The following is a 144,179-nucleotide window of genomic DNA, read 5'->3' on the forward strand; positions in this document are numbered from 1 at the left end:
ATAGACATAAGTTAAATTATAAGATACCTATATGGGCAATACCGAAACATGCAATAGAAAATATAAGTGTTGGGTTTAAACATGATGTGACTACATACAAGGAAATTTTAAGTTTGGAAAGGAATGTATGGCATTTAAAGCCGTATAATATTTTAAGAGAAAAAAAGATTGTACAAACTTGGTTTCAGTATGGGCAATTACAGGCCAGGTGGAAAGAAGACCAGAAAATTGGTTTTTCAATGACTGATGAAAATCTGGTAAAGCAAATTAGAGATCAAGGCCAAGCACATATTAAAAGGATATATCTTGCATTGATAGAAATTGACTCAGAGACTGAACTTGTTAAAGACTGTATGATAAAGTGGGCTCAGAATTTTCAAGAAGTCATTACAATGGATACCTGGGAAAGGATTTGGGTGAGAAATGTAAAATTTACGCAAGCTCAAAACTTAAGAGAGAATTTTTATAAGATGTTTTATAGGTGGCATTTAGATCTTAAAAAATTAGCAAGTATGTATCCGAACTGCCAGCCCAAATGTTGGAGGTGTGGTGGTGAAGATGCAACGTATTTTCATGTATGGTGGACCTGTAAAAAGGTTAAAGCTTTTTGGATTAAAATTTGGTGGAATATGCAAAAGATATTTAAGAAAAAGATAAAGTTTTGTCCGCAACTGTTTTTACTGGGCATTATTACGGACACTACTGTTGTGGACACTAAGTTGATCTTGAATTTAATTACGGCAGCGAGACTTTTAATAGGGCAATATTGGAAGAAGGAAGAACTGCCGACTATAGAAGAATGGACTTTAAAAGTTTCCAACCTGGCGGAAATGGCAAAGATTTCAGCGTATTTGAAAGACCGGTCGCAACAGAGATATATTGTGGAGTGGAGAAGATGGATTGATTATATCCAGAATAAATATGGGACTAAAAAGTTTCACCTAGCATTTGAATAAGTATTGATGTGATATTTATATTGCTTGTAGTTAGTTTACAAGAGTTAAAGTGCGATAGATTTAATAGTTTATTGTTGTTTGCATAAGGTAGACTATGATTGTTTGTATTTTTATACCCTGTATTGAGCTCTGGGAAGTCGGGGAGGGGGGAGGGGGAAGGGAGGGAGGTGTTGGGGAGGGTTGGGGAGAGGGGAGGGGGTGGGGAGAGGGTTTGCTTTGTTAAAAATGTATTGTAAAACTTTTCAATAAAAAAAATCACATGAAGTACTAATACCACTTTACAATGCTTTGGTAAGGCCACACCTGGAATACTGCATCCAGTTTTGGTCACCATGATGTAAAAAAGATGTTGAGACTCTAGAAAGGGTAGAGAGAAGAGCAACAAAGATGATTAGGGGACTGGAGGCTAAAACATATAGGGAACGGTTGCTGGAATTGGGTATGTGTAGTTTAACGAAGAGAAGAGTGAGGGGTGACATGATAGCAGTATTCCAATATCTAAGGGGCTGCCACAAAGAAGAGGGAGTCAAGCTATTCTCCAAAGCACCTGAAAGCAGGACAAGAAGCAATGGATGGAAACTAGTCAAGGAGAGAAGCAACCTAGACAGTTAGAACAATTAACCAGTGGAACAACCTGCCTCCAGAGGTGGTGAATGCTCCAACACTGGAGGTTTTTAAGAAGAGACTGGACAGCCATTTGCCTGAAATGGTATAAGGTTTCCTGCCTGAGCAGGGGGTTGGACTAGATGACCTCTAAGGTCCCTTCCAACTTATTATTATTATTATTATTATTATTATTATTATTATTATTATTATTATTATTATTATTATTATTATTATTATTATTATTATTATTATTATTATTATTATTATTTATTATTATTATTATTATGTTTCAGTTAGTTAGGGTAGCTCTATTGCTATGATGTGCAAACTTTCGAATGTGCAGTCATTTCTTTTTTGTTCATTTGGCTGCTCTGTACTGCAAAAAGTTCGAGGCAGACCTGATACAAAAGAGGACAACTGTGGTTTACAGGTTGGCCTTTTTTGGACATGCTCAGAAATATTTGCAAGTCTACCATATTAGTTTGTGTTCTTTCTTGAGACTGAGAGTTTATTGTACTCTACTGGTATGTTATGGGAAGAGGAGAAAGTAGAGAAAAACCTCTAGCATCTATCATAACTATTAAGTGAGTAAGGCAAAGAGACATCTGATATGTTTGCAGGCCCATAAACTCTTGGTTGAGCCTCATTCTAATTATATATTCTAGTGTGCTAATGTACTTGCTCAGTTTTAGCAGCCTGTTGTATTCATCTAAGCAAAAGTTTTCTGTAGAAGGGGGTGGGGTAAAAAAAACCTACAGTCTTTTCATTGCCAATAATAATAATTGTCCTTTAAATGTTGCTGTGGCTTTCCTTACACTACATAAAGCAGGTTCAAAGATAATTCTTTGTCTGGAAAGTGAGGAAGAAGTAAAATGTCCCTCTCTCCAGTCTGTGTAATTCTGAAGCTTTTCAGGTCCCTTCCCCTTCCTATTAAATTGCACTTGCATAATTAACATTGTACCTAGCTTGGCCTTAATTTGGCTTTGTCCCTCCACTTCCAGCCATCTCAGGATATATAATGCATAGACTTAAATAGAGACAGTCATTCAGCTTATATCCAGAAGTATCCTCCTTGATTAATTGTCGCTTGGCCAATTCTAGTACTGAGAACAGGTTCTTGGGCTAAGTCCTTATGCAGGGCTTGCTCCAATTAGTCTCTGGGAAAGCTAACTGGAGCAAATAACCCCCACCCAATTCCTGCATAATTTATCTCCCTTATCTTGGACAAGTGGCTCAACATTTTGCAGTAATGTATGATTAGGAAGCCAAAGGAGGGCTAGTGTCAAATGGTAAGCTTCTTAATGTGCTCTGGCACAGCCAAAGTGAGTGAAGGAGAGATAAACACAAATACAGAAATACACATACATTGATCCAAGAAAGAAGTGGAGCAGAGGCACAGGAAATGTCTTCATCGTCAGGAATGCGGATTTGAAAGGCACGTGTGGTCCAGCCATTTCTTTAAAAACGTGCTGTGCCTGGAAATTAGAAAGTTGCTGAATTCAAATGGGGATTGAATCACCAATCAACACACAACTTTTAGGCAAGTCATTCTATGTTTGCTGAGCTCTGGTTAACCCTGGCTTCAAGTGGAAGCCAGATGTTCCCTGAGCAGTGAACCATCCTAAGTAAATAAGTTGTAAGAACATATGTTCTTTCAAAACATGACATTACAGGGCCTGTTAAGAATAGCAGGCCAAATTGTGTGAATTTCATATATAATTGCTGGCATCTAAATGTTCAGTGATGGATTAAGGTCAGCATAAGATGGCTGGCCAAATGTGACTTGAACTACTACCCTAAACACACATTATAAACTCTGCGAAGTTTGGAGTGAACACACAGATGAGGAGACAGGTGGCCTTTCCCTTTAATATGAAGAGAAAAGTGTCATGTAAATGAATGGATTACAGACATTGGCAAAGCACTGGGCAATTATGGAATTCCAGATAGACTAATTTGGAAATAGGGTTTCACTGAAGGCAAAGGGATTTAATATCCAAGTAAACACTTGCAGTCCTGAATGTTGTGATGAATGAAGTATGAATGTGTATCAGCTCTGGGGTAGCATCCCTTCTAACATGAGAAAGGTCCTCTTAATTCTATGCAAAATAAAAAACCAAAATGTAGAGTGGGGGTAGAGGGTTCTGCAAAGCAAGGTCCACTCTTATATTAGGCACAGTAATAAGACTGCCACTCGCAATCTTATTACTCAGCTTTTCCACTGAGGGATGCCACTCAAAATGGCTAACACTCTCATATAATACAATGAAAACTAATAAAAATGGAAGTAATGGAAGTAAACACTTCATAAATACAACAAAAATCCTAGAAACAAGTCACAGTGAATCTAGTACATCTTTATAAGTGACTATATTCTATGATATCATAGGGATTCAAATGGACCCCAGCCTATATTCACTATGATTTGCTCTTCTCCTCTAGAAGTTGTTCTGATCATTGTGTGGTTTACTTAGCTGCTGACAGCTTTTTGGAACCCCAGGAAATGTATTTAGTTCTACTCTGCAGGAGAGGAAACTCAAGAGCAATCGTGTTAGGGAATCATTTCCCTTTTTCAAAGAACAGGAACAATTTCACAGAATTACCTGAAGGCTATCATGAACATTTTGAAAAGGCATCAAAGAACTATTGAGATCCATCAGCTTCCTCAACAAAGCCATGTTCATTATACAACTTCTGCAAAGACAGGATGTCTTACCAGATCTCAATCAATCCATAAAAATGGTAAAAGGGTCTTCCTCATCACTCAGATCACCATTATTTCACAAAATATAGAACCATGTGTGACCAGTTGAGCGAATGTTTCTTTCTGGGATTCTGAGAAACCATGGAGATGGACCACCAGAAGATGGGTGATTAAGAAAAATGAAAGAAAGAAAGAAAGAAAGAAAGAAAGAAAGAAAGAAAGAAAGAAAGAAAGAAAGAAAGAAAGAAAGCAAAAGAAGGAAAGAGAGAGAAAGAAGGAAGAAAGAAAGAAAGAAAGAAAGAAAGAAAGAAAGAAAGAAAGAAAGAAAGAAAGAAAGAAAGAAAGAAAGAAAGAAAGTTTGAAAAAAGGCATATATTGTTCCTATTTTCAAAAGACACCTGGGTAATTACAGACTAGTCAAATTGACATTGATGCAACATTCTAGAACAAATAATTAAGCTGTCAATTAGTAAACATTTAGGAAAAAATGTTGACAGAAATCTGTGTGTAGATGAAATGTTCTGTCCTACCATCAGATATACACTGAGCTAGTGGAATCCTCACATCTCGTTACTGTAAGGCAATGGCTTTGCATCAGGGATATATTAGGTACAGTACAACAGTATATTATTTTGCAAATTTTTGTTCAACATATTTCTTGAATGACTTGGATAAGGGGTTAGAAAGTATAATTTTCAACTTTGCAGAAAACAAAAAGGTAGGAGGATAGCGAACACAGGACAGGAATAAGAATTAGGAAGAGCTTGATAAGCTGGAACATTGGGCAAACCCCAGCAAGATGAATGTCTACAGAGACAAATGCAAAAGTACACGTTGCGTTGGGAAAAATCAAAGACATGAGCATAGGATATGAGGGCAAGAATACTTGTTTGGCTGTACATGTGAAAAGAATCTAGGTGTCTTGGTGGATCAGAAGCACAACATAAGTCAATAATGTGATGTAAAAGCAAAAGCTCAAGAAAAGCCATCATTTTTCTCTATACTGCAGTGATTAGACAGCATCTAGGTTATTGCATTATTTTTTTAGAAATAACACTGATAAACTGAAGCATATTCAGAGGAAAATAAAGACGATAAGAGTTGGAAGGGACCTTAGAGGTCTTCTAGTCCAACCCCCTGCTCAGGCAGGAAACTCTATACCATTTCAGACAAATGGTTGTCCAATCTCTTCTTAAAAGTCTCCAGTGATGGAGCACCTACAGGTTCTGGAGGCAAGTCATTCCACTGATTAATTGTTCTAACTGTCAGGAAGTTTCTCCTTAGTTCTAAGTTGGTTCTCTCCTTGAATAGTTTCCATCCATTGCTCCTTGTCCTGCCTTCAGGTGCTTTGGAGAATGGCAACCCCTTAGATCACGGGTGTCAAACTCAATCACATCATGTGATGAATCGTGATGTATTGTGACTTTTTTGCCTTTGTGGAGCTGGGGTGGGTGAGGCCTGCGTGTGATGCATCCGGCCTGCAAGCCACCAGTTTAACACCCCTGCGTTAGATATTGGAACACTGCTATCATGTCACCACTAGTCTTTCTTTTCATCCATTCATTTATAACTGCTATATTGCCAATGTCTGTAATAAGGAATTACTGTACAAAGAAGTAGGTAACGTTTCCATTTGGAATTTACCCTATACCAAATATAGGAACATTTTATTGTTCTACATAAGAAATGCTCTTCTTCGGCTCCCATCTAGACATTCAGAACTTTGAATAAACTGAAATTTATTTCCAGAAAAACCCTAATTCTCAGTTCAGAACAAAAATTAAGATTCTGCATACATTCCCTGGATTCCATGTAATATAAATCTGTTTTTAGTCCCACGTCCTGAACACTAATCTCAGTTTAAAAAGAGCTAAGTAAACATGCTGAACAAGCTAAATAAAGGCACTTGGATCACTGAGTGAGCTTTAAGGAAAAAGGAATTCTGTAGCCTCCATTGTGCCTCTAAAGAAGCTCTTAGAAGTTTTCAAAATTAATCAGTAGCACAAAAATAAAACTTTGCTAATGTTCTACTTAATTTTATTATTCTCTTAGATTATAGTGATCAAAGAAAGAAGTCTTCCAAATACCTTGATCTTGAAGACAAATCATAAAAATGAGCCTAATTGTTTTGAGAACAATTGGATTGTTGTAGGGCTATATTTTCAAGTGCCTACTATGCAAAACATCACAACCAAGGCTTAGTTTGAGAGTGAAGCAATAGTTCAGTTTTCAGACAGAAAACTCACTAGACATGTTTGTGACTAAATAACCTAGCATACGCGCGCATAGACACCTGGAATGGCAGTACTCAAAACAGGTTCATAGATGTCTGCTTGTTTTCAGAAAGTAGCTACATAATTTTTTTAACAGAGGATGTAATCCCAAAAATGAGCACAGTTGATGAAGCAAATTTTAGGACAAGGGGCAAGCTTATTTAGACTCACATTGTAAGAGAGATATAGAAAAACAAAGTTGAGAAACCAAGAAACCAGTTATAAAAATTGTTGCAATAGAAATAGATATTGAACATTTTGCCTGCTACACATAGAAGGTAAAAGTGATTTATATAGCATTTTGTTTCTTAGACTACTTCAAGACATCTGGGTCCTAGTGTTATATATCAAAAATTATAACGCAGTCGTTCTATTGTTCCTTTAGTGGATTTTCTCCAGGAAGAGAATGATGAAAAAAACAATGGAAATAATATCTAAACTTCAAATAAATAATGACATCAAAACAAGTCAGGACAATTGTTTGGCTCATCCCTTATTTGGGAAACTGACCCCCCCAATTTAATGGGGATAGAATTTAATGTTTAATTCACAATGCAATCATATGCATGTTTACTCCAAAATAAGTATTTTTATTCTTTAATTTTCTTTATGTTAATTCTTTATTAAAAAACATCAATCCATCTGCTTTTACTCATGAAGAGTGTTTGAAAAAAATATTGTCAACTTAAAATTCATGGGGTCTTTCACAAAAATCTGATACCTAAGGCAGTGTCTCATTTTTTGAACTTCAGTACTGTCCCCATCAAAACTTAAGACAGAAAGATGATTCTGTAGGCCTCTTTGGCCTCAAATAGGTTTTCCTAAACTGAAGTATACATTTCCAACACCTGTACTCCCAACACATTTAAAAGGCAGCATGTTAAGGAAGTATGATCTAATTAGTCCTTAGTATGCTCTCAGATGAACTTTGGCATTGGTTCCAAGCGCACAGCAACAAGTTCCTAATAAATTACAACCATTCTTTGTAGAACCTGAAATTAAAGTATAATGTTGGCTTTGATTATACTGGATTTTTTTATGAGAATGATGAGTGAAGGGCCCATTTCCATAGCAGTGAAGGTCAGCTCTGACTGATGACTCACTTGTCATGATCATCTGGTAGAACTATCTGCATCACAAGGTTTTACTTTTCCTCTACCCAGCCTATATCCGCTGCAAGCCAGAGGGAAAATCTTAGCAAGTTTCCACAAGAAACTTTAGAGAAAGAACAACACAGGGAGAGAAAGAATTAGGAAAATTATAACTTCCCTCTACTTTCCCTCTAAAGATAAGTTTGAAAGAAGTATAGAATTGTGTTGGTTGCTTTTCCTGGTAAACATCCTTTGCAATGAAGAAAATTTGCTTCATGGAGAATCATAGAGAGCAATGCTCTAGCAAAATGGTAGTGTTCACCTTTCAATGACTTGTGGCAATAAAGCCACAATCCTCTGAAGTTCTAAACCAAGGCAATGCCACAGCAAATGCACAATTAGGTCTTTGGTGTTTCCACGTGGGAGGCTGGGTAGATCAGAATTATTGACAAGAAATTCTGCCTAGATTAATAGAATTCTTAAAAATGGAGAAAGAAGAAGGCCTATAGGAGCCCCAATTCCAGAAGGCTCATTTGAGCTTCCGTCTTTGGTTTCTTCTTCTCTAGTCTTGATATTTTATTTTCCTCTACTATAATCAGTGGACCAGCAGATGGGATTATGTGAAAAACCCACAGCAGCAAAATAAAATTGGTATTGGTATAAAAACAACAAGTTTTACCATTCGGAAAGATGAAACATTCCATTTAGGGTTTACCAATAATGAATCATACTTTGGACAGAACCCCCTTCATTCCCCTTCCCAGGCATGAAGTAGAAAAAAAAGTTTTGTTTTGTTTTTTAAAAGGGCCTTTTTTACTTTTTAAAAAATTTAGGGCACTTAAAAATGTTAAATATTTAGACTTGACAAAGCTTTTAATAAAACAACCCAAAGCTCTTCCTAATATCACAAGTCTGAAAGAATATTTCTTACATTGCATGGTATTTTCTAAAACTTGAGTTGTTCTCCAAGCTTGGAAGGAGAAAATGGATCAATATTATGCACCCCTAGGGGACATAGCGCTGCACTCTAATTATTATTCACAATTTCTGTAACCAATCCTATTATTTTTATTGTTTTATTAGCTATTTCTTTTTTCTTTTTTTAATGTACTACTGTATCCTTTTTGGACAGCATACCCAGAACATTGGTACCTTAAGCAAATGGATACAGATACCTTAAGCCAGGGGTGTCAAACTCAATTTCATTGAGGGCCGCATCAGCATTGCAGTTGCCCTCAGGGGGCCGGGTGGGTATGGCCAGGGTGGGTGTGGCCTACTGGGTGGGCATGGCTAGAGTGTGTATGGCCTACTGGGTGGGCGTGGCCAGCTCTACATCGTTCGCATCAAGGGTGCCTATGGGGACCTGGGCAGGAGTGGGACAGATGTGAGGGTCTCTGGCAGAAAGAGGGTCTCTGGGCCAGGGCCAAGGTCGTGGGGGCCGTTCCCTCACTGTTTCCAGGATGGCTTCACGGGCCACATGAAACCATTTCACGGGCCGGATCTGGCCCCCGGGCCTTGTGTTTGACATGTCTGCCTTAAGCAAATGGATCTGTGGTAGCAAATTTTACATATGTGAGGAGGCACAGGGCACCATAGTTCACTATGGTAAACTCTTTTACAGATCTTTGTCCCTAGTCACAATTTTATACACACATACACACATATACCACAACTATGCACATCAGAGGAAAGTTGCTCAAATGACAGGTGTTGCCCTCAGCTCTCATTTTCTACATGACATTTTACTATCTGTACACTACTTATAGGCTATGTCAAATTGTTCAAAAATTACTGTTTTAATTAATGCAGATAAAAAGGCAGAGAGAAATGAAATGTCTACATCTCTTCAGATTGTTTTGTGAAGAATTACCCAATAATATCCCCAACCTCAACCAAGGAATAAACAACAAACGAGCCATGATACTGCCCAAGAGAAACTCTTCCAGCGCCCAGACCAATTTGTAATTCTACCCCCTTTGCATCTGTCAAGTTTGGTACATAATGTAGCAGCCTCTGTATGAAATGGTCTATTCCCACGGAGAATTTCATTACAGAATGATGCTCCATGCGAATAGTAATTTTGTTTTATTTGCCTTGCGCATATGGGAATATTTATCTTCAAAGTTTTTTCCTCTGGCTCAGAGGCTGCTTTGTAAAACAGATGGTCTTGTGTGGCCTAATTGTAAGATGATTTGTTGTGTGATTCAGTAGCATTGTTTATTTATACAGTGGTTTGATGGAATTTGTACACTGCATAATATTGTTCCACAGTGCTTTCCTTCAGGAACACATCCCATTTCGTGGCTGCATTGTAATTAGAGGGGGTTTGGAAGACCCTTTGATCTCAGTTCACTTGCTGCAATGAACCAGTAACATTAAAGAAGATGAGTCCATGCTGAAGCCAGCCTTGGCTGCTGGATTTGGAGATTTAGAGAGTATATTTATCACTGCTGTCATCTCAGTGAAATTAGTGCTATCTGCTATTAGATGTTGATCCAATATTCATTTCTAGAGTACTCTGCTAATAAAAGTGTTTTCGTAATGGAAGGGCCACCACACATGATAAACATTTCAGGGACCAGCCAGAACATCTAACACTAATCTATACTGATAGTTGTAATAACACTCAGCAAAATTCTATGACAGAATCCACCCATGAGCATCCTGTTCATTTCATAAGGAACATTAACTTTCTTCTACTGAAACCAACAAACAAAAAACCCAACCAAACATGAGTATTTCTTTTTTCATCTTCATTTTGATTGCTACAATTTCTTTCATTGTACCATTAATAAACATTTTGTTCTTTGATAAACAGAAAGCTTGTTCCTGGATGAATTCTCAATTTTTTTCTAGTAAGGAATTTAGTTTGATCAATGTTGAAGAGGGACCCCTATTAAAAAAAATAACTTAGCTTGTTCTCTGATTGGATGCCAACATTCTAAACCTGCTGACTTATTCTGTCACCAAATATTTCTACAACCAAAGGCTGACTTCAAATTAGTAATATTGCACATATTTGCTTTTCTTTTCATCAAGTATATTTTGGGGATATATCTAAGCTCAATTAGGGCTCCAGGTTTCCTAGTCATATTGAATTAATATCTAAGATAACAGCTATTGAGTAGAATAACCAAGTATTAGACTTCTGTATTCATTTCAGTCTTCAATACATTGACTTTCTAAATGTAAAATGCAATGTTTCTGTAATTAATCACATTTAATTAATTCTTACTGCATCTTTTTATAACTTTCCTCAATCTGGTGGCCTCCAAAAGTAGATGAGCACAAAATAGTCCAGATATTTTTGTTTTACACTTATGAGAATTGAGAGTTATAGTACAACATAATTTAGCTTGGGGAAGGCTGCTTAGTATATAGCTTTTATAAAACTAGCCCATGAAAGTCTCCCACCTTTAAGAGAAGCAACCTAATAGAGCAACCACATTCCTAAATATATGTACCACTTTTCTTATATGTTGCCACGGGAAGCTAAATTGTTATTCAGATCTAGAAATGTGATTGTAAACTCATCAGGTGATTTTTGGAAGGCTTCAGCTAACTATTGCTATAGACCTGTCATTCATGAGTGCAAGGTAAATACCTTCCTATTTTCCTATTTTCTTGGCTGTCTGTTCAGCAAGTTCACTTACAACAGTGCCTTATTATAATTAATGACTTTTGTAAGAAACATATTCAAAGTTACATTCAGCTGGAACTCTTTGAACTCTGTTACTATGAACTAAGCACTCTCCAAAACAGACTTTCCAAGTATTAGAAAACATGCAAATGTGCTATTTGGCTAGTCTATTCTCTCTCTCTCTCTCTCTCTCTCTCTCTCTCTCTCTCTCTCTCTCTCTCTCTCTCTCTCTCTCTCTCTCTCTCTCTCTCTCTCTCTCTCTCTCTCTCCATTTGAATTTTTATTGAGTGGATTGGGCATCCATAATTTTATGCATCTTTAAAAATAATGCTGTTCCCTTTCTTCATGAATAGCAACCGTCCTCTCTCTTCTTAAAATGATTCTCTGCTTTGTGGAGAAACATTATGATCCACCTCAGATACTGCACCATCTATTTAGGTATCTCAGCTAATAGCAGGACTACCTCCCCAATTGTCTCAGCCCATATTATAAGGTCTGACAAGGTCAGCAAACTATGGATCTCCTCACTGAAGGATATCATCCCATGGAACTCCTATAATTTGCAGCAGCATTATGCCTAAGTTCATATAGCCCATGGACATCAAACTCAATTGTGTCAAATGATGTATTGTGACATATTGTGATTTTTTTTGCCTTTGTGAAGTTGGGATGGGTATAGTCTGTGCATGATGCATCCAACCGACGGGCCACCAGTTTGACACCCCTGATGTAGTCCCAACCCTGGTGTTCTTTAGGAAAGCTAAAAAGATCTGGCTCTTCCAGACAGTTTTCGACTCTAGTTTTGTGAACCCTCTAGTATTCTAGGACTATTTTGTTTGTGGCATTCCTAGGATAATTGTTTGGTATTTATTTCTTCTACTGTTACATTATGTTTTTAATATTCTGCATGCTTTTTTGAGTAGTTCAACCATATGACAATCTTACAAAAAAACAAAACCTAACAAATAAATAAAACTATTCTTAAGTCAGTTTGATATGCAATTTGGTGGAAATATATTGTATGATCTTGGAATATACCAATCTGCAGATATTGTTCTTGGTACCTGCCAGATATATATTCTTTGTTAGTAATTTACACACACACACACACACACACACACACACACACACACACACACACACATATATATATATATATATATATATATATATATATATATATATATATATATATATATATATATATATATATATATATATATATATATATATATATATATATGTATATATATATATATATATATATAATGAAATAGGAAGCCCGTTTACTACCAAGCAAAGCCCCAATTTTCTCTATGTCATGATTATATTTTGTCCTGAAATTTATAGTTTTAATATTTTGTAAAGAGAAATTTTATATATCCATGTCATGGTAAACTCCTCTGCTGCAGCAGTTCAGTATTGATCTGTGACTGAACACTGAGAACACTAGTAAGAAAAAGAGCTCAAGGAAGCAATTGGGTTTGTTTCTGGATCTGTATGCATGCCTGTAGTTTAATATTGTTATCAGTTCCTCAAAAATAAAAGAGATTATGGTTTGTGCATGTGTGCATGTATATGGATGCATACTGTATAGGCACTTACTTTAAGGCTTTAGGATAGTGACCAGTGATTAGTGTTTCTTTTTTTGCTACATAGTCCCATCTACGTAATTTGTTCCATCAGAATAGGATGTGGATTGGCGTGAGGCAAGACCAGGAGACAGCAGGCACGGTTCTCGGTTCTCAGATGTTTATTAAGGGGAAGCACTGGCTTAAAGACATCACCGGGACTCCCTGCTATTTATACACAAACTTGTACAAGCGATAACCAATAACAGTGCGGCGTTCTCCCGCCGCGTGGCAGCGGCCAATCAGGCGTGGCTAGCTGTTGACAGCCGTGAGCTGTCAACGAGCTGCACCTTCGACCAGCTGGTAACATTTGACAGCTTGGTCGCTACTGCGCATGCGCAGCCCCCGGCAACCTGCCAGCTGTCATTGAGCTGCGCCTGCGCGGCCGCTTTGACAGCTGTCATGGTCAGCCGGTCGCCGTGCCTGCATGGTGGTGAGCAGCAGCCCATTTGACAGCTGTCAGCGGGCTGCTGCATTTTCTCCTCACGAACTTGTGAGAGATGGGAACTTGTTTAAACACACAACAGTAACTGTTTAATACACAACAGGATGTTTCTTCATTGGACAACATGAGATTGTGTAATGATATGTGTAAATGACCTTGGGAGACAAGAGAAAATGCTGCAGTCTTATCAGTGAAATTGGACTCCAAAAGAGGGGTGGAGATGGAGAGAGCATCTCAGAAGGGATGCTGCCTAGTATTGGGGAGAATAAAATAAGGGAGGGGAGACTTTCAAGATTCTGTTATTCTGTTATTGTAACTTTAAAATAAAGGTAGTGCTAGTATTCACAGTTGGTGCTTTTTTCTGGACTATCCTGAAGGCCTGACAGACAGTTAATTTGATTCTACTGCTTCCTTCAAACTCAAAATGGGTACAGTACCAATGAATTTCCAAATGCAATTCAACTGCTGTTCGCTACTTTTAAAGGCTTATATCAGGCATGTCAAACTGCCGGCCCATGGGCCAGATGCATCATACTGAAACTGTGCCCTTCCCATTGCTGTCAATGGGGAAAAAGTTGCGATACGTCACGCGACGTCATGTGAAGTTGCGAGTTTGACATGGCTGGCCTATATAGTTTTGGGCTTAGGTATCTTTTTCAAAGGGACGCGGTGGCTCAGTGGGTTAGGACGCTGAACTTGTCGATCGGAAGGTCGGCAGTTTGGCGGGTCGAATCCCGAGTGCCGCGTAGCAGAGTGAGCGCCTGTTACTCGTCCCAGCTTCTGCCAACCTAGCAGTTCGAAAGCACGTAAAAATGCAAGTAGAAAAATAGGGACCACTACGGTGGGAAGGTAACAGCGTTCCGTGCGCCTTTGGCGTCTAGTCATGCCGGCCACATGACCACGGAGACGTCCTCGGACAAGCGCTGGCTCTTTGGCTTTGAAACGGAGATGACCACCGGCCCCTAAAGTCGGAAACGACTAGCACGCATGTGCGGGGGAACCTTTACCTTTACCTTATCTTTTTCAAGACAAATTCTGCCAGCCCAACCAATTCTAGATCCTTGATTACCAGGCAGTACAATGCAGTGTATGTGTCTAGAGAGCTCTCCTTAGGAATTCCCCACTTATGGAATAGCCTGCAAGGCAAGGATGGAAGTCCTGTTGCAACTTTTCAAAGAGTTTATGACTTTCCAAAAGATTTAGTTCATGGGGGGAGGGGGGAGGCAGCTTTTGGGATTTCATTGCAAAATTGTCAATTCTAGAATTGATTTCATTATATTGCAGTACATTTTTTATTTCATGATTTTTGTATTACTTTTATGTTTTGTTATATACAGTATTTTTGTGAACCTTAAAGTGATGCATAAATTTCAAAATGAATTTTAAAAGTTCAACAGTGTTGCCAGCCAGAGGTAATAGCAGTAAAATGTTTAAAAGATTAGGACCAACCTTGCCAGTCGCTATATAGGTGAGTACCTTAGAAAGAAGATGCTGGAGCAAGAAAGAAATTAAATGTAGGATCTGTGAATTTCACTTAACTTGCCCTACAGCCCTAAAGCAGCCAGCTCAATCAGAATAGAGGTAGAAGGGACTTTGGAGGTCTTCTAGTCCAACCCCCTACTCAAGCAGGAGACTGCAGAGCTGATTAACTCATTGGTGGAGCAGTGGGCTAATGCCTCCTTAAGTAACACCAGCTGCCTGCAATTAGTGCAGGTTCGCATCCCACCAGGCTCAAGGTTGACTCAGCCTTCCATCCTTCCGAGGTAGGTAAAATGAGGACCCAGATTGTTGGGGGCAATTAAGCTGACTTTGTAATAATGCCGCTTGGGGGGTGTATGAAAGCCCTAATAAGCAGGCATATACATAGAATGAAGGCTACTGCTAAGCTTGTAAGCCGCCCTGAGTCTTCGGAGAAGGGCGGGATATAAATGGAATTAAAATAAATAAATAAATTAGCTCTGCTCAGATGTGATGGAAATTCTTCCCCTTGAGTTAAAATAAGATTTCATTGAAAGTAAAATAAAACAGACACTTAACAGTGAAGTAGGTGGCATAAAATTTAATAAATAAATACAAATAAAAAAATAAAATAAACTGAAGTTAATCAGTGGAACAACCTGCCTATTAATCAGTGGAACAACCAGCCTCCAGAAGTTGTGAATGCTTCAACACTGGAAGGTTTTAAGAAGAGACTGGACAACCATTTGTCTGAAATGGTATAGGGTTTCCTGCCTGAGCAGGAGGTTGGACTACAAGACCTCCATGGTCCCTTCCAACTTTATTATTATTATTATTATTATTATTATTATTATTATTATTATTATTATTATTATTATTATTATTATTATTATTATTATTATTATTATTATTATTATTCACACAGTCAGCCAGATGTTCAGACTGCATTTGGCATTTTTGTCTACCTATCGAATCCTTACCAAGGATCTGGGATAGGCAGATGTGGATGTTTGATGGTATTACAGATATCGTTGCAGGATGGAAGCAGTTCTTAGTAAGGCCACCTTTTGCAATTGCCTAATGGTGAATTTGTCAATGCCAGTGGTGTTCAGGTGGTGCTCCAGTTGTTTTGGAATTGCACCCAAGACACCTATTACTATTGGTACTACCCTTGCTTGCCTTTGCCACAGTCTTTCTATTTCTCTTTGTAGGTCTTTGTATTTTGTTATCTTTTCCAATTCTTTCTCGTCTATTCTGCTGTCTCCAGGCACTGCCATGTCCACTATCCAGACTTTTTTGTCTTTCTTATTGACAATTGTTAAGTCCGGGGTGTCAAACTGAAGGCCTGTGGGCTGGCTGCATCATCCAGAAGCCACACCCACCCCATTGCTGGCAATGGCAAAATAGTCCCAATACGTCTCATGACGTCATGTGACGTCGCGAGTTTCACATGTCTGTTCTATGACTTTCTCTATTTTATGATCCCACCAATTCTTGCTTACAGGCAAATGATATTTCTTGCAGATCTTCCAACGCACCACTGTTGCTACTTTGTCATGCTGCTGCTTATAGTCAGTCTGTGCAGTCTTCTTGCAGCAGCTTACCATGTGGTCCACTGTTTCTTCAGCTTGTTTGCATAGGCGGCACTTACTATCTGTTGCTGTCTTCTCAATTTTGACCTTGTATACATTTGTCCTTAAGGCTTGGTTTTGTGCAGCCAGAATTAATCCCTCAGTTTCTTTCTTCAATTTTCCTGCTCTTAGCCATTTCCAGGTCTTGTTATTATCTGCTTTCTCAGCTATTTTTTTAATGTACTGGTCATGTAGTGCTTTGTCTTCCCATGCCTTTATTCTGTTCTTCATTTGGTCTTTCTTGTAGGACAGTTTGGTCTCTCCAGTAGTCAGTAAGCCTTCCTGATATACTAATTTCAGTGCATCTTCATCATTGTCCTTCAGATATTCTTCCAAAGCCATTTTTTCTTCTTCAACCACCTGATATACTTGCAGCATTCCACACCCACTTATTTGCCTTGGTAGATAGAGTCTGTCAATGTCACTGCGTGGATGAAGGGCATGATTCATTGTCATTATTTTTCTGGTCTTCCTATCCATTGCTCTTACTTCTGCTTGAGTCCAGTCCTCTATTCTAGCTGTGTATCTAATGACTGGAATTGCCCAGGTGTTGATTGCCTTCATGGTATTTCCTCCATTAAGTTTGGACTTTAAGATCTTCACTCTCTTGATGTATTCACCTCTAATCTTTTTCTTGACTTCAGTGTGCTTGATGTTGTTAGCTTGAAGGATTCCCAACTATTTGTAGTAATCTTCCTCATCCAGACTCTTAATGTTATTTTCGTGGGCCATCTTGATTTCTTCAGTTTTCACCATTTTTCCTTGTCTGATAGTAAGTGTGGCACATTTGTCCAAGCCAAACTCCTGAGTTATTCAGTATTGTTGACAGAGGAAACAGTGCAATAACAAATAGTAGTGGTGATAATTAATCTCCTTGAAATATTCCTCTTTTGATATTAATCTCTCCCAGTCTTTCACCACTGACCTGCAACTGTGTCTTCCATTGTGCCATCGATCTTTGCACAAATTTTCTGATGTTTCTACTGACTCCTGTTATTTCGAGGCACTTGATTATCCAGTTATGTGGCAGAGAGTCAATTGCCTTTTTGTAGTCAATCAATGTCACATTCGGGTTGGTCTTCCTTTTCTTGCAGTTTTCCAAGATCATTTAGTCTATTAGGAGTTGATTTTTTGTTCCTCTGCTATTGGGGCGGTTTCCTTTCTGCTTGGGTGGAAAGAGATTGTTTTCAACTAGATGCTGTTGTACTGCATCAGCTACCACACCAGTTAGCAATTTGAAAGTTGTTGGTAAGCAGGTAATTGACCTGTAGTTGCCTGGTGTTGCCCCTTTTGCTGGATTTTTCATTAGGTAGGTTTTCCCAGTTGTTAGCCACTTTTCAATTTCTCCTCCTCATAGTATATTGTTGAACTGCTTGGCAATGAGTGGATATATAACAGTTAGATGTTTCAACCCAAACCCTTGCAGTTTATCATCACCTGGTGCTGATCAATTTTTGATCTTCCTTGCTATTTTTTCTACCATTTTTGTTGTTATTACTAGTTCTTTCATTTCAACTTCTGTTTTATTTGCATCCGTCTCTTTTAACCAAGCTGCATCCTTGTTGCATTTCTTTGGGTTATCCCATATCTACTTTCAGAACTGCACTGTTTCTTCCTTGTCAGGTACTGGCTGATTCATTGCAGTTTCTCCATTAATAGATTGGTTGAAACGTTTCTGATTGGATTGAAATGTTTCTACCAATCCATCATCATCATCATCATCATTAATTATTATTTATGGTGGCAGGGAGGCTTTTGTTTTGTTCTTTGCTTCAAATAACTCTAGTATACTGATGACCAGTTCTGGGCTGCAGAAATCAATATGACCATCATATGGAAGGATAGAAATAAGAAGCGCAGTTTCCCGGTGATGCGTCCGGCCTGTGGGCTGGCAGTTTGACAGTCCTGCTTTAACTCTATTCTGGTCATCTAAAGTTCTGCAGCTCCAGTCTAGTAATACTAGATAATCTATTCTGGAGATTTGATTATTTCATTGCTGTGGTGGTTAGAATGCAGTATTGCAGGCAAACTCTGTCCACTGCCAGGAGTTCGATCCCGACAGGTTCAAGGTTGAGTCAACCTTCCATCCTTCTGAGGTCAGTAAAATGAGGACCTAGATTGGTGGGGGCAATATGCTGACTCTGTAAACTGCTTAGAGAGAGCTGTAAAGCACTATGAAATGGTATATAAGTCTAAGTGCTATTGTTATTTGAAGCAGTGACCAAACTCTTAAAGGTTTAAACACAGAAATGGGGTCTGAAGTTGGAAGTGCTTTATGAAAGGTGAGTTATGCTGACATATGTGCATGCTGCACAAAAACCCAGGAAACAGTGGTCATTAGTTCTCTCCTGCCAACATTTTGGTTTGGCATTGAATAGCTCATTCAAAAGCAAGATTAGATTGTTGGAGCACTACCACATGGGTTACTTCATGCCCCTGGGAGCTGCTCTTACTTCATGAAATGAGTGTATCCAATTTGACAGAGTTCTCATCAGTTTTCTGTTCCATTTAATTTTATTTTTATACAGATGGAGAAATTACCGTTACACCCATACCTTCTGAAAGCCAACTACATGACTTCACATCTACTTTATAACCACATATAATTACATAATCTCATCATTTATTTTCTCCCAAAACTGATGGCTCCTGATACTCATCTTTCTGATCTAAAATTCAAATAACCTAAAACACTTATACAATATGTTTTTCCCCTGCCTCCTGCCCTACCCCACCAAAATATCTACCTTTATTAACCACATTATCATTCAAACAAGACGGAAACAATGTTCTGTATAGGATAAACAAAAGACAAACTATGCTAGCTGAAAATTTGATATAAGCAGTCTTGTTTAATAATATACATTCAAGAGGCATATTGGCACAGTGGATAGAATGCAGTACTGCAGGCTAACTCACCGCTTACTCCAGGAGTTCAATTCTCACCAGCTCAAGCTTGACTCAGCCTTCTGTCCTTCTAAGGTTGGTAAAATGAGGACCCAGATTGTTGAGGGCAATATGCTTATTTTGTAAACCACTTAGAAAAGGGTGTAAAGCACTGTGAAGCAGTATATAAGTCTAAGTGCTATTGCTGCTCAACTATTTGTGCATATCGGTTAATAATGGAGTTACTTTCATATTTCTATTCCTACATAAGGAATAAAACATGACCTGAAAAGCATTTATTACATATTGCTAGTTGGTTTTTTATAGCTGATACAGTCTGAACTAAATACAGGTAGATCTTGACTTGAATCTCTGCATATACAATAAAATCTTTGGACCGTTGTTTAGCCTAACCTGTGTAGTTTGTTGTGAAATATCTACATCTATCTCCATATAGATTACTTTGAATTCTTGATCCTAAACATAGTACCCACAAAGATCTCCCTTGGAAATTTCCAGATTTTAAGCCTTATTTAATATGAAGTTTTTATTTATGTTTTTTTTTCACTTAACAGTGAAAGCAAAGGACCTATCACAAAGCAAAGGTTCTATTAGAGGTAACATTTGTGTTTCTGATTACGCTTTGTGATCTTTTTTATAACTTGCCTTTCCAAAAGCAGATAAGCTGAGGTAGTCGAAAGCATTCCGGCAGGTTCAAATAAATCTTGGGCAATTGGAGAACTGGGTGACAAACCATACTCAATGAGTAGTCTTTAATGGAACTACATCCACCTAGAGCAGGGGTAGGCAACCTTGGCTCTTTTATGACTCATGGACTTCAACTCCCAGAATTCCTGAGCCAGCCAGCTCAGGAATTCTGGGAGTTGAAGTCCATGAGTCATAAAAGAGCCAAGGTTGCCTACCCCTGACCTAGAGGGAAGTAAGCAGTGGGGTGCCCCAAGGTTCTATTTTAGGCCTAGTACTCTTCAATAGCATCATAAATGATCTAGATGAGGGAATAGAAGGAGAACTCATCAAATTTGCTGATGACACTAAACTGGCAGGAATAGCCACAGTGGTGGGATTCAGCCAGTTTCCACCACTTCGGCAGAACCGGTAGCTACTTTTTGTTGCCCAGGCCCAGAATAGACTTCCAGAAGCAGCATCCATACAGAGAACCAGTTGTTCACATGTTTGAATCCCACCACTGAATAGCCAACACCTCAGAAGATAGGCTCAAGATCCAGATGGATCTTGACAGACTTGAATATTTTGATGATTAAATAACTGCTGCCTCACATTATGTAAACAGATCGTAACTAGTTTTTATGGGTGGGGGAGACCCCATCCCAGTGAAGAGAATCTTCGCTCCAACTTGGATAATTTAAAAATGCTTTTTAAAACATATCTGTATTCTTTTTTTTAATTGAAAAAGCTTTTATAATATTTGCCATTGCTTTGTGTTTGGAATTTTAGTTATACATACTGCCTTGGCAATAATATCACTCTTGAAAATTGAGTAAGTCATTTGGTAAATAACAATTACTGTAATCAATGAAAGACATCTAAGAGAACTTCTAGGCCTTTCCTGTTAAAAGTAGTTCTAACAGTATCAAAATAGCTCCCTTTGTATGGAGTTGGAAGAGACCTTGGAGGTCTTCTAGTCCAACACCCTGCTCAAGCAGAAAACTCTACATCATTTCAGACAAATGGTTGTCCAGTCTGTTCTTAAAAACCTCCAGTGATGGAGCACTCACAACTTCTGGAGGCAAATTCCACTGATTGTTTTATCAGGAAATTTCTCCTTCCTTCTAGGTTGGTTCTCTCCTTGATTATCTTTCATCCATTGCTTCTTGTACTGCCTCTAATTGCTTTGGAGAATAGATTGGCCCCCTCTTCTTTGTGGCAGCCCTTTGGATATTGGATGCTGCTATCATGTCACCCCTAGTCCTTCTTTTCATTAAACTAGACATACCAAATTCCTGCAACTGTTCTTCATATGTTTTAGCCTCCAGTCCCCTAGTCATCTTTGTTGCTCTTCTCTGCATTATATTTCTTTTATTCCTGTTCCTTGTCTATAATTATGATGGCAGTAGAATTTGTTTGTAGATGTTTTAGGGTAAACATGTATCTAGAAGTATGTTACAGTGAACCCAATAGCCCTTGAAAATATATATGGTATACAGATCTGTTTGTGGGACATCCTGTGGAATAAGGCCTTTTAGCTGAAAGATATGCCCTTGTTCTTGACATTCTTGAGTCTATTCTTTTCCCTGTTTTGTAATGTCTTGCCTGATTAAAAGTTGAAGGGAATTCAAATGGTCCATACACCTTTGAGTTTTATGGCTTGCTCCTAGTGAAGGTATGGTTCAATTATAAATTTAAGGATAAATAATGTAGAGAAAGAAAACTACCTGCCAATTAGAAGAGACACTGTTATTAGACACCATTGTAGTTTAATATAAGGGAGTTTCAATTTGTTTGATATGTTCTCCTTATCAGAATTATCTCTGCTATGAAAACACATCTTGGACCAAAACATATACAGTATTCAGTGGTGGGATTCAACCGATTTGCATCACTTTGACAGAACCGGTAGCTAATTTTTTGTTGTCCAGGCCCAAAATGGACTTCCGGAAGCAGCATCCACACAGAGAACCATTTGTTCACATATCTGAATCTCACCACTGCATATATTATTTTTTGTTTTAAAATGTCTGGCCTCAGGCCCTGATGATCTTACTTAGTTTGGATAACGAAACATCTGCAAAAAACCCAAACAAACAACCAAGCTCAGAGAGCTCCAAGGACCCTTCATTTCAATTAAGCTACAAATATTTTCGTTAATTGGTGTTTGGCTTCTGTTATTTGAAAGAAAAAAAAATGAAATAAGGACCTAATCTTAAATGTGTTCCCAATCTGAATTTGGTCCATGTATTAAATTTTCATCAAAATCCCTTTGCTAGACTATCTTGAAGGTTCTCATTACTATTAATAGCAGTGTGAGACAGAAATAGCTAGATGGCAATTTTAGCCCAAAATAGCTCCCTCTGTATTGCTGCTCCCCACTTCCAAATAAAATATGCACCAAAATCGTGCTTCCTCCTATATTTTGTAAAGCTTATTTTCATTTAATTGACATGCTTGATACATACTAAAGTAGAATAAATTAAAATGACTAACCAACCTTTTTTATACAAGGAACATCTAAAAATTTATGACAGTTGATGTTCATATGGATGCTTATAATCTCAAATTAATTTTTGTCCCCCCCCCAAATTTCTTCTCTTCATAAATATTTACATCTCAATTGTTTAGATGTGTGCCAGTATATGGTGGCTTTAGATTGGTGTCATTCAGACACACATGTACAGCCATTGAGAATAAGCCTATCAAACAAGCTTGGATTTATTCTTGGAATAAACATGCACAGTATTGTATATTAAAGGTAAGATATCTATAAAGTTTTGAGCTCAGAATTTAGAATATTAGAATTAAATATAAGTCTTATTGATGTCCATAGGGTGGGGTGATTTGTGCCTGCATTTGTATGTTCATGTGTGTGAATGTGTTATATAACTTGCCCAGAATCAGATCTGAACACACTACAAAAACTTTAAAATAAACAGAAATTGCATATGTTCATATTGAAGGATGTAGATTTCTACACAAGAAAAACATTGAAAAGTCTTCCACTTTTAAAACAGTGTAAAATAATTTGAAAAGGAAAAAGGCATTTCTGTAACTTTATTTTAATGAAAAAAGCCAAAAAAGTTATGAGAACAATGAATTATATACAGATACAATGCCTGATCTTATAGATCAGTTGTGAAGCTGATGGGTTGAGAAAGACAATTTTGTAATTAATTAGTTTATTGATTCCAGGTCAGATAAGAAAATTGTTAGCAATTATTTGAATTCATCAAATATCATTACAAATACCCTTCCTTCTGAATATGAATTCTGATTAAATCAATTCAATTTAGACTAGATTTAATCAGGGGTAGGATTAACCCAATTTAGGCTACATCCAGGATATTTTGCTTAAGACTTAAATTCAGCTGAATAAATGGTTAGTGAGATTTACGGGAGATAAAGCCATCAGTCTGGGGAAAAAACTAATTTAAATAAATTAAATATGATTTTTGTAAAAATTATTTGTATTCCATATAGTTAGGATTTCATTTAATATTACTTTGGTAGCATTAAGTTACAATATTCAAGAAAAATATCTGGGTGCTGTATTTACCTTGATGTAAAAATCCATATACCTGACTTGTGTTCCAGTCTTAATAGTTCTGGGGAAAAATAAATCCTCAATCATCTAAAGGTAAATTTGCTTGACTGAATCAGTGTAAAACATGATTTTCTTCACCATACTATAACTTCCAGGGTGCTCAAATCCAACTGTGGGGAGCAGATGTTCAGAAGCAAGTTTTGCCATGTGTATATCTGAATATATATAAATAAGCAGTGCATGTACTGCTTTAAAAGTTTGGTCTAGCTTATAAAGATCACCTGTAAACTTTAATAAATCTCTATATTCCCCAAATCCTAGCTTTTGTTGAGAAGAAAAATAAGACTCAATTGCTTTATGTCTGTTCCAATGCACCAAGAAGCTGGTCACTGATACTACCATTTTCTTAGCGTCTACTATGTTGGAATAGAGACAGTACATTGGTGCTTCCTTTGTTTAATTTGGAATTTAATTGACCCTATTACAGTACCCTTTTAAGTTTATTTATTTATTTATTTGTTTTATATACCGCCCTTCTCCCGGAGGACTCAGGGCGGTGTACAGAGCAATAAAGTAAGAATACAATAAAGCAATAAAGTGAGAAAATTTTAAAACCCAAATCCATCAGGCCAGGCCGGCTTGTTGGAATAGATAAGTTTTTAGATCACGCCGGAAGGAGCGAAGGTCGGGGGCCATCCGGATTTCAGCTGGTAAGTGGTTCCAAAGGATTGGCGCACCCACCGAGAATGCTCTCCCCCTGGGGGTCACCAGCCGACATTCTCTGACCGGTGGCACCCTGAGGAGGCCCTCTCTGTGGGAGCGCACAGGACGGAGGGATGTTGACGCTGGCAGTAGGTGCTCCCGTAGGTAATCCGGACCCACGCCAAGTTATTAATGAAGGAGCACGGTGACTGATGAGATTAGGACAGTGGGCTGATGGTCAGCAAGCTCAAAACCTGGTTGCTGCCACAGGACACTCTCCAGCTCCTGCCAACTCAGCAGTTTGAAAACAGGCAACTGCAAGTAGATCAATAAGTATCACTTTGGTGGTATCACTTAATGAGGAAATGAAAGGAGCCCCAACTGGGCATCCTCCGGCAACAGTGATGTTAACATTTAATCCCTTCAATCCAGAAGTGCTTTGTTGCTCCCAACACGACAATAGTAGTAGTGTCAAAAATAATTCTGTACTCAATCTGCTGTGCCCCAGGAAAGGAGTGAAGTTCCACACACAACCAGTTTTTGCAGATTTCTCTGGTGATGCACAGGCCCATCAGAACTGCCAAGTTCACTTCTGCCTTTTGATCTGGCAGGTCTTGTCTTTGGACTAACTTCCTGTGAGCAGAACAGGGCAACCAAAGGCAGACTCCAGTCTCATCCCATCACCCTTCTTCAGAAATGTGTGTTTGTGTGTGTGAAGTTTAGACTTTTAAGATGTTTGATACATACATTTTATACAAAACAATATTTAAATCTATCCCTCTGTCTATATACAGACCGAAAGGAAAAAAAAAGAAGCTTGCGTCATAGAGATGAAAAACAACATACAAAACGCATGTATAGCAAATATTATAAAACATGTATTTGTAGTGCAAGTTAAAAGTACAGGGGACTCTACTTATACTGGCCAGCTCGAGGGAAGCACATGATTCTGAGTAATCAACAAGAGCCCCCAAATTCAAATTCTTCAGAGTTGACAGTATTAACAGAATACAAAAATATGGTGAAAATTTACACATTACACATAAAGTACTTAATTTTTTAATAGTTTACAATAGAGATCTACAGATATGTTTCCAATTTAGCTGGCTTCTTACTATCCACCCTTTTTAATATTATAGGTGTGGTTACATATATCAAAAACAATCTCAAAGCATAGCTATACAGCAACATATTAGGGTCTGAAGATGAGACCGGTACACGTTAAATATTTCACTGGCTTACTAAATTGACAGTTTATTCATTTACAGTTGTTGTTTTAATCTTAATAGATTTGTCTTTGAGACGAAAACAGAATGTCCTTTGTTAATAACCTCCTCAGTATTATAACAATGATATGAGAAGCCCTCTTAGGCTTTCCACAAGAAAACAAGGTGTGCGTGGCTTTTCTTTTATAGTAGGCTTTCTTAATGATGTAATAACAGAGTTCTATTTTAATTGGGATAAACTAATTATTGTTTTCAGGATATTTCTGAGTTCATGTTCCCCAGAGATTAAAAACATTTTTAGTCATTTATTTGGTCTGATTATTTGTTTCTTTCTAGTCTGTCCCCATAACCCCTAGGGCAATACATATTCTTGTTTGATCGCATTACACAAAAATAAATAATGCACTGTTAATTCTAAAAACTACAAGGAACAGATAGGGCATCTATGGCATAACAATATAAAAATCAAGTAAGCCACGGGATAGATACAGCAACTCCACTTAATGGGTTTTTCCTGTTTTTTCCTTTCACATAAGAACTCTTAACAAATTCTTCCAGTGTTTATTTTTTAAAAACGTTTTCTTTCTTTTCTTTCTTGTTAGTATTTCTGCTTTCCTAAAAATGCTTCATGTCTATCTCACTAACCAAGTAGATGAAATGTAGGATAAGGCTTCACGGTTTTGCATCAGATGACTGTTTAAAAACAAAACACGAAACAGTGAAACCAACTTTCAATCCATTCAGACTAGTACCGTTTCATTTTCTTTTTTTCTTTTTAAAAACCATGGATGATATATATATTTTTATTTCCTTCTTTTGAATGTTTCTTTTTCGCTTTTCTTTCCAGAGGAAAAAAATATACATATTCCAAAATGCTCCAATACATCCCTTAGCTGCATTTGCAAGACTTTACAATCATATTTGAAAGCTGTTCAATTTTGGGTGTTTTGCCAATGTAATACAAGATAGTGAGGGGTTCCAGATCCTGAGATACACAGCACGGAGATGCAGATGCCTCTGGGTTGATTGAGTTATACAAGCTAAGCACCTAGGAGGAAAAAGAAGGGGGGAAAAGAGATATTTCTTCAAATTCTGCAGTTATTACAGTGGCAAGTAACTTTGGATAACAAGGAGCCTAGGGCTCTGATGGCACCATTGACATGGTGAGAATTTATTATTTAAAGTAATTATACTCAAATTCTTTTCCTCTGTATAAGACTAGACATCTGGAATCAATAAAAACACAGATATGTAAAACGTCCAAACAGTAGAAAATTTTCACAGCAGTAAATTACATTTTTTTCCTGAAACAGCTGTTGATTAAAAAAGAGACACCAGTGAAAATACTAGAATACTTCTAAAATGAAAGGTTTTCTCAAGATTCTAGGCTTCACAAGAGGGGATAGAGTTGAAAATTGCATATCATTCTTTGGCTTTTTTTGAGGAAGTAGTTGATAGAGTTATGTAAGATAACTGTTAAGTAAAAGTAAGGGAGAGAAATAAAATGTCCCATTAAAATTTTGCTTTTCGCCATCAACCCCCCTCCCCCACCCCGGCCCGGCCAATCAGGGCTGGCCTCACCTGACCTATTGGTGATAGTTTTTCAATTCCACATATTTTAACTTGCTTCTAAGAACAAATGAAATCCTGTTGGATGGGGCCTTTTCAGTCCAAAATCCTTTCCAGAATGGCCAATCATGCTTACAGGAAACCCATAAGTAGAACATAGTAATCCAGCCCTTTCCAACTACAGGTAGTGCTCGACTTACAATAGTTCATTTAGTGACCATTCAAAGTTACAACGGCACTGAAAAAAGTGACTTATGACCGTTTTTCATAGTTACGACCTCTGCAACATCCCCATGATCATATGATCAACATTCAGATGCTTAGCAACGGGTTCATACTTATGACCACTGCGGCATCATGGGGTCACATGATCACCTTTCACAACCTTCTGACAAGCAAAGTCCATGGGGAAATCAAATTCACTTCACAGCCAGGATACTAGCTTATCAACTTCAGTGATTCACTTAACGACCGTGGCAAGAAATATTGTAAAATGGGGAAAAACTCACTTAACAACAGAAATTGTTCCATGACCATTGATCTCTAAAAGCATATCTTCTCAAGATAAATGGATTGTTTCCATTTATTTATGGTCAGGGATGAAATGTTTAAAACTTGTTAGAAAACAAGTAAAATAAACTAAAAACAAATGCACCATACAGCCCCTCCCCCCACACCTTTATAAACACTCCAAATTGTAATCCTTTCAGTTATAATCTGAAACACATATTTCTATCATCAGACATCAGAACCATTCCTACTCATTGAAGGTACTCTAACTGCTATGCTTACCACTGATCCATATTTCTTTATGGTTTTTTTGCAGCAGGATGCTGCATGGAGTTGCTTGCCTTTTTTACTGCCAGATAAAGAAAGCTATTCTTTATACTAAAGGAGTGGAACAGGGACCAAGTCTTTGCATACTGAATACTTGAGTTTCTTTACATATACAATCTGGATATGAAGTACAGTTTTTTTACTTTTAAAATGCTCTTTCCCTTTCCCTTAATTTCTGTCAATGTTATATGCCATAACAGATTAATCTGTTTTTTAAAAAAATAAAGTTGGGTAAATGAAGTATTAATCTATCAATTAAATTAATTAAAATCATTTTAAACTGACAAAATAGGTTTTGTTCTGCTTTATAGACCTAATATTACTTAGTTTTCTAAAATACTTACTCTACTGTGCTGAGTGTCTGAGCTCCATAAATAGGGACAAGCTCCTGCACAGAAATTTGCATGATATCCTTTAGGTTCATGTATCCATTTCCATCCAAGATCTTTCTTGAAATCAATATAAAATGGACGTAGACAGCAGTTATCTTGCACGTTCCTGTAAATGGAGTTATAGACAAGTTATTTAATAAGCTTCTGCCAGTCGGAATGCTCCTATGCAGTACATATTCCTTAATGCAATAAATCATTCAGAAATGCAAGTGAGGAGACATTTCTGTTTTTCAAGGAATAATTTCTTTGAACAATGAACTAATCCAGGTCTAGCTGAAAGTGAATGAGTTATAGGAGCAGGGACTTTGAAGTTGTTCCTAAGCATTCAGCACCATATGGCAGATTCAGCAGGTGTACAACTTGTACTAAGATGTACCGGTATCATTTGTTTGATTTCTATAGCTACCCAGTTGAACAAGTTATTCTGGGAAGCATATTTCATAACAACATTAAAACAATACTCTCTATTGATCTGTGTCTTTTATTCATTGAATAAAATTATTGCCATGGATGTTAATATAGCCAAGAAAAGGGGCCCTTAACATACTGTGGGGTAAGATACATTACCAGGTCTTTATGGCCTTACAAAAAGCCAACAGGTTTGAGGTCATCTTAATGTTTGAGGAGAAAATGTTCTCGAGGGCATGGGCTACCACAGAGAAACCACATCTCCTCATCCCAGCCAGTCAACATGTCTTGACTGATAAGACCCAAAATGTGCTTAACTTGCTAGACCAGAGGTCCCCAACCTTTTGGGCACCAGGGACCAGTTCTGTGGAGAAAGTTTTTTCTACAGACCGGGGAGTGTGTGGTTTTGTGTGCCTACATCCCATGGATGGGCCTACATCTCATGGATGGGACTTTGCTTGTTTGTGTGGACCGGTTGCTAGAGCTCCTGTTGCCACCTAATTCTTGTCCTGGGGTTGTGAGTCCAGGAAAATCCCCCTATTACAAGCCAGTTTTGCACAGGAAATGCAGTCCTTTCAAAAATGGAAAAAGCTGGCATCAGAAGGCTTTGAAAAGCCACTGCCTCTGGATGCAACCAAGCCTCAATTCCTCCCCATTCAGACACTAACTGATTCCAAGCACAGGACAGACCTTTAGCCACATTTTCTGATTTCTGGCAGTACATTAGCAGCTGCTCAATTATTACATGATTTTGAACATATGCTCTTGTTCTATACATTTGAGACATTTTACTAGAGCATAAGAATTCAATTTGTTTAATTTTTCAAATTGGAGATAGCCTACCTTTTGAACTAGCAAAAACAGCCAAAATGTGACAGAGATTTTAACAAAGGTGCTAATAAAAGCAAATGTTATTCTTCAGTTAAATTGCAGTTAGTATAAAATGCCAGAAAATGAACAAATGAGATTTAGGGCTGAACATATAATCTGATGTGTATGAAGCCCCTTGCTGAATTCTTGATATGCTTGTTGAAGTTATGAAGCAGCTGCTCAATGGTTTCTTGGCCAAGTATCTTCTTCAAAGCAGCCCCCCCAAGTCCTACAGCAGCTGTAGCCCTTCAAGACTTTGAGGAAGAAATCCAGAGAAATACAAACTTTTATCCAAAGTTATGTGGGTGGGGAGGGGATGGGAAGTGACATATTCCTTTCACTAGAATGCTGTTAAAATTATAAATAAAAAGCAGTTTTTTTTAAAAAATGGGCTGCATTAATATTTTTATGCATGCATAAAAGTCTATAACATCTTATAATGTAATTACCTAAAACAATAAGCTGCATCTAAAGCACGCTTCTTCCGCCGACTGGATTGTTGCGACTCAAGTCTGTAGGAGGGTAACAACATTAGCAGAAGATGTGGGCTCTTCCCACTGTATTTTTTCCTACTCGACTTTAAAGCTTTCTCACCACTGGAATAAGGGTGGTCATCAATACCTTTAAAAAATACATTTTGGTAATAAATATTGTGTTGCTTTTTTTGGAACAAATTATATAAAGTATCTCTTCACAAGAAACTCAAATCATAGAATAATCAGGTGTGCTGGCATCAGCTGGGCTGATTTAAGACATGCTGATACATGAATGTGGGAAGCAGGGACCTACATACATTGAATTAAATACCCTATATTCTTATTATCTTTGCATCATTTCAGATCAGGAACACTTGCTTCATTCATATCAATTATTAGTCATATGATGGGTTATAGGTTTCCTTGTCCCACAATTATTACAATTATCCATATAATATTTATTTAATCCCAAGCAAATATTAATTCATTTCAGTGTAGGGATAATAGACAATAGTGTGTCACTTTAGATCCAGGGGAGATGGAGATATAAAAGAAGCAGCTAGAGCAGACATGTCAAACACAAGGCCTGGGGGCCAGATCCGGCCCGCGAAGTGGTTTCATGCGGCCCGCGAAGCCATCCTGGAAACAGTGAGGGAACGGCCCCCACTGCCTTGGCCCTGGCCCAGAGACCCTCCTCCTGCCAGAGACCCTCAGATCTGTCCCACTCCTGCCCAGGCCCCCATAGGCACCCTTGATGCGAATGATGTAGAGCTGGCTATGCCCACCCAGTAGTGCCATACGCACTTTAGCCATGCCCACCCAGTAGGCCACGCCCACTCAGGCCACACCCACCCAGCCCCCTGAGGGCAACCGCAATGCTGATGCGGCCCTCAATGAAATTGAGTTTGACACCCCTGAGCTAGAGAATCAGTCTCAGGGACGCAGGGACTATATGTGAATCTAGTTACCTGCGTTATGATATAGACTCCATTAGTATGCTTGAATGTACCTTTCACATACATGTAAGGTCACCAGTTAGATAATGGACAGGATTTAAATTAGTCATTTACATTCTGATTCTCTGAGCATGAGTGCTGATATCTATTGGCACTAAAAGAGTTATGGCTGGATGGTCAAAATCGAGAATCCCTAAGCAAGTTGCAAGATGAATACCATCTGACACTCCATATTTTTCTTCATTAGTTGAGTTTAGCAGTACTGGGCATATTATAAGATCTAATGAAACATTTCACATTTATTACAAAATTACTTTATTTTTAAATGTTTAGTTATTACCTGCAAATCTTGCCTCTAATTCTTCACTTTTGTTTGGGATAATATAATTATTTGAAGGCACAAATGTACAGCACGGACAATGTAAACTGATCTTAAGTCCCAAATTCCTGTCTGCAAAATATAAGAGAAAGAAAATTTACCTTACATCAGGTCAGGCAAGACTTCAAACTGTTCAAATTTAATACAGGTTAACTCTAAAATAATTAATTACTATCACCTTTGTGATGGAGCCATTCATGTACAGCCTCAGTTACATCAAAAGATAACCATTCACCCTCAGCTCTTGTTTTCACGACCTTGCTATCAATATAGCGTTGTGTAGGTGATGTGGGATCTTTATTTTTGATCATCTGCAAAACAAGAACATCTATATTCTGTGACATGGAGTTCTCACAATTTAATTTGAAAAAATAGCTAAAGGGGACTCAAAACAGAATACTGAAAATCACTATAAGCCTCAAGAGGTTGTGCCATCTATCTATCTGTCTGTCTGTCTGTCTGTCTGTCTGTCTGTCTGTCTGTCTGTCTGTCTGTCTGTCTGTCTGTCTGTCCGTCCGTCCGTCCGTCCGTCCATCCATCTATCTATCTATCTATCTATCTATCTATCTATTTATATCAATGTCATGAAAGCAAATTTCGACATAATGCTTTGATCAACTGTGACACAACAGAATTACAAGAAAAAAAATCTTGAAATATTTTGTAGAGATATGCAGCTGAACTGCACAAGTGAGATTCTTTTCGTCAAACGGAGATTTTGTACTCAAACTTTTACTGCTTTACCATAACTTGAAATACATTTAAGCAAATTTCCTGATGTCATTCTTTTTTTATTTAATTGACTATGATTCAGTTCCTTTTCTTTATGTTAAAGTAACCCTAACAATGTTTTAAACCAAGGCAAGGTAGATAGAATTGGTTTCAAGACTTTTATACCCAAGTGTACCTTTTGTAACAAATGTAATGTTTTTGTAGTGTTTCTTTATCAGAAAAAAATGGATAAATCTGGTCCTCCGATAATTTTTTTTACATTACTAGAATTTTGCATTTTTGAAACATGGATCACTGTAATACAAGACAATTTCTAGTATTCATGACTGCACTAAGAATACAGCACTTCTTAATGCCTGAAATATGAGATCAAGACCAAAAATGGCTTTCAAGATGATAATATGATACTTAGATTGAAACTTAGATTGAGACTTGGAACATGCCCACCCCATCTGATCTAGTGGGATGTGGATATATTCTAGGGAAAGGTGGTGCCACAAATGGTCAGAATCCTTGCCATGTGGAACTTTAAATGTGATAATCAGCACTTTGAATTGCATCTGAAAGAAAACTGAAGCCAATGCGCTCACTCAATAAAAATGTAACATGGGCAAACCTAGTGGCAGCTGTTGTATTCTGGACCAGTTGTAACTTTCAAATGGTCTTTAAGGGCAGCCCCATGTAAAGCATATTGCAATAATCCAGGTTGGAGGTAACTAAAGCATGAGTGACCTCCCCCTCCCTTAGATATGGCTGCCACTTGCTCATCAAACAGGAGCCGTGCATCCAGAAGGACTCTTAAATTGTGCCCCCACTCTTGTTTGGCGAAGTGCAATCCCATCCAGAGTAAAAAAAAAAAAGATAAATTACCAAGTCCCACAGGGCTAAAACCCCAAAGCCACTCCATCTTGCCAGGATACAGCCAAAATTGGTTCGATCCCATCCAGACCCTTACAGCTTCCAGGAACTTCAATAACTCCACAATAGTATCACTTGCTTGGCCCAGGGTAGATAATTGCATATCACCAACATACTGATGAAACTGTACCCCATGTTGCTGGATAACCTCCCACAGCAATCATATAGGTTAAAGTGTAGAGGTGAAAGACTCAAGCCCCGAGGCAACCCACCCTGCAGAGCCTAAGGCTTGAACTTTCTTCCCCCATCAACACTGACTGGAACCGGCCATGGAGAAAGGAGAACCACTGTAAAATATTGTCTCCTACTCCCAACCCCTGGAGCCAGTCCAGAAGCATACCTTAGTATCAATGTATCAAAACTCACTGAGAGACCAAAAGCTCCTGAGAGAGCCAGGACAGCTGCATCATCCCCATCCCACTCCAAAGGTCAGGAGCAAGCATTTTTTACCAATGCCATCCCTGATCTAAACATTGGCCTGAAAAGAATCCAGGTAATAAGATTCAGCCATTTCATTATTCAAGATATAGTTCGATCATACTCAAAAGGTTATTTCACCATCTCATATCACAAGGTTTTTTATTTACTTCCAACTCTCTCTCTCTCTCTTGAAAGCAATTATGAAAAGCAAGCAGATATATATATATATGTGTATATGTATATGTATATGTAAGTGAAGAGGAACTGAAGAGTCTCTTGTTGCGAGTGAAGAAGGAGAGTGCAAAAGTTGGGTTGAAACTAAACATTAAGAAAACTAAGATCATGGCATCCGGCCCTCTTAATTCCTGGCAAATAGATGGGGAAGAAATGGAGGTAGTGACAGATTTTATTTTCCTGGGCTCCAAGATCACTGCAGATGGGGACTGTAGTCAAGAAATTAAAAGACGCTTGCTCCTAGGGAGGAAAGCCATGGCAAATCTAGACAGCACACTAAAAAGCAGAGACATCACCCTGTCAACAAAAGTGCGTATAGTCAAGGCTATGGTCTTCCCAGTTGCAATGTATGGCAGTGAAAGTTGGACCATAAGAAAGGCTGAGCGCAAAAGAATTGAGGCCTTTGAACTCTGGTGCTGGAGAAGACTCCTGCGAGTCCCTTGGACTGCAAGGCGATCAAACCGGTCAGTCCTAGAGGAGATCAACCCTGACTGCTCTTTAGAAGGCCAGATCCTGAAGCTAAAACTCAAATACTTTGGCCACCTAATGAGGAGGAAGGACTCACTGGAGAAGAGCCTAATGCTGGGAAAGATTGAGGGCAATAGAAGAAGGGGACGACAGAGAATGAGGTGGCTGGATGGAGTCACTGAAGCAGTAGGCGTGAGCTTAACTGGACTCCAGAAGATGGTAGAGGACAGGAAGGCCTGGAGGAACATTGTCCATAGGGTCGCGATGGGTCGGACACGACTTCGCAACTAACAACAACAACAAATATATATATATATACATACACACACACATATATATATACACACAGAAACCCAAGACAGAGAACAAGAAAATGGCAAAGCCCTCCTCCCATACTTAAAAGGGACCACAGACAGAATCAGCAAGATCCTCCAAAAACACAACAACAAAACAGCATTCTACACAGACAGAAAAATATCCACCATCCTAAGAAACCCCAAAGACATAATTGGGTTAGAAAACCAAGGAGTATACGAAATCCCATGCACCACCTGCCCCACCACATACATCGGACAGACCAACAGAAGAATAAGTGCACGCATTGAAGAGCACAAAAACTCACTCAGAAAGGGAGAACAAACTTCATCCCTGGTCCAACACTTTGAAGCCACGGGACATGAAATTGATTTAAAAAAAAACCAAAACTATCGCCAAAATTGAACATTTTAACAACAGAATAATCAGAGAAGCCATTGAGATAGAAAAACGCCCCCACAGCATGAACAAACGAGATGATACCTCTCGCCTACCAGCCATTTGGAAACCCGCCTTGATTGACAGACGAGTCCCAACCACCAAGAATGATACCAGACCCAAACTCATGACAACATCACATGACATCACCACCACACAACCATTCAAAAAGCAAATCCGAACCCACAATGATAACGACGCACAACCACAAAACAGAAACCTAACCACAGCTGGAACATCAGCCACTTTAAACCCCTCCAAACCACACAATAAGCAAACTGACACCCACTATAAAAACATGGCACCACCACAAACACGAAGCCGAACAAAAGCAGCACAACTCACCAGCTCAGGTCTAAGGCTGGCAGCTGAGACCAGCCCATCCACTCAAAACACACCCCACCCAATCAGAACACACCCACCATTCAAAACACACTCCCACCCAATCAGAACACACCTAATCCCCCACCCAATCAGAGCACACCTCCACCCACAGAACACACCCCCTCTGGCAGTTTAAAAAAGAGGAACAAACAGCCACTACCACATGCTTCTCCCAGAAAAAGGAAGCTGAAGCCACCAGCCTGAGGATGACGGATGGGATTCCGTCGAAACGTTGCTCCTACACCTTCAATTCTACGCGGGGAAAAACCCGAATGACCAAAGATCCACATACAAACACCCGCGAAAACCTCAGAAAACACATACACACACACACACACATATATGTGTGTGTGTGTGTGTGTGTGTGTGTGTGTGTAAATTTTAAATTGCTAACAAAGAATTAAGGGAGACTGATATGCATTTAAAACTTATTAGTTTTCATCAGTCAGCCATACCCTTCCGAGATTCGAACCTGGGCTGATTACACATTAGGCAGTTGTTTTCACCTCTAAGCCACAGGATCTCTCTCGCTTTGTTAGCAGAGAAGCAAGGGGAGATATATGACAAATGCTTGTTAACTATTAGATTACCTTGCTAGGCCCCAAACATGGGACAAATCTTTATCTCCTGTGTCAGCCTTTATCTTTATCTCCTGTGTCGAATCATTATCTTTATCTCCTTTATCTTTATCTCCTGTGTCGAATCTCGGAAGGGTATGGCTGACTGATGAAAACTAATAAGTTTGAAATGCATATCAGTCTCCCTTAATTCTTTGTTAGCAATTTAAAATTTACACAAATATGAGCTGTCACCAGTGTGAGTACTGCCTGTCGATGGCCTTCAGGATAGGCTGACACAGGAGATAAAGATTTGTCCCATGTTTGGGGCCTAGCAAGGTAATCTAATAGTTAACAAGCATTTGTCATATATCTCCCCTTGCTTCTCTGCTAACAAAGCGAGAGAGATCCTGTGGCTTAGAGGTGAAAACAACTTCCTAATGTGTAATCAGCCCAGGTTCGAATCTCGGAAGGGTATGGCTGACTGATGAAAACTAATAAGTTTGAAATGCATATCAGTCTCCCTTAATTCTTTGTTAGCAATTTAAAATTTACACAAATATGAGCTGTCACCGGTGTGACTACTGCCTGTCGATGGCCTTCAGGATAGGCTGACACAGGAGATAAAGATTTGTCCCATGTTTGGGGCCTAGCAAGGTAATCTAATAGTTAACATATATGTATGTATGTATGTATGTATGTATGTATGTTAAATGTTTGTTAAGCATTCAGAATACACTTGCTTGGCGTATTCGGGTCTTTTCCCATGTAGAATCTTACACGGGAAAAGACCCGAATACGAAATGGGAGGAGACACCATCCTCTGGGAAGATAAAATGAAAAAGAGGGCCATACAGGGTTTCTTTAACTTCACAGAGGAAAGAAGACTTGTCAGTTTAATAAACATACTAAATATTACACAGTATAACATAGTAAATATAATAAACAGACCATTTTGCCTCTTACTATGCCCAAATATTAAGCAGTGGCCTTAGCACAAATGCCTGCTTCTCTCTCACTTGCTTGAAAGTGATTAATGTTGTTGACTGTTTGCTGAAAAGTATTTCCAGGATATTTCCCATGAATAACTTTTGACAGCAGGGTTTTTGGCAACTTCAGCCACCTGCTAAATTCTGCAGGTCATGTTATTCCATCAGCTGGACTTCCTTAAAGCTATGTGGCTGCAAAGGGAAATAGTTCCGCAGAAGACAGTCGGGGTCTTTCTTTTGGCTTTAGTCAGCTTTGTATCTGGCAGGCACTGAGTACAGAGTGTGGACCTTAACAAGCTATTGTACGAGGTGCAGCATACTTGCCAAAATACAAAAGGTACATAGGACTTGCCAAATGTTTTAAAGCCGATAGTTCTGTGATCCGCTTCCTGTGATCTTGCCAAGCACGTTCATCATGCAAGATTGCAAATAACAAGGACATGTGGCACACTACATAAACCCACTTATAGCTTGTATGAAGGTAACACAACTATAGTGGATATTAATTGTTCGTACAGTCTCTTAAAAGTGGCTTCCATTTCCTCTGTTTGTACTTATCATGGTAAAAACTAGCATAGTTTAAAAATGAAAATTTCTAGCATTCGTATCTGTGAAAAAAACCATTTAAATACGTTAGGGTTCTAAGGGAAAGCTACCATGGGCCTGCACAACTATCTTTTCTCTGATGCTTTCATCTTTTATTTCGATGCCAGTTCTTTATCTTGGCTGCTATAAGTACCACACCTCAGTGCCTGTAATCTCTACAGCTTACATAAGGGTAAAACAGTGCTCTAAGTTTGTCTTTCTTCCTGAGCCAAATATATTTTATCAAAAAGTCATCTTTGCCAAGATTTCTTTTCCTGCTAGAGGTTAAAATGTATTAAGCTGTGAAAATACTGAAAATGTAATTTATTTTTGGCTTGCTTGAGAAATGATTACTGTGAATCTAGTGTATTTCATTGTACCCATCTGTAGCCATGCAAAGAACTGAAGACAAGTGTACAGGTAAGTGTGCAATGAGGTTTTTATTGAAAAAACAATGGGATGGGCTACAATACAATAGCTGTCATTAGTTGCCTGTCAGTTTTGTCCTTAACACAAGTACTGATACTTCCCACAATAAAGCTGCCATATTACACCAGATTTCCTCCAGTGTATCCACTTGCATTAGCAGATTCCCCTAGGGGAAATCAATTGATAGTTGCTTTTGATTAATCATATTCTAATATAATTTATGGAGATTAACCGATTTGAAGAAAATTGGGGCAGAAGAATTTCATTATAAAAGTATTGTTCTTCATCATACTAGTTAGCCAAAACATACCTTCAGTGATAGAAGACATCTTAATACCTTACCATTGTTTCTGCTTTATACACTTTATATTGTCAAAATATAAAGTATATAAAGAATGCATAAATAGGATGGTCACAGTTCAGAAAAAGGCTGAAACAACACAAATAGTTTAGAAGTGTTCAGAAATTATCAGGAATAAATACAAATTCATCACTAATCAAAATTCTTTTTGACTATCACTTGCCTGAAACATGCTAGGTTTGATTAAAAATCAGAACCATGAAACCATGAAAGCTATTACTTTTTTTTAAACAAGTTTTATTAGTTTTTCAATTTACAACCTATATATTTAGAAAGCATTATGATACCTGGGTAGTCATCAATTGAGTAACAGAGTTTTCAATACATAGTTCGGGTTACATTATCATAACATCCTTCTCTATTTCCCTCAACATTCAATACAATGTATTTAAACTAACAAATTTCTAGGAATAGCATGGTGAATTAGAGAAGATTTTGACAATCCAATTTCGATAAAGTATATCTATATCCTGTTATTAAATTTTATCTAATTTTGATGTTAATTATAGTATCCAAGTTTAACCTTTAACATCCCAAACAGTATTCACAACCCAAAGTTCCCTTATCTTATTACACCAAAGACTGTATCATCTAACATACACCCAATAGTTAAACAGCTAGCTTCTACTTAATAAACATTGTTTGTTTCATATCCTAATACATCACAAGTTACCAATTGGAGAGTCTATATTTATCAGTCTAGTTCTACTTATACATAACCAAAATTTTAACATCAGACATAGGATCCATAAGCCAAATTTCCATTTTATCAATATATAAATTTATAATATTTGGAATAAGCTTAATAAGTACTTAAACACATTTTAATTCTATCTCACAAATATTTTCTATTTCAGATCCTAATAAGTCACTAATTACTAACAGAATGATCTACATAATTCTCTAGGAATTCATTTTTTAAATCTAACTCTAGGTTTCTTTTTTGCCAGTCGGGTTTCCAGACCCAAGGCTTTAAATTGCCAAGTAGGTCTTCCTTTGCTCGCATGCATATTATTTGCACCAGAGGAGGCCATCCAACCATCAGCAATGTACAAAAGTTGAACCATTTATAGTCATTATATTGTTGCCATGTTAATTCCATTCTCTTTATTTGCTCTAACATCTCTGTCTGCAATTCAGTCTGGATTCTTCTTCTATCTGGGTTGACCTGTTTTGAGTAGAAAATCTTATCCAGTTTTGTAGTTAGTAGTTGACTGTCCAAGCTTTTGTCTTTGTTGGTCTTCGACGTCCTCTATATTGGCATCACTATCTTGCATGTAGTGTACTTCTGAAATTGTAGGCTCAAAAGTTGAGTATTAAGTTTTTTCCTTGATTGTTGTTGGTCTTTAGGATTGTCTGTCATAGTAGTAGTTCCTTGTACTTTAAAAATTGAAGGTTCTTTGAGTAAAGTCAGGTTTTGGATATTAGTTTTTTCAGTACTTTGTTGTTGTTGCTTATATTCCTCTGTCTCAATAGTAGTACCTTCCAATTTTGTTATATTCTGAAGTGTAAATTCTTTAGTTGCAGTCTGGGTTTCCACTTGTAAATTAAGGTTGGCATATAAATTATTAAATCTGGAGATAGACATCTCAGTGATTCTATAGATTGTTTCAAGTATAAAGGTTTATGGCTGATCCTTCTCCATTTTGTAGTATTTATAATTAGTCCTTAGTGGTGGCTATTTTTCAAACAAAAATCAGTAAGTGTCCACCTCCACAGGTCTAAGCCAAATTCATCTCCAGCTGTTTCAGGTTTTTATCTCAATGCCAAGGATAGCCCAAAATGTAAGCAAACATGTTTGCCAGTAGTATTCATTTGCTGTAATAGACTTAGCCACTACTTCAAATCCTTTTCAGACAGAGTCTTTTTATTTATTTATTTATTTTTATTCCCTTTTTTAGACTAATAGGTAGAATAGTCCATTTCTGTAAATATAGGAACTTTGGGCCAAAAGTAGAAAGGCAGTAAGTCCAATTAATAAGTATTCTTTAGTACAAGGCTTTTTTTTCCTCTCCCAATGTAGATAAAGGCCGCTATTAAGGAGGGTGGGGGGGAAAAACCAAAGATCTCTTCCCTCTCTCCTCACAAGGGGAAGCAAATTCAGGAAGCTTTTGACAGGCAAAGTAGACGATTAGGAAAAGAAGACAATTCTCACCCAGTTTTCAAGTGCTTTGTTGTGCTTTCGCTTCAGCAGGAAATGGCTAAACGATGGGCCATGGGAGTGGCGGATCCTTTCTTCTTCGGTTTGGAGAGTAGCTCCAAGCCGAAGGGAGGGCTGCCACCCTTCTACTGCCGACTGGAGAGACCTCTCCCCCGCTAGTCGCCCATCCAGGGTGACTTTTGAACCCTTTACAGGGGGCCCCCGATGAAGAAATCCAGGCAACGTGAGGAGTGATTCCCTCACACGTCTGGCCACACTGAGATCCGGAACCAGAAGCCACAATGAAAGCTATTACTATGGATGTTATTTTATGCTGTCTTTCAGTTCATAAATAAAAAATATGTGCCTCTTGGAATTTTCAAAATCCTATATAGGTAGCCCTCAACTCATTACTATAATTGAGCCTGCAACTATGGTCATAGATTGGGGCAGTTATTAAACAGGTCATCACATAACCGCACCTGATTTTACAAATGCTGTGATCGTTAAGTGAACTTATTGTTTACTGTGGGGTATTTTTTATTGGAAAATGGAAGTAAACAGCGGTTTCTGACAAAAATGTTGCAAATCACAATTACATGACTGTGGGACATTGCAAATGTCCAGTAAATGCTAGCTGACTGTTGAGCACTCAAAAGGCAGTCATATGACTGTGGGTGACCTGGGAATTGTAGTTTCTAATTTGGGTTGTAAGTACCTTTGGGGGGGGCTCTATCACAACTTCAAAAGATTAATAAATGACTGGTCCTAAGTTGAGGACTACCTGCAGTCTTCCTTGATCATAACCTACTACTAGGTAAGATAGAAAAATGTGGCTTAGACAGCATCACCACCAGATGGATTTGTAACTGGCTGACCAACCACACTCAGCATGTGGTCCTCAATGGAACTGCATCTACATGGAGGGAAGTATGCAGTGGGGTACCCAAGGCTCTGTTTTAGGCCCAGTACTTTTCAGCATCTTCATCAATGATTTGGATGAGGGAATAGATGGGGAACTCATCAAACTTGCAGATGACACTAAGCTGGAAGAAATAGCCAACACTCCAGAAGATAGGCTTAAGATACAGAAGGATCTGGACAGACTCGAACACTGGGCACTATCTAACAAAATGAAATTCAATAGTGAGAAAAACCAAATGCACAAATACAGGTAAAAAAACCCAAATGCACAAATACAGTATAGGAGGTACCTGGCTCAATAGTAGTAACTGTGAGAGGGATCTCAGAGTCCTAGTGGACAATCACTTAAACATGAGCCAGCAGTGTGCTGCAGCTGCCAAAAAAAGCCAACACAGTGCTAGGCTGCATTAAGAGGGATAGAATCAAGATCATATGAACTGTTAATACCACTTTACAATGCCTTGGAAAGGCCACACTTGGAATAATACATGCAGTTTTGGTCACCACAATGTAAAAAATATGTTGAGACTCTAGAAATAGTGCAGAGAAAAGCAACAAAGATGATCAGGGGACTGGAAGCTAAAACATATTAAAAATGGTTGCTGGAATTGGGTATGTCTAGTTTAATGAAAAGAAGGACTAGGGGTGACATGATAGCAGTGCTCCAATATTCAGGGATTGCCACAAAGAAGAGGGAGTCAAGCTATTCTCCAAAGCACCTGAGGGCAGGACAAGAAGCAATGGATGGAAACTAATCAAGGAGAAAAGCAACCTAGAACTAAGGAGAAATTTCCTGATAATTAGAATAATTAATCAGTGGACCTGCCTCCAGAAATTGTGAATGCTCCAACACTGGAAGTTTTTAAGAAGAGACTGGACAGTCATTTGCCTGAAATGGTATAGGGTTTCCTGCCTGAGCAGGGGATTGGACTAGAGACCTCCAAGGTCCCTTCCAATTCTGTTATTCTGTTCTGTTCTCTTTTGTTTTGTTCTATGTCACATATATTATCTACTATCATTAAGAGTGGATGAAGTTTTGGGGAGACTCTGGATTTGGGTTGTCTCCATCTTCAGTTTGGGTGGGGTTTCACTCCCCCATTCAGTAGTGGTACCCAGTCTGAGGATTGTCTTAAATTCACAGCTCCTGTTCAATGAACAATGTTAGCTGCGACCAAGAGGGCCCTCGTACAACTTTGTCTTGTGTGGCAGCTGTGTCTGCTCATGGATCAGAAGGCCTTCTAGACTATCACTCATGCTTCAGCCACCACAGAGTTGGTCTTCTATATGATGCTGTTCAAGTTCTATAGAAGCTGCAGTTCTATGGAAGCTGCAGTTGAACCAGAATGTAACAGCACAAGCAAGGTTGGTAATGCCACAGTACGTTTATATGAGACTATTACTTATTGAGTTGCACTGGTCACCATTAGGCTTCCAGGTGCAATTCAAGGTGTTGACCGACACCCATAAAGCTTTTCAGGGCATAGGTCCTCCTCCTATCTCCCAAGGTTCCTGCCCATCTGAATCAATATGGCTCTGGCCCCCTCAATTAAACAATACCACCTATTGGGACACAATAGACTATTGCAGCACCTGCCCTCTAAAACGTTTTCCTTCTCCTTTTCCATGTGGTATGGTACATTCCATTCTTTCCACAAGCTTATCAAGTATCTAGGTATGCTAAAGACCCTGATAAGAGCCGCAGTAAAACCCAGAATTTTGGCTCTATTTTTCATGATACTTCATGTGCTGTCAAAACATGACATTGTTTCCATGGAAAATCACTTGAACCCACTCTTGTTTTATAGTCTGTATAGACCAGGGGTCTTCAAACTTGGCCCTTTTATGACTTGTGGACTTCAACTCCCAGAATTCCTCAGCCAGCATCCACAAGTCATAAAAGGGCCAAGTTTGAAGATCCCTGGTATAGACTATAGTATATGTCTGCTATAGCTTTATAGTAGCTAATGAACTACCATAAAAACAAACTGCTACAACCGTTTAAAATGAGAGCATGTTTCAAGGTACTTCCACTCTTTGCTTGCCCTCCATGTCACAATGCCTATTTCTTTTTCAAATGCCTATTTGTAAACTAGAAATGTGTCAGAGTTTATTTTTCTTTCTATGCAAGAAGTTTCTTAATAAAATAAAGATGTCACAAAATCAACAAAAATGCTACTGAGAATATGTGTTCAAGAGATTCCCATAACATTCAACCTTTTATATGATTAAATTCCAGTAATTCCTGGATTTGTCAACCATTTTTATAAGCAAAGGAAGAGACGCTGGATATTTGAGATTGTTTAATCATTTTATTTCCTCCCCTCCCCCAAGCTTTTAAAATAATTTTATTAGTTAATTGGAATTACTGGAGATCTAGAGAAGAAAGCTGACAGGTTATAGACTCACAGACAGAAACAACAGCAAAACTTCATTGGCAATTCAGGCAAAGAATGGTCTGTTACAGTGCTGAGCCAGAAATTCTTAGTTTTTTTTTTTAATCCTGTCTTTTTAAAATACAGGTAGTCCTCAACTTACAGCAGTTTGCTTAGTGACCATTCAAAGTTACAACGGTACTGAAAAAAGTGACTTATCTCCATTTCTCACCCTTATGACCATTGCAGCATCCCCATGGTTACGTGATTTACATTCAGATGTTTGAAAACTGACTCACATTTATGACAGTTGCAGTGTCCCGGGGTCATGTGATCACCTTTGCAAAAGCAGAGGGGGAAACCAGATTCACTTAACAACCATGTTACTAATTTAACAACTACAGTGATTCACTTAAAAAATGTGGCAAGATAAGTTGCAAAATGCAGCAAAACTCACTTAACAAATTCCTCACTTAGCAACATAAATTTTTGACTCAATTGTGGTCGTAAGTTAAGGATTACCTGTAATAATTCAAGACAGCTAACATACCTAGTATTTCTTCCTCTTTCTCCTCTTTTCCCACAGCAATAACCCTCTGAGGGAGAATAAACTGACCCAAAGTCACCCAGCTGGCTTTCATGCCTAAGGCTTGACTAAAAACTCAGCCTCCTGGTTTGTAATCTGGTGATTTAACCACTGGACCACACTATTTTTATGGTTATTTTTTTAAAAAAAAATCATTTATATAAACTGGAGACATCTATAACTGAACAGCAAATTACTAAACTGGGGGAACAAATTAAACAGAAGAGATCCATCAAAAATATGAAAAGAACTTGGGACAACCATAACAGGAAATTGCAGAGACAATCCAAGCTATGAAATTGAGAAAAACCCTTGTTTTTGATGGGTTTCCAACTGAATGGTGCAGTGCAGAAGTTTTATAGTTTTATTAGTATCTAAGTGTATTTTTCTCCCCAACGTGTTGTGTTTATCAATGTAGTTTTCATATTGTATTTGTATGCTATTTTAACTGTGTAACCTGCCTACGGTCTTTGGATTTGGCAATCTATAAATCTAATTCAGTAGCAAAAATAAGTCAAGAATAAAAATCTATTAAGGCTGGATCTTAATAGTCTATTAAGGCTGGATCTTAATAGTGTATTAAGGCTGGATCTTAATAGTCAGGGCCTAACTTTACAGAAATTTGCCAAATAACTAAAAAAAAAGAATATTTTTTTTTAAAAAACAACAACTTTAGCATAGATTACTTGGAAATACAAATATGTATACCAGATTGGTGTCCCTGGCTTCAGTGGAACTAATCGGCCTTAAATCTGAGCAAGTTGATTTAACTAGATTACATATGAAGTGCAAGTGAATTAAAAAGAGCATAAAAAGAGCTTGCTGGCACTGAGCAGTTAGAAACAAAATAAAACAAGCTCCTGGCTTTAACTCCATGGAACACAAAACAGCATCAATTGAAGCAAGACAAAATGAGGTCAGGTGGGGTCACTGAGGATGAGAAGTACTCCACCCAGGACTGTCATATTTTTTACAAAGTAAAGCTGCAATCTTGTGCTTGATTTATTTGAGAATAAATTGCACTGTGCTGAACTGGATTTGCTTCTAAAAAAGATGAAACACTGTAATGATAAACATGTTTATACATCTTACAGTCAGTATGACACACTGAGTAAAAGTGTATCTAGACCCAGCCCTTGTGAATGTCAATAAATGTCATATTCCCGTGTGTACAGTATTTATGATTTTTTAGCCCTAAATCTCATTGTGGCAACAGGAGCAACAGAAGAAGGACCATATATTGCTTGGATCATTCCAGTAAGTTACAAATTATGATCTCCTCACACTGGTGAAATAAGAAAACTGACACCTTGTCTGTTGTAGCTTCAGGATTTTGATTTTCCCCCTTAGCAGAACCACAATTTAATTTAAACTGGAACCATCAGTCACTAAAGTCTGAGGTAACAGATTTGTAATGTTTAATATAGCAAAGGAGAAGAATTACCAATCAGACAATTTCAGGTTAATCATGTTATCTATGTGTAATTTTAATGCAATCCAAATGAAATGAAATCACTTTTATTTTTTATCCTAGTCTCATTCCTGTTTTTTGGAATGAGGTATGCAACATGGCTTTTGGCCTGGAAAATTTGCTTCTCCTGGACTCACATAGCAAATCTAAAAAAGAGGGATCAGAAAATAAATTTAATGAATGAGATTCCTCTGTGCAGAGCCTGAGATCTCTTCTCATAAACTACATTTCCCAAAGTGTCCAAAGAAGAGAGAATGAATATTACTATCTATTTAACTCTACAGTGTCTAAATGTGCTATAGAAAAAAATCGCATATTAAAAAAACATAAAAGCTGCAATAATCAAAGCTTTACCTGATACAGTTCTATCCGTTGTTCTGATACACGAGCTTTTGGATTCTGTAAGCGGAAGACTCTAAATTCCGCTTTCACTAAGTTGGAAGCATTTTTCTCCATTGCTGAAACATCAAACCTCACTCTTCTAAAATACGGGTTTTGATTGCTTGATGAGATGAAATCTGCAAGAAATTAAAATTATAAATACATTGCTTTTTTTTTACAGACTGCAACATAAGACAGATCCCAGAAACAGTGACGGAAATGTCTTTAGGATGATACAACTTCCAGCAATCAATTTTGATATCATTAACTGTTTAATCAGATAAACAAACATATGTGTTTGGTTACAAAAACAGCAGATTAATAGTGATCAGAAAAAAAACATTCCCAAGTTTATTTCAGGGCATGCATTTAACCCTATTCTTTGAAAGCAAGCATGATTATAAGTTGCGGCATACTCATGATAGTTATATTTTTAAAAATGACCCAAATAGTTCCATAAAAACCAGTAGCTACTGGTTTGTGATGGTTATTTCAAACAGGAAAACCCAATCTACCTCATTTAGTTAGCCCTGAAATGTGCTGGGATTACATCTACCAGAATTCCCAGCCAAACTCAGTATGAGTGATCCCATTTGCATTAGAACTAACTGTAAGTGGGAGAACTTATGTACAGTATTCCCCTGGAAAGCTGTTTGTTTCCTAACCTACAACAGTTGCACAAATCTTTTAAGAACCTGGCTTTGCTCCCAAGCCTGGGGTTAGGGTAATTGTTAAGCCCCCATTAGTTTCTTTTCTAGGTATTGGACTGTTTTTCCAGATGTACATGTTTTTTTCTTCATTTTTCCCCCTTATTTTTGTGATGTAAGCCACCCAGCGTTGTTTGGGAGTTGAGTAGCTCTAAATCCAATGCAATAAATGTATCAGCAAACAAATAAGGGGGGGAAAAAGCTTGTCTGTACTCCACCAGCAGTAGTTGTGGGGCAACTGAGAGCAGGTATCCTAACTGATTTGGCGGGGGGAGTGATGTAACAGAAGCACACAATCATATACAGTTTCTCTTTCTTTTGTAATTAACCAAAAGTATATATTATTTCCTCTGGGTGGGTTGGAGAAATACTAGTCCTTCCCCTTTTTTGCTTTGCGTTTAAAAATCAACCCCAATGTGCCTCTGCAGACAAGTAAACAAAGCAGGAAAGCAAGAGTTGTGAGAACGGTTTTTACTTCTCAGCTACCCTGCTACCTGTTTGGGCAGCCCCTTGAAATACTAACCAAACCATTGGGGTAAGATGCCACAACAGCTGATGAGTTGTAAGCCCATAAAAAAAAAACCTGGCCACCCATTTAGCAATTAACTGCCCACAGAATAACTATTTCTAAACCATGAATGCATGATCGTGGACAGCCCAGCTCAGCAAACCATGCTGTGGTTATTGTGTAGTGAGAAAGTGCCAACTGAGGCAACAATGTGGACTTCAAAATCTTCACAGCTTACACTGACCACAGCTTTCACCACTTTGAAAGTGGTGAACCATTCCTGAATAACATTTTCAAGATTTGAAAGCACTCAAGAAAAGGAAGCATTTCAGCCACAGTCATGCCACTGAATAGTTTTTTTAAAAAAAATAAAAATATAAATAACTTTAGATGTAAAAGCAGGTCTAGCATACTGATACTCATTGATTGCAAAAAAAAAAGTTCTCAAAATTCATTTTTAGTGTCTGCAGTTTACAAAAGTTATCAGAAAGCAGTGCTGAAAGGCCCAGTTACAAATCCTGAGACCGAAACAGAGCAATGTCACTTTTCAACATTGTTTGTTTGAAGGTGTTTTGTAGCATTTACTTGCACATCTTCTTTTACACTTCTGTTTCCTATATAACAGATATAAGATTAGTCAATAAATTATTCCCTAACAGAACAATAAACAATAAAGTGGAACAATTTGCCTCCAGATGTTGTGAATGGACTGTAAGTTTTTAAGAAGAGATTGGACAACCATTTGTCTGAAATGATACAGGTAATCCTTGAGTTGTGAGTATTCCCTTAGTGAATGTTTAAAATTACGTGATAAGCGCCCCCTAGTGCTTACGAGCAAATCCCCAAAATACAAATGTTGCCGCACCATGGCAGTTGTTCATCCTTACAAGTGTCTCTTCCTCCCTCCCTCCGGGTCTCCCTAGGCACTAGGCCTTCAATATTCACCCTGCAAAGATCGAGATCCTTTGCTTTCTTGGCTACTCCAGGCCTTTGGTGCGTTCACAAGAGAATGGAGGTCTAAAGTAATGCAAGATCACATGAGATCAATGGCGCAAGATCTCACGCTACTGATCTCATGTGATCTCATGCTACTTTAGGCCTCTGTTCTCTGCAACAGAGAATGGAACTAAAGCTGGGGGATGCTTCTGCAGGCCTCCAGAGGCTGGATCCGGCCTCCAGAGACCATGGAAGCATCTCCGAGACTCAGATCCGGGCAGCAGCAGCCTGGAGAAAGCCTCCAAAGCCCAAATCAGGCCTGCAGAGAAACACGAAAGTGTCCCCTGGCCTCTGATCTGGGCGGCAGCAGGAACTGCAGCAGAGAGGAGATGGATCTTTTTAAGGTGAGTCCAGGCAGCATGAAGGAAGGGAGAAGCATGAGGTATATTAGTGGGTCGCGGAGGCCTTGGGGGCCTGTTCCATCACTAGGTCCTCCATGAGATACCTCATGTTCACTTAACAAGCCACATGGTCTTAACTAGCAGGGAGTGATCTCATTCGAGGTACGAGATTCACTTCCACGAATGTTCGAGTTACGAATGGAATGGGCAGGCTCTATTACATTCGTAACTCGAGGACTACCTGTATAAGGTTTCCTGCCTGAGCAGGGAGTTGGACTAGAAGACCTCCAAGATCCCTTCCAACTCCGTTATTCTATTTTATTCAAATATCACAAAGTCCCCACATTTGAGGTTGAGCTTTTCAAGATAAACACAGTAGTTAAGAGTTACATATGCTTAGTGTCTGCAATCAGTAAAAAAGACTCTGCCAAGTAAATAACATAGTTATACAAATACTGAATGAATAAATTATTATGAACTACATAATTAGCAGTATAATTAATTATTGTATGTCATTTATAAGGATACATGAAATTTCATTAGACTGACAAATTACCATGGTTGAAATTATCAGAAAATTCCAGATCATCCCCATGTATTTTCAATTACTTTATAAGGGAAGAAAATATCAATCATTTAAAGAAAAGATGGTATAGGTTCTCCTGCTGGACTAGAAGATCTCCAAGGTCCCTTCCAGCTCTATTCTATTCTATAAGACATTTATTGAAACAAATCAATCACTTTATTCATAGCCAGGGACTACTTCTGATTGATGAGCTTATTCATTAAAGTGTCAAAAAGATATTTGTGTAGCAAAGTACCTTGCTGTTAAGAATCTATTAAAAGGATTAAGCTGTATTTGTTCTGAGAGATCTCTTAGGAAATGAGCAGTGCTGGCTGGAGACAAAGACAATTTAATTTCATGTGTCTGGAAAACTACAGAGTGGGGACCCTGTCTAAAACAACCCTTTTATCTTTATTAAAGGTAAACTCATAATACTTACTTACAGAAACTGGTTTCTAAACTATATTTCATCACTTTCTAAAAAGTTCCAAAAGCTGAGGATTAGTATTAATTAGATTAGTATAAACCAGTGCTTTTCACACTTGTTAACTTTAAGATGTATGGACTTCCAGACTTCTCCATACTGGCTGAGGAATTTTGGGAGCTGAAGTCCACACATCCTAAAGTTGCCAAAGTAGGAATGATTATATAATTAGAAAATGAATAAAAGTTTAATTATGAGGAATGATTATATTGGTTCCATTAAGAATTTGACTTTTCCTTTACCTACTCAGGAATTCTTGAATAGATCATCACTTAACAGATATTCATCAGTTGGTGATGTCACCCAATAGGTAATGTCTCTCAGTAGGTCATCATTATCCAGGAAAAAAAGAAAGAAATCCTATTGGATTTTCTTAGTCCTTGTCAAGATCAAACTGAAATGTCAGATGGTTAGTACCACATCCACAAGATTAACAAGCGACTTTATCCAAAGGCTCAGCTAATCATTTCAACTCATTGAGACAAAGCTGAAAAACTTAAGATTTCTATAAAATAAATTGTGTAATTAAAGAGAGAATTGTCTGGGGTTACTGTCCAGTCCCAGGTTATAATTCTGAGTACTTCATAGAAATCATACTTAATATTACATTCTCCTTCCTAATGTACAGTAAATTATCCTCTCTGAACTATAATAGTTCAGATCAGCAGGCCCAAGATTCAGACAAGATCTTGGAGCAAGGGACCAGGTTGAGGGCCTGGCATAGTAGGCAACCTGGGCAGTGATAGTCTATCAGTAGCCTGCTTGCTGATGGAGTAGCATGCTTGTATGGCTCCTGCACTTCTTGGCCTGCTTCTACCATGGAACTAAAGGGGTGGTGGTGGTGTCTTTTCAAACTAAGTTTGCCAATCCTTGTTCTATATCCCAGAAGTAGAGTCCTTTACAAGTACAGTCATTTACAATACACTGTAAAGTGCTAAATTCACAGAACTCTGGGAAACCTTTAGAAATTTGCCCATTTTGCAGGAATAACCATGGTTGGAAATCTGTTCCATTTCAGCTATAAATGCAGAGTTTTTTTTTCTCTTCTTCTCTAGAGAGCCAGAAGCATCAAACTTCCTTTGATATGCTGTCCTAAATAAGTGGAACTAATTCAATATGTTTCCTGTTGCAGGGAGACATAAACAACTTTTCTTTTCTTATTGGAAGAAAATGCAGACTATCCAGGACTGCCTTTACTGATTTGCTCAGTCTCTCTCATTCCTGCTAGCAGGAACTGAGAGCAATCAAATCATTCCCATGAAGGTGGGTAATAAATTCCTTCCTTCCTTCCTTCCTTCCTTCCTTCCTTCCTTCCTTCCTTCCTTCCTTCCTTCCTTCCTTCCTTCCTTCCTTCCTTCCTTCCTTCCTTCCTTCCTGATTTTTATTTACAGCAGCCATGGGCTGGGCTTTGATGCTCTGTGTGAAAATGTGTGAATGCAAATATTTATTAGTCACTTGACTTTGATTAAAAGTTTTTGCAATACTCTGGCTCCCTTCCCTAAACCTCTGCCTACTAGGTCTGTGTTAAGTTATTTAAGTTTCATCTGATAACATAAATTAATTAAAGCAAACAAAAAGCACAATGAATATAAACCAGTCCCTTCTGTTCAGGGAAAAGCCGTTCTTCCAGGCCTGTTTAGAGCTTTCTCCCTGAACCACATACAGGCTTCTGTCCAGAAGTGTCTCCTCCCTGTTATGAAACATACTAACTGATAGATTTGCATGGAAAGCAAATCCAAATGAAGCAGTTATTAGTCTGCCACTAAGTGATTTTCTGGCATGATCCCACGCTTTGTTGCCCAGGGAGCAGAAATGACAAGCTTCCTCTAAAAACAAAACAAAACAAAACAAAACAAAAGAAACAGGGTTTCCAATTGGAATCCCAATCCATACCTAAAGTACTGCCCTCCTTCACTCCTACCCCTTTTGATATTCTGATGCAAATGTATCATAGAAGGACAGCTGTTTCACTCTATGGTAGTGTTTCTAAATTTGATCAACTTTAAGGTGTGTGGATTTCAACTTCCAGAATTCTCCATGCTGGCTGGCGAATCCTGGAAGTTGAAGTCATACATCTTAAAATTAGGACAATTAAGAAACATTGGCATTTGGTGACCTAAAATCAGAAGTTTAATAATACAATTTCCAGCAAATTTTATTAAGGTATGAGCATTCAGGAGCTGCACTGAATGGATGGACTGATGTAGGATTTAAATCTCAACAAATGCAATGAGGTTTTTTTAAACCACTTTACAATTATTAACTGGCAATCTTCCTCACATGTAAAAACATTTGCATACATAGATAATAAATGATGGGTAAGATGCAAAACAAAGTGAACAAAACAAAGTAGCACATATTCTAAGGGCAGATTAGTACCAAATACAGATAAGTAGGAATTTGTGCCATTATTCGAAAGATCATTTGAAGACCAAGGATCGTAAAAGCTGCAGCATACAAGCTGTTAAAGCTTTCTTCTCTCCCATCATTTCACCATTTCAAATTATCCTCCAATGTGATCCTTCTCACCCCACCACACCTGTTTGCTATTTCTATAATGTATGCATCTGTTAATGACTGAAGAATGAAATGGGTTAAATTTCCCCATACTTTCCCAAACCTACTCATCATTGGAAGTTGTTCAGGATAAAGGTCTTGGATTTATGGTGAGCAGTTATATGGATATTTCAGCTCATTACAAAATGCAGGGGGGGGGCAGAGGGGGCTCTTTTTGGAATAAGCTCTCAGGAGTCCTATGACTGCTTGCATGTGCTGAAAAGATATTTTCAGCTTCTTGCAAGCCTCTGGAATGCCTGAGATTAAATATCATGGCCTCATCTGTGAAGGACTCCTGAGAGGAACAAGACAGGTGAAGTGATCCCTCCGAACCATTTGCATCAGGTGAACAAGACTTCAGCATAGTACCTGAGTTAAAATCATTCCCCATTAGTCTGATATCAGATTAAAAATGTAGCCATGCAGCCTAGGTGAACAATAATTCTGGACTTCCGGTTTGTCATGCAGCTGCTATGGATGGCTGGGAGACTTGCTCTCTCTCCCCTGTCCAGTTTTGCATCGCTGGGGTCCCCTGAAAAGGGCTGAAAGTCACCCCGAAGAGGCAACCAGCAAGGAGGGGTGCTCGCTGGATCGCGGGAGAGCCGCAACTCTCCCATTAGACCTGGCAATCCCTCCAAACTGGCAGACGAAATGACCAGCCATTATGGCTCGTCCCTAGGCTGTGAACAGCCGAAGTCAAATTTTCCACCAGGCAACTCTTAAAGCAGCGCAGAAGAGACTGGGTGAGATCTACCTCTTTTACACCCTAATTACTTCCTGTACCTCCTTAAGCTGCTAAGCATTTTCCCCCCTGCAGTGAGGGAAGGGGGACTTTAGCCCTCCCTCCAGAAAGAGCAGTAACTAAATACCCAGGGGCATTTTACATGTTGAAAAAGTAACTGAATAATAATAATAATAATAATAATAATAATAATAATAATAATAATAATAATAATAATAATAATAATAATAATAATAATAATAATAATATAAGTTGGAAGGGACCTTGGAGGTCATCTAGTCCAACCCCCTGCTCAGGCAGGAAACCCTATACCATTTCAGGCAAATGGCTGTCCAGTCTCTTCTTAAAAGCCTCCAGTGTTGGAGCATTCACCACCTCTGGAGGCAGGTTGTTCCACTGGTTAATTGTTCTAACTGTCAGGAAGTTTCTCCTTAGTTCTAGGTTGCTTCTCTCCTTGACTAGTTTCCATCCGTTGCTTCTTGTCCTGCTTTCAGGTGCTTTGGAGAATAGCTTGACTCCCTCTTCTTTGTGGTAGCCCCTGAGATATTGGAACACTGCTATCATGTCACCCCTCACCCTTCTCTTCATTAAACTACACATACCCAATTTCAGCAACCGTTCCCTATATGTTTTAGCCTCCAGCCCCCTAATCATCTTGGTTGCTCTTCTCTGTACCCTTTCTAGAGTCTCGACATCTTTTTTACATCGTGGTGACCAAAACTGGATGCAGTATTCCAGGTGTGGCCTTACCAAAGCATTGTAAAGTGGTATTAGTACTTCACTTGATCTTGATTCTATCCCTCTGTTAATGCAGCCTAGCACTGTGTTGGCTTTTTTGGCAGCTGCAGCACACTGCTGGCTCATATTGAAGTGATTGTCTACTAAAACTCCGAGATCCCTCTCACAGTTACTACTATTGAGCAAGGTACCACCTATACTATACCTATGCATTTGATTTTTCCTGCCTAAATGTAGAACCTTACTTTTTTCACCATTGAATTTCATTTTGTTAGATAGTGCCCAGTGTTCGAGTCTGTCCAGATCCTTCTGTATCTTAAGCCTATCTTCTGGAGTATTGGCTATTCCTGCCAGCTTGGTGTCGTCTGCAAATTTGATGAGTTCCCCATCTATCCCCTCATCCAAATCGTTAGTGAAGATATTGAAGAGCACTGGGCCCAGAACAGAGCCCTGGGGCACCCCACTACACACTTCCTTCCATGTAGATGCGGTTCCATTGAGGACCACACGCTGAGTACGGCCTGTCAGCCAGCTACGAATCCATCTGGTGGTAATGCTATCTAACCCACATTTTTCTATCTTATCAAGTAGTAGGTTGTGATCTACTTTATCAAATGCCTTACTGAAGTCCAAGTAAATTATATCTACAGCGTTCCTCTGGTCCACTAATTTTGTCACTTGGTTCCCAATTGGAACTTTATTTCTCAAAGCATGTGGACTGAAAGATTTTTTATTTCTTATTTTTCATTGTCTACTTCCGTTGGAAATCTGGATTCTTTCTTATGAAAAAAAACCTGAAAAGATTAAGACAACTTTGGGACTCAAAAGGAAACTTTAAAAGGGGCCTGGCTGACTGCCCAGGGAAATAGATAAGATACATAACCTAGAGAACTTTGAAACAACCGCTGTGAAAGGCTTTGTGTTCCCTACCTAGAAAAAAATTCTCTCTTTTATATTTTCTAAGTGTAAAGCCTTTAGCTTAAAATACCAATATGGAAGAAGACCAGGAACAAAATATATTTATGGATGAAGATCAACAAACTCTTGTTATGTTGAAAACACTAATCCAAATTCTTACCACAACCAATGAAATACTAAGAGGCTATGTGAAGGAACAAGAAGACAGCCCAGATATGAAAGCCCAAACTTTGACCACAACTAAAGAACCATCTATACAAAATACAATAGGAAAAAATGTAACATTCAAATACGATGACAGAAGAATCTACTATTCAACAAATATTGATATTTGAAAATCCAGAAAAGACATTGACAACTTGGAAAAAGGAAAAGGTTTCTTATACAACTCAGAAGGAACTAGAGAATCTAGAAAAAGAACGGTTAGATGAGAAGACAAACAATTCAGAACAACCACATCGATATGGAAGAATAAAAAGATGACTCACTAGACCTACAAGTCCTCTCAAAAAAATGGTAACCGGATGTTTTTGCCAATATCAATTAATATACATGATATTATAAGGAGATTGGTTTGATGACCCAAAAACAAGGACATGGAAGATGATTTGGCAAAGGAAAAAAGCCCGAATAAGACTCAAGAAGAATGGAGTTTCGACCATTGAAATTCTGTTTCTTACTGAAATTTGAAACAGAATGTACTTAAATAGATAAGATGTGTATGTTGAACACAAGATATTGTTATGAACTGAGATAAAGAAAAAAAATTGTCATTAAAATTTAGCAGTATAAATACTAATAGCTAATTTGAATATTAATTTGTGCATTAAGGTGATGTAAAGGTGAATAATGTAGATAAGCTGAAAACTTATTGTTGAAAGTAATAAATAGGTCTATATGGAATGTTAAAAATGAAAATTATCAGTTTAAGCAAAAGATAGCAGATACAAAGAGGAAGAGAGGAAGTATTAAATATTGAAATAAAAAGAAATTTTGATTACTACTTAAAAAAACAACTGAAAAATAGCAAAAAGGAAGGATATCATATTGTATCCTTAATTTGTTAACATATAGGGTGAGAAGTTAAGTAAATGGGATGTGTATTTCGAATATTAGATTTTGTGAGGAACAGTGATAGATGAATTGGGAGTATACTAAAAATCTTGGGAATGAAAAATATCAAACGTTAAATCTAAATGTTAGTGGAAATTAAAATTGAAAAATCTATTAGGTCATTGATTGTCTAAAAGATTGTATGTTAAAACAATTAGAATATGTGTAAACTAAAAACTATGGATATATGTAAGAAGTCATATATCATATTTCTGTGTGATTGATAAAACTTGTCTTTAAATTTACGAATAGACAGTATATATGAAGGGAAAAAGAGAGGAAATGTTTATGGTAGCAATTTGAAATCTGTACTAATGATATCTGTATGTAATTGAATTACTATTACCAGACGCCACGTTGCTTTTCAAATATGTGAATGTAATATTAGAAAATCAATAAAATTTGTAAAAAATAATAATAATTCCACTGAGTTGAATACTGGAAGTATCTCAATGTACTTTTGTAAGGGAGAACTTCTTGGGAATGAAGGTCCACTCAGCAGCCAAAATTGTGCTGGGAGGTTATGCAACCAAATCAGGCCTAAAGAGCAGAGCTGAGTTACTGAAAACAAATCAATAACTAAATAATCCTACCAGGATCAATGAGTTCTGATTGACTAGGACAATGGTAACTGCAGCCTCTAGTAGAAAGTGTGTGAACTACAGCCTCTTGTAAAGTTGTTCTGTAGTTCTATGTTTCGTGGACGTTGATTTTCATTCTCATCATCATCATTCCTTTCCACCTTGATATATCTACTGACTTTTATTATCTATTCTCTTTGGTATAGCTCTCTATGAAACATCCCTTTTTGGAATTAAATTCGGGATATCACAACTATGTCTTGCCATTCCTATCTGTACCTAGGAAAGGAGAATGCCATTTATAGACAGTGGAACCATTAGTAATTTCTGGTAATTGGCAAAAGCTAAGTGATGCAATCATAATGGAGAAGCAAAGATACTTCAGAGTGAAGACAACTGGCTGTATCTCTGTCACAGACATTTTAAAATACCTTGTGCCTTTTAAATACCCATTTCACTAGAGGAGAAAATAGAACAGAACAACTAATTTATTAATACAGCATTCCTTGACACACAACTGCTCCAAAACTCATCGAAGTTGATACTCAATGCATTTTGACGTGAAAATTTGTCCCAGTACTCATCATTTATTTGGTACTCACACACGAGCTAGAACTGGTCAGTGTCTGTTGCCTTGTGACTCACTACATTATTCCTTATGGGAAAAATGTGTTTGGTACTCATCGTTTTTGGTACTCATCATGCCTCTGGGAACCAATTAATGATGAGTACCAAAGTACCACTGTAATGTAACAATTAATCACTTTCAAAAATCTTCAAATTTATTGTCACACTCTAGCTCAAGGGTGTCAAACTGCCAGCCCACAGGCTGGACGCATCACGTGGAAGCCACGCCCACCCCATTGCCGGCAATGGCAAAACCATCCTGATATGTCACAAGTTTGACATTTCTGCGTCTAGCTAATGTGCTTCAACTCCTTAATGTGTAAGCAATCATGGCTTCAGGAGGAACAGATGTTTATGTTTCACTCTAGTAAATCTGGGAGTGACATATATATATATATATATATATATATATATATATATATATATATATATATATATATATATATATATATATATATATATATATATATATATATATATATATATATATTTTCTGAGGTTTTCGCGGGTGTTTGTATGTGGATCTTTGGTCATTCGGGTTTTTTCCCCATGTAGAATTGAAGGTGTAGGAGCAACGTTTTGACGGAATCCCATCCGTCATCCTCAGGCTGGTGGCTTCAGTTTCCTTCTTCTGGGAGAAGCATGTGGTAGTGGCTGTTTGTTCCTATTTTTAAACTGCCAGAGGGGGTGTGTTCTGTGGGTGGAGGTGTGCTCTGATTGGGTGGGGGATTAGGTGTGTTCTGATTGGGTGGGGGTGTGTTTTGAATGGTGGGTGTGTTCTGATTGGGTGGGGGTGTGTTTTGAGTGGATGGGCTGGTCTCAGCTGCCAGCCTTAGACCTGAGCTGGTGAGTTGTGCTGCTTTTGTTCGGCTTCGTGTTTGTGGTGGTGCCATGTTTTTATAGTGGGTGTCAGTTTGCTTACTGTGTGGTTTGGAGGGGTTTAAAGTGGCTGATGTTGCAGCTGTAGTTAGGTTTCTGTTTTGTGGTTGTGCGTCGTTATCATTGTGGGTTCGGATTTGCTTTTTGAATGGTTGTGTGGTGGTGATGTCATGTGATGTTATCATGAGTTTGGGTCTGGTATCATTCTTGGTGGTTGGGACTCGTCTGTCAATCAAGGCGGGTTTCCAAATGGCTGGTAGGCGAGAGGTATCATCTCGTTTGTTCATGCTGTGGGGGCGTTTTTCTATCTCAATGGCTTCTCTGATTAGAAACCTAACTACAGCTGCAACATTAGCCACTTTAAACCCCTCCAAACCACACAGTAAGCAAACTGACACCCACTATAAAAACAGGGCACCACCACAAACACGAAGCCGAACAAAAGCAGCACAACTCACCAGCTCAGGTCTAAGGCTGGCAGCTGAGACCAGCCCATCCACTCAAAACACACCCCCACCCAATCAGAACACACCCACCATTCAAAACACACCCCCACCCAATCAGAACACACCTAATCCCCCACCCAATCAGAGCACACCTCCACCCACAGAACACACCCCCTCTGGCAGTTTAAAAAAAAGGAACAAACAGCCACTACCACATGCTTCTCCCAGAAGAAGGAAACTGAAGGGAGGCTGAGATGCATTTCTGACTCATTAGTCTTCATCAGTCAGTCATACCCTTCTGAGATTCGAACCTGGGCTTTGCACATTAGGCAGTTTGGGGCCTAGCAAGGTAATCTAATAGTTAACATATGACACACACAGACACACACAGACACACACACACAGACACACACACACAGACACACACACACACACACACACACACACACACACACACACATATATATATATATATATATATATATATATATATATATATATATATATATATATATATATATATATGTTTTCTGAGGTTTTCGCGGGTGTTTGTATGTAGATCTTTGGTCATTCGGGTTTTTCCCCACGTAGAATTGGAGGTATCAGGGCGACGTTTCGACGAAATCTCATCCGTCATCCTCAGGCTGGTGGCTTCAGCTTTGTTCTTCTCCCAAATATGCTTTTTTACAAGGCAACTGGACTTTCGTCTTTTTCTTTGAAGACGTTTCGCTTTTCATCCAAGAAGCTTCTTCAGCTCTGATTGAATGGTGGGGAATGGAAGGATCTTTATACTGCTTGCAAACAGCTGGTCATTTGCATTCTTTTAAAGAGTCATTGAGGCAGGAATATCAGAAAAACTCAGAGGGAACTTCAGCCAACACAACATATGTGCACACTTCAAACCAAAGAATACACTAAGGCAGAAGCTTGTCCGCCCCAAGAATAAAACACCCAGACACAAACTGAGCAACGTGGTATATGCAGTACAATGCAGTAAGTCATGTGCAGTTCTGTACATTGAGAAAACAAAACAACCACTTCATAAATGCATGGCACAATGTAGGAGAACAAACTCATCAGGACAAGATTCAGCAGTCCAACTGCATTTAAAAGACAAAGGCCACTCTTTTGGAGACAGCAAACTCCACATTTTGGACAGAGGACCATTGGTTTGAAAGAGGGGTCAAAGAGGCCATCTATGTCAAACCTGAACATCCCTCTCTCAACAGAGGGAGGGTTATGACATCATCTGTCTCCAGTCTCCAACACAATCCTTTCAACAGTTCCAACAAGGTTCCACACCCATTTTCACTACTCAAGTGACACTGATGACACAGATAAACCTCCAGGTGGCCTCAACAACTCTCTAAAAGAATTCAAATGACCAGCGGTCTGCAAGGAGTATAAAAATCCTTCAATTCCCCACCATTCAGTCAGAGATGAAGGCAAGAAAGTCCAGTTGCCTTGTGGGGGAAAAAACATATTTGGGTTTTTGTTCAGCTCTAAAGCCAATGAAATTATTTGATATAGTACACAGAGGGGAAAAGTAGGATGTAATATAAATTTATCCTTTTAGAGGCATAATACTGCAAAATTTTGGAACCTCTACAAACCCTAGGTTTTGAACTAGCCCTCAAGGTAAAAAAGTTTCAGCTCTGAGCCCTTTCTTAGTTCTGTCTCTGGTCAGCTGCATTCTTTTTATTTTATTTATTTATTAAACTTGTTTGCTGCTCATCTCACATGAGGCAACTCTAGGTGGCTTACAATGTTAAAAGCAGTAAAAGTATACATACATACATACATACATACATACATACATACATGTGTATGTATAGATACCCATACAATAAAAATATAAATTATGATTAAAAGATGGGAAAGGAGGGAGCAGGATGCACAGGGGGGAAGTGGGATCTATTATTGGTTCATCAACCAGCTACAGCATGATACTCCCCTATTGGCAGAGCCAGGTCTTCACGGTTCTTACAAAAGGTCAGGAGGGTGGGTGAGATCCTAAGGGCCAGAGCCACAGCAGAGCAGACTCTTCCTGGACCCCACCAGCCGGAATTGCTTGATCAATGGAATCCACAGCATTCCTCTTCTACCAGCATGGTAGGCCTGTCCCATTGGGGTGAGACAGTTCCCCAAGTTACCTGCACCCATTGTGTGCAGGCCTTTAAAGGTAATAACCAACACCTTGAATTGCCGCAAAAGCAAACCAGCAGGCAGTGCAGCTCACGGAGCAACCTTTCTCCAGTTGTCATATTAACTGTCAAATAATGAAAGGTAAAATATGAATATAATGGAATATAAACTGTTAAAAATGACATTGAGAAGCAATACTTAAAGTGACCTACACATTCCATAACAGGTACAGGAGGGAAAATCTATGATCACTTTGCAAAATGTTTTCAAATACACAGTGCTTTTTTTTGTAAAAGAAAAAGGTGCTGGAACTCACACATGTCATACATGTCATACAACCTGCCGGAACTCCATTCTGAGCATTCTATGAGAAAAAAAGCCCTGCAAATACATCACTCATATTTGTTCTGAGATGCCTTGCAGCCTATGTGGCAGCAGTAATATTTGAGTACCAAAAAGTTGCATCCTGATGCCTCTTGGTATGAACCTTATTTTACTCATTTCTTAATTGTAAAGCCAGTTAAAAGAACTTGCATTAGTTGGCTGCAGATAATATTTGCCTTACTTTAATGTTGCTTGAAAACAAAATAAGACATTGTCTTCGATCTGGTTGTTGTGCCTATGTTTGCTTATGCCAAGTGCACTGAGTGTTTGGGTCCCAGCATGAAGCTTGATGTAATATATAATTTAAAATTTATCATCCCCAGTAGAATACAAGTGTTCTACTTTTTGATTAAAAGAAAGCAAGTCTGGCTCTGCATGACCTTAAAAATCTGCTCTTCTGGTGGTACTAAACTTGGGCTTCAACCAACATATCCTTCAATCTCTGGGACAAGCAGATGAATATCCAATATTACACATTTAAGACTTAAGAAGAGCTCAGTTGGGAGGTCCAGAGAACCAAGTTGAGTTCATGGCAATTGAAACAGGAGAGGCTATTCCTAGCCCAATCTGTGTCCTCCATATTCTCCTCTGATATTTCAGATAAGGAACAAAAGTCCTTTGGCTCATGCTGAAACATCTGACAAAAAGTCCCTTCCAAAGCACTATCAAAATTGCATCTTTGGCCTGAAGATAATGTCTCCTGTATCACCAGTGAAATAAAATACTCCAGTAAATGTGTGTTGTTTTTGGAAAATTTTCAGGCATGCACTTCAGTATTCTGCTTACACTGGGTGTTGTTTTTTTTAAAAGGAAATATATCCATAACACTTTCATCTCCTTCCACGAAGAACAACTTCTCTGCTGGCTTATATTAATGTTTGTGAATTGCAAACCTATCTAGCTCTTAGCAAACAGAGGACAGAAATTGAGACAAGCAAGATCATCCAGTTTGGCTGAATAAAGTTAGCTATATTGATAGATAATATTGGTTAGGAAACTGAACTATAAATGAGAAAATCCCCAGTGCAAATCTTTCTTCAATGAATTGTTATAGATCTTGGATAAGACACAGATTTTCAAGAACCTGAAAGACCTGAAACTTGGAAGGCCAATAATTCTGACTGACTTTGCAGGAGTATTATTTCATTTCTCAAAACCATCTATTGCAAAGGGTTACAGCTAGGTTACAGGCAGAAGTTGGTAAATGCTTAGAAGCACTGTACAAACATTAAGTCTTAAATTAGATTCACCCATTGCCTTATTCTAAAAAAGAAACTAGAATTGCCTGTTTCCTTTGACTGGCAAAGCCTATCTGGGAGTTCAGATGGAAGCCCTTCACATGTCCATCAGATCCTTTGTTATGGGATGCACCACAGATTAAACCTAGAGTCTATTGTGTGCAAAAATACATTCCTTCCCAAATTAATTACAAAACTTCAGATACTAAAATGACTAGAATAGATCCAAGGTGTAGACATTATTTTAAATCAGCCTTCACTGCTGATTCCAATCTTAATATATTAATGCAGCCTACAAGGCTTACTTAATTCCAGACACCTCTGTCTATCTCTCTGTTGATAGCTTGGAATTATCTGGTGCTACCAAGCCCCTTATTAGGTGGTTAGAGTAGTGATCTCTGGCTACTGTCAAAGTTTCATCCAGGGCTTGGCAATAAAATCTGAAACTCAGATTCACCCCTAGGAGCTAGCAGTAGAGTCAAGGATATGCTATATCTGTCACTGCATAGATATAAGAAGCCCTAATAATGAAGAAAGAAATAAGAAAGGCTGCATGCCAAAGAATTGAGGCCTTTGAACTATGGTGCTGGAGAAGACTTCTGCGAGTCCCTTGGACTGTAAGACATTCAAACCAGTCAGTCCTAGAGGAGATCAACCCTGACTGTTCTTTAGAAGGCCAGATCCTGAAGTTGAAACTCAAACACTTTGGCCACCTAATGAGAAGGAAGGACTCACTGGAGAGGAGCCTAATGCTGAGAAAGGTTGAGGGCAAGAGAAGAAGGGGACGACAGAGAATGAGGTGGCTGGATGAAGTCACTGAAGCAGTAGGTGTGAGCTTAAGTGGACTCCAGAAGATGGTAAAAGACGGGAAGGCCTGGAGGAACGTTGTCCATAGGGTTGCGATGGGTTGGACATGACTTCGCAACTAACAATAAAATAATGAAGATGGACAACTACTGTGGAATCAAGTAATCAAGCCTTTTATTTGTAACCCCTTCAGGGTATAAATCTTATGTCTCTTTGTCATGGCCTTACAAACATCCTGTTACTTGTTTTTGAGCCTTGGAAGTGGAGAGCATCTACACCAAATTTTGATAATTGTCCTATCTAATTTCAGGCCTTTGCTTCCAGCTTTGCCAACTTTAGTCTTAAAAGTATGTACAAATCACTCTTTACTAAAATTTTAAGTAGACATATACTGTTCTATAGAACATTCTGTTGCTTGTCATTATTTCACTATTTCTGGAGGTCATCAAGATGGTAAAAGATTTAGAAATTTAGAAATCCAGCTTAGTAGTGAATGTTGAGTGGGGTCAGGTCAAAACTAATTTAAGCTTGTTTAAAGAATTGTTTGTGTGTTTGTTTCCTAGGTGTTAGGTCATCCTCAGTTTTTGCTACATTGTAAATTAATTTTGGGAGGTGAATGGGAGACTTTACCCAAGATTTTTGAGGGCTACACCAGCAGTACCTGTTAAGTCACAGTTTAGATTTATCAATCACACTCTATTGCTGGTATGGCATGGGAGCTAATTACCAAAGAATAACTACAGCAGTCACATAGATTCTTCCTCTCTTGGTTATCTAGTTTCTCCTGCTCCATAGATTGGAAAATAATCTTAGTAAGTCGATTTTACTATATGAACCCCCATTTCAACACATTAACATTGCCATTTAATGTATGAACTTTTCTTAACTCCCAATATGTTATAATCATCCCTTTTGTCCAAATGATGAGAAAAAAGAGGTGGAATAGCAAGGACTGGCACAATGAGATGGTGAGAGACAGACTCTTAGGAACATAATGCTAGCAACAGCAATACTAAACTAGCTGAAGATGTCCAAAATACACTTGCAGCAGAAGATGAAAATCTGGGGCCAGCATGGTATCCAGACTTAGGTAATAAAAGCAACGTGTAGTTTTTGGAATTTCTAATTGACTGCCAAGAAGTTTTGTGTGTTAAATTTAAATGCATAAGAAACTCTCTCATACAATACAAATTAGAGAACAGACAATGTTATGTGGACTATACCTAAAGTTTTATATAAGTATAAAGTACACACATAATAGTGTTTAGAAAGGCAATGCATTCAGAATATTAACTAACAGTGATTAGGACCAGCTTTCTTTGTTATCTAGAAGAAGGACAGAGATTTATAGATTTATAGTGCAGGAAGCTGGATGAACATGAGAAGATAAACAGGGCTGTGCTAGACCAGACCAAAAGTTCATCAGGTCCAGTAATCAAATACCTCTGATAAGAACTTTCTTTTTTCCCCTTCCTTAATGGGGTATGATGTGTTATACTACTCTGCATGTAGAAATTTAAGGTAGCCACCATACTGGCTGTTATTTCTCTGTAACTTTCCCCACATCCTGCTATTTAAGCCATATAAATCAGCAGCCAATCTCCAGCAGTAAAACCCATAAGCTAATTATGCACTGTGTGAAGAGGCCATCCCTTGTACCATGAATCTTTTGCCAAATACTGTTATAGAAAGACTCCAGGTTCTAGTGGTAACAGAAGGGGAACATCTCTGACTTCATACAGTGCATCATAACTTCTTTGATCATCTCTTTTATGATCATGTCAGAAATTAATTTTGAAAGACAACTGCATTTAAGTTTTCAGAGTCTGGCCATCATAGGAACCAGATTACATAGCAAATTCCACTACTGGAAATGTAGACTGTAGCTGATCTATGATTAAGCCATTTGATGATTATAGCCCCTGCTCAGCTCTTGGCTTGCTACCCATTAACTACATCAGTAGGGGTGGTGTAGCAAATATAAATTGGTGTGCCAAGTTTAGACAAGCATTTGCTTATTCCTTACTCTGTTTTGCACAAGCCAGTTTCAAATACAATTTAAGAACATACTACAATCTTGCTTCTAATATGTAAATACCTGACCACCAAAAATGCAAAAAATTCAACTCCACTAATAATGGATTCTTGTGTTTTAGCCATCAAGTTCTCATCAAAGAACCACAAAGGAATAAAAATGAATTGGATGTTCTCCCTGCCCCAAATTTGGCCTTGTTTCTCCTAGCCTCAAAACACTTCCACAATTACCCTATTACTGTCCAAGTGGTTTTCTACCATTACAGAAATAAAACTTGGATCATAATTGCAGTGGTATATATCCTTCTCATAACTTGGTGCCTTCCAGATATGCTGGGACATAACTCCTGGAATTCCTAGTCAGACTCAATATATTTGGAGGACATCTTATTGGGGAAGGCTGCACTATATAATGAAGACAGAGGCTCCAGTAGATTAGGTTGCAGCAGTAATGGAAAGCCTGGACTTTTGTTCCAGCAGTCTAGCAATCATGGAAAGTTTCCAGCAGTCATGGAAAGCATGGAACATTTATAATAACATGAAGACAGTTTTCGTAGGTGTGCCATCATTCCCTCTATTTCCTATAGTCATACTCTGAGTATTATAACATATATAGCCCAAATAGAACTACCCATGCATGTAAGGAAAAGGAAAAGATTTGTAGAATATTTTTAATAAAGAATGAAAAAGGACCCAATTCAGCTTAATTAGTTAGAATGCTCTGTCCTGATGGATTTCTAACTACATAATCAGAGCAGAATACAATGGAACTGGTACATAGACTGGAGGTTGGGGACCCCTGGTTTAGAATACAGAATGTTGCATTATTTGTGGCCTGTTTACATTTAAATACATATGTGAAAGATTATATTGAAAGTTGAATGATAGAATGATAGGAATGATAGAGTTAAGATGCAAGCTTTGTATTCCTTTTCTAATTTTTGAAAAAATATCAATCTTATTCGTCAAACTACATTAGATCATCACTTTACTTTCTACTATTTCCTCAAAGATCATTTTCTTTTTGTGTTCTAAAGATAGGAAAGGACAAATTCATATTAAAACTAGCTGAAACTTAAGTATAATAGTTGAGGAGCCTGATGGAAATCTGGGACATTAGGAGTGAACATTCTAAAGTTTTTTTTTTACCTGTAAAAATACATCTGGGACAATATGGCTTTAATGACTAAAATTATTGTTATAGCTGAAAGGTTCTGCTAGGGTAGGTACAAATTATTTCATTTTTAACACATTATAGCCTCTATGAGTTAGCAAGTCTCATTGTTTTTTTCCTTCCAGGCATGAAACTTTAATAATAGATACTAGCAGTGACACTGGACATATTAAGGTTTTGTGATTTTTACATGTTTACTCTAAAGCAAATTCCATGTTCAAGGTAGAGAATGGCAGTGTTTCAAATGTATTTTTAATTTATTATCTGGCATGGATTTTATGCAGCATATAGCTTGTTAACAACAGATATTTAGTATTGTCACTGAAGTTATTTGGTTTAATAAACTTTAACTATACCACTAGGTTACAGACCTGTAGAAATCCAAGAGTCTGAAAATATACAGTAGTCCAGATACATTAGTAAGAGCAACTAGTGTTAAGTCCGGAATGACGAGCGGAGACAGCGATGTCTAACAATGAACGTTTATTAGAACTCACATGGGTCAACTGGCTAGCAGCCATTGAACCCTACCTATATATACTAGGTTCCATTCAAACGTAACCAATCCCCGGCTCAGAATCTCCCGCCGGGAAGTAACAGCCAATGATTGCACCAGGTTTTCCCGCCAAAGGGAAACCACTCCCATAACTATGTACACAACACCCCTTCCCCCCTGGATGAAATTTACTATTTGACATAGTCCTTCAGATAGCTAGGGGTTTTATGTTGCCTGACTGGATATCGGCTGGCCGTACTAACTGCTGGGGTTCCTTCCGTTCCCCCGTTGACTACCACCTCTGACCCTGTAGTGAGTGTGGGCGGCTCTGGTGGTGTTTCCTTACTGGGCTGTTGTTGTTGGGATTCATTGGATTGGCTGGATGACCCAGGTGGGCTGTCAGGGGGCGCTATTTCTATCCCTACGTTACAATTCTGGGGGTTTGCGTTACAATTCTGGGGGTTTGCTTCTGTTAACCTGAATTGTATTCTCCTCCCCTTACCCCCTGGTGCTTTGTTAACCTTGGTTGGGGAAAATGCAGTGTCAGTTGTATTGTTTTCCCTCTCTTTGTTGGCTTGTACACATTCAGGGGCCCTTTTCCTTAACTGATCGATGTGTCTCCTAATCAGCTGATTTCCTTCCCCCTCAATTAAATAAGATAAAGGTCCAGTTTTGTCAATCACGACCCCTTGTGCCCATTTGTCCCCTTGTCCATAATTCCTAGCCCACACCATGTCCCCAATGTTCAGGAACCTGGTTGGTGTAACCGGGTCATGTTCAGCAGGTAGTCTGTCAGGGTGTAATCTGTCCAATTTTGTTATCAATCGCCTGCCCCACCTCATTTCATCAGGGCTCTTCCCTGTGGTCGCGCACGGCGTGGTGTGTTGGGCCAACAGGAACTGAGCCAGTCTCTGATGCCAGTCGCCGTGGATGATTCGTCTGAGGGCGTCCTTGGTTGTTCTGACGTTCCGTTCTGCCAAGCCGTTAGAAGAGGGGTGGAAGGGTGCTGATGTCGCGTGCCTAATCCAGTTGGCCTTGAGGAAGTCCTGAAATTCATTAGATGTGAATTGGGGCCCGTTGTAAGAAACAATTACGTCAGGTAACCCATGAGTGGCAAAGAGTCCCCGTAAGACCTGTATGGTTTTGGCTGACGTCATGGACTTCACAGGCACGACCTCCAACCACCGGGAGTAGCTATCCACTACTACTAGGAATGTGAGGCCCTGGAATGGGCCAGTGAAGTCAATATGGATCCTGGACCATGGGTTCCTAGCCTCTTCCCATTTGTGTACCGTTGTGTGTGCTTGCTCTGGTCTAGATCGCTGACACTGGTAGCACCCAGCTACTTTGTCCTCTATGGCTGTGTCTAACCTTGGCCACCATACGTGGCTTCTAGCTAGGGCCTTCATACGCACAATTCCGGGGTGCCCTTCATGTAATTCCCCAATCACTGTGTTTCTATGACTCTCTGGTATAACAACCCTGTTTCCCCACAGGATGCATCCTAAGTGTGATGACAATTCGTCCTTTCTTCTAACATACGGTGTGAACTTAGGGTCAGGGTTTTTGCTAGGCCACCCACCTTGTACCCACGCTGCTATTCTGCTGAGTATGGAGTCTTTTCTGGTAGCTGCTGCAATGTCCCTGGCAGTTAGAGGGCACTCAGAGAGTTCTTGTAGGGACATGATCTGTCCCACAGGTGCAGGGTCTGTACCTGTATCCTCTAGAGGTAACCTGCTGAGGGCATTAGCATGCCCCATCTCTTTGCCCGGCCTATGCTTAATTGAGAATGTGTATGCAGAAAGGAAAATTGACCATCTGAGCATCCTGGGTGACATTATTTGTGGTGTCTGTCTATCGGTAGTGAATAACCCTAACAGGGGTTTATGGTCAGTGTAAATAGTAAAGTCCCTACCATACATGTAATTGTGGAACTTTTTTACGCCTGCCACGATGGCCAATGCTTCCCTGTCAATCTGTGCATAATTCCGTTCTGCCTTTGTTAAGGTCCTGGAATAATATGCTATAGGCCTCTGTTGACCCTGCTCATCCATGTGGCTTATGACTGCTCCCACTCCATAAGGGGAAGCATCACATGCTAAGAATATGGGTTTGTTTTCTATAAAGTGAGTGACTGTAGAATTGCTGGACAGTATGTCCTTTAGTGTTTGAAAACTAGTCCTATGTTTTTTCTGCCACTGCCAGGGGGTCTTCCTGTCTAAAAGTCTATGGAGGGGCTCAGCAATAGCTGCTTTGTGAGGCAGGAATGTGTGATAAAAATTAATTAAGCCTAGGAAAGTTTGTAATTCTGCCTAGTTCTTGGGTTCTGGAGCTAATTTTATTGCCCTATTTTTCCCCTCTGTAGGGTGGATGCCTAGTGCATCAATTCTAAACCCTAGGAATTCTGTTGATTTTACCCCTATGCAGCACTTATCCTTTTTTAATTTCAATCCTGCCTCCCTAAACTTCCCCAGTACCTGTTCTAGCCTCTCAGCTAGGATGTCCTCAGTTTTTCCAGCGATGAGGACATCGTCAAAGTAAGGGCATACACCTGGAATGCCCTTCAAGGTCCTCTCCATCACCTCCTGGAAGATGCCTGGAGCTGCAGCTATCCCGAACTGAAGTCTGTGAACGCGGAACGCCCCCTTGTGGGTAACTATCGTTTGAGCCTCGGCGGCTTCCTTAGACACAGTAAGTTGCAAATACGCCTGCGCCAAGTCGAGCTTGGTGAAAATGGCGCCGTCCTGGATCGTCGCGAGGACCTGCTTCACCGTCGGGACCGGGTAAGCATGTTTTTTCATGGCGAGGTTCAGGGTGGCCTTATAGTCGGCACAGATCCTCACATCCCCGTTTGGTTTCAGGGGTGTGATGATCGGTGTCTCCTACAGGCCCCCTTCTACGGGTTCTAAAACGCCCTGGCCTACTAGCTTATCTAGTTCGGCCTCGATTTTCTGTTTAAGGGTGAAAGGCACCCTTCGGGCCTTAAGCCTAATGGGCCTGACTGCGGGGTCTAAATTAAAGTTAATGGGGGGTCCCTTGTACCTCCCTAACGACCCATCGAATACGTCTGCGAAGTTATCGCAGACAGATTTTAGGGTTTTACTCTGAATGGTGTTAATTCCCCCCACCCAGATGCCCAGGGCCGAGAACCAATTAAGGCCTACAAGGCTAGTTCTCTGGCCCTCAGTGACTAGAACAGTTAATATTCCGCTAAACCCTTTGTATTTAACCTTAATGGAAGCCTCTCCCACTAACTCTATAGGTGATTTCTGGAAGTCGGCTAATTGTAATTTAGTGGGTTTAAGGGGAATTCTCTGGCCACTTCTGTTTTCTATGTACCTAAGGGTGTCCCTTGAAATTATGGATACTGAGGCCCCGGAGTCCACTTCCATCTTGCAAGGAATGCCTTGCAGTTGGACTTCAATTCTTAATTTGGGCCTCAAAATGTGGTTAATTCTAGGGGTGTGTTTGAATCTAGGGATTCCCACGTGGTTGACCCCCACCCCAGCCCCCGGGTTGGAAGTGCGTGCCTTGGGCCTAGGGATCTCTCCGCCACTCCGTTCGGGGGTTACCTCACCTGAGGCCCAGGCGTCGAGCTCGTGGAGGCGGTTGTCGCGCGGTCGGCTTCGGCAGATGGCCTGGATGTGGCCCGTTTTCCCGCACCCATGGCATTTGGCGTTTCTGAATCTGCACGTTGAACGTTGGTGGTTTCCGCCGCAGCTTCCACACCGTGTCTCTGGGTCGCGAGGTCTGGTTGTGTTGTCCCTCTGGGGTCGTTGGAACGCGGTGGGTTGCTGTCTTCTGCTCTGGTCGGGTCCTTCGGCGCGTGGTGGTCTCGGCGCCATCTTCCCGAACCTTCGGGCTACTTCGGCGATCTCGGCTTCCCACTGGTAATCCACCTCCCCACCGTCCACATGGCTCTCAAGGTTAACTTCGGCTGAGGCAGCCATGCTATTGTAGGGGGGGTCGCGTCTGCCTGTAGACTCATACGTGAGTAGCTCGTCTAAGACTTCTTGGAGATTGCCTGTGGGCTTAGAGATAATTCGGTTTTGCAAGTGTTCGTCTCGCAGCCCCAAAACCACTCGGTCCCTGATGCAAATCTCGAGGTTGTCGTATTTGCAGCGCAGGGCTGCTTCTCGGACTGCCGCCACAAATTGTTGTATAGATTCGCCCGGCCGTTGGTTCCGCTTCTCAAATATCCTCCGCCAGAACAGTTCCGACCGTTTAGGGGTGAGGTGGACCCTTAGCTTAGTCAACAGGTCGGCGTACGATACACTGGAGACCGGCAGGGGTTGGCACAGGCCGACGGCCACCCGGTAAACCGGAGTGCCGCTGATGGTTAGGAGAGCCGCCGCCTTCTTCCTGTCCTCCGTGATCCCGTTGACCAGCATGTACCCCTCGACTTGACCGACATATTCTTCCCAGTCTTCCGGGTAGTTAGGGTCAAACTCCTTCAGGGAACCGACTTGTGCCATTCTGTGAGCTCAATTCGCTTGCTGCTCGGTTGACTGTGATTCAATTTTCCCGCTTTTCGCTCTGCCGGCTTTCCGCGGTTCTTCCACTGTTCTTCCGTCAATCCCACCTTCGTCGCCACTGTTAAGTCCGGAATGACGAGCGGAGACAGCGATGTCTAACAATGAACGTTTATTAGAACTCACATGGGTCAACTGGCTAGCAGCCGTTGAACCCTACCTATATATACTAGGTTCCATTCAAACGTAACCAATCCCCGGCTCAGAATCTCCCGCCAGGAAGTAACAGCCAATGATTGCACCAGGTTTTCCCGCCAAAGGGAAACCACTCCCATAACTATGTACACAACAACTAGAGTAGCTTATTGGCCAACGAAGACAACTTTAATTTACAACCATTTTGTTAGTAGAGAAGATATGGTAATTCATCAACCCAGATGATCTGAGGGATCTATCTGTTTCTACAAAAATCGTATTCCCAGACTACTTCTTACATCTGAATAATTCATTCTTGGGAGAACTTGCCAAGTAGATTTGCCTTTTACTATTGTAAAAATTGTCACTCCTGCTAATTTTAGACTTCTCTAACCACCTCTTGGTCTCTGAGAGCCTGATAAGTAGCTGATCTTTAGTTTATCAGGGAAGGATCCTCCTCTCCCCTAAATAACTCTATCGGGCATTCCTATATATTGTCAGGATACTACATTAAACTCTTTAACCAAATATCTGCATTTATGTTAACACTGTCCATGTGAAAAGGGTTATAATTACTTGTGTAGTGCCACAGCCAGAATATGCTCTGAACAATCCTTGGTTCCACATCAATCCCAGAAAACCCAGCCCAACCAAATCCTGAGGTTTTAAGAAGAGGATAGACACTTGTTATTCTTGCTGTATGAATTAGAAGGCAGCATGAACATGTTGTGCTGAGGGAAAGTTAAATTGAAAACATTTTGAATTATTTAGAGAGCTAAATAAACTTTCCTTAAATCCAATTTTCTCCAACAGTGTCACATGAACCACAAAGCCGTCATCCATGACAAGTTTAGCAGTGTTGAAATCAAGAAAATGGCAGTAAAAAGACATTCTCAAGCTATTTCACAATTCAGTTTGGGCACAGTGGATGGCTATGTTTATGTGTCTCCACCTTAGTGTTAGAAAATCCAACCAAGTCTGCTTATTCCAACATTCTGGTAGCTCTTGCTTAAAAGTTGAGGAAAGCATTGAACTGATTCTTGATTAACTTTCAGGGAGTGTTAAATAACTCGAAATGAATGTGTATGAGATGGATGCATCATAAAGCTATGGTGAGTAAAATTGTTAATAATGCTGAAACACGTCTGCAAAAAAGAAAAGATTTATGCAAAAATGGTAATACCAGGTATTGGTATTTCATTACTAAATTCATTTTGTGGACACTCCCTCAAATATATACCGTACCAGTAAAAATTGAAATAAGCATGTTCTGAACTTTTTAAACCCAGGCTTGTGACTGGAAAACTCTGCGTGAGAGAGTTTAGTTTAAGTGATACAAGATTATTGGACTGGCTCTAACTGACTGCAATACAAGATGATTTGTAACATAATCCTGCCAATATACTTCAACAGAGTGTTGGAGTCCTGTTGCAGAAGAGAAAGGAAAACAACGCCTTCATCCAACATCTCTATTGTAATTACTGATTCACTATTCCTTTTCCATACGTTTATTTCTAATCCCCTTTCCCTTAATCCATTAATATTCATATTTGTCTGATCTGTTTCACCAATTTTTAGACAGCATAGAAAATATCTTTTATATATATCTGGTTATCTACTAGATCCAAGACTACGAATATCTACCATGGTACATTCCAGCACCCCTAAAGTAGCCACCAACAGCACAAACCTAAGAGTCATATTGATTAACACACAAACTTCCAAATCAAACAGCTGAAGCCCCTCTGCCACTTTGTTTTCCAAGAAAGCCTACAGAGCTAGGGAACCTATGATAATTCTTATACCTAAAGATAGCAATGAAAACTGCTTTTTTTCACTCTCATTGCTCTTCATTGAGGATATAGATCCAATGCTTATTTTTTACTCAAGTCATAGTGTTTGAAACTACTTATTAGAGACCTTTTCTTATATTATGTTGTAGCTACTCAGCAAATAAAGGGTAAAGGATTAATGTTTTTGTAGAAATGTCACACATTTGCTGGGTTCATAAAGGTAAAGGTAAAGGTTCCCCCGCACATGCATGCTAGTCGTTTCCGACTCTAGGGGCCGGTGCTCATCTCCGTTTCATAGCCGAAGAGCCAGCGTTTGTCCGAGGACGTCTCCGTGGTCATGTGGCCGGCATGACTAGACGCCAAAGGCGCACGGAACGCTGTTACCTTCCCACCATAGTGGTCCCTATTTTTCTACTTGCATTTTTACGTGCTTTCGAACTGCTAGGTGGGCAGAAGCTGGGACGAGTAACAGGCGCTCACTCTGTTACGCGGCACTCGGGATTCGACCCGCCAAACTGCCGACCTTCTGATCGACAAGCTCAGCGTCCTAACCCACTGAGCCACCGCGTCCCTGTGGCTGGGTTCATATGTAGTGCTATATTATAAAATGGCCTGTGGGTTTGTAAATCATAGCTTATAGGTTATGAAGTGGCTTATTCAACAAATGATATTTACACAAATCATGACTTAGCACAGGGAGCAAGTCCAGGCACTGGCTTTTAAATGGGAAGATAAAAAGCAAAATGAGCCCATTACTCTCCTCTTGCCCAACCCCCTGCCAGACCCAGAATAGTAACCAGAAATCAAAGTCTTCTCTTCTGGTAGCAGAATCCCCTATTAATAAAGCAGTGCTGCTAACATGTGATGCAAACATCACATCATTCAGAGTAGTGCTTTCTACATCTCTTGAGCATAATCCCAATGCCAATATTCTCTTGCCCTTTTTCTTAACTGGGGAGATTGGCAGCTAGTCATCAATGAAGGATCACTGATGTATAACTAAAGAAAACAGTGCAAGGTCCAACAAAAACACTAAATCAGATCTAGGCTTTTGTTCCTCTCTCATTCTTTCTATTTTCAGTTGAAGTAAAAGCTGATAAATATTATAGTTACAAGGAAAAAGTTTTGGAATTTAAGGCATCCAGGCAGAGGCTCTTCTTGGCCTCTAACTGCATTGATGCAATTGCTTGGTGCCAAACTATATTCAACTAGTTCTACATACATAAATACATACACAGATAATTTACACAAAGACAACAAATCTTTGATTGATCAGCAATGAAAGAAGGTTTCTTCCTGAGACTGAGAAAGGGTGACTTTACATGGTGATTTAGGCATGACCCATTCTTGGTTTGGTGCACGATTATATGACATTTAACTTATGGTTCCAACAGCTACCCCACCAGAAACCTTCACTGCAACAAGTTAACCTGATGGGAGATAATGAACACATTAAAAAGTTCTCCAAAGGGTACTCTGCGACAGCTCCTCAAATAAGGGAGTTCTATATACAGTAGACTACATTGACAATCACAAATCTAGAGCATTTCCATACTTGTAATTCATCCAGATGGGTGGTGACTAGGTGGTACTGTCAATCATTAAGGTAGAAATACTCAGGCACTAGAGAGGAATTGCTCTTCCTATAGTGCAACCACATAGTGCCTCATCCCTCTTTGACTAGATCAAGTAAGGCAGGCATGTCAAACTGCTGGCCCACGGGCCGAATTTGTCACAACAAAACCATGTCCACCCCATTGCCGGCAATGGGGAAAAAGTCCCAATACATCATGCAACGTCACGTGACATCACGAGTTTGACATGCCTGAAATAAGATATCAGAAATACAGGAAATAGGGAAAGATACATATTCAAAAAGCAACTTGTGTTTATTAAAAAAAATTACAATGCCAACCATAAAAACTATAGTTTCTCAAGAAAGGCTTTATCCAAGGAAGGGAGGGATAGATTAAGACCAACATTTTTTTTTGAGAGTAGTCATTTATTCTAGATTTACCCCTCTGTCCCCAGAATTTCCCCAAAGTGTGACTATCACTGAGAATTCTGGGAGATTCTCTTCTCTATATATATCTGGGTGGAATCCATGCTGGAGAAATTTAATTTCATCCCTCAGTGTTCTGCCTAGCAATATCCAATGCTGTAGTTAAAATTTATTTAGTCTGACTATAACCAGGAAACACCTAAAACATTGTGCAATTTGAAGCAAATAGCTTTCTTCTTTCCAACTAAGGATGGATAGCTACCCTGAATATGTGCACAACTGGCTTTAGCTAAACATTTTATTTCAAATTGGTAGGCAGAGAAATCAAATCCCCATACAGGTATTCTGGGTCTTCCTCCAGATGTTTCAAAACCCAAACAGATAAGACTATCCAGAGAGAAGTGGTTTGAGATGGGAGGAATGCTTGTTTTTAGGATGGCTTCATAAAATAAAATAAATTTTGTAGAGTTTATTCCTGTTAAATATAAGAACAATTGGATTGCTTTACATATAATAGGACATTATAGCATATTAGTAGAATGTAACTAATTTGTAGAAGAGATTTCATATATTAGCCAAAGTACTTTTAATTTATTCCTCCCTTTTCTAAACACAGATTTATATTCATTCTATTAAATGAACATTTGAAGGCTATTGAGAGTCCTAAATAAAAGTTTTAAATGTTTCAAGAATCTGGCTTCACCGTGAATAAACTCCAAAGATTAACTTTCAACAAACTTTGTGGGAAAGGAGTTGCATTGCTCTGACTTAGAAAATATGGTATCTGAGAATGGTTCTCTAATATACTGAAGCTCAGGTGACAGAAGACCTTTGGGACTTTAAGTGTCATGTACCTGCTACCTCCACAAACACTGGTCCTGAATTCTGAAACCTATACTGGCTTAGCAATTAAAATAGGCAGTTTACCAATATTTTACTCAAGATGGGACAGTGAGCATGAGTTTATAGCCTATTTTATTTTATTTTATTTTTAAAAAAGTTGTGAAATAGATTTGTTTAAGATGAAGAAGTGTGGTGGTGATAATCTCTCTTCAGTTGACTCATAATCATGCTAAATACTAATGTGATGTCCCGTTGCCTGGAGGCGGTTCGGGTCTGGATGGGGAGGAACAGACTTCAGCTCAACCCTGACAAGACTGAGTGGCTGTACATTCCGGCATCCCGGGACATTCAAAATGTTCCATCTCTTTCTATGGGGGGGGTGAGTTTTTACCCCCCGTGGACAGGGCTCGCAACTTGGGAGTCCTCCTAGATTCACGGCTTACTCTAGAAGATCACATAGTAGCCGTGACTAGGGGGGCTTTCGCTCAGGTTCGCCTGGTGCGTCAGTTGCGGCCCTATCTGGACTGGGATGCCCTGTGTACGGTCACTCATGCGCTCGTGACCTCTCATCTGGACTACTGCAATGCTCTTTACATGGGGCTTCCCTTGAAGACCACTTGGAGGCTCCAACTGGTACAGAATGCGGCCGCGAGAGTTGTTTTGGGAGTTTCCCGGTACTCCCATGTTACACCTTTGCTCCGTGAGCTGCATTGGCTACCAGTTGTCTTCCGGGTGAGGTTCAAGGTCTTGGTGATGGTTTTTAAGTCCTTACATGGCATGGGTCCGGAATACCTCGGGGACCACCTGCTGCCGGCGTCGACTCCCCTCCGCCCTGTGCATTCCCACAGAGAGGGCTTCCTCAGGGTGCCTCCGGTCAGAGAATGCCGGCTGGTGGCCCCCAGGGGGAGGGCCTTCTCTGTGGGCGCCCCGGCTTTATGGAACCAACTGCCGGTTGAGCTCCGGATGGCACCGGATCTTCGCTCCTTCCGGCGCGGGTTAAAGACCCATCTATTCGAACAAGCTGGCCTGGCCTGATGGGGGAATGTTAGGGTTTTAATGGGTTTTATATTCTGATTGTTTTAATTGGGCAATTATTTAATCCTTTTTTAACTTTTGTATTTCTATTTATATGCCCTGTTCACCGCCCTGAGTCCTTCGGGAGAAGGGCGGTATAAAAATTCAATAAATAATAATAAATAATAATAATAATAATAATGTGGTTTGTTTAGCTTGGCTTGTCTATCAGTAAAGCAAACCATGATTCTATGTGAACCCCCAAAGGAGTAAGTTATTTTTTTTAAGGGGAAGGAGCTTGTTAGCAAAACAGAAATAAGGCACAGATTTCTAAACTTACCACTGCAACTGTCTTGCCATTGGGTTAAAGTTGATATATTATTTTCCTGACCCATTTGGACTTTACATATTTTGTGTCCCAGACAGTCCAAAAACTGACCTATTTAAAATACTGTAAAACTGGAGAGATGCCCTGGCTGGAATAAACCTGTAGGTCATAATGAAAAAAAGATGAACAATCTGATATACCCTGAAACTATTTTAACCCTGTAGTGCGAGGATGAAAGAAAAGGAAATAAACTAAATTTCAAAATTTCAAACTAAAGCTTTAACACTGTTCTCCTCCTCTTTCCTATGGCCTTTCAGAATTCATTTACAGACATAAACAACACATAACTAGGAGATGGGGGTTGTCAGGTCAAGTCACCAATGTGTTTGAACCTTTGTTTCTCCAACCACACAGTTGTGCAGATTTAATTACCCCGTTTTAGCTGCCATCTTCACTTTTTTTTTTACATTTTCATAGATACTCCTGGGTACCATCCTGTTGCTAACAAAAGGCAAACAGTGCCCCCCCCTTGCTAATAAACACTGTAGACTAATAAACAGCTGAAAAATATTGGTTCGTTTCTCAAAGCTTGCAATTTGCAGCAAAAGAGGATTAATATAAGGAAAACAAAACCATTATTTGTCCCCAATGCTTCACAGGCAACAATTTATTTGTATTTTATATTCTTCAATTATGTGTTGAAATGCAAATTGGTAAAACAGTAGTTTGATGTTTAATGATATCCAACAACTTTAAGAAAAATCTAATGACAAGAGAAACTTGACAATGGAACCAGTGACTAAGAGAAGAAAGGGAATCTCCTCTATTGAGTGCTTTTAAGCAGATACTATGCAAAATATAGTTGTGATAACTTCTTGCTTTACATTTCTAAGAGATACACGCCATTTCTATAACAACAAAGTTAATCTAATCATCAAAATCTAAAGTGAACATTTCATTTTTTTCTGTTTCGAACATAAAATCCAGAAGAGGTTTCCAAGTGGAAACAAAACTGGATTAGTTTGCCTCTTTAATTAACACAGTTAGCATTGCCATCTCCGCCAACTCCATCACTTTTTCCATCCATGCTTCCATTGTGGGAATTGACATGTCTTTCCATTGTTGCACATATAGGATTCTTGTCAATTTATATAATAACAAAGTTCCAAATTTTCTTTCAAGTTTTCTATCCAAAAGCCCTAAATGGAAAACTTCTGGTTTCAATTTTATATTTGAAGCTAGGGAGGGTCCCTTCTGAGCCCTTTTCTCTGGACATTATGCAGCTGCGAGCTTTGATGTCTCTTATCTGATAGTTCTCCAGGCAGCATTTCTTCACCACGTCTCTCACATTCCATTAGAGTTGAAGACAAGCACCTTGGATTTCATCTAAAAGCCAAGTAGCAACGACTGCTCCTTGTGGAGGAAAGGTGTTACCCAGATGAACCAAAGTGTGCTCATAACTCTTTTGCCCACTGTATGCATTCATTCATATGTACCTTCCAAATACTCTATTTGGGTCTGCCCTTGAAGACTATGTTGTTATAGTCCAACAACAAAGAGACCAAGGCATGAACAAGCATGAATACAGCTTTCTAAATAGAGCATAATTACTACATAAAAAGGATTTGTCCAAAGCCACAGCCACTCAAGCTTCCACTGCCCCATGAACAAGAGTAGTAACTTCAGTTCCATTTGGAGAAATGCAACTCTATTAAAACTAAAATAGGAAGAGTCAAGAAACAGAGGTCCCATCAATCTATAGCCATTCAGCCCTTCTAGGGCTATGTGATGGTCAACTCAGACTGAGATGAATATGAGATGAAGCTGTTCAGGATGCCTGGAGAAATAACAACCTCAAAGGGAGCTCAGATATCAGTTGCCAGAGGCTAATATGGCTGAGAAATATTCTGTTCAGGATGCCTGGAGAAATAGCAACCTCAAAGGGAGCCCAGATACCAGTTGCCAGATGCTAATATGGCTGAGAAATATTCCAGTTACCTGGAGATGACAGAAGATGGGGGGCTGGATCCAGCACCCTTCTCCAAGTCTTATTTATTTAATTAATTTATTTAATTTAATTTGTATACCGCCCTTCTCCCGAAGGACTCAGGGCAGTATACAAATAGCATGTAAGACTGAGTACAGAGCAGAACAGAGGAGATCTGCCAGGCTTCTTGCATGTTAAGGATGTTTCTGTCCTTCAAGCAATTCCCACTTAAGAGCCATTGCTGACCAGAAGTTATCTGTTGGGAGCAACTGCTCTGCATGCTAGACCTTCTGTTGTTTGCCTCCTGTACCTGTTGCCTGTGAAAACTACTTCTTGGAACCCAGAATCCCTATTTGAACTCTTGGACTGTGACCTGGCTATGCTTTTGTTCCCCCATTTTGGATTCTGGCAGTACAAGCTCTTTGCAGGAAGCTCTCCAGGGATTTGTTGCTCTGCTGCTCTGTGCTTCTGTTTGCATATATGTCCTGTCTGCTACTGCCTGTATCTACTAAATCCTAAGTAAAGCTCTTTGCCATTACTTCTTGGTGCACATGTGTCTACCATGGGACAGGACTGGTTAAGTATGAATCTTCTTTTTCCCATCCATATCTTAGATCCTCCAGACGTGAAGATAGAATTTTGATAGCAACAGTTGGACATTATCTGCATATTTAAGAGATCCAGTGATAGCAGATGATCTGCCTAGAAGTCCATCCATTTTAATGTTGCCAAGGTTGAAAAACACTGTTATAGAGTGTAGGCTATGTCTGACCCAGAATTGTTCTTATGCTGGCATGGTTTAAGGCTGCTTTAAGGCCTGCCTTCAGCCCTAGTCCAGCCACACTGGACCCCTACCAAATTGCTCAATAACAGGCTAGAATTCTCAGTCAGAAGAAGTTTCCCCTACCATAGCTAACAGCAAGGTAAGCATAAAATAAGTCAGCAGGAACTCAGGAAGGCTTTCTGATTTCTGATTTAACTTTAGCAGCAACCAAAAGTCATTCCTCTGCCACTTAAGAAAGCTTAGAAAGAAACAGGAATAGATTTGTGGGTGAAAGGCTATCCGTGCAAGCTTAGGTCTGGTGATGAAAATAAACTTATAGGCAGAATAAACATTGAGAAATTCCTTGTTCCTTAGTTTGCCTACTTTCCTGAGCTCTATTTTGCCCTAAGATGGAACTGGGTATTGGGCCTAAGATGGAAGCTTGTGGTATCCCACTGCTTATTTCCCTCCATGGGGTACCATTAAGGACTACTCACTGAGTATGGTTTGTCAGCCAGTTAAAATTCATCTGGTTGTGATGTTATCTATCCCACATTTTTCTAGTTTACCAAGAAATAGAGTGTGGCCTACTTTTTTGAATGCCTTGCTGAATTATACTAATTATACTATGTCCACAGCATTTCACTGGTTTATTTAGTCACTTTGTCAAAGAATAAAATAAGATTGTTTTGGCATGATCTGTTTTTAGCAAACCTGTGCTGGCTATTAGTTATAACTTTATTTGTTTCTAGATGCTCACAGATTTGTTTTTTGATTATTTTTTCTAGTATCTTCCCAGGTATTGATGTTATTGATTGGTCTGTGGTTTCCTGGGTCTGCTTCCCCCCCCCCTTTTTTTTTTGAAGATGGAAACCACATCAGCTCTTTTCCAATCTTCTGTTAGTTGCCCAGTGCGTTGCTCCAGGATTTTTTAAAGATATGGTACAATGGTTCTGAGATAACATCTGCCAGCTCCATCAGAACTCTGGGATATAATCCATCAGGTCCCGGTAATTTATATTCATCAAGGTCAGACAGGTGTTCTCTAATCATTTTCTTGCTTATTTTAATTTTTATTTCTGTCACTTACAGTTGTGTTTTTGGTAGGTTGGGCTATAGTTTCTTTTTGTGTGAAGACAGATGCAAAGAATGAGTCAAGCAGTTCTGTTTTCTCTCTACTGCCTGTTACTTCCTTACCATCTTCTCTTTAGCGGATCGACTGTTTCCTAAGTACTTTCTATGTATTTTGAGTCCTGAGTATGTATTTTATATAGTGGATCCAGAAAAATGCCAATGAATTCAGTATATCTGAAAAGAATTAATCTCCAAACCAGGCATTCAGAAAATCAGAAAACCCAGAATTTCTAAGGAAGCAAGGGGAGACCTGATGCCATCTCTGTGAAAAAACCTCTCACCATCAAGGAAAGATAGAGATGGGATGAACCACTATTAAGTACAAAAGACTAAAGAAAATGGGTAAAACAAAACAGAGTAAGGTAGCAAGCTGTGTTAGCTGACTGCTTCAAACGTGACACAGAAGGCAAGGGTTGTTATGCTTCATTCAATAATTTGAGAAATGAATTCCAGGATCCTGTGCCAAGACATGGTAGCAAAACAGCCGTCTTTCAAAGTGGACACTTTATAAAGAGCTAAAAAAAACCCTGGGCTTAAAGAAAAGAGTTGAGGGACCTCCTGAAGCTGGAACACTTGAGTTATATAGCATCTTGGGAAAATTCTGCTAGGGAAATGTGTTGTCCTGGTAGTTAATAATCCTTAAAACATTTCAATGTGTAGAGAAAGTGGGTTCTATGAAGTTGGTCAATCAAACTGTGCACTTATTTTCCCAGCGTGGAAATGCATAGTGTCTGCAATATTGATGAACAAGATCTATAGGCATCCCATTATAAGACCATAAAGTAAACCTATGTTAATGAGGCCATGGACTCTCAGCCAATCCATGATACTATTGGACTTACTGTATGTGTCTTGTTTGAAAATGCAGGCACTTGTTTTGAGAATTCTGTTATATGAAAAGAGAATCCTATCTTGAGCCCTTTCTCAGAAAAAAGGCAAGCCCTCATTGAAAGGCAGTTTTGTACTTTCAAATATCGAGTAGAACAGGAACAGCAATACAGCTTCATCAAGTGAATGTTTGAATTGATCTTCATTCCGAAAAGAATAAACATCACTGATTAGGATTACAATGCATCGAGGAAGAAACACAAGGTTCTAACTGCACTAATGTAAAAATATTTTTTAAACATCTCAAACTCTTATACTGCCTGATCACGGCCATAGGAGGAACTTGCATTTAAAAGAGGGGATGAAGAAGGCCTTATGTGTGTTTTGCATATGCTAAAATATATTTGTCTGAAATGGTATAGGGTTTCTTGCCTGAACAGGGGGTTGGACTAGATGACCTCCAAAGTTCTTTCCAACTTTATTATTATTATTATATAGTGATAGTGTAAGGATACATTTAATCAATTACAATCAATTTGGATTCATACAACACATTATGGCTTGACTATACAAATTCAGCCTTTCACTAATGTTGAAGAGGTAAAAAAAACTTTAGTGCTCTTCTCTTTTATGACTCCCTCCTTCTCATCATACACTGCCTCAATTTCTATATATTTTACTCACATCTCTTGGACAATATTCAGACTGGATATGCTCATGCAAGAAGAATCAACTTTCATCCAAGCTATTGACTGAGGGCTAGACAAAAGATACCTGCTTAAACAAAGAAGCAATTCTAATTCTTGAAAAAATTGTAAGCTAATAACAAATAACATATAGTGATGCAATGTGATGTACCTTCATCTTAGTTCACCCTCCAGTTATGTTGTTTTCTTTTATTCTCCAGCTGGGTCTACATATCAAAACTATGTGATGATTTCTTACATAAGCTTTGGTAACCAGATTCATAAAATTTTAAGCTATAAATCATATCTTATATGGCTTTATAATACATTTGCTAAAGTAACATCCAGAAATGCTTTATGACTGACTCATGGGCACCAATAAAGGATGAGCAAAGAAAAGAAATTATCTCAACACATATGATGTTTTCATGCAAAAGTTGCAAATTATGTAATTTGTACTCTGATACCAACTCTATTACTCATCTCATTCATAATAAGATACCACAATATGCATGAACTTAACGTGAGTTCCAATAGAAGCCAACGGACTCACTGCAATATGTAAATCTAGTTTACACATACAGCAGACCTGTTCATCTCCCTCCTAATCTCCTTTCTTCCACCAAATATCTTAAAGGAACTTATTCTTTTAAAACTCATATGTACACACGAAGGTAAAAATGTTTGCAGGGAAAAAACTTGCTTTCCAGTGCAAAAAAATTAATACTACCATAATATTTAACTGATCCCACCTCCTCTGTATAATGAAATTTAAGAATGGATGTAGATGGCTTTCTTCATGAGCAACCATGAACAAGTTTGGAGCTTATGCACTTTCCTCACCTTCACACACACACACACACACACACACACACACACCCCTTCTAGAACAGGCATGAGAAGATATAAGAGGGAGGGAGACAGAACACAATCAAGCTTGCAAGGTTCTGTTATTAGGGCTTCTCTCAAAAAGTACGGACCTAGTTTTCCTGTGAAGACTGTTTTCTGATTTGATCTCCCAAATGTCTTCCAAATCCTATCTTTTTACCAGGACTTAAGGAATGTTTCAGCCCTCTCTGCTTTTATAAAGGTTTGTGTCTGTTCCTTTCAAAGTAATCTCTCTGATTCTCTACAAAAAGAAAACTACAGCTTTCATTTCAACTAACCACTGTATTCAAACTGAGTTACATTAGTTTTAATAACAGATGGTGCAAACAAATTAATTTCAGATCTATATTCTTAAATCTAAAAGTAACTGAATGTTGTTCATTGTACTAATCCAAGTGATTTCATGAGACGCACCAACAAAGATTTATCAGACAAACCACTCTTGAAACAAACCATGATTTTGCACAGTATATAATGGAGACTATTGAATAAGAGCAAAAATAAGTGCTGATATCTATTATTGCTATTGGCCTGTTGTACCTGAGCAGATTAGACCAGTGCTCTTACTGGAATTGTTGAATAAAGATGTGTTTTTCTATTTTAATCTCTACAATTTGGTAATAAACCTCCAATGAGAGATCACTGACTGAATGGCAGTCAACTCTCAAAAAAGTGCCAAAGCCAAGAGAGAGGCAGGACAAGAAGCAACAGATGGAAACTAATCAAAGAGAAAAGCAACCTAGAACTAAGGAGAACTTTCCTGACAATTAGAACAATTAACCAGTGGAACAACCTGCCTCCAGAAGTTGTGAATGGTCCAATCCCTGAAGTTTGTAAGGGGTTGGGGCATTCAGACAACCATTTGTCTCAAATTTATTTTATTTATTATAGTGTTTCCTGCCTGAGCATGGGGTTGGACTAGAAGACCTCCAAGGTCCCTTCCAACTCTATTATTATTATTTTTATTATTGTTGTTGTTGTTGCTGCTGCTGCTGCTGTTGTTACTGAGAGAGGGAAAGAGAAAGGTGGAAGCCACCATCCTAAAAGGTCTCAGTTTTCATGAGTTATCTGAAAATCTCAGTAGCCATTTCATATTTAGCCCTGCCCAGACCAATCAGTCAATACACATTTTGCCAAAGCCTCCCAAAGGCCTTTTTTTCCTTATTCCTTAGCAGTATGAGCATTATGAACAGAGCTTTGCAGCTCTGACAAGAACTATGTGCCTTTTGTAAAGAAAGATGGTAAAAGAAAATATACACTGAATGAAAGGCTGAGAGTACCATAGGCAGCCCCCAAAGAAGGAAAAAGGAATATGTTCACAAAAAGGGAATTTCTCTCTCTGCACACACACTATATATTCCCCTTACTCTGGAAATGGACAAAAAATTAAGACTTCAAGGACAGGCTCCAGGGATCCTGGTTAGCTCAAGGTCAGGCATGATATTCTGGGACTACTGGGTCAGCAGCTGGAAACTTAAACAGCTGCTGAATTCATTCTCTCTGCAACTAATAAAAGAGCACCACGTATGTTTCTATCAGAATAGATTTATCTCTGGATTTCTCTCCAACCCCCCACTCTGAACCTCTGAACACACACATGCCCTAGAGATCTGCTTCAGAAATGGAATTTCCAAGCTAAAGGAAGCTTTGGAATGCCAAAGGTTGTTTCATTCTTAATGGGGACAGAATGTCAGAAATTTTCCATTTTAAAAATATGATTAAATAAATATATAAATCATAGGCCAAGCACAAAAGAAACGGAGAGTTTCTCTTCCCTTCCCATGTGCCTAAAAACTTTCTGAAGATCTTGACTGCTGCTTCTGATCTAGTGTGCTAATAAAAATATCCAATGCTGGGTAAACATATGAAAGAAATTCCTTGTGTTCTTGTTCCAAATTCTCCTGTATTTGGCTGTCATGCACCCCTCTGTTAGTTGTGTGGAAAGTCTTCGGTGAACTTTGAAGGACCTCACATTCAGGTATTAAACAATGATTTGTAATAATAGATACACTTCATTTCCATTTATTTTCTGTCACACATTGTTTACCTGAAATATCCTGCTGTATTTTATCAAGGCCTGTAGGGTGGCCAATGAGGCATCATGAAATATATGGAGAGAGAGAGAGAGAGAGAGAGAGAGAGAGAGAGAGAGAAGGAGGAGGAGGAGGAGGAGGAGGAGGAGGAGGAGGAGGAGGAGGAGAGAATATAATACCATAGCAGAATTATCCATAATGTTTTGATAACATAACAGAATTAACCACCTTCCAACAGTAATCACCATTTGTCCCGAACCATTAATAAGCATGGATAATAAAAAAAGGTAGTGGTTCCCTCAAGAAAGTAAGATTCCCCCCCCCCCATGGAAAACAGTTCAGATAAAGGATTCCAATGTTTAATAACAGAATACCCGTATCCATTTGCATTCTAGCTCATAAGCTGATTTGTCAAGGATTTCTGGCAATGTGTGACCATCCTATAGTAAATAAAGACTTCCAGAAAACAAAGACACCAAAGCAAGATTGCTGAGACAGTCTAACACTCAACCCAGTACAGCTTCTGTTTCTGACTGGAAACAATCAAATGCCAAAGCAAAAAAATGTTAGGTAGTCTTTTCCAGGCTTAAACCAAGCCAGAGCAAGACTAATTCCCTAACACTACAACATGGAACTTCAGTAAAATTAGTTTATTCAGAGGTACAAAATATAGATGAAAGACATTTCCCAAGGCCTGTTGGAATGTGAGTTTCTCAGCTGCATTTCTGCATTTCTGAGCAATATGTATATTCTCCGATCAGTATGCATATTTCCAGGTCAATACATACAGTATGCCACAACCAATAGATCTCTGCGGTTGAGTAGTTTATTAAATTTGCATAATAGCCAGTTGTACTAGAATCTAGCACAGTAACAGAGAATCTTATTGCATACAGAGAGTCCCTGATTTAATCCTTGGCCTCTCCTGAGAAGGCTAAAAATGACTCTGGTCAGAAATCTCGAAGAGCTTTTCTTGCCCATATTGTCAATACTGGATTTGATTATTTAGTTAAAACATTATCTGGTTGGCCATTTCCGATGGTACATACATTATTTATTTATTATTAATGGGATTTATATCCCGCCCTATCTCCCGAAGGACTCAGGGCGGCTAACAACAAAACATATAATAAGTACAGAAATTAAGATAAAAATAAAATTAAAATCATCTGTGCAATAAATTAGCTATACAAGTGCACCACATAATTGTAATAGTTAGCATCCCTTGGTAAACTTCTCAATAGTTTCTCTTTCATGAATTTCTCTATTCTCTTCCTGAAGTCATTGCACTATCACCTCCTTAAAGAAGAGAAAAACCCATAAATTTACTGTATGCTATGCAATCTTAACTGCTCCTCCTCTCTCCCCCCAGTTTTTCTAGGGGTTGCTGTCCTGACCTGCATTTTCTGTAAATTAATGTTATGAGAGGTGTGGACTGTTCTCTCTACTTGTTTTCTCCATATTTTGCCTCATGTTATAAAAATTTGGCTTGGTTTCCTCTTGGCCATATTTTTTTTCCAAATGGAAAAACACCGGCAAAAGCTGGAATCCCCCCAAAGGCAAGCCATGCATGTTTGCCCAGAAGTATATCCTCCTTGAGTACAATAGAAACTTACATCTGGGAAAATAGGAAAGGCTGGATTTCAGCCTCATTCCCATTTAGAATCCATTAAGTACAAGGATCAAAAATAAGGATTATATTCTGACAGTAATTTATAACAAGAACGTTCCACAGTTTTCAAGAATGAATTGTATGTAATGTGAACAAAGACCTTGCTTGAATGGAGACAGCCTTGCAAATTTATATGCAGATTACAAGGGGTTAATACTTTTAGAAGAAGGAATAGGATTAAAAAGGAAGGTTGAAAAAAAATCGCTATTTGAGACACAAATGTGTCAAAATGACTGAAGTTCAAATGTGCAAAAGTCCTCTTAACATCAGTTGCCACGATTCAGGGAATCCCAGATCCTCCACTGAGATTGCAGCTACAGATGAGTACAGAGGCTCTTATCCAGATAAAGATGATATAAAGATAAAGATCCAGATGAAGAACAATCTGCAGCAGGAACTGTCCTGTTCATTGGATCACATCTAATGGTATAGTCAGCTTAAGAACAGCTAGTGGTGTTATCTAGTGAGATGGACTAGAGCAGAGGTAGGCAACCTCGGCTCTTTCATGACTCATGGACCTCAACTCCCAGAATTCCTGAGTCAGCATAGCTGACTCAGGAATTCTGGGAGTTGAAGTCCATGAGTCATGAAAGAGCCGAGGTTGCCTACCCCTGGACTAGAGGGAATGGCACTGCTCAGTGTATTATCAAGGACTTAACCAGGACAAACATAAAAAAAAATAAAGCAATGCAGAAGTAGTAGAAGCTGGGTTTGAGGAGAAAAAAAAGAGGCAACTGCTACTGCTAATACCTCTCATTCCCAATGCTTCCCTTCACAATAGACCCCATATTCAGTATGGGCACTAACTTTTTGGGCCTCATTCTGGATACACAACAAGAAGGGGAAGCAGTGAACCAAAGACTGGAGGAAACAACATTGAAAGAAAGGTGGAGAGGCCTTCTGAATGGTGTCTCAAGATCTGATGTTTTATTGAATCTTGCAGCATGTTTTTAACAACTTTTTTGCAGGCCAGATAACCACAGAAAATGTCTTCAGACAATGCTGACTCCCTCAGCCAAGAAACAGAAATGACCACCCAGGGTGGATTTAAGTTAAGTCGATTTAAATCACGATTTTTAGAGAGCAACTGTCATCTCTGTCCCGCAGCAGCTCCTCCTTTGACCTGCTGTTGAGTCACCGACAGTCCCATTCACTTTAATGGGACAGCTGATGATGCAGCAGTGACACAACAAAGTGAGGGACATGGCAGGCAACAGGTGAGTGGATGCCCACTAACAGGTGCTGCCATGATGGATCTGGAAATGACAAGTGCTCTTTAAATGTAAGGACTCATTCTTGCTTGTAGTTAGAATCTGTAATATTATTATTTGCAAACAAAATGAAGGTTTCCTATTTAGAATAATAAGATGTCAGGTTAGTAAAACAGTGATATCAGAACCAATTTTAGGTTAATAGGTTAATCACACATACCGTGTTTCCCCCAAAATTAGACATATCTCAAAAATAAGACCTACCCTGATTTTGGGGGGGTGGGCCTAATATAAGCCCTACCCCAAAATAAGCCCTAGTTACGACCCTGCCCACTTCGTCCTACCTCGCTGCTGCAATGGGGCAGGAGAGCGTAAAAAAAAAAGATCTCGTGAGAAGTTGGAAGGTCTGACTGAACTTTTTTTAGTCCCACAAACTCTGTTTCCCTGCAGCAGGAGAGAAATGTGCCAGAGGTGGAAAGCAGGTTAGTGAAGATTTTTTTTTCTTTCCAGAAAAGAGAGGAGCTGGGCGGTGGTGTGCCAAATTCTACAGCAGCACTGGAAGAAGCTGCAGGAAACAGAGAAGGGAGACGCAGGGCGATGTAGGGTGGCAAGCAAATGCTCTTCTCTGCTCTGCATCGCTGTGCAGAGCCACTCCCCTCCTGTTCTCCATTCTCTTCAGTGGCGGCAACGGAGGGCTGGTGGAAGGAAGTGGCAGGGGAGACTTGAATGAGTTTATCAAAAATGTAAATATTGCAGAATATACAGCCTCATGTTTTATAACTAAGCTCCGTTTCATGCTGGATAGACTAAATTATTAATGTATCTTAAATAGAAATCTATATTTAGATAGACTTTTACTCCAAAAGCATTTTATTAAAATAAATTTGATTAAAAAAATCTGATTTAAATAAAAAATACATTTTTTTAATTTTTTTTAAAAAAATCATCAATTATTATCTACCCTGTGAGCACCGCATCCTAGAGTCAAACACAACTGGACAGGGAAAGCTTTACCTTTACATGTAAGGAACGGTTGCTGAAATTGGATATGTCTAGTTTAATGAAGAGAAGGACTAGGGTGACATGATAGCAGTGTTCCAATATCTCAGGGGTTGCCACAGAGAAGAGGGAGTCAAGCTATTCTCTAAAGCATCTGAAGGCAGGACAAGAAGCAATGGATGGAAACTAATCAAGGAGAGAAGCAACCTAGAACTAAGGAGAAATTTGCTGGCAGTTAGAACAATCCCTGAGGTTTTTAAGGGGTTGGAGCATTCAGACAACCATTTGTCTTAAATGGTATAGGATTTCCTGCCTTCAAGATCCCTTCTAACTCTATTATTATTGTTGTTGTTGCTGTTGTTCCAAAGGAGTTATCACACAAAGCATTACTTCCCTGAAATCTGCAACTATCCAAGACTAGTCTTGGGTTTTCCTTGCCCCAGGGGCCTTCTGCAGAAAATGTTTGTAATGGTTGATCCTCATTCTGACAGAATAAAAAGTCATCACAATCATTTCAGGGTCTTTAAATCTCAAGTCCAAAGCCTCATTGTGCTACCTCCAATGCAGTTATGGCAATTGACACTGTGGTAAGAAAATCTGATTCTGAATTTTGGTGCTTTCGCCTGTCTGGAAGGTACTTATTGATGAACATGACATTTTCATTGAGTTTCGGGATGCTATTATCCCCATTACCAGAGAAACATTTTGAGCACAACTGAGAAGAGACTATTTAGGGAAGATAATACTGATGGTACTCTAGCTACTTGGCAAAGTATATTCTCCCTTGACGAATCCTCAAAATCACACTCAGGATGGAGAAATCCACTCTTTCTCTGGATGCTTGCCTCCTGGCACTGGCTAACTTAACATTTTTATTCAATTACTAATTATAAAATAAAGGGAGAGAGAACAGCATAGCTTTACTTTACTCAAACTTTAAAAACCAGGCCCAAACTGGCTAGTAACACCAAACAAAAGATTTTTAAGTCATCAGCAAAGCACCGCATCCTAAAGAAGACAGGGAACAATATGACTACACAGAGAAATTCTGCTCATGCAACCATTCCCTGGTTGCCCCTAAACTTGATTCTGCCCTGGAAGAACTCCCATTCTCTTTGGCACACTCCACCATAGGCTTCTTTGGGAGACATTGAAGGTTACAAAGAAAATAAAATCTTTAAACCATTCCTTGGCTGCAGAAGGAAAATCAGTCATTTTCAAGAAAAGCCGGGTAGTTTGTCTGAAGTTTATTAACAACTCTTGATTAACAAAAACTGCCATTACTGAACATTACCAGTAATGTCTAGAGATACATGATTGAAGAAGGAAGGAAGAAGGAAGGAGGGAAGGAAGGAAGGAAGGAAGGAAGGAAGGAAGGAAGGAAGGAAAGAAAGAAAGAGAAAGAAAGAAAGAAAGAAAGAAAGAAAGAAAGAAAGAAAGAAAGAAAGAAAGAAAGAAAGAAAGAAAGAAAGACAGGAAAAACTTAAAAAAACAAACTTTAAGAAGAATTTAGAATCTAAACCAAAAAAAAAAACATAGATGAAAGATTCTAGGATGCATAGCAAGAAACCTGGATGATGGCTAACTAAATATTGAATAAATCCAGGCCAAGTAAGACATAACATTGCAAATATTTAACAGCAGCAAACTCCATGTCTTTACATTCCAAAGCTCACTATAAAAATAAATGCAATTATAAATAAACCTTGATTAAACTCTTTAAAAAGTGAGGAAAGTTTCATGTTAATTTTACAATTTTCCAAATGCATTAGATCACAGCTGTTTTTGACACTCTTTAAGACTTAAAGGCTTACAGAGAACAAATTATTAGCCACACAAATACAAGTAAAAAAGAAATCTAATGAGTAGGCCTGTGCAAATGCAAAGTGTTGCCTTGCTTTCAGCTTTGGAATTGTGGAGCTATTCCAAAGTAATGTCTTCATTGGACTTCATACTTGTACATTTGTATAGAAGGTAGTTTTCTTGAAGCCAAGTAGACAGGTAAAGTGAACCTTGCTTTTCCATGCCAAGCACTGCTTTAGCAGCTGAGCTCCAGAAAGCAAAATGCTACAATTTGACACAATCCTGTTATTTTTTTCTGTTAGCAAAATACCCAGTTTATCAAGCTGATGCAATGGGTTATAGCCAATGGGTTATAGCTAGCAGCCCTCCAATAGTGTATGCTAAGTTGATTTGTTCATGGTAAAAAATTCACTCTCTACACACTGCTGTGATACCCAATAAGCTTAGTGGATGCTCCCAAATGATATGAATTATGGGAACAAAGATTGCAAAAAGCCTGGGAAAATCAAAGAGAACTCAGTGTTCTGCTTTGCAGAAGTGATTTGCAATTCAAGGGTTTTATTGGTTTTCCAATTCAATTGGATATATGGGACTAACAGATGTTCAAACGAAATGAATTGGATGACCTAATCTTGAACATTAGTATTATTTTCGGTGGGATAAAACAGAGCCAGCCTTTATTGGATCTGTCCATGATAAAGTTATGTAAAACTATACTTATGTGCAATGGTTCATATTCCCAGTGTTATTTGTGTTTGCAGGGAAACTTGCCAGATCAAATGCTTTAAAAAGCCAGAATTTTGGAAAACATAGCAGCGGTACATTTAGTTGCTAATCAATTAGTTGCATTTTAAGACATTATGGACCAATACCCGTTTCAGCAGATAAGTGAAATGGTTACCCTAAAGGAGTTCAGCAGTGATTTAAAGCATGCTTATAGCTAAAAAAGCAGTGATACTACAGAGGAAATGGGCGAAGATGAAATACAACCAAATGAAACCAAATAAGGGTTAAGAACCAGTGACTGACTTGCATGCTCTTGACAAGTAGCCAATGCTGATCAGTAGTACAAATCTAAACCTGGAAAAAATGTTTCCCAAGCACTGTGGAAAGGAAACATGCCTTCATAATGTTTTTGTTGGAGAAAAACAGTGTTCAGCCTTCTATATAACATCCTCAGAAATCAAAAGGCACCCACGTAGTTCGTGGGTATTACCAAGTCTTTATCCAAGGCTAATAATTGTCCTATTTGGTGTATGTAACTGAAAGAAAGATGTTAACAGATGGTGGCAATAATCAGTTTAAGTTCTAGATCATACCAAAATTGCAATACATTTATTATTGTGTTAGATGACCTTTTATACTACTCTTAGCTTGTTCCACTACTTAACACACACCATTACAAACATATTTTTAAACTCGCTTTTGAATGTAAGAAAAAAGCTATAGAAACTGGGAGCTTTGGCCATGAATTTTAAGCAAAGACTGTACACATAATCACCAGTTAACAGATTAGTGACCTGCCAGCTTGCCAGTTAGGATCCCATTAGAGCAGGAAATGGTAGGCGTCATCCCCATGTACTGTAAGATCCCTAATGCCATTCCAGCTATGTGGGAGGGAGGGTATATTTATACTTTAGTTTCTCTGCTTTGCCAAAACAGTGGCACTGAATGTTTCATATATATTCCCACTACGCCTCTGTCAGCTTGTAATGCCAAACCATGATGATCTGTCTTCTGCGTAATTCTGGTAAGAAATGCTGGTGCTAGTGATTTAAAATGCCTTCCTTTAGAAGATATGCTATCATGCCTAGACTTCATATGCAATTGCCAAACATGCAAAGCATATTTTTAAAGAAGCAACCATGTGATTGACCTTATTCAAAGGGTACCCTAAGTTTTTTCCTTGTCTTGTATTAGACCCACATGGAGTCCTACATTAATGCATCCAACCATTTTTCTGTTGAATAACTGTCGTTATACTTGCTGCCATGATGAAAAAGGACTTATTCATTGAAACTCATAACAGGGAAGAATTTTGATGAGCATTTACCCTAACTTGTTCATTGAAGAATCTAAGTACTAGAGTTGGGTGGAGAACTATAGCATTGCTTAGACAGGACTGTTCCATCTCAGCTTTAACACCGTCAAAGATTCTAACAACTCCCAGTTAGAAGGTTTCACCCCAATCTAACTCTGCTATCCTGCAATTATTATCCACTGTTATACTTCTGCATGCTTCAAAGTCTGCTCTATCTTCTGCGTGATAACTAGGTAATGGTAGCAAGCACAATTCCCTTTAATTTTTCTCTTCTCCAGGCAAAACTATTTCATATCTCCCTCACGGTACGGGAATTTCAGAGTATTCACTTTCCTGGTAATTCTTTTCTGAACAGGCTCTAATTTCTTTTCTTAAAACTATGGCACTCACAAATGAATACAGTATTTCAGATAGTTTGACCAATGCAGAATAGAAATAATTTTGCAATCCAGTATCAGAAAACATAAGTGCTGTAGGGTCTGCAAGCTCTTCCAGTCTTCAAACTATGATCAACCCCACCCACCCTCACTATGGCTGAAGTCTCAAATGATTCTGCAGGATTTTCATTTCTAAAAGACAATAATTGATTATCCTTATCTTCTACGTTTCCTTTAAATTCAGGTACTTTCTGCCTGGACACCCATGTTTGTTGACTTTTACCTGACTGGAGGATCAATTATTCTCTAAAATCTTTCATCATAATCATAAACCTCACATTAGTCCTATTCGGTGTCTGCCTCATGTTCCCAGGGTCAGAAACAGCCTTGTCCTTATTTTCATAAACAATCTTATTGGATCATTTGCCACAGAGATGCATTTAACTTGCAAGCCCAGAAATAAAGCTTTATAGACTCCTGGGGACTGTAGTCAAGAAATTAAAAGACGCTTGCTCCTCGGGAGGAAAGCCATGGCAAATCTAGACAGCACACTAAAAAGCAGAGACATCACCCTGTCAACAAAAGTGCGTATAGTCAAGGCTATGGTCTTCCCAGTTGCAATGTATGGCAGTGAAAGTTGGACCATAAGAAAGGCTGAGCGCAAAAGAATTGAGGCCTTTGAACTCTGGTGCTGGAGAAGACTCCTGCGAGTCCCTTGGACTGCAAGGCGATCAAACCGGTCAGTCCTAGAGGAGATCAACCCTGACTGCTCTTTAGAAGGCCAGATCCTGAAGCTAAAACTCAAATACTTTGGCCACCTAATGAGGAGGAAGGACTCACTGGAGAAGAGCCTAATGCTGGGAAAGATTGAGGGCAATAGAAGAAGGGGACGACAGAGAATGAGGTGGCTGGATGGAGTCACTGAAGCAGTAGGCGTGAGCTTAAATGGACTCCAGAAGATGGTAGAGGACAGGAAAGCCTGGAGGAACATTGTCCATAGGGTCGCGATGGGTCGGACACGACTTCGCAACTAACAACAACAGGCTCCTGTTAAGCATCTATTGGAATCCAAAACCTGACTTTTTTACTTATATTTCAGGTATTTCACAAGGAGTCATGTCTTAGGATCAATTTACTAGTTTTGAGGCAACCGTTTTAGTGCTCAAGTGGGGAATTTAGAACATTTTAAGAGGTTTATAGCAAAGATGTAAAGCCAGGCATATCCAATTAGTTATTTTTAGGTCTATCTATATTTACATACTTTTTTTATATCCCACCTGTTCCCAAAGAGCCCAGATGGTTTACACAGCATTCCTCCTCCATTGTTTTCTCAACAATAACCCTATGAGGTAGCTTGGGTTGAAAAAGATTCAATTGAATTTCTAGCTGAAAGAGTCCTGAAGGAACCAAGAATGACAAGGGGAATTACTCCAGAGAAGTTTCCTTATTGTTGCTCACCTATAGGCAGGAATCTTGCCAGAATAAAGCACAAATCTGCATAACTTCTAGATACTGTATACTCTGTGAATGGTTAGGCTGTCTTGACTCTCTTCCTGCTTACCAAAGATTCCACACTGAGCTGCCATGCTGACCTGCTCTTTGGAAAAGACCCCTTCCCTTTGGTGACTCTGTACCACACCTCACCAGATCATGTGATCTTTGACTTGGATTGCCCAGAGTCTACTCCAACACCTCCATCACTATATCACACTGATACAAATTGTGATGGCTCTGGATTATTTAATAATCAGGTCATTATAATTTATGGGTTCCATTCCTTCTTTCTTTTTCTGAAGGTAATAAGCCCATAGAAAACAGAATTTTGGCCCTCCAGATGTTGTTTGATGCCAACTTCTATTGGTCAACAAATTTAGCCAATGGCCAGGGATGATGAGTATTATACTGTATAAATAATTGAATAAGGGCAGATTCCTCATCCTGCCTTTGATTATCTTTTGGAATGCAGTTTCCTTGTACTCATCTTCCATATTTTGTTGTTGTTCAGTCGCTAAGTCCTGTCCAATTCTTCATGACACCATGGACCATAGCATGCCAGGCTCCCATGTCCTCTCTGTCTCCCGGAGTTTGCCCAAATTCATGTTCATTGTGTCGATGACACTATCTCATCTTTTGCTGTCCCCAAATAGAAGAATCAAAATACTGCAAATATTGTGGCATCATTCTTGCAACAAAATACTACCAGCCATTATTTTAATGCCTTTCCTAATAATATACACACTTTTAAAAAGAGATTCAAAATGCTTATATTTTGCCATTCATTAACACTTTTCCCCCAATCAAAAGCAGATTCTGCCAGCAAAACATTGATTATGTTTGATGGCCTCACTAATGTATTTCATCTTTGCTTTTTCCTTCTGATCACAGTGGTTACTTGTAGTTATTAGAAAGTTTGGTGTTTACATTCAAATGCCTTAAAATGTGAGTTGGCGTTGGTCCTTGGGGATTCTTTTTTTTAGTATAAATCCTAGTTTAGCTCTTTGATGAGTAACAGCTTTGGGGGAAGGCATGAAGGAAAGACATTATAACATGTTTATTTGAAAGGTCAGATCATCATTTATTATGGGAACGGGTGTGCATTTTGAATACCAGGAAAGTAGAGTGCATAAACTCAGGATTATTTTCTTGAATTCTGAAACCATATGCTAGGGCCATATTGCTGCCATATGTTGCTACCAGATGACAAATGCTATCAAATGTTGCTACCAATAAACTGGCACTATATTTATTTCTACATTTTTTAAAGAAAAAAACTAGCTTGCGTAGACAGTAATTCAAAGAAAAGGATCACATTTTTAAAAGGCATTCCAAAAGATCCTGCATCCAAGACTCTTGTAATGATGTCTAGAAGTGTAAAGTTTACTTATCTAAAAGTAAATCACATCCTCAGTCTTGGGACTGGGCTGATATTTATTCTCCTCCCTAAATTAAACTACAAACAAAGGGGACCAATTTACACTTTCAGGAATTCTGTTATTAGCATTTCATTCACAGCTACTAGAAAGATTTCATACATAATACATGAATCAGGAAGCACCAGTAATCCTGGAGAAGATGTTCATTAAAAAGAAAGCTAGCTATAATTCAACAACAACAACAAAAAAAACTCTAAACCAGATTTACTGAAAATTCCGGCTACTGACAATCACTTCTAGAAATAGTTCCCACTAGACTCCTGTGTGATTACTGAATCCTGTCTGATTGAATAACCTAAAATGCACCATTGTTTGGGCCATAATTTACATTCCCCCCCTCCCCCGAAACTATAACTTAGCAAAGCTATTTTTGTACTTCTGCTTTTCAAAATCCAAATCAAAAAACCATTTGATGAAAAATATAATTCTATCCTACAAGCACACCTAGACGTCAATTAATATGCAGAGTTATAAAAAATTTCATTGCTTATGTTGCTTATATATAACTTTTTTAAAAGCTCATAACTATAGACATAAATTGTATCATGTTATAGATAGAAAAGCTTGGAAAGATACTAATTAGATGTTTTCCCCTGAACATGATATAGTATTCTACTATGCAGTTACAAATTTAGACTGAATTTGATCTCAATATTATTCTTTCCCTCCTCAATATCTTTTCTCTTTGTTTCTGACCCTACCTCCACATATGCTCACATTTGTGTGATATATATATAAACACACACACACACACACACAAGGCCACACATCAGTGAGCTTCTAATAATTTTGAATGTGATTATAAGGAATTATAAGGAATACAGGCACTGTTTTGGATCACTGTTTCAAGTGCTTTTTGCAGATGGAATTTCTCTCGTGAAAGAGACAAAATGACACACCAACTTAAATACACTTTTCATTTATGTATACATTTGTGTATTATTATTTCTTATGTAGACAAAATTACTCTGTTTATTGTCTAAAGTGTTAAAAAATATTGAGAAAGTTAATATAGATAACTGGGTGCCAATGATTCACTACTGTAGCAGTAATATACTCAGCTTGCTACATCCCTGATATCTCTATATTAGGATCTTTTTATTCAATATCCCACCATTTGTTCTGTAACAAGTTGCTGTTTTTAACTGAAGCAATTTATCAGTAAAGGGGAAATATTTTCTTTTTTTGGATCCTCTATCTGACAGTGATTATATTGTTTGTCCTTCTTTAGTATAATCTATTGCTTATCTTACATTAGTCAGCTATTTGACCTCCCGTTTCAGAACTGTGTCTCTCCTGCGCTGAATGATCATCTTCTGTATGCCAATTGTGAAAATTAAAGATTAAAATAACAATAAAAAGGACTGTACACCGCATGATGCTCTCAGTCTTTACCGTAAGCTTTGACAACATTTCCATGCCATCCTTGCAGACTGGAATTTAACATTTATTCAGGCTTCATTCCTAGATACATTTACTCCTACACAGCTGGCAAGAGTCTTGCTTCTGGCTTGCTTCATGTACTGGGTATACCACATTTCCCCAGGTTAGAGTCCTCCAAAAGGTTTCAAACTACAATACCCAGAATTGCCAGGCAATACTACTGAGTACAAGTTGGAAGAAAGTTTGGGTGAGAATTAAATTTTCCATTTATTATTCCGTGCATGTTTGGAAAAATAGATCTGGGAAAACGTATTGCTGGATAAAGTAGGAACAAAATGATCCTGCAAGATCTTTAGTTTGTAATGCTATATGGCAAATCTTGTTGCATGGGTATAAATAGGCATAACTCCTGGGGGACTTTATTTCTTTCTCCCTTGCAATTTATAAGCAGAAGTTTCCCTTGGTATCCCATTCAGTGTCCCCATATCTACCTTCTTTTTAGATATGTCTTAATTGCCAAGGTTGGTCCTTAGAATATTTCAGTTATACAATCATCATTCCCAATTTCAATTTTTTATTATTATTTTTCTTTATTTCACAATAGCCAGCAATCTCCCTAAGTGAATATGTGTTCTCTTTTCTCTATTAAGCCTGTTTCGGCATCCAATACATCCATATACTGAATATAGGGCTTTTTTAAGGGGAGAATGGAACTACCTAAAGTATAGCTCCATATTAGAAATGTTCAGGTTGGTATTTTTTATTCGAAATGGGGAAGTCGAACAGTTGAAATAGAATATCACGGACTATTTCAGGATTTTGAATTTTCTGCATATATTCCCATTTACAGGGTTGTTGACCACATCAGACAGAAAGCAATGGATTTAGGGTTCAGTGAGAGGGAAATGGTGGGGTCATTCAAGTGGACGTTCTTCCCTCAGGCCTTGAAAACTTTTAGGAGAGCCCCAGCTGAATCTCTACTCTGCTGATAGGAAGGAGGAGTACCTCTGCAAGCTCAAAGATTTACTGGACTCATCAATTAAATTCTCTCATATGGTGGATAAGGAAAAACACAGTGCTGTGGTCAGCTGCTTCCCAGCCAAAACAGTATGAAATACTGTATTTCACTCCTAAACTCCATTTGAGATGTGCCAGCTGCTGACTTGCAAATGCTTAAGGGAAACAAACAAACGAACAAACAAACAAAAATCACAGGACCCAGTTGTTGGGCTGTCTTTAAATTCAAGGCAGGATTTTGAACAAAAGGATGCTTGGGTATACACTCATTTGACACAGGCCAAATGAGGAAAATACCACACATTTCTATGGGAAAGAAAAAAGGAGTTGGAAAGGACGAAATGTTTACTGTACTGCTCATTTTGTTTGCCTGTGCCATCATTGCTGATAGCCTCTTCCCAGGAAGTGTTGAAATTTCCACTACCGATACTGACCCAACCACTGAAATTAAATTATCTTTCCCCAAACATTCCAATTTGGGCTTTGGCAAAAAGGAAAGAACTGAAGCCTGTTGAACTGAAACAAACTTTTTTTTTTTTAAAAAAAGAGGGGTATATAAGATGGGTACATAATATTTGTTGCAACATTTTTTTAAAGAGCAACTTTTAAAAAAAGCAACTTTTACCCTTTATAGAAATTGCTGAAAACAAACCGCATTAAATGTGTATTTGTGTCTGTGTGTGTGTGTGTGTGTGTGTGTGCATGCATGCATGCTCCTTCAAGTCATTCCTGACTTCTAGAGATTGCCTGGACAAGTCCCTGCAATTTTCTTGGCAGAATTTTCAGAAGTGGTTTGCTATGGTCTTTTTCCTAGAACTGAGAGAGGGACTGGCACAAAGTCACCCATCTGGCTTCATGCCTAAAGTGGGACTAAAAGTCCTTGTCTCTTTGTGTCTAGTCTGGTGCTTTGAACCATTACATCAAACTGGTAATTGTGAAACCTTTAAGTTCATTTGATTACAAGACTAGAATCTCTAAATACAACAAAGAAGAACTTTTAAAAAATTCCTTAGATATAGACTTCTTTCAATATCTGGTCAATTTTATCACTTGGAATGCTAAACTTTACCTCAGTCATACCGACTACAGTGCTTTCCACTTATAGCACGTAGTCTGACTCATCTGCTTAAACTACTGGAACTATTTCTTCTACAATCACATTTTAGATATTTGAGGTATAAAGGAAAATTGAATTGTGACAGAGATGAGTTCTCATGGGCACAAATCTAAGTGGGTGATGGTGTACAGTCACTCTTCTTAACCCAAGGAAGGAGATAGTGGCAAACAATTTCTCAAAAATCTTACCAAGAAAACTACAGTGCCCTGCCTAGGTAGTGGCCTGGAGTCAACAATGACTCAAACAAGGACATACAGAGATCTTGAGACTGGAAATCTACCCTGAGGGAATGCATAGGGATAGGCAAAATTGTTAGGAGAGACCAAGATCATCTGTTCTGTGCTGGTGTCCCTGGGAACAAAGATGGAGGGAAATGACCTCCAATGAGTAATCTCTTAGGCAAAGAACGACTAAAGGGACAGATAGAAAAGGAGCACAGAACAAATCCTTGATGCTCGTTCTATGCTCTACTGCTCTCTTGGATTCAGTAGCTCATGAAAAGCTGTTGGCTTATTACAATGGCTATGTTTATGGTTCCTCCCGCCTGGGAAGAGATAATCCCACAATTAAAATCCATGAAAATCTATCTACCAAATAAACTAGCCAGTCTAAAACAAATAAATGATTTCCTAGGATATTATGCCCTGGTTTACCTTTGGTCCTTCATCTATGGGTGAAACAAGAATAGCAAAAGGTGATACCCTTATCAAAGAGCGAAGCCCTCGCCATAGTTTCTTTTTTTGTAAAAAAACAATTTCTCCTGTGCTTTCTTTTTTTTCCTTTCCCATCCCCACACAAACACAGAGTAGGAGGTACATCAACAGCAGGAGGGGATCTGAAACATCTAGAGACCCAAAGGAGGTAAAGTTCACCCCAAAAATAGTTAAGTGGCAAGAGATTCTTCGCATAACATTAGTATTAGCAGCTAACACTGTTTAAAATAGAAAATCACTTGACTACTTGGAGATCAATATAATGCTGATCATTTCTTGATCATTTCTTGATCATTTCAGGTGATATCACCAACCACCAGGCTAAACATCCAGAATCAGAGCACTGGAATAGAATTTATTTACTTTTATTTATTCATTATTTATAAAATTTGTTTGCTGCCCATCTCGTGGTTCAGGCAACTCTGAGTGGCTTACATCAAGATAAATGTTGATTTCAAATATATAAAATTGATTTTAAAATTACAAAAATTAAAACAAACTAAAAAGAAGGGTTTGGACGGAAGAGGTCGGTACCTTCTCCATTAGTGCACCAACTACCTCCAGCCAATAGCTTTTCCTTCATAGCCACCTCCAGCCTACTTAGCTAGGTTTTAAGGCCTTTCCCGCAGGCTAAAAGAGAGGGGGTGGTTCTCACCTGCTGTGGCAAGATGTTCCAAAGAGCGGAGAAGGCTCTTCTGGATCCCACCAGCCAAAATTCCTTGGGGTCCGCAGTAGGCCCCTTCTGCCAGCACAAGTGGGTCGGACCAATCCCATTGGGGAAAGATGGTGCCACAGATAGAATAGGGAAAGAAGCCACTGGAATTGCCAGAAAGTGAGACAGTCTAGATTTTAGGAAACCTTATCTTAGCTCAGTTTAACATGAATAGAACACTTTCCATTCTAGCTACACCTTCCCTCCAGGGTCTAAAGAAAGGAGGTGGCATGCAAACCTGAGGCTTGTTGCTGTAAAACCAAGACCACAGCTTTGAATTATGCTGAAACTGAGCCCAGGGATCGAGATAACTCCTTTGGATTGTAATTTAATGTGAACAAATCCACACTTCCTAAACCAAAGCATGAATTGAAACACAATTTTCCATTTCTATTTATCCTTTTCCAAATTTGGTCATGCTATTTTCCTTTTTTTTTTTAAAAAAAAAAAGCCTATAAAATGCATACCAAATGATATAGTAGAAAAATGTATGTACACATTAGAAAAACATGCATAAAATGCATGCTACATTTTATATGGGCATATATATTTGTTTTGTAAGAAAAAAGAGACTGCTGCAGAAACAGGAAAGAACAAACTAAAGTTTGGAAAAATAAGAACTGAGTGAAATTGAACTTGACAGTTCATCTCTATTAATGACACTTTCCTCCCTTCCCTATTATGCATCTTTAGCAAATTAACCAGAGCAGACAACTCCTCTTATTTTTTGCATTTGGCACTGCAAATGTTGTAGTCATAGGTATTAGATCAAAATAATGATGGCCTGGTTAGTTTGGTCAGAAAAGAGAAGCAATATCTTCACAGCAGATTATTCCCAGCAGCAAGGTGAACACCCATTCTTTGAGAAAAGCCATTTCCAAAGAACCAAACAAAAAGAAAACTAATCCACAATCACAACTGGGATGCCAACACATTTTATTTTGGGCTTCCTTAACCTGGTGTCTTCTTAATGTATTAGGACTGGAAGACCCAGAATCCCCAGCCAGTATACCATCTGGGAATTCTGAGATCTGCATCCCCAATACATCAGAAGGACACATGGTCAGGGAAAGCTAACCTAAACAAAAACAAGTCTTTTTCACCCTGACAATCCTGTTCATGAAGCATTCCTGGTTTATTAATAATTTAAATTAATACCTGGAGAAGCATCACAGTTCCAGGCTGAGAGAAAAAAAAGCATTAAAAAAAAACTAAACAAAAACTGTAAGGTATGATTTGTAACGGGAAAGAAAACATTTGTGTATTCTCATGAAGACTTGTTTTGTCAAAATGCACTGGGAATTTGGTTGAATCGGTAATGCAGAAAGGCTGAGATGAGAGACACTGTGCAGGCAAAGGAAGCCAGAGGCCAGCTGGAAAAGGTTCTTTAGGATCACACTGTCACTGGAAAGAGAAAACTTCTCACACACCAATGCCTCATATTTCATTTCCTGGGAATGTTGACAGTTAGCAGCACATATTTAGGAAAATGAATTCCATAACCCTCAAATCTTCAGAGCTGGTTCTGAAGAGGAGAGCTGTAAAAATCCTGGACGGAAAAGGTGGGAGACAAATAAGACGCTTTCATGCTCAAGTAAAGGGCTGCTATAGTATTCTGTCATCTAATTGCAAACTAGAGCAGCTAAGAAATTGCATTCAGCGTCTGTGTAAATTAGAATAAATGCAAGTCACCCAAAGTTCATGGTTTCCATGACGTTCAGTGGGGAAACGTAAAGAATTACAGTAAGGAAGATTATGGGGCTCTACTATGTTCCAGTGCTGGAGTCCCCAGAGTCCAGTAGTCCTGAATACAAACATTTCCTTTCTCCCCCCAAAAAATCAATGGCTGCCATCCATGTCTATGGAAAAAGGAATCCCAGCATCCCATTCCAACTGAAGCCAAATCTGCTGAGTGATGTGGGGAGCTTTCAGACAGCAGTTTCTAGAATGCCACAGGTTGCTCCCCTGAGGTGCTGTTTAAAAATTCATCACATACAGAAGAGGAACCCATGTTGTCTATGCATGGAAAAGAAGATGAGTACTTACATAGTCACTCCATGAATGAAATCCTTTCCTTCTCTCTCTCTCTCTCTCTCTCTCTCTCTCTCTCTCTCTCTCTCTCTCTCTCTCTCTCTCTCTCTCTCTCTCTCTCTCTCTCTGTGTGTGTGTGTGTATGGAAATGATGCATCCTAACACAGATCTATCATCCATTTAGCCATCATCTACAAACTTCATCTAGGTATTAATCCATTGGTCTAAGCTGGCAGTGCTACAAAAGGGATCCTGGAGTCATGATGGGCAGCTTGAGGAAAAGATCAACCAGGGAGCAGCTGCTATAAAAAGAGAAATCTATTCTTAGAAACATTAGAAAGGAAACTGTAAATAGAACTGCCCATATAATAATGCCCTAACCTGCCACTCTCAAGGGACTGTATACAGTTCTAGTTCTTACACATTAAGAAAGATATGGGAAGCCTAGAAAAGGTGGAGAAAGAAAAGTAGGGGCAACCTATTCAGGAAAAATCTATTTCAAGGCTTCTCAGTTTCAAGCAAAGGAGAATAAAAAGGGTCAGGGATCTCCACAGATGCATAGGATGGCTGCAATGGTAGGACCAAAGTTCTGCCTGTTTTATATGTCATACATAAAAAAAAACGAGAAGACCTTTCATCCCACCATTGTAGCCACTGTTTTGACTTTTTTTCATCATGCCCTGCAACTCATGGTAGAGATATATAAAATTTAAAGATGATGCAGAAAAAGGGTGATGACCTTTTCCTCCATCTTTTGTAATTTCAAAAGGCCATCTGCCAAAACAAGAGATTAGGGGATTGATGGAAAGAAGTACTTCTTCACAAAGCATTTAATTAAACTGTGGAAATTGCCATTTTAATCATCATAGCCATTCTGAATTGTTTCAAAAGGGGACTGGGCAGACTCACAGAGGACAGGCTATAAAAGGCAACTAACACCGATGGCATCTTCAGTCATAAGTAGCATACGCTAAATATTGGTTTCTGGGAATAAATGGTATGTGGGAGATAATGTGGGAGCTATTGTCTTCCATTCCTGGTTTCCCCAGAATGTCTGTAACTGGCCACTGCATGATTCAAAATGCTGAACTAAGAGAACTTATGATCTAATTCAGCAGAGCTCTTATATTCTTATGATCAACAAAATTTTATCTATATTTCGAGTCTGCAAACATTTATTCTCTGTCTTTTGGTTATCAGGAAGGCTAGAAAGCCACCTTAATTCATTTACTTATTTTTATACAGCTCAATAACTAGAGCTTTTCTAAGCAGTGTTTGAGAATTAAAGCTTATTAGAAGTAAAACATAGTAAAAAAAACTACAGACAGCACTATATATGACAGTACAGAGGTATCAGAAGCAGCTATAATAACATCAATAAATACGACAATTATAAGAAAATCACAACAAGGCACATTGCTGAAATACCAAAGTGACATTACAAATGCATTAAAAAAAGGAACACACCTTATCAGTTAAATCACAAATGTGACAAGTGGCACAAGAACCCACAACTTCTTCAATTTATGAAAAACTACAAAGCCTCCTGTGGTATATTTTCAAGGCTGGCACATTTATTTTGGCATGAATTGCCTTTTCATTTCTAAAAGAACTTCTTAATCAGAGTCCACGTCTCTCAATTCATAGTTTTCATTATAAAAAGAAGAGGCAGAGAAGAATGCTGATCTTCTTTCTTTAAGAGCAACAGCCAACTGAAAATGGAAGACTTTTTCCATTCAGCAGCTCCTTGTCTCATGTGATTAGTTTTCAGTTTTTACACTGAAGGCAGTTGGGTGCAACTTTATTTTTGCCCAAATATGATTCCTTCTGAAAGGTCAGGATTCAATCTCCTTTCCAAAAAGAGAGAACCTCATCTGAAGTCAGTTTTCCCAAGGGTATATTACTAAGATCCTAATTGTGTCTTCCAGGTATAGTGAGACTTCAATTCCTGACACTTCCAGAGATAAATTCCTAGAGTGTTGTTTCCCAGCCCAGCAGAATGTGCAATAATGCCATAATGTACATTACGAGAAGAATTGGGACTCTAGAGAACAGCTGAAGCATGCCATTTCTTTGAAAGAACTTTTTACACTAGTTTGATTCTATCAGGGTAATTATATCATACAATATACAGATTAATTTAAAAAGCAAGTACCTCATATAAACTATTAATAAAGATCCACACAGTGAATCGATTCAGCTCTTCTATTTATTCTAGATAAATTTGTGTACCAATTGAAAGGGGATAGTCTTGAATCAGAATAAAAGTTGGAAAAAGATAACAAGGTACCATTTAAGAAATCCCAGCATTACATGGATAAAATTTATCCTGAAGCAGAATTCTCAAGACTTTGTGGGCCACATGTTAATAGTTTCTCAAAAATTTCATTGTAACTTGAGTACCAATTAATTGTCTGTCTTCTTCTCAACTTAAAATATGCTGTCAAAAATTCAGTACAATCCTTCATGTTTCAGCAGATTCCCCAATAATGCCTCTCTATCCTTCTTTCTTCCATCATCCAATGTTTACAAGAGGGATGGAACACCATGGCCATTCATGGGAGTCCATGGGAAAGGATACAGGTGACATTGTCAGTATCACAATGTCGTGCAAATTACATAAATTGTGTGATTTGCTTCAAGTCAAGTTGCTTTTTCAAGTTGGAGTTTAGCAACATTCCACACATGTTTCTTGACCTCTGACATGCCAAAAGACAACATCTTTCACAGCTATGAACAACAACGTATTTCCTTACAGTCTTACTGAAGCTCATCCCATTCTTTTTCTCAACACCCAATCCCTTAAGTGAAATTTCCTGGACTCCAAACCAATGCATATTTACTTGGAAGTAAGTCTCACAGAGTTAGTGGCTTTTTAGTAAGTTCTGGATTAGTTCCTCACTCATCCATGACTGTCTTATAACCAGGGCTTTTTTTTCTCATAGAACGCTCAGAACGGAGTTCCGGCACCTTTTTTGGATGGAACCTTGTAAGGTAGGCAAGGCGGGTTGTATGACATGTGTGAGTTCCGGCACCTTTTTCTTTTACAAAAAAAGTGCTGCTTATAACACTGCACACTCTTGGAAAACAAAACCAGTAGCCCTGCCTTCACTATGCTAGTAACCCAATTCCTTCAAAGGCAAAGAACTTGCACCCTTATAAACACTGGTAAATCAATTCCTCATTGATAAAATAGAACTAAACCATTTTATCTTGTTAGTTTAGAAAGTTTTCTTTCATTAGATAAAATGCTGAGCAAGGGGGTAAGGGGGGGAGGAGGGGAAGAAATGAAGTGAATATTCGAACCAACAGAAGGATAAATCACACCAGCAGCACTTGTAAAGCTGAAGTACAGACCAGAGATTCAAAGAGTGCAGGGGCGGAGGTGGTGGTGAACTGTTCTGCATTAAATTATTTTAACTTTCATGTGGAACTGCTACAAAAAGTATAAACAGTTGCAGTTTTTCAGGACTCTGTAAATTTATATCCCAACCTCTGAACATCAAAGTGATAAATTACTCTCTAAACTTAAGCCCAGTTCTTACTCAAGCAAAACTTTCATTATAGCTAAGGAAAAAAAAGTTTTTCCTCTGAAAAAAAGCAAAGAAAAAGACATAATTGGTTCTTTTATATGGATTAAAGACCAGTTATACAATTTAGACTCTAGAAAGGTACACTAATAATCCTTAGAATAAACTACTTTCTCACGTGATTCTAATTTTACTTTCAAGCTCTGAATGGCCAAAAATTCAGTTACAGAACGAGAAGAAACAATGACATTTGAAATAAGAAAGGCCAATTCATCAATAATTTAATTACAAACACTCCTTCTTAACATTACTACTAATTACATACTTTTGATACTGAGTGTCTGAATGCACATCATAGCAAGTGGCAGTGCTTTCAACTCTGCGTACCTTGAAAAAAGCTAAACTAGTCCAGATTTTTGGATGGGAGACCACCAGAAAATCCAGTGGCTCTAGCTAGACTGAAAGATAAAATAGCAACTTGTAGAAGGCAATGGCAAATCTTTTCTCCAATGATAACAAGAAAACAACAGGGACATGTCTATGAAATCAACAGGAGTTGAACTCAATTTGAATACTTTTTTTTTCCTTTAGTTGAATGTAAAGTCAAATTGACAGTTAATTCCTGCATGCATGTTTATCGGACTATGACTGCATATTGATATTCCCAACATATTGACTATCACAGATAGAATTAGTGTTAGGATTATGCAAATTCTAATAAGGGGATGCTTGCAACATGTGAGAATGCATTGCTACTCTGGAAACTGCTGGTTGTTTCCTGCATGCATGTGTACACATAATTGCTTTGTCTCACTTTTTTCTCAGCATAGCAAAATGGCGATAATATCCATGCATACATGTAAAACCCTTCGGCGCCAGAAGCAGTTTCCAAAGCAGTTGTGTGAACCTGGAAAACTATGTGGCTGCTTTAATGGGTCATGGAAAGGTTTTATGTGTACCCTCTCAAGTACTGTGAAGTATAGGCTTCCAAAGTTTTCCACAACCTGATTCAACCTATTTCAGACCACACAGAACACAACACTTTCAACAGACAGTGAAGGAAGGGTCTTGCAGCCCTTCTAATACTGTTATATCTCCCATATGGTGAGGAATGTTGGAAGTTGTGGTTCAGCAACACCTAGGAGGCCACTGATTCTGCATCTCTTAATGAATTATTTCTGCTTGATATGCTCAAACCTGGTACTACAGCACATAGAACTTTGTGCAACTTATAAGTCAACACTGAACTAAAATACCCAAATGCTCCATCCTTTCAAGCACAGTTATATTTATTTTATTTTATTTATTTATTTATTTTATTAAATTTCTATACCGCCCTTCTCCCGAAGGACTCAGGGCGGTGTACAGGGCAATAAAATGCAACATACAAAAGTTAAAAATAAAATTAAATTAATTAGCCCTAACAATAAATAATTAAAATAAACCCAAACCCTTAGTCCAGGCCGGCCTGTTCAAACAACCAAGTCTTCAGGTCACGGCGGAAAGAGCGAAGGTTGGGAGCCGTCCGGAGCTCAACAGGCAGTAGATTCCAAAGGGCTGGCGCGCCCACAGAGAATGCTCTCCCCCTGGGGGCTGCCAGCCGGCAATCCCTGACCGACGGCACCCTGAGGAGGCCATCTCTGTGGGAGCGCACAGGACGAAGGGAAGTTGATGCCGGCAGCAGGTGCTCCCGTAAGTAATCCGGACCCATGCCATTTAGGGCTTTATAGGTCATCACCAGCACCTTGAATCTCACCCGGAGGGCAACTGGAAGCCAATGCAGCTCGCGGAGGAGAGGTGTTACATGGGAGTATCAGGAAACCCCCATCACAACTCGCGCGGCTGCATTCTGCACCAGTTGAAGCCTCCGAGTGGTCCTCAAGGGCAGCCCCATGTAGAGAGCATTGCAATAGTCTATCCGAGAGGTCATGAGCGCATGAGTGACTGTACGCAGGGCATCCTGGTCCAGATAGGGCTGCAACTGGCGCACCAGGCAAACCTGGGCAAAAGCCCCCCTGGCCACAGCTCCTACATGGTCTTCCAAACTGAGCTGTGAGTCAAGGAGGATACCCAAGTTGTGAGCCCTATCTACGGGGGGGGGGGTAACACCTCACCCCCCATAGTTATATGGTGGACATTATATTTAATTTTACAACTGTATGTATATTAATTTGAGTGGAGGTGCCACTGAGTTTAATAGGATCAACCTGCTAAAAAGTATGTTCAGGATTCCATATCATTCGTGTGTGTGTGTGTGTGTGTGTGTGTGTGTGTGTGTGTGTGTGTCTTTCTGTCTCTGTCTGTCTGTGTGACTCTGTGTGTCATATTCATGAAGGTTTGTAGCTAGCTGTATTTTTATCTCAAGAATTAATAACAGCTTTAGGCAGGAAGGGACCTTTACTAGTTTATCCTTCCCACTCTGACCTGATTATTTATGAGTGCAATTGGGCATAAGACAGACAGATAGATAAATTTTTGCTAACTCAATAGAACTAATGGAGTTAGCAGCATTATCAGCTGTCTTTTATTTAAAATGTTATGGCATGCTCCAAGAAAACCTAGGAAAGAAAATAACTGCTGAAGTATTGTGATAAACATTTTTTGTACAGCCTTTAGATGGGAGTCGGATCCATTCCAGTCAGAAAAGAAATTTCTAGCATGATAGGAAGTGGAGACAGAAGGCTAATACAAACTGATGACTCAGAAATATATATTGATTCTAAATTAATGCAAATACAACTACTGAGAAACTTCATTGGGTATGCTTATAAAGAAATTAGGCTAAGGAAAGTAATCTGACTGGCATGTTTTTGCCTATTTTGTAGAAAATCCAGTTTTGGGGACACATTATGCAACCTATCCTAACATCTCTTACAGGTCCTTCAGTCCATCCAGGAGAAACCAAATGCCCTTTTATTCCCTACGTGCAAATGACTGGCAAAATTTTAGCCCAATTCCACTTCAAGTCTTAACCCAGCATCACACAAAAAGTTTAATACGAATAAATTCTGAGCTAATAAGGTTCCTTCTTTAAATGTTGACACAGTATTATGCATATCCCATAAATACCTTCTGACTAAAATTCATCCCAGGAGATTGGCACCATGCCAGGGCTATTCATATTTACTGTATTTATATAGTACAGTTGGCCAAAGATAATACTGAAGACAAAATATGCCTTGAGATATATACAATATCTCTGGGTTTTCCTTTTAAATCTCTTCATTGCTAAAAATATTTACAATGAACTTTACAAAATGTCCCACAAAGACCTATCAGGGATCTGCACGGTGATATATAGCCAACTATGAGTATAATTAGAGCATATTTGTAATATTTGAGCTGTAGTCTTTACCAAACGCTAATGTCTCTGTGGTTTAAAAAAAGTTTCTTTTTTTTTTAAAAAAAAACCCTGAATGATTACTCTTTCCCAGGCCTTTTACTCTATGACCTCAGTGTGTTTGTAAAGATCTCCTCCCCTCCTACTACTACCACATTGTCTGCTTGACTGGTACTAGAAGACTTAAAACTTTTAAGGCTGAAAGGAATCTGAAGAGCAGCCTAGCCAGCCTTGTGTCTTCTCGTTTACATTGTAGCCGTTTCTTCTTGGCTGTATATGTTTTATTCCCTTGAGAATGGCTCACCCAGCCTAACATATAACTAGACAGCAGTGGAAAAATGGTTAACTCTTTTACTCTGATCTTCTCAACCAAGTATTTGCACAGGAAGCCTGGCTGCAAGCAAGCTGTGGGCTCTTGAACAACTGATGCTCCCTATTGGCCAAGGCCTGTAACCTCCACTTGTCCTTTTCTGCCGTTCTATTTCAAGTGGGGGGGGGGAGGGGGGGAAAGGGAATCCAAAAATGTTGGGGACACTTTTGCATGCATGCTAAGATAGCTAGCTCTTCAGTTTCCATGGGTAGTTTAATTTTCCAGGAAAAAGATGCGTAGCTGTAAATCATTCACTCTGGATAAGTGAGTGAACAGAGGATAACATGCTTCTTTCTAGGGCTCAGCGACATCAGAAAAGTGCTCAAAGAGACTGGGAGAGCGTCACCCTTATTCTCTTTGTATTTAAAATGGTAAACAGTTCTCCAAAGAAAGGAGTTTTTCCATAATGTTAGCCACATTGGGGGTGGGGAGGGCAGGGAATTGCATGTGTGGATGTGTGTACATAAGTACGTGTGCATTCTAATGCCTTGAGTTCACTTCTGCATTTCAGCATTATTGCCACAAATTATACCAGAGAGCTTGCACATCCCTCCTTGGCTCCAGCACGTTCTGCAAAATGTTTTTTTTCCCCTCAGGGCAGCAAGGGTGGAGTGTGTTTATCATAGACTTCTGGATGGTGCCTTAATTACAATAATAAAGCCCTTTGATTCCCAGGGTGTCCTCTTCCTTGGATTGTCATTTGACAATAAAAAGAAGAAAGAGAAGGCAGCTCACTGAGAATTGGGTGCAGAAATTGCTGGCTGGCACTCTAGCTCCCTAACACTCATTGGCGTGCCTCAGCAAGCCTCAGAGATACACCTCTGTAACAGTCAAAATAAATAGATTACTGAGATAGAAAATCTAGCATGGAGTTACCCAGATGGCTGCAATGCCTTCTCTATTATCTGCTTCTCAGAGATGATCAGGAATCAGTATATAGGCTCCATATAAAAGAAGCAGAGTATTGTTCTAAGACAGTATTTGGCAACTTTAAGAAGGGTGAACTTCAACTCCCAGAATTCCCCAGCCAGTACATGCTGGCTGGTGAATTCTGGGAGTTGAAGTCCACCCATCTTAAAGTGGTCAAGGTTAAGAAACATTGTTGCAAGATATTCCAATTCTGCTCCAGACCACAATAATCAGTTATGAGACTTCCATAGATTTCATAGTCTGATTTTCTAAAGAGCAAAAAAAGTCCACCATTTCAGAGAGTGAAGCAACAATCCTGTCTAAAGTTACCTAGGAGTAAGACCCACTGAACTTAATGCAACTTACTTCAGAACAGACATATATACAGGATAGCAGTATAACTTTGCAATGTTGTGCACACTTATGTGAAGATAACTCCACTGGGCTGGGGTTGTTTCTAGTTACGATGCAGAGCCTTGTTATTTTTATATTTATATCTCACCTTTTTGGGTATATAAGCACTCTAATTGACTAGACCTTTTTGGCCACAGCCCAACAGCAAGTCCAAACCGGAGCTGCAATTTGAATTCAAGTCTGCCACTGCCAACACTTAATGCTCAGCTTTTAGATTTGTATGAAGCCAACTTCTTCAAGCTCGCCCTGATCTTCAGAAGAGAGTCCATCTAATCAGATCCAGCTGACACATTCCCAGGCTGTGTCCAGGAAGCTGGCCTTAAAAAAATGTTGGAGGGAGATTTATTTTGTACCTGGAGAGAAGATGACCACAAATATGATGGACTATTAAACTGAAAAAGGGTTTGGACAAGTTTTTGGTAGGCAAGAAAAACTTGAGTTTCAGAGTCAGAAACCATTCTTGTTTCTCTCCATTCTCCCCACTTCTCACCCCCTCCTGCCCTAATTCCAACACAATCCAGCAGTGGCTAGAGAAGAGGAGGCCACAGGATGGAAAGAAGAGATAGGAGACTGCTAAGGCAATAGGAAGGGGTGGGGGGGGGAGTGGGCTCCTGAGGAGGGGGGGCGGAGGGTGGTTTTAATCCCATTTGTGATGTTTGTTGACCCAGGTGCTTGCTGAGAAAGATCCAGGATTTGCAGAAGTCTCTGACAAAGTGCTGAGGTGGAGAGGATCTATAAGGAGAAAACACTGGGGAGGGAGCTGGAGTTCCCAACTGAAGGAATATAGAGAAATATTACACAAGGAAGAATGACAGGAGAGAATCAGAAAAGGGAGCCTTCCAGATATTTCTGCTCCTCAAAGACACCAGCGGGCCAACTTTGGGTAGGGTGGGATGTTATGTACTCTTTAACAAAAGCTTTATGGGGACATTCCCGAGAGGCAAAGCCCAATTTGCATTTGTGTTCTCTGCTATGAAGTCTTTGCAAGTGCTCAGGTTTGGATGTGTATGGTTTATAGTTCTCACAGAAGGGTAAAAGACAGGCACTCTGCAGATGTTCAGAGGCACACGCATCTCTTCTTACTTTGCGTGTCCCAAGGTTACACCTTGGCACTCAAAACATTCCCAAGGGTTAGATGCAGAGCCTGGATTTCCCCATTTAACCTCGTTGATGAAACTTAGCTCACTTGCTTGGATTTTCATCCTGAGGAATAAAATGTTGCTAGTTGTGCTATGCTGTTTCAGTAATTGCCGAAATGCAACTGGTAGGTGGCTATGTCAACATCCTCGCTTTTGCAGAGGAAACCCCTTGTCACATTTTTAACATGTGGGGGAGGGGTCTGGAATGTCAAACAGCTGAATTACACTCTGGCCTCTCCCCCCCCCAATCTCTGTGGGACCTGAACCGCCAGGCACCCACCTGAGCTCTCAAGACAACAGAGAAGACACCTCTCCATGCCCCGCACACACCCCATCAGGCGCATTATACATATACAACCCTGCAACAACCAAAGCTCTACCTGGCACAGGCGCCCAGAATTATTCAGAGTAGACTTACTTGCCGACAGGTACTGACTCCCCATGTCAATTTTGTAAACTTCTTTGGCGTAATATTCCTCATCGCTCCTTTCCTTCTCGCAAGAGGCCGCCCTGTGGTTCGCTTTCTCCTGCAGCAAGTCCCTCGTGCTGTTGTAGATTGAGATGACCTCCGGAGGAACCTCCTCGGGCTCCGGGTACTCTTCCGGAGGGCTGGTGAGTTTCAGTTTGCTCAGGATCTGGCCTCGGATCGCTTCGATCCGCTTCCGCATGAACTGGTCCGTGTCTAGGGTGCTGCACGTAGACAGGGCAAAGGCCACCGTGGCCAGATCCAGGGTGAGGAACACGCTCAGGAGATAGCAGTGCATTTTAGAAAGAAGAAAAAAAGGTTTAAAAATGAAAAATAAAATAAAGCCCGAAACACACTTCTTTTCCCTTAGCTTCTCCCACAAAGAAAGGACCAAAATGTTTCCTGGAATTTTCTCCGTGGCAGTTGAAGGTGTGCAAACGAGGTTCAGATCTTCTTTAAAAAAACAAAACAAAACAACAACGAGGGATCGAAAGAATAAATGCAACCGATCGTTAGTCCAAATAGCGTATGTCAAGTTGCCAGTCCGCCAAACCGCTCGAATTGGTTGCAAGTCCTAGAGCGAGCTGGCGAGCAGATGCGATGCTCCAGCAAAGGTGGAGTGTTCAAACCAGCAATCTCTTTCTATTAAAAAAACAAAACAAAACAAAACAAACAAAAACCTGCAACAGGTAGCGCCTAATAAAAAAAGAGAAAGAAATGTAACAGGTTGCAAATGTTGCTTTAAAATCAGGAAAGCAGGTTGCCTTTTCTCCTCCCGGCTACCGAACAGAGAAAGGAGATAATAAAATCCCAAAAAGGTTGCGGGGGGGGTGGGGGCGGGAATCACCTCTGGTACATACAAAAAGTAAAAAAAAAAAATCTTAAGAGTTGAAGGAGTGCGCGGAGGAGGGAAAAAAGGAAGGGAAACTGGCCTAAAGCGAGGGCTCCGGAGACTCGGCGCCCTGCTGCCCACAAGCTCCCACGCTCCAAATTGAGATGGCACCGACTGGCAGGCGGAGGAAAGTAGGTCCGGGGTGGGGGGGGATGCCCCCCTTCTGGGAATCAGTGCGTCGCTCCCCCCTTTTGGCCAGGGGATTCGTGACCAGCTGCGAGCGGAGGCGAAAAGCGCCCACGTGTGTAGAGATGCGTGTGTGTGTGTGTGTGTACGCGCGTGCTGGCGCCAGGACAGACCCCGAGACGCGCCTGGGACAGCTGGGCGCCTTCAAGGTGGTTCTGCCGGCTTCCCTCCCTTCTCCTCCCGCGACTTTTGCTCTTCGACCCCCCCCCCACCCCCCACTAATCCCCCTTCGCGGCGTGGGCAGCGTTCTGAGCGGTCCTGCCTTCCTAGGGACGGCCGCGGCTGTTTGCATTAACCGACCAGCTCACCTCCCTCCCTACCACACTCTCTCTCTCTCTCTCTCTCTCTCTCTCTCTCTCTCTCTCTCTCTCTCGCTGGCGACTGCTGGCTGCACGGCTTTTCCAGGCTCTCCCTCTCCTCCTCCTCCTCCTCTCCTCCTCCTCCTCCGCTTCAGTTTTTTAAAAGCCAAACCGAACCAAGAAGGCAGAGCTACCGCTGTTTCTCCGAGGCTTTCGTGATTCCGCCCCCTCCACCCGCGCGTTTTCTCCTAAGACTGGAGATTGCAAAGTTCGTTTTCCGCCCTCGCCTTGGCACTTTTCCTGGCGGAGTCGTAGGTGGTGTGCCTTTTCGTCTGTTTTGGTGTTTTGTTTTTTTTTTGGCCCACGGCTCCCTCCTTCCCCACGGAGTTTGAAGAGATGGGGGCTGGCAGGCACGCCGCCCCTCTCCCCTCTTCTCGGAGCCCCCCTCCCCCTCCCCCCCCACACACACCGTGCTCAACTCACGGCTTTCGCCCGCAGAGAACCTCACGCACTGCCGGAGAGGGCGGATTGATAAGGTTCTCTCGGACCGCGGGTGGGAGGGCGTGAGTGTTTCCACTGCCTCCGCAAAATGACGCGGTGAGGGAGCCGACAGACTTAAGTGACCGGGCGGATAAGGACCCTGATGCCTTCTTGAACCTGGGCTATGTCTTGTTCTGTTCCAGGGAGGTGAAAGACCGAGGAAGCCCGGCAGGTCCACATCAAAAAGATGGTGGTAGGAAGTGCCTTTGGCCAGGAGAGCTCGGGTGTTACCGCGCGGAGGTAGAGGTGCTACAGAGGTGCAAACTAGAAAGGGCTACCTGGTGCCTTCCAGATGTTTTAGACTTCAACTCCCACAATTCCGTTGGTGATGGTGTCCGGGGCTGAAGGGAGTTAAACTTAAAACATCTGGAAGTCCAGGCGGTCAATCCCTAATGTGAACTAAGAAACAATAAAACGTTAAGATTTAATTAGTCTGGACAGAGCAGGCAGACTCATTCCCACTTGCTCCAATCTGGTTCCCAAATTTGCACTGTCTGTGATTCATATATTCCATTCCAAATGTCCTCTTTCTTGCCTCCATTTGTAGAATCTTGCCCAGTTACAAAACTAAGTTTCTACATACTTTTTGGCATGATTTGTGCATGCTTTTAAAAAGAAAAAAAAACCTTGCCAAATGTTCAGTGGCTGCAAGCTCCCAGTTGTTGAATGGCTTCAACATTACAGGGAAATGATCTGGTCATGATCTAGTCATCTAATATTCTTATATGTCAGGGGTGGAGATCACTCCAACTACAGGAGCCACATTAAATATAAGAAATGGAGTGAGGGCCGTGCATGTGCATTTTCAGCCTACCCACTTTATGGTTGGCTGAACGAGAAAGAGCCCAAGTGTATCTTCTTCCACTTTCACTGGCAAACTGCTTGCACACCTGTTACACTAATGAAGATAAAGCAAAAAAAAAAATGTCCTTCTGTAAACGTAGTCCTCAACTGAGTCCAAAATTTCTGTTGTTAAGTGAGAAAGTGAGTTTTCTCCGTTTCATGACCTTTCTTGCTACAGTTGTTAAGTGAATCATTGTGGTTGATAAGTTAGTAACCCGATTGTTACATGAATCTGGCTTCCCCATTGACTTTGCTTGTCAGAAGGTCACAAAAGATGATCACATGACCCTGGGACACAGCAAAGGTCATGGATATGAACCAGTTGCCCAGCATTTGAATTTTGATCATGTGATCATGGGGATGCTGCAAAAGCCGTAACTCTGCAAAACTATCACAAGTCACATTTTTCAGTGCTGTTGTAACTTTCAATGGTGACTAAATGAACTGTTTAAGTCGAGAACTATCTGTGCATCAAATACCCCCCCAGCTCCAGAGCACATGATTGATGGTTTGGTTGGGTATGTTACCCTACTTTGGAAGAGCTTCTCCAGCATACAATAATACAAATTCCCACTTACTAATTGGTAGATTGCAGGAGAGGGCAGTTCTCATGACATGCACATAGTTTACCTTAGTTCAGAGGCCCCCAACCTTTTGGGCACCAGGGACCGGTTCAATGGAGAAAGATTCTTCCACGGACCAGCGGGGTTGTGGTTTCATGTGCTGCCTGCATCCCACAGATGGGGCTTCGATTGTTTGCACGGCCCAGTTACTGGCATGCCTAGGCCTGGTGCCGGTCCACAGACCGGGGGTTGGGGACCCCTGTCTTAGCTGAAGGGGAGCTTTTCTGCATGGAATCTGTTCCCAGTTGTGTATCCTCTTCTCCCACTGAATTTTAGGACTGGGGATTCTAAGCCTCATTTCTGTGCCCTGAATTTTTTTTCTCCAATCATTTAGGAATCTTGTCTGAGATTTAATGAAAATATAGGGTTTTTTTCTGTCAAGCTTTCCCTTGAAGGTGGCATCTTAAATCCAGGGTTATCGTCTTGAAGGCTGTATCACATAATCCATACAGTTTAATGGCAGATGCATATGAACATGAAGCATTCTTCCAATGCTTCCTATATTGTTTTACTTCTTTATTAAGCTGGGGTGCCAGCAAAGTAAGTGAAAAGTAACTATATTGTTTAAATAGGTTTTTAAAAAGTTTTTATGTTTATAATGGGTAGACATTTTGCACTGGTTCAGCGCAATTCAGGCTCTTTGTCAGATGAAGAGGTTATGTCCACATTTCCACAAAAAATCTGTTTAGGGGATGAGAAAGATTCCCAAAGGACCACTTCTTCAAGTGATGTAGTTCCTTCTTTCCAGGTATAAAACCTATTTCAGTCCATCATAACTATTATTAATTTAATAGAAGAAATGACTCAACATGAAGGTCAGCATATGCTTGGCCAATTGGTTAAAACAGATTAACCAATGCCTCTTTTTGGCCACATTCATGTTAAACATGTTGGATTAATTTCAGTTTAATGTGTTGTACAAATTGAGATGCTGTTGATTTCTAAACCATGGTTTGTGGCAAAGTATGTAGTGGTGATTTAAAGCAGTGTCACTATTTTAGAAATAAATGCCATATATCAACAGTTAAAATGTTATATCTTTCTTCATTGTTGGCTTCCTTCTTTAATTAAAGGACATTTTTTCAAGTTACCTAGAAGTCAGAATAAACATTTGCAGAGATCATATAGATGCAAAGTAATATGAAGATAAGATTTGTAGTAATGTTTATCTGTTTCATGTTTCTTGCTGAGTACAATTGGTTCTTTTCCACATATTTTAAAAATAAAACTTTACTGCAAAAATGGAGACACCTAGAAGATTGCTAAGAATCTTGTGTTTCCTTTTTTAGGAAAAAATATGTGATCTTTAACAATTTTGAGGTTTCTTTTTATCCTGATTTTGATTAAAAATAATGACATATAAAATAGAAAAAAGCCACTTTATGCAACTGATGACCAAACTGTTATGTAAATAGCCATATTTTATTAGCTGAAGGCAATTAATGAAGAAATGTAAAAATTACATTATAATTTCCAAAATATAACTTGTGGTATAATGACAATTTCCCATACTTACTGTTTGAAAAGTAACATGGGCTTGAAATGCTCAATCTAATTGCAGAACATATTCATATACCCTGTCTTGTTACATACTACAGCTGTGCTTCAAAAAGGATATTATTTTGGTTGGTCACATAGTCAGCCTGATGTTTAGACTGTTTGGCATTTTTGTTAATCTATTGAGCCCTTCCCAAGGATCTGGGATAGGCAGATGATGGTGTTAAAGGATATATTATTATAGGATGTAAGCTGTTTCAAATAAAGGTGCCTAAAGCAATCAACCATAGTGATTTTGATAGTGTTCAAGTGGTGCTCCAGTTATTTTGGGATTGCACCCAAGGCATCTATTCCTATTTGTACTATCTTTGCTTTCTTTTGCCGCAGTTGTTCCACTTCTATTTACAGATCTTTCTATTTTGTGATTTTCTCCAGTTCTATATTTATCACCTACTATAATAATGATAGTTATGCTGGTTATCAAGCAGGCTAGATCAGATTAATGTCCTGGTGGAAAAGTTCTTAGAAATACTACCTTGCTACCTTAAGTAAAAAAAAAAGATGATTGCTTGATGATCATCCCAATTTAGGATCTAAAAGCTAAATGAAATTTGGAAACCCAATTTAGGCATGAAACCAGCTGGATGATCTTGGACCAGTCATTCTCAGCCAAAGAAGGCAATGGCAAATCACTTCCAAATTGCCAAGAAAACATTAGGGATTTCTCCAGCTAGTCATCAGGAGCCAAGATAAACTTAGCATAAAAGGTACACACACATACACACATAATGTTAAGACTTTGGTAAAGGACTGCCAGGACCGTGAGCGACTGACTGAACAAGTCACAGCAGCCTATTTCACAGATACTATAAAGCCACAATGGATGGGTTTGCAAACCATAAGCCAAATATCCAAGTTTTAGCTTTAAGTGGCATCCAGGTCATTATGTCATCAAAATGACTGTACTGTGATTGATGACAATGCAGATTACTTTGTGTAGCCTAGAGAAAATAAAATCAGCACAATTTTGACTCCAAGTTAGTTTTCTGTCACTAGAATCTTAGCAAGAAAAAAGTGATATTATCAGAAGCTTATTCTCATCAAAAACAGCCAGCCATTCCTTAATCCTACAAATTGCAGATTTTAATGCCATCAGACCAAAGGCCTATACAGTTCGTTAACATTTATCTGGTAGCCAGCTAGATATCCATGGGAGGCTCACAAACAGGGCAGTTTTTACCTGCTACTTTTCTCCCGTCCAACTGATTCTTAGAAATATCCAAAAATCATTGGATTTATCTGTCACTAACTTACTTAACTGTCTTTTCAAACTAAGTTGGTAGTGTCTATCATATCCACTTATTCAGCCAAGCATCTATTTTAAAAAAAGGGTCTACTTTTGGTCATTGCATTCACATCTTAGTCTCTCAAGCATTGTTATTTTGCTTTTCCTATTCCTTTGCTTCATGTGGTTGATACAAAATTCTTTTGCTGTCCCCAGCCACATATCTGTTAGGAAAATCTGTACTTAAATAATATGTCCTGAAGGGAAAAACAAATTAATTTAAATTATACATTACCACTTGGATAACTATTGTGATGATGAAAGCAGGTTAATTAGAAGAAGACATTCAGATGATTGCACACATTGTAGCATTTAGGCATTTTTAAAAATAATAGCTGAAAATATAAAAATAATTAAGATTTATTCACAGAGCTTCATGAGCATAATGGCAATCCAAGGTGTCTATCACTCATTATAAAATTGGCCTTAAACTAGTTTGAGAAAATAACACCCAAGATTAATTTCAGAACATATCAGTACAGAAATACTACTGTGCCTCAAGTACACATTAAGCATATGGAAGACCTTGGTACAAATCTTTAGTCTACTACAATTATGTGCAATTGTATTAACATTAGCCTGTTACCAAGAAAACAAAAAAAAATACCTATTTCACAAAATTATTATAAGGCGGAAATATTCTAATACTATCATGCCTCTTACCCCACAAGGAAGAACAAAGAAAATGATTTTGTTCTAATAGCAAAGCAAGGAAAAGCTCCACAAGAATTTGCTGCACACATTAAAACTTACTGCAATGTGAATCTAGTTAGTGAGTGTGTGAGTGAATGAGGTTTTGATTAATAGGGGATCTTAGATACAATCATTACACAATCTGTCTACTCTACCAATCTCATAGCTACCTAAGCTCAACAGACATTTTCGTTTTTGTGTACGTAATCCATTTCTTTTACTAAGAATCTGAAAACACTATGCCATACAGTAACAATATACAATACTGTTTATAAGGTTACCTTTATCTTTCTTTGTCCAGAAATTTTAGTCATTTAATCATAGACATTCTAAGATGTACTAATACTTTATATTCCATAATTTTAAAAGGAAAATAGTGCATTCAGTTTCATTCAGGGACCTTAACTTCTAACATAATAATGAGAAAAATATTTATTTTTTCACTTTCTCCACACCCTGCAAAATTTGGTGTCATGACCCTTCTCACTGGCTCTTTTACCTCAACCTAAAAAACCAGAATGAATATATGGATACAGGTAAAAATAATATAGATACATCTATTTTTTTTCTCACACAAAATGCAAAATAACAAATCTGTATCTTTTAAATATTTAAGATGCTGAAAATATGAACTAATTTTCTTTCAGCAATCCTTAAATAACTATAGTAAAATCCTGATGGTTGCATATACTTTGCAATATCCAAACTAATTTTTCCTCCTCTACTTATTTAATTCTCCCCACTTGTGTTTGAAAAATACAAACCTGTTATTCAAGCTGGCATTATGCTTTGCATTCAATAGCTTACATGACTCAAATGTGCTGCTTTTGGTTATTAAGAAAAAATCAAGCATAATTTCTGGACATGTTCAAGCTGTTTCTTGGCTATAATACAGAAGTTGTTTGTCATTGCTGTCATCAGGTTGGTTGGTAATTAATTAATTAATTAATTAATTAATTAATTAATTTGGCCTTCCCAGGCTATTCTACAAACCTGGAATTTCCTGATACTCTTCTGTCCAAGTAAAACTGTTTGGGTCCCACTTATATTCTTTTTTTAGAATGACCAAGTTCCACTAGGTGCTGACTTCTGCTGCGTGCATATAAACAGCCAGTGAATACATATAAAAAAAAATAGCTTCAAACTGATAATTTCACATGTTTTCAAATTGAAACACTAGGAACACATTAGGAAAATATTTTATTTGGGCCAATCAAATATCACATAATTACAGAGGAAGTCTTTGCATACTTCAGAACTTTTCAGCAACTCATTGTTAGTGTATTTAATGTAATATATTTATATCTGTGTGCTATATTTGCCTTGTGTAGGAATTGTCTGTAGCAAGAACAGTATATTGCATGACAAAAGAAAGCAGGATAACAACAGAAATCAGGATATATGGTATATATATATATATATATATTAGAATAACAATTCATTTGTCTATTTGAGGTTAGTAGACATTTTTAAGGTGGTAGAGCAAAATATACCAGTTTATTCTAGTATTTAACAAGCACAGTTCTGCCAAGCAACATGGTGGCCTACTGATTTAAGAATTGAAGCTAAATAAATTCCCAATATTTTATAGTTCGTCCCAGCTTCTGCCAACCTAGCAGTTTGAAAGCACGTAAAAATGCAAGTAGAAAAATAGGGACCACTACGGTGGGAAGGTAACAGCATTCCGTGCGCCTTTGGCGTCTAGTCATGCTGGCCACATGACCACGGAGACGTCCTTGGACAAACGCTAGCTCTTCAGCTTTGAAACGGAGATGAGCACCAGCCCCTAGAGTTGGAAACGACTAGCACGCATGTGCGGGGGAACCTTTACCTTTACCTTTTTACCTAAATAATAAATTGAGAACTTCAATCAGTATAACTACACGTATAAAAACATTTATTATTATAAACTGAGGAGAAAGAGAAATACATATCCTATAGTCACCCTCACCATTTTGCTCTAAATAAGTTTAAATTTAGTAAACTTAATTACCCAACTGCATTGTTTAGTCAACAATTTACATAAGATGAAAATGGATAACAATTTGCCAAACAGATGATCTCTCTGATAAGTTAATATTCTGGTATTCTCATTAAGCTAACTATACTGTTTAATATGCCATCATGGATCCAAGTTTACAGAGGGGGTCATCTATAAATGCTTCCCCTCCTTTTGAGTATTTACAAACACCATGAGGTAGTGCCATTAGATGTAATTTCAGCTGCCCTAGGGTGCTAAATGAGGCTGGTGTTTTGCATTCTAGCATTCACAGTGGGGGGGAGGGCCAGTTCTGATGTTTTATGTTCAGCTGTTTCTGTTTAGTTTTTTGCTATAAGATGGCTACAGCCTTCCCTAAGCCAATAATTAGAAAGCATATATCATAAAATAAGAAGAGCTTGAGCCTGGTATAGGAGAGGCTGGTGATGTAAAGTGCCATCCAAATGTTTAAATGTAATTTAAATATTCTATGAGAGAAGAAGATCAACTTCTGTGCAGAATATGCCAAGATGCACAGAAATCTCCACACTGGGGAAATGTATCAAAAACCAGGAAGCTCCTGGATACAGGGAACCACAGGAGACCTATCCTTACTATTAGAATTTACTTGAGGCTATTTGATTAAATAGGGATGCACTAATTGAAAAACATTGAATGCTGGAATCTCTACCCATCATGAAGAAGGAGCTTGTTAGGTAGAAAGGCAGAAGTATAAACGGGGTGCAATGGCCCCTTCAAACTATCTGCACAGTCCTTAGGTCCATACTCTAATAACCATGAGTGCAAGTTCACTACAGATGAAGTTTCATAACTCCTCCTTTCTCTGCAGTACTCCAAAACAGAAAAAAATGACTCACCACAGCCTATGACTGGATTTTCCTTCACCTTTTAAATCTCGGGTTATATTCACAGCAATCACAACACTCTTGAGACGGAACTATAAAGCCTTTCTAAGCCAATAATCTCTACAAGTGCAGTGCATTTTGTACAAGAATATTTTACCATGTATTTTATGCTAAAATTAAGCCAAGTTGCAATCACCAAAATGGAAAGACAAACAAAATCTTACATTAATGTCAATCAACATTTAAACTTCTAGTGATCTTCTCAAAGTCCTTCTTTTTCTGATGGAGGCAGATGCCTCTGTTCTGAGTATACAAAGAGTTTTGGACCTGTTTAGTTTAGGAAATATTGCAGATTTCTGGTTTGATAGACAATGTCTTGTTAAGAGAACTGTATGGTATAAAAAAGCATCTTTCTTTGATTTAAGCCCTCTCTGTGGATCTGTAAGTTATTTTCAATATTATCAATTTGACTTACTTTCATTTTCCTGATTGATACTTGATTGATACATATTTTTCCCATTATTCCCTTAATCCCTTTATTTGAGGCTTCCATCATGTAGCCTTCTCACTGTATTCTCCATGCCTGTTCTTCAAATTTCAATGCATTGTAAAAGTTGAGAGAAGAGTACATGAAAATTAAGTGGCAACTGAAAAATTCAATATTATAAATTTATTATAATCAATAATGTAATTTGCAAATAGGTTGAAAATACAAAATCTAACTCAAATGTCTATTATATCAGATTGATGATACCTAAGTGGAAAGCACTCAGGACCTTCAAAAAGTATCATTTATGAAATTTATGTAAAATTATTTGAGAAAATTCTGCAAATTTTGCCATTTCATATGTGTTGGCTGATACATGTGTGGCCACAATAATTAAATAAATGGTTTACAGGGAAAATCCAAGACATTTTCTTCTTATTGATGTTCACTAGGGCTTCTGACTTTGTGAGTAGCTTTTGTCTGTGGCAAAAAATGTGAAAGAGCAAAAAACTGAATCTTTCTAGCAAGAAAGGGAGAACTAGAAATTAAAGCAAAAAACCTAAAGCTTCAGATCTGGGCATAAAAGACTTGAAAAACCCACAAATAGCTTCCCAATTAGGAACTTTACCAGAAGTGGGAAGCCTACTACTCTACCCTAATACTGTATATAAAACTCAGAGGTCCCTGAGGGAGGAGATGCAATTTTTACCTCTTTTGTCTTCTAGCCCCTAAAGGCTTATTTATAAGGCTGAACCAAAAAACTATCTTGGAAATACAAATATATGAGTACAACTGTGAAACAGACTTTTCCTAGCATGTTTCAGGGCCTATCAGGATTGCAGGATGCCCAGAAAATCTGACATTGATTATTGTTCTTCATTTCTCAACTCAAAGGCACTGAAAGTGCAAAAATCTGTCTGTCTGTCTGTCTGTCTGTCTGTCTGTCTGTCTGTCTCTCTCTCTCTCTATCTATCTATCCATCCATCCATCCATCCATCCATCCATCCATCCATCCATCCATTGTGGCATAACAGAACACAGCATTGTTTTTATTTTTGATACTTATGCTGCTGCTTTTTACTAAGAGATGTGTAGACTATTTAGCTATGACAAAGACATATTGCCTGGGATGCATCATGAGGGAAGATAGTCTACATTGCACCCAGCTACTCCCATAATAATGTTTAAGTAGAGATGTTTTCAATAAACCAATTCAATTATAGATACTCCTTTCAAGTATGTTAGATTTTATCTTGATCTTTGTACATTTTAGATGGACATTTGGTTCAGCTGTGGATATATGTTGTGTAAACTCAATACCCAATAATATGAACTCAAAGCTCCAAAATTTATTATCCAGTTGGGTATAATTACATGATTTGTGGATAAATTACCTGCAAAACCTTATCTAGATGGTTCATCAAGATTCAGATGAGAACTATGGTACATAGGGATCTGCACTACTCCCTACAATTTTTCCTTGTTGGATCAAAGTAAAAAATGAATAGATCAGAATTATACTTTCCAACTCCACCTTATTAGAAGGATTACTAAAATGATACATGCAAACGAAAGGCCAATTTCAATTTATCTAAGCAAGCTCACATAAGAATCGGGGTCAGATGCTTGAGTAAAAAAGCAAGTTAGTAGCCAGTAGTAGAAATGAGATAATATCATCCCTCTCTCTTGGGCTTAATTTACAGTTATCCCTGGAAAAGACTTCTTTATAACACTCCAAGAGGCTTATGACCTCCTGTATTATTTTCAAGATAAAAGTTCCTCTACAAAAGTTCACATTTAAGTACTTTGAACTCGTATTCAAATTCTTTGTGAGCCAATCTTATGATACTGCCTAGGTACACAGCTACCTCAGCCAGGGGAAAAAAAATCACTGCCAGTATTTATGGATAGCAATCAGATGGGGATGCTAATCAATGTTTTTCTTTTCTTCAGTATGCAGAAATGGTGGTAAGATTTACGGCTTCTCAAGTTGCCAGATCTTTTAAGGTTCAAGAAGCAGTAAAATATTTTATACAGTGCAACAGCACCACTCTGTGGCTTCAGTTCAAGCAAAAGTCGGAAGATGAGAACAGTTTATCAACTGGGTCTTTGAGAGTTTCTTATAGAATATACTTCTTACTAAGAATTAGCAAGTATCTCTACCAATTAATCTGAATTCTGATCCTTCTCTTCTTTCTGATTATTATCTTACTCATTCACTCATTGTATGTATGGTGTTTTAGTTCTTTGAAACGTCCTTTTTAAATAGTCCCAAAACCTTGATATGTCTTTAAAGTTCTGCATTCACTGATTCATGAATTTTACAATTTTATCTGTAATCAGTTTGAACAAATTCATTTTAGTTGCATAATCCAGCAACTAAACAGCAAATGTAAAGATTATTTTATATAATACATCCTAAAGTCGTATTGTATTTGCATTAAACTCTTTCACTAAAATAAAAAATGCTTCCAAAATTTGATTTAGGTCAATCACCTTTTAAAGTCTTTTTAGAATAAATATTACTAATCCATTGGATTTTAAATTTTAAAAGGCACTCAGTAGCTAATAAGCAAAATCATTTCAATTTTAAAACATCATTTCAAAGAACCCCTTACAAATAATTACTCTGCATTTAATTTTCCCAAGGGGCCACATGAGAAACTGGGACAGTTGTGGGGTCCCACCACTGCTGCTTCTCCCCCCCCCTGCTGCCACTCTTTCCGTGCCACTACCCCTGCCCCCACCCCCTGCAGTGGGCTGAACAGGGAGAGTCAAAGGGCCGGATGTGGCCTGCTCTACATGCTTTCAAAAATATTCTACAACATTTTAGCATAAATAATAAGTTCATTCCATGAAAACTCAAAGAGTAACAGAGAAGAAAGACTGTGGGTATCTCATTTTGGCAATGTTCTCCACCTACTTCCAGTACTGGGTTCTACCCAATGTCACATAAATAAACACAACATACATAAATGCAGTGAGAATCTATAGATGTATCAAGGGACTTATGCTTTACAGTCTATTTGAAGTGGCTATACAGTTGCTATACAAAGATAAGTGTCAGAAATAGGAATTCTGTTGAAATTGGAATGTACACAGGTAAAAGAATTGTCCTGCCTGTAGCACATAATATTAAATTTTGAGAAAACAAAATTTGAGTCCTTTTGAGTATTTTGGTTTCGGGAATAATAGGAAATTGTTTGCTGTCTCTCTCACACACACACACAGAAAAATGCATCAGCAGTAATCAATTCTGAGTGTTCTCTATCCATCCAAATTATAGAAAAAAGGGACTTTTTGTGTTTTGTGTGTCTCTGTGTGTGTGTAGTCAGTAGTCACAGCTGAGAAGCAAGGGAGATATGTGTTAAATGTTTGTTAAGTATTTAGATTACCTTGCTAGGCCCCAAACATGGGACAAATCTTATTTCCTGTTTCAGCGAGAAAGAGCCAGTGGCCTAAAGGTTAGAACAATTGCCTAAGGTGCAATCGGCCCAGGTTTGAATCTCAGAAGGGTATGACTGACTGATGAGAACAAATAAGTTTGAAATGCATATCAGTCTCCCTTTAATTCTTTGTTATCAATCCAAAAAAATTTACACAAATATGAGCTGTCACTGCTGTGACTACTGCCTGTTGATGGCCTTGGGTTAGGCTGAAACAGAAAATAAGATTTGTCCCATGTTTGGGGCCTAGCAAGGTAATCTAAATACTTAACAAACATTTAACATATATCTCCCTTGCTTCTCAGCTAACAAAGCGAGAAAGAGCCAGTGGCCTAAAGGTTAGAACAATTGCCTAAGGTGCAATCGGCCCAGGTTCAAATCTCAGAAGGGTATGGCTGACTGATGAGAACAAATAAGTTTGAAATGCATATCAGTCTCCCTTTAATTCTTTGTTAGCAATCCAAAAAAATTACACACACACACACACACACACACACACACACACACACATATGGGGTGTGTGTTAGGTTTAGGTATACTGAACTTATATACTATGACCTCCATTTTTCCATTAATGAGTTCAACCAAGTATATTTTATGTTTTCTGTATTAGAGGCTATGAGGTACAGTTGGAAGATGTTCTGGCAGAAGTCTAATTTTGACCCTTACCTGTATGATAAACTTGTTCTCTGGAATTATCCCAGTATAAAAAAATAACAGCAAACCTTTGGGCAGGAATACAATCCAAAAGAAGCAATTTTTCTCAGTTCTTCACTAGGTGGCAGCTTTCTTCTAATCTCTTCTTTTACTCATTCTTCCTCCTGTCTACTGGAGAAAACCAGTGGAATCCAGGAAAAGGGCCCAATTTAATGGGTAAGTTCCCAGTTGCAACATAAGAGAATGCAACATTAAGTACAATTGACTATAAAAACTGCAGTTTTAAAAACAAACTTGAAATTAAGGTGCTAATAAAAGGGGCTGAAACGGAAATCAAAATTGGCTTTGTATTATGGCTGCCAAAACCTAGATAATAAATATATGAAAGTGGAGAAATACAGAAACATGAACCTCCTGCTGCTATGCAATCGGTATCCAGATTATTACAGCCTAGATATGGTACTTATGCCACCCACACAGTGCCTTGCTCCTCTGAATGGTGATTTAAAAGTAGCAAAGAAGAATTATTCCAGGTTGGATTTAGGGTTAGTAGATATTTCACATATTAGAAACAAATACCTCTTCCATTCTCTCTAACAATAAAATAACTGAAGTACAGAGTAGTCAGTTGAAGCCAATGACAGTATCTTTTTGAGCGTTTTACAGTACTGAAGAGATTTGACTTGCTTCAATTAAGCCACCATGGTTTGATGTAATTACTATGGGTTGTATGCAATCAATTCCATCAATAGAACAGGCCAAACTGATGGATCACTGATGTTCTGGAGCAGATCTAGGGAAGCGCAGGAAAATACAAGTGCAAGGAAGCAAGGAAAAATCTACTAAGTATAGAATGGAACTCTATAATCAGGCAACACTGTATACTCCATATTTCTAAGCAAATGGAGAATATTAACATAAAATTCTGGTAATATTAACATAAAATTCTGGTAACCTTGGTCTATTAAAACATGTGCTTTCTACATAAGAAAAACATCTTCCCAGAAACTTAGTGAATAATACAATATGCATAAATTCAAATTTAGACTAAGGGGTACGTTTGTTAAAAAAATATCTTTCAAGTTAAACAGATATACTTTGTTTAAAAAAATGAACTTCCATACTACCTGGAGGGAAAATATTGTGAGGAAGAATGCTAGGAAACTCTTTTACTAGAACACAGTCTTAAACACCAGCTCAGAAGAGAGTGTGCATGCTGGGTTTCAAAATCCAAATATGAAAAATGATGCACACAAGGGATCATTCACAACCTCATTTACAGCTCTTAATCAGAAGACTCAGTTGCAGCTGCTGGAAAATATCCACAATAAGCAAACATTACAAAACATTGTTTACATTACCTGGTCTCCACTCTACCCTGGATAACTTCATTTTCAGCCCACAGCAAATGCTGTAACCTCTACCACTATGCCCTTAATTAAGGCAGGACAGATGTTTTCATATGGAGTCATAACGGGGACCACCCAAGTAAATTTCCCCCACCTCAATATTTCAAAGTCACATTTCATCTGTTAAAATGAGTGGTGTGCCCACGAAGCCATACTTCAGGATATCATCTACTAAGAAATAAACTTCTGCAAAAAATAGTCTAGCATCAAATTAAAAAAAAAATAAGCATCAAGGAAACACACAAAATTAAGGGCTACATCATTATGCCTTTGGTGGCAATTTTACATATACTTAACCTGGAAGCAAATCTAATGAATTCATGATCTTTTAGTCTTGATAATCAATATCCCATTTCTAAAAACTGTTATCAAAACACTAAGCACTTTTGAGAGATACCTCTCACTTCTAAAAGCAGCCTAACATGAAAACCAAATAACAGAATAGCAGAGTTGGAAGGAACCTCCTTGGAGGTCTTCTGGTCCAACCCCCTGCACAAGCAGATGACCTTATGCCATTCTAGACCCTATGCCATTCCACTTAAAAGCATCCAGAGATGGAGCACCCACAACTTCTGAAGGCAAGCCGTTCCACAGTTAGGAAATTTCTCTTTAGTTCTAGGTTGCTTCTCCCCTTGATTAGTTTCCATTATTTCTTGTCTTGCCTTTTGGTGCTTTGGAAAATAGGTTGACCCCCATTTCTTTGTGACAGCCCCTCAGATATTAGAACACTGCTATCATGTCACCCCTAGTTCTTCTTTTCATTAAACTAGACATACCTATAATCATTCTTCATATGTTTTAGCCTCCAGTTCCCTGGAGGCTAAAGAGCATCTTTGTTGCTCTTCTCTGAACTCTTTCTAGAATCTCAACATCTTTTCTGTATCACAGTGACCAAAACTGGATGCAATATTCTATATTATACAAAACACTGCTGCATTGGAAAAACTATCATATTTGAAAATGATTTAGATATGGATAGGGGAACTGGTTTCATTCCCACTGAGCTATGCTCTTTCTTCTAGTGCAATGTGAGAATGCACATGTGGACGGATACATTTTACTTCTGAAAGCATAGAAGCCTGGATGTAAAAGAAATCTTCCTATGTGGAAATTCTTCTGAAATATATTAAGAAATCAAAGGATAGCTGCATAGCTGATAAAATGGTATTTAGAGGAATGGCAAACCTTTAGGGGTTGCCACTGATATCCCCCATAATGGCTCCCTTATTTGCTCAACCTTCCTGAAGACAGAATATTATACAAATTCAGTATGAGAATTATTATGTTCTTCTATTTAACCCAAGTATAAATGAAAGGAAAAAAGGGAAAAAATGTTTGTGTGAAACAGAGAGAGAAAGGGGAGAGAAAAAGTACATGCTCCTCTGGATATGTAAGCTACATATCCAATGTATCCAGTGTATCCATATCCATATTATATAGCCATTCAATTTCTGTAAGCCACCTAGAGTTGGCTTTGGTGAGATGGGCACCATAGAGGTTTGATCAATAAATAATAATATAATAAGACTAACTATAGCAAACTGTCAACATTTATAGCAGACCTGACAGTGTATCTCCCCATTCTCATCTCATTCTTAATTGGATGAAATGAACCTTTATTGTCAAAGTACAACTATGTGTACATTGAGATTAGCTGAGCCTCCCTTTGTGCTCCCACCCCCCAACACACAGTGACAACAAACCCTCCATCTTACTACACCATGTGAACCAACTACACCACACACCGGCCTCCCAAGTCAATTCTGCATAAAATTCACAAAAGTTATTTCTCATTCAAAAGCCTAACAGCCCACGGATAAAAGCTGTTTTTCAGCCTGTTGGTGCAACTGGCTATATTCCTATATCTCCTACCCGATGGTAGGAGAGTAAAGAGATACCGTCCAGGGTATGAGCCACCCCTGAGAATTTTCCTCACTCTTCCAAGGCAACGAGCCCTGGCGATGTCATCCAGTGGTGTCAGGGGACAGCCCACAATGTCTTGTGCTGTGCTCACCACCCTCCGTAATACTTTCCTATCCGTGGCTGTCAGACCAGCATACCAAACCACAATACCATACAAGAGAACACTCTCTATAGTAGACCGGTAAAAGAGGGTCATTAGCTGTTGTTCTACCCTGTTCTTCTGCAAGACCCTAAGAAAGTGAAGCCTCTGTTGGGCCTTTCTAGCCACCTGGGTTGTATTAACTTTCCAGGTCAGATCTTCACAGAGGTAGACTCCCAGAAATTTAAAGGAGGAAACTCTCTCCACACAGTCCTCCCCGATGTAAAGTGGGGCAGGTTCCTCCTTTTTTTCTCCAGAAGTCTAGCACCATCTCTTTCGTCTTGCTGATGTTCAGGTGCAAGTTGTTGTTACTACACCATATGGATAGCTTTTGTACCTCCGCCCTGTATGCTGTCTCATCCCCACCTGTAATGAGACCCACCACAGTTGTATCATCTGCAAACTGAATTATCGCAGTGGATGGGTCAGATGATACACAGTCATATGTGTAAAAAGAGTACAGGTAGGGGCTAAGCACACAGCCCTGTGGCGAGCCGGTGCAAAGCTTCAGGGGGGTGGACAAAGCAGACCCGACCCTCACTGTTTGTAACCGATCCCTGAGAAAGTCTTGAATCCAATCGCAGATGGCGGGGGAGAATTTCAAGAGAGAATGCTCGGCAAAATGGTGTTGAAAGCCGAGCTATAGTCAACAAAAAGCATCCTGACATAACTTCCAGGTTTCTCAAGATGACTTGCTACAGTGTGTAAAGCAGTAGCTATGGCATCGTCTGTCAACCTATTTCCCCTGTAGGCAAATTGATGTTTATTAAAATCCAGTGGGAGGCATGTCCTGAGATGTTGGAGAACCAATCTTTCAAAGCATACCAAAGAGAACCAAGGTTGATCACTAGCTCATAAATCCCTAGGAGTGAATCGGAGATAACACTTCCCCCAACACCAATATCAGAAAGAAGTTTGGAGTTATTAGATATATTCAGAGAATGAAGTATCTGCACTGCAGCTGCATTTGTAAACTTCTTATCTGGTACAAACACCTACTGCACCATTTAGTTCATTTAAATTATGTCCAAATAAAGGTGACTTAAAATAGGGATTGCAGAACAATCTATGTGCAACTAGGATGTGCTCTCTTATTGATCCACTTTTTGCAGACCTACAATCTTAAGCTTCCAATTGAAAATCACTCCCTCTTAAGTCCAAAAAACCTGTCCACAAGTAAACAGCCAATCAAAAGTGTCTATAGGCAAGTTCACTTAATTTCTCAGTCATTAAGAGCAGAACATGAAAGCAGAACTATACTTGGCAAAAAGAGGCAAATTATACTGTATGTCTAGGGGATTAGAAGGAGAGACAAAATCTCTTCAATCTTCTCCAGTTATACCTTCCAGAAATATTGGGATTTCAAATTTTTGGCCAAGCTGGACAGGAATTATAGAAGCTGACATCCAATAATCAGGAAGATACCAAGTTGGTCTGATTTAACCTAAGCTACTATTAATCTAGTTGCCTATAGAAAATTGCTGTTTCACCTACAGATATTTCTGGCATAAGTTAAACAGAGCTAACAGATTTACCATGGGAAAGGTATCAGGGATACTTTTCAGCTCTAGACCCAATGAAAACCATAACGCTGCCAAACGTTTTTCATGGACCTATTCATAGCCAGTGCCCAGATGACACTGAAATTTTGCATTCTACTACATGAGGAAGAAAATATCTTCTATCTAAAAGGTTAAGCTTCAGATTTTTTGGTAGAGTAAGATTCTATGGATGATATCTTTAACAAAAATTAGACTGTATTCATTATGTGAGGAATGTTTGTACAGGCAGCTGAGAGACTAGCCGTGCTAAAATCTAAGTTCTTTCTCCATAAGCCAGATAAGGTTAATGTAGCCATAAAATTGTGTTGAATATTTTAATCCCAACCTGGGAGATCACACCGTCTTATTGTAAAGAATCCATTTTTATACTAGCTTAGCTATTGGCCTCGCTGGAGAAGAGCCTGCCAAATTGTAGCTGTAATGAAGCAGTTTCCAATTTGTGATATGGGCCATATACAAATCTTAGTGGGACTATGATTTGCCAATAAATTCCAAAGTTTACTTGATCTTTCCAGGTTGGGATTATGCTATTAACTGAACAAAACATTCTTCTGAACAAAAGAAAAATGAAAAGAAATTGTTTTGAATATGAATAAGCTACTGGAGCTTGTGATAAATATAGTTTTTCTAAGTATTTTATTACCGTAAACTATTTGGAACCCTTTTTGACTATTTAAGATGGTGTATACAATAATTGTTTGAATATATAATTACAGTGAATAAAAGGAAAAACAATAGCATTGGGGAAAAGGAAACAACAGGGATTTACTTCACTGAATGAACATCAGAGTCAAATATGTTTAGACAAGCTTTTCTTGAGAAATTTAAAGTAGTTTTATATATACCATCCTCTAATGGGCAGTCTCTGCCACTTCAAGGCCAGGTTACATTTAACTTCATCTACAGATTGGCATTTGTGGTCACCAGATAATTTTTTGATAATGTCCCAAAATATATGATAAGCCTAATTCAGTTTTCCTCTTATCACTGAACAGGAGCAGCATTTGTTTCCATCTCCCACTAGCTACAAAACTGGGGGGTGGGGTGGGGAATTATTTGGATATTGAATTACAGAATATATGCAAATACTTTAAAACCAGCGATTCTGATATATTCACTTTTTGTATATTTTAATGTTTATAGAAAAATAGGGGGGGGGAATATTTGTTTTGGAAATCCCAAACAGTTAAATGCTAAGTAAGGTAAAGGTTCCCCCACACATGAGTGCTAGTCGTTTCCGACTCTAGAGGCCAGTGCTCATCTCCGTTTCAAAGCCGAAGAGCCAGCACTTGTCCGATGACGTCTCCGTGGTCATGTGGCCGGCATGACTAGACGCCAAAGGTGCACGGAATGCTAAGTACATGTATATAAAGTACATGTATATAAATCTAATTCAACTGTTCTTCACATTTCCTGCTTTCTCATCTTCTACAAACAGGCTAGGAATAAAGAGAAAAATCAGAAGCTTCTCATTAACTGGACTTTGGCATTATTGATTATTGATATCAAATCTTAACTACATAGATTGATTTCTTTTCCCATGATAATCTTTCCCTATCCTGGTCCTTCAAGTGTTCCAACAGTGCAAAATGTATGTATCACAAGTTGCCCCAATAAACTGCAGGAAGGGGGGGTTGGGGGAGGGGGGTTGGAGGTGTTTTTTTTTGTTTGCAAAAGAATAGGAAAAGGATGTCCATTTGGTAAAATAAACTATTTTTGTACCTGGCATTAGCTGAAGTGGAGCAGGGCAAATAGCTTCTCTGGAATTAAGCACTATTCTTCCTGTGCCATGAATAGCCCATCTGTCACTTCTACCAATTGTTTAATTCTTTCCTTGTTAAAATTTACTGGCTTCTAACAGTTCAGAAAGCTGGTATCTTTGTATATTAAGTTTCATTTACCTCTAGACCAGGTGTAGTATTATGGCAGTCGGCACAGATTTTATATTTTATTTTATATTTTATACCTGACACATAAAAGAAATAAGAATTCTAGCTTTATTTACCTATGTAAGTCCTCATCCCTAGCTGTATTCAATATGGTCAGGCTATAAATGTTTAGAACATTTATATAGTTGTTTTTTTAAAAAAAAATTCTATGAGCCCCTTCTAAATAATATTCCTGAAATAAATTGAATCTGCCCATCCAAAGAAGCTTTTCAGATAAGAAAGAATGAAGAGGAGGAAACCACAAGGTCCTTTCCGGAAGCAAGCTTTTTTTTTTTACCTTGGAGAAAGAAAAAAAGTCTTCTACAGAAGTCATAAGGTTTGGCAAGAATGAAGAAATATTTTGATAAACCATTAATTATATGAAAAGCAAAAGCTTTGGATGTCGTTCAAAAAAACAATTACTCCCATCTGATCCCACTAAATCTGCAGAAAGTGCTACAGATTTTAAAGTAGCATGAAGAAGTATTTCACAGACCAAAGAATCCCTTTGGAAGTTGTGCAAGACAGCAGATAACAGAAACACCCAATCTGCTGAGTAGAAACAGATAACCAGAGATGGTAAGCAAGTAATTGGCCTGTAGTTGCCTGATGCTACCCCTTTTCCTGGATCTTTTAGTATTGTCAGGTAGGTTTTCCCAGATGTTAGTCATTCTTCAATTTCACCTTCTTGTAGTATGTTGTTAAACTGCTTGGCAATGAGTGAGTATAGACCAGTTAGATCAGACATGTCAAACTTGCAATGTCATGTGACGTCACGCAATGTATTGGGACGGTTTTGCCATTGCCGGCAATGGGGTGGACGTGGCTTCCAGGTGATGCATCCGGCCTGCAGGCCGGCAATTTGAGACCCCTGAGTTAGATGTTTCAATCAAAAACCATGCAGTTCATCTTCACCTGGTGCTGACCAATTCTTGATCTTCCTTGCTCTTTTGTCTACCATTTCTGCTGTTATCACTATTTCTTTCATTTTAACTTCTTTTTTTTATTCTTATCCAACTGTTTTAACCATGCTACATCTTTGTTGTATTTCTTTTGGTTATCCCATATCTGCGCCAGAACTGCACTATTTCTTCCTTGTCAAGTACTGACTGATTCATTGCAGTTTCTCCATTGATGGATTGGTAGAATGTTTCTGTTTGAATTGAAGTTGGAGGTTCTACCTATAATTTGCAATTTGAGCTTCATATCTGCTGATCTTCTTGGCTAGAGCTGTTATTTGCTCCTTTATTATTTCCAGTTCTTTCTTGATCTTCCTTGTTTCTGTGGGTCATTTCTTGATTAGGTCTTCTTTGGTCTTCTTATTCTTCAGCTTCTTTTCTTTCATCTGTTCTAGCTTGCTTGCATCTGATCTCAACTTGCTGATCTTATTTTCCAGTCTAATCTTCCAAGTTCGTGGGTGCAGTGTTTAGTTTTTATCTTCTTTGTTGATTTTTTGCATCCTAGGCATTCAGTTATAACTGCAGCTGTGCTGTACATTAATTAGTTTGTTTCTTACAACAAGTTGGTGCTTATACTTGATATTGCAGTATTTGCATCTTTTAACACTTGTGCTAGCTGCTTCTTTGAAACAAGCTTCAATGCATGCAATCTTATTCTCATGTTTTTGTGATGTTCTAGATCAGACATGTCAAACTCACGATGTCATGTGACGTTGTGCGATGTATTGGAGCTTTTTCCCCATTGCCAGCAATGGGGTGGGTGCGGTTTCGTCATGACGAGTCTGGCCCATGGGCTGGCAGTTTAACACCCCTGTTCTAGATGCTCATTCTTTAATTATAGACCTTTGTTCTTTTTGAGGCAGAAGAAAGGGTGTATGTTTTCTAAATGCAATTTGCAAATTTGCAAATTTCTTCCACCCACTACTGAGTACAAAGTTCAAATATGAATGCAAATATGCAAATATTTTTTCTAGTTGTTTCTCTTCAATTCGTCCATCACCTAGTATTGCAATATCAATGAAACAGATTTTTTTCTTTTCCACAATAGTGTGTCAGGCGTGTTGTGGGCCAGATGTCTATATGTTTGGATCTGAAAATCCCTCAAGAATTCATTTTCAAGAACTTTGTCAATTTGGTAGTTCCAGTAATTTTTTCTGCATTCAAACCCAAACTTCTGGCAAAGCTTCCAATAAGATTTAATCTTCAATTTGATTCACAATCTGGGACTGGTAAAAACTTAACAGTTCAAGTCCTAACCAATGACCTAAGAGCTATTAAGGTAGCATCTGAGTATATTTATTTATTAAATAGATTGCAATAAACAATATTCCACTATAAAATTATTCTGTGGTAGCATCTGATTTTGGTATTAGCCATTTTTCCCTGTCCAACCTTTGCTTGAAAACATCCAATGAAGGAACATTCATGATTCCAGGAGCCAGGCGTTTCCACTGTAGCTTTTGTGGTCAAGAAACTCATTCCAAGTTTTGATCTTCCTCTGTAAAGCTCCTAGCTACTGGTTCTTGTCCTGTTTCCAGGCAGTAATTGCTCTTGAAACTGCAGACTAATTCTAAGTCACCAAATAATCAAGGGGCTAACTAAGCTGACACTGGGTTGACTGAAGCTGTACTATGCCACAACTTGAATTATGTCTGATTAGGAGTGGCTTTATTCCTGCCACAAGTCCTTGTCCTTGTTTTTTTTTAATCGGATTTAATGGTTAAGAACTGTTCCTTATACATTCAGCATGCACGTTCATGAAAAAGAGTGCTAGCAAGTGCACTGGAAAGTAAGAAAGGAGAAATTATCATCACTGTTTTTCATCAACATTTTCTTTTTATTGCTGCAACAGTATCCTAGTGAAGAGATGAAAGAACCAATTGTGATATTCCGGATGGTTGAGAAGAGCTATTTACTTTACAACTTACATTGAAGCTAATCAAATACGGTATACTAGAGCACAGAAGTTCAGATTGGATATTTATTTATTAATTTTGGAACATTTATATAGTCACCTACTCACTCACAGCATCTCTAGGCAGTTTACAAAAAATAAAAACACAATGTAGAAGAAATAAAAATAATAAAAATTAAAAATAATAATAAATAACACACACTGCTTGGTGACAACACACACTCATATGATCCATTTAATGTGCTCCATCCCACTCTGGGTTCCCCAAACCTGCTGGCAAAACTACGTCTTCAGGCCTTCCAAAAGAGTGTTAGAGTGAGGGGGAGCAGTCGAATTTCTGGAAGGATGATGTTCCAGAGGGAGACACCACAGAGAAGGCCCTCTCCTGGATCCCACCAGATGCACATCCTTAGGGGACAGGACCTACAACATCCCTTGCCTCCCCAGTCTAATGGGTCAGATGGATGTGGACGGTAAGAGATGGTCCCTCAGATAACCTGATCCAAGCCATGAAGGGCTTTAAAGGTGACAACCAGCACCTTGAATTGTACCCAGAAGCAATTTGGCAGCCAAACCAGCTCCTGCAGGAGAGGTGACACATGTGCGCATCGAAGTCTGCACAAAACCATGTGGGCCGCTGCATTTTGCAATAACTGGAGCTTCCCAGTTCTTCACAATAACTTAATAACTAGGAGGAATCAGAATAGCTTTATAGTTAATATTCTAATCTATTTTCACGCAATGACATTGAGCCAGTCTCTCTCTTCCTCAACTCAATCTACCTCACAGGCTTATTGCTGCTGGGATAAAATGAAGGAAAATACTTCTATAGGGCACTTTGAGCCCTTGAAAAAAGTTGGGATATAAATATAAATAAATAAAAGTTATGCATTACATTTAAGTCATAACATCTTCACCTGAGAAGTTTGATCAGGTCTTATTATATTTTATCCATCACTACCTCTATTAAGTCTCAGTTTATCAACATAGTAATAGAAAACCTGACAGGAAGGCATTTTATTCTTTTTTTATACTGCAATGACCCATGGCACAAAAAAACCCCTTTTTGGCCAATTCTCTATTCTGTTGTAACACAGGATCAGATATAATACAATCTCTACATTCTAGTCCTCTGATCTAGTTCAATCTACACCCTTGTTTTGCATCCATCTTGATAGCACTGAAGGATTTTTAATGGCAAGTAAGGTTCTAATTAAATCTTTAATACTATGTTCGATTTGCAGTTCATCCCTAAATTACTTTATTTAGAAGAGCAGATGTATCATGATTTGTCATTATTCTAATTTTTTTTAAAATAAACTGGACTTATTTAAGAACATATAGCTGACACCTAAGTTCTTATCAATAATGGATGTTTTAAAACACTGTAATTATAAAATTGCATGTAGTTCAGATTGTTGTTTCAATCCATGAGAGTTTCAACATGCTTCTCAAAAGTGCTCTTAATAAAGAACACATGACAAAGTCTCTCGATTGACACATGACAAACACATGACAAAGCTTTTCAACTGACTGAAGTCTTTCTTGTTGGTACAAGAAAATGCTTAGTTAACTTCAGTGGCCTGAGGCCACGACTTCTTCCACCCACTACTGACTACAAAGTTCAAATATGAATGCAAATATTCATTACATACGTACACTTTCTGAAATTTTACTTTGTTAGACCCTGCACTCTGCTCTCTTTAAAATCTAAATCAACATCTTAGTCTTCATCTGACTTTTTAATCATACATTTCTCTTGGGAGTATTTCTTTAACATCTATCTCTACATTGTTATAATTAAGCAAGAATGGGTAACAAGATGGGAAATAGATCTACAGTATACATCTTTTAATAAAAAAACTAATAAAACACTGCAGCTAGAACTACATCTCAGTTCAGATTAATGTGATTAATGGCCTTTTTGAATTCAACCCCATATCATACTATCCAGAATATCAATTGTATTAATGATGGACCAATGAAACAAAGTAATTATAGAATTTTGTAAGTTAAACTGTTTTCACAGCTTATTCTTTCTGCAGCATTACAGGTATTTCTCAGCTTGCAATCACAATTGGGAACCAGAATTTCGGTCACTAAGCCATGCAGCTGTTAAATGAGTCGTTACATGATCAGATCTGGCTTCACACAATGGGTAAACCTTTTCATTGTGAACATCATTTCTCCTGAGGTCAGGCTGGCCCCAACCCTGTCAGCTTTCCAGAAGGCCCTTTAAAGCATAGCTTTGTCAACTAGTTTGGAAATCCCATGATACAATGGAACCTGATAGATGGCAGTATGATAGTTAATGGAATAAACTCCCTGTATATTTTCCCACCATTTTGGGGGTTTTTTAGTTTTAATTTAAATTGATACTTTTAATGGATTGTTACATATTTCTATTATTATTATGAATACCACTCAGAATCACTATATAAAATGGGTGATAAACAAATACGAGTAAACAAACAAATATGTACAGAGGACAAAAGCCTCATATGAGAAGTAGAGAGAGGTAACCAGGAGACAGAAATGCTTGCATAGATTTAAAACAAGATTGTTACGGAATAAATATCTATTTTCCTTCTTTATCTCAATTGGAGATTCTTCAGGTCATATGAATATGCAATTGGTATTTAGTGCCAGTTCTGTAACATCTTCCCAAATCAATTAAACTGCAAAAAATAAGGCATTAAAGAGAAAAATATTTTTTTAAAAAATAGGCAACAATACTGAATATATTTGGCTCTTCTCTAAGGCTCATACTAAGACACTCTGATCTGAAAATGGAAACCAGATGATAACTTTATTTACAGTAATCAAAATAAGAGTTAATTGATACAGAAATTCCAAAACTTTCCTTGATTCTAAAGCAACTGCTGAAAAAAAATCAAACCAGTTATCTTGAACGCTTGTTCAATATCTTTTGAGCCACAGCACCTCTCTCTCTGTCTCTCTTTCTCTCTCTCTTTCTCTCTCTCTTTCTCTCTCTTTCTCTCTCTCTTTCTCTCTCTCTCTCTCTCTCTCTCTCTCTCTCTCTCTCTCTCTCTCTCACACACACACACACACACACACACACACACACACACACACACACACACAAAGTTTCAGATCAAGGGGAATATCACATACGCAAGTCTACAAGAGTTTTTTTTTTAATGAATTAAGGGCATAATGCCAATTCACATATTTCTGCTGCTTTTGTATATGATTCAGAACACTCCTGGCAAATGTAAAAAGATAATTTTGATTTCTGCAAACCAATACCAGCAACTACCCACTTTACATTTTTCCACACAGGTATTTGCCCAAGGATACTGGAACTGCTCATAGAACCACCTAGACAGTTATGTGAGAGAGCTCTAGTCCCATAATTATTTAAGGTTTATAGTGCAAAGGGAACTGGGTACTTTATTTGTAACAGAAAATTTCCTTTCAAGAGTAATGCTTACTTGTTGAGTTTTTATTTCCTTTGCCTTTAAAAATACTTTTTTTAAGAGGGATATATTTTAAAAAACATACTTTCTTTCCTTTTCCATTCTTTCCCTCTTTTCTAGCTTGTTCTAGCAGGTTACTTTATCTTTTCAAAAACATTATTCTGATGTTTCCAGCGTATACTGAAAGCTGATCACTCTCCTAGAAACTAAAAGAAATAGTCAGGGAACTATTTTTCATTATAGGGACAGTATCACTAGCACTCATAGCAGAACATTTATCACATACAGTGACATTTCAGACACAAAGCCCAGATTCACAATGAAGAAGACTCACAGAAACAGGTTCTTTAAAAAGACTTAGAAAGTTATGTGATTATTCAAAAGTTCCCCTACCCCAAATTCTGCAGATTTTCCAAAGGAACCCAGAAATTAAAATAAGTACAGATACGTAGCATATAGTCATAATCCCTAATTCAATGTTGCATTTCTTTTAACTGTACATTATAACACAGAAGACTGAAATACCATCTGTTTGTGTGAATTATTTTTTATGCTTACTGTTTAAAATAAACTACTGCTATGTCACAGGATGAACATCAACCAATGGCATATCCATTTAAGCACAGCTTGAGGGCTCACATTTTTAAGCAGCCTCTGTAAGTGTATAAAAATAAGACCAGTGCCTTGACCAGAACACACCAGCCCCTCTACAGCATGTGGAGGCCAATGCAACATAGTATTTCTGTAATTCTGATTGCAGAAACAGCAAGTTGAGGTGACTGATTACACTTTAAAGAAATATAAAGAATAAGAGAAGTGATTGATTTGTATGTATATTTTTTTTTAAAAAGGATGGAATTAACAAAATGATGAGCTCAGGCTCAGAACTCCTCCTGGGTAAACACTTAACATGTTATACTCTTGTCCAGATTATAAGCTTTCATTAGACTTCTGAAATCTTTTGTTGAATTTGATATAGTATGAGACAGTACGAAGTATAAATCATTTGACTCCCACGAGTCACTTCTTAAGAGTTCAATTTGATTAGAAACAGATTACTCAGGCATGCCTTTAGATCTGTTTTCAAGAGCACAAATACACACTCTTACCTCGTGGCAATTCTCTGAAGGCTTCTCTCCATTTCTCTGCCTTTGGTAACATCTGGCTTCACTCTGTACATCATTTCCCACTCCCGCTGTTTATCAAGTTGCATCATAAATATTGTTATGTGAAAAAGAATTAGGCATTTAAAAATGTGGCGTAATATATAGAGTACTTTTTTAAAAAAAAGTTGATAAATCATATAGAACAATATTAGAGGAGGAGGAGAGAGCATACATCTATGCTTAACTTTTCTTCTGTAGGGTCATGCAATACATCACAGGTCAATGGAGTGAATTTTCACATAATGGGCTCACCTATGAATCCTTCCAGTTGCATTAGCACCAACTGTTCTTCAAGCAGGCTTTCTAAATGCTGAAATAAATTATTCAAAATACAACTCCTTCCTCAACCAAAGAAAACAACCACTTCACAACTGAAAGTTTCATCTGGCATTTGGGTGATCAACTAGACAAATGATACTTTGTTCTACACAAAACCAAACAAAAAGTAGAGTCTTGCTTATGCAACAGTATGGCACCCACTTCCCTCTTGGCAAAAATTAATTTGCGCACATTATTTAATCCTAAATGCAAGGAAGGCATAGAAGGGAATATGAGAATAGTTTCTGACAACAAACACAGATTCTGAGACACTGCAGAGCCTTAGGTGTCTATTCTTAATAGAATATGACTGTCATCATGACAGCAACTCTTTAAGTAATGATATTGGAGGACTTGGCAGTTACTCAGTGTTTAATACACAGTCAAGCAAACTGGTTATCAAAGTAAGCCTGATTTCTATTTAATAGCAAATATCCAATGAGAAATCAGTCTTTTTTCAACCATAAACCCATAAAAATCCCTTTTCAAGCTGTCATCCGATAAAGATAAATACCACTAGAAGAGGCAATTACTCTTTCAGACCCAACGATCTTTAAGGAGAGAGCAATGTTATTAACATTATGTTATGGGGAAACTAAGCCTTACTCCCTATATGTTGAAATTTTAATTGCTTCACCACACCAGCTCTGCCATTTTGTGTAGAACATATGGCACCTTGTTTAGTTAGGTTTAAAGATCTTTAAGAACATAAGAGATTAAAATTTTTAATTTGTAGAGTCTCAGCATGACATTATTGAACTAAAATAAATTCCAAGTCTAAAGGATTACATTCTTCTGCAGATTTTTAATTTTTTTTAGTGATTTTTAATGATTTTTATCATGCTTTTGGTTATTTTATTGTGTTATTTTTGTAATGTATTGGGCCTTTTTACTTGAACTGTGTTCCACATGTCTTTGAATGCTGTTTGAGATTGCTTAATCAGGGAGTCTGTGTAACGGTCGCAGGCTACCCAGACATGTAGTCTCCGGGATCACCATTGGTTGGCTTTGGGGCGGGAATAAGTTCCTTCAAACCTATTGGCCGCCGCCTAGTGGCCAGCTGTATAAATAGTTGCGTAGAAGCCTTGGTTACTAGTTCAGTTCCTGTTATCCAATAAAGCAATGTTCCTGTTTGAACTCTCTTGTCTCGCCTCCTGCTTGCAAGAAAGCCAGTACACAACAGTTTTTGTGTTTTTAAGTTTGTATGCCACTTAAAGGCACATACCTGAAATGGGCGTCTATATAAAATTATCAAATAAAAGTATTCAATTAGAATACATTCAATAATTAGTATGAAAGTCAGCATTATCAAGCACACTGTGGAACATTAACTTCAGGATTTTACTTTAGAATGATAAGTCAGGAAAAT

The 144,179-nt window shown here is 38.8% G+C and overlaps 1 protein-coding gene across 1 annotated transcript; it reads right to left on the reverse strand.

Moving 5' to 3' along the window:
- Positions 1-24,449: 24,449 nt before the first annotated feature.
- TGFB2 (transforming growth factor beta 2) lies at positions 24,450-114,949 on the reverse strand. Its single transcript, XM_081314756.1, has 7 exons — positions 113,652-114,949; positions 46,051-46,214; positions 31,552-31,684; positions 31,335-31,445; positions 30,012-30,183; positions 28,237-28,390; positions 24,450-26,534 (listed from the first exon to the last, which is right to left on the reverse strand). Exons 1-7 carry the CDS (start codon positions 113,995-113,997, stop codon positions 26,376-26,378), a joined length of 1,239 nt encoding a protein of 412 aa, XP_081170882.1. The 5' UTR covers positions 113,998-114,949; the 3' UTR covers positions 24,450-26,375.
- Between the last annotated feature and the right edge of the window lie 29,230 nt (positions 114,950-144,179).

This window comes from Vipera berus (genome assembly GCF_964194415.1).
Source record: "Vipera berus genome assembly, chromosome: 1".
Taxonomy (NCBI): domain Eukaryota; kingdom Metazoa; phylum Chordata; class Lepidosauria; order Squamata; family Viperidae; genus Vipera; species Vipera berus.

What these genes read in the sequence shown, in the direction of transcription:
- TGFB2 (XM_081314756.1), bottom strand. Translation starts at nt 113,997, where the DNA reads ATGCACTGCTATCTCCTGAGCGTGTTCCTCACCCTGGATCTGGCCACG. An exon ending in TGAATGGCTCCATCACAAAG is followed by an intron (nt 31,446 to 31,551) that starts GTGATAGTAATT and finishes TATATTTTGCAG; the next exon opens with ACAGGAATTTGGGACTTAAG. An exon ending in ATTAGAGGCAAGATTTGCAG is followed by an intron (nt 30,184 to 31,334) that starts GTAATAACTAAA and finishes TATTTTTTAAAG; the next exon opens with GTATTGATGACCACCCTTAT.